The 144,179-nt window shown below is 44.1% G+C and overlaps 1 protein-coding gene across 3 annotated transcripts; it reads right to left on the reverse strand.

The window, feature by feature from the left end:
* Positions 1-9,698: 9,698 nt before the first annotated feature.
* Positions 9,699-97,695, reverse strand: ARHGAP25 (Rho GTPase activating protein 25). 3 transcript variants are annotated; one of them, XM_030877428.2, is made up of 11 exons: positions 97,316-97,695; positions 55,813-56,012; positions 48,745-48,832; positions 42,944-43,060; positions 29,826-30,033; positions 24,585-24,717; positions 20,508-20,581; positions 18,503-18,624; positions 17,493-17,689; positions 14,363-14,886; positions 9,699-11,566 (listed from the first exon to the last, which is right to left on the reverse strand). In XM_030877428.2, the coding sequence occupies exons 1-11, from the start codon at positions 97,374-97,376 to the stop codon at positions 11,359-11,361; spliced, it is 1,932 nt and encodes a 643-aa protein (XP_030733288.2). In that variant the 5' UTR covers positions 97,377-97,695; the 3' UTR covers positions 9,699-11,358. The 3 variants fall into 3 exon arrangements, with proteins under 3 accessions (XP_030733288.2, XP_060165476.1, XP_030733290.2); XM_060309493.2 differs by lacking the exon at positions 97,316-97,695 and adding an exon at positions 97,039-97,121; XM_030877430.3 differs by lacking the exons at positions 42,944-43,060; positions 48,745-48,832; positions 55,813-56,012; positions 97,316-97,695 and adding an exon at positions 36,445-36,625.
* Positions 97,696-144,179: the final 46,484 nt, after the last annotated feature.

Below are 144,179 nucleotides of genomic sequence, written 5' to 3' on the forward strand. Positions count from 1 at the left end.
GTAATTTTGTAATTAAGGAGGTAATTAAGGTAAAATGACGTCCTTAGGGTAGGCTCTAGATCAATATGACTGATGTCCTTACGAGAAGAGGAGATTAGGACAGATGCACACAGAGGAAAGACCACGTGAAGACACAGGCAGAAAGCGGTCATCGAAAGCCAAGGAGAGAGGCCTCAGAAGAAACCGACCCTGCCCACACATTGACCTTGAACTTTGAGCCTCGAGAACTATTAGAAAATAAATTCCTGTTGTTTATGGCAGCCCTAGAAAACTAATACAGCAAGGGTGGGAGGTTTTCTGATGATTTTTAATGGTGATGCAGAATTCAAAATAACATTATTGAATAGACAAGAACTGGGATTCAAATTCAGGAGTCTTTACACAAATGGTAATGTTATTCATTGTTCACCACCTTGAGCTGTTTTGAAACAATGCCTTTTAAAAGGCTATTAAAGAACGTTTGCAGAGAACACAACATTGTAAATCAACTATACCTCAATAAAAAACTTTAAAAAAGAACATCTGAGGGAGAAATGGGTTTCGTTTTGTTTTTTTTAATAGAAAGACTGCTTTCTTAGTGGTGTGCAGGAGTGAACAGGAAGCTTCGACCTGCATCAGAGTCTCTTCATCCCTCTGTCCTAGTGCAGGAGGCTTCGGCTGAAGGGCAAGCTTTGCTTCTGTATCCCTTTCAGACGTTTCCTCCACACCAAGTGCTCTGACGCGAACACGGTTCCTGGATGGCAAAAGGGAGGAACCAGATCCCTGGGGTCTCCACGAGCTGTGTAAGCACATTCCTGCCCTGGAGGCTCCCCGATGGTCAGGGACGTGAAACTCCCCATAGTGACTTAATGTGCGCGAACAGCCCATTTTCTCGGGCTGCATCAGGAGGTCTAGGTGCCCTCCATCTGGGCAACAACCCTCATCCTCAACCCAGGCAGTCAGAGGGGCTGGGAAGAATCTGTGCCCTGCTCCTGCTTGGGAGCCAGAGCGCTGACAGGGAAACGGGGTGCAAAGCCTGCTTTCAGGAGAATTCCTGTTCTGGGGATCTGGAAGTGCAGAACCCTAATCCTCAGACCAAGGTCTCACATTTGTATCGTCCTTTCACAGGCACCATCCTATTCGGTCATCATGCGTGATGGGTAAGACAGATCTCCCCACTGGCCCAGTTTATGGGTGAGGGAAGTGATGTCTCACAGGTCACTCTGAGGGGCACTTGCACTGCTAGTCAAATGAATGGCATGACGATAGGGAGAGAGGAGACACCTTAAAGCGGCGGACTGCACGTTGCTGTGGCAGCCTTGTCGTGGCATTGATCCTGGGCCCCAGAGGAAGACAGCCAAGCTGGGCCGAGGACCATGTTCAGCTGACACGGTGGGTCCCAGGGTAACATAGGGACCACGGGTGTGCGCACGCATGGAGCCGGGGACGGGGTGCAGGTCCTACATAGTGACGCTGGCCTGGCCATGCTCTAAGTGCCCCCTACACCGAGTGCAGGTAGTTGAGCTTGTCCTGCTGGCAGGTAATGCTTTAGGAGGCAGAGTGGACACCTCAAAGTAGACTAAATAATTAAAAACTAGATACAATTCTCCCAAGGTAATAACCCTGTTTACACTTAAGGAGTACGACCCACCCCCTAGAGAAAGGAAGTAATTTTAGAATGGAAGTCTGGGTCTCTGTTGCTAAATTCTCAGCCCAATGGTTCTCTCCATTCCTAAAACTTTTTGTTATCTAATTTTATTAAAGTGTAGTTGATTTACAATGTTGTGTATATATATATATATATTCTTTTTTTTTTTTTTTTTTTTGTGATACGCGGGCCTCTCACTGTTGTGGCCTCTCCCGTTGCGGAGCGCAGGCTCCGGACGTGCAGGCTCAGCGGCCGTGGCTCACGGGCCCAGCCGCTCCACGGCATGTGGGATCCTCCCGGACCAGGGCACGAACCCGTGTCCCCTGCATCGGCAGGCGGACTCTCAACCACTGTGCCACCAGGGAAGCCCTATATATTCTTTTTCATATTCTTTTCCATTATGGTTTATCACAGGATATTGAATAGAGTTCCCTGTACTAAACAGTAGGACATTGTTGTTTATCCATCCTATGTATAATAGTTTGCATCGGCTAATCCCAAACTCCCAATCCTTCCCTCCTCTACACACACACCTTGGCAACCACAGGTCTGTTCTCTGTCTGTGAGTCTGTTTCTGTTTCGTAGATAGGTTCATTTGTGTCATATTTTAGATTCCACATATAAGTGATATCATATGGTTCTCTTTCTGACTTACTCCACTTAGTATGATAATCTCTAGGTCCATCCACGTTTCTGTCAATGGCGTTATTTCACTCTTTTTTATGGCTGAGTAATATTCCATTGTATATATACACCACATCTTCTTTATCCATTCCTCTGTTGATGGACACTTAGGTTGTTCCCATGGCTTGGCTCTTGTAAATAGAGCTGCTCTGAATATTAGGGTGCATGTATCTTTTCAAATTGTAGTTTTGTCTGGATATAGGCCCAGGAGTGGGTTTGCTGGATCATACGGCAACTCTATTTCATTCCAAAATCTTTTTGATACTGATTTTTTTTTTATCCACAAGAGAGCTTTTCATCTGCTATAAGTAATAATAGTATCTTCAATTACTAATAAAGAACTATCTTAAGATGGACCCCTTGCAGATCTCTTGAGATCTAAGGAACTTCTTTTCCCCTCTGTCTCTGAGTTTTTACCAAGTTACTTATAACAAGCCTGGCAGGCCTGAACTTCCTCATTCTCAACAGCTAGGCTTCCATTTCCGCTCCACCAAGACCTCTGTTGGAGAGTCATCAGCAGCCTGTGCGGCTCCCTGGTGTCGGATGGAGACAGTGCCCATCGTGGGCTGGTGCAGCCCTGCAGGTGCTGGGCTTAGCAACCTGCACATGCTTCTGTGTGGAGCAAAGGCCCCCTTCCTTGGGGTGAGCAGTCAGGATGGAGGCTTGGAGGGCAGAGTGCAGGCTGCCGACAGCAGAGCGAAGGAGCTGCATTTGCCCCCCTTGGCTGTGCAACTGCACAGGCAACCCGGAGACAGGAGTCTTCCCCCTGGAGTTCCAAATGGCGAGCTTTCTCTGGCCCTGCTGATCCTCTCTGCAGGGTCTCTAACCACTGCCTCATCCCACCTTGTCCCAGCCCTGATCTTCAGTTCAGTGGTCCAGGAAGCGGCCTCTGCCTTTCCTTGTACCCTCTGTCTAATTCTTTTCCTACCAGGTGCGAACTTCACTTATGCTTTACTGGGGTTTCCGGTAAATCTCTGTTTCCAGTTGGCCGAGCTTGGCTATTAGCATGTGAAGCAGACTAATTTGCCAAAAGTCAGTTTGTCAGATGAACAATTCACCCAATTACTGGAGATTGTTTGAAGTGTTAGCATTGCCCTCATGTGTCCCCAGATCCATCTCCGACCCCAGAAGCTGTCAGAAAAATGCTTTCCTCTGGATGCGAGACAGTTTGCAGAGTCACAGTAAAAGGCAGGAGCAAAAGCAGAAGCAAGTTCCTTTGCTATAAAAAGGGGAGAGTGCTATCTAGTTCTGGGGGTTTTGTTAGGATTAACTCAGCTAATACAAAAAAAGCACTTAGAACAGTCTGGCCGGCGATATTCAGCACCCAATGAAAGTTGGTGATTATTACCATTATAATAATTATTACTTTTAATTGACACTTGCATTTAAATTATATGAATTCATGAATTAATTCATGAATTAATTTTTCATCACATTTGATGAAAAATTAAAATAACAATTTAAATAGGAATGCCAGGTAAGGAAGATAGGTAACAATCACTAGGGCCAATTCAGTGGTCCATACCCTTGGTCTCGTCATTTACCCGGGGAGGGGAGAGGGGCTGGAGATGAGTTCAATCACCAATGGCCAATGATTTAACCAATTGTGATTATGGAATGAGGCCTTCAGAAAACCCAAAATGATGAGGTTCGGAGAGCTTCCGGGTTGATGAACACATCGAGATGCAGGGAGATCAAGGAAGCTCTGCGCCCCTTCCCATGTACCTGGCCCTGTGCACCTCTTCCATCTGGCTGTCCCTGAGTTATATTCTTTTATAATAAATCTATGATCTAGTGAGTAAAATCCTTCTCTGAATTTTGTGAGCCACTCTAGTAAATTAATCACAACTGAGGAGGGGATGGTGGGATCCCCATCTGTACCAGGTCAGTTAGAGGCACAGGTGACAATTGGTATCTGAAGGGTTGAATGGGGGAGCGGTCTTGCAGGACTAAGCCCTTAACCTGTGGGTTCTCCCCGCGGGAGATGCCATCTCCCCGCAGAGAGTGTCAGAATTAACTGCTTGTGGTGTTGGAAAAGCACACACTGGACATATTAATTTCAGGTATGCAAATGAAAAAAAAATCTGCATGCTTGAAATTAGTTAGCAGGATACTAACTATGAGCCTAAGCAAATTACTTAACCTCTGGAAGCCTGTTTCCTCATCTGCAAAATGGAGATGATACCAGTGCCTCCCTCATAATTTACTGTGAGATGTAATAGAAATATTGCCGGTAAATCAGAGTCTACCATGCTTAGGCAATAGAAGCACTCAATAAGTATATTATGTTTTTTAAAATGTCCATACAAATGTAGCTCTTCTAAAACACTCAACTGTAGGAGGAAGAATCAGTATTGTAATATTTTGCTGTATCTTAGGTGCAGTTTACTTGTACTGAGGAAAGGTATCATTGGCAACACAGCTACCCAGATTATCACTGTGTAGAGATAAACCATCAGGAATGGAAGATTCTAGATGCCATATGATTTTCATGTATATTATTTTTTCAGTCATTCTCAAATTCTTTGGGGCACAGATTCCACTACTCTCAGAACAGCAAGGAAGACACACAATAATGTCTATCAAAGACTAAGTGAGTATTACGAAGGGCAAGCCAAACGACCGACGTGCACACAATTGGGTCCAATACCATGAAATCCTGCATGAGAATCTTGAAGGCGATAGCTGGATTCTGAGGGTATTAGTTTTGTTTAAGGACCAGCATTTCCGCAGGTGAGTAAGCTCAGTTGCAGAACAGGGTATTGGCTTTTTCTGATTGGGGTTGTTTTTTTGTTGAAGGTAATATCCGGTCCTAAAATAAACACTATATCTAATCCAGACCACCTGCTTCCTGGTGATCAAGTTCAAGTTCCCAATGAACGTGTTTGGTGGCAGCCCCAGGACAGCTTCTAAGGGAAATTAGGGCTTTGCATCCTAGCCGAAAGGCAGTAATGATAAAAAGCAAGAAGCAGAGGGCAGGTGTGGGTAAACGCATCATTAGATGAGCCTTATTTTTAGAGCAGTTCATATGGCGACATTTCCTCTGCTCGCTGATCTACCAGGAGTATTTAGGAAACAGACCATGTGAAACAGACTGAAGACTGTCCTGTGCCTTCTGCTCAGAAGCTGCAAGCTTCCAGCCAGAATGGTCTGTTTTAGCTAAGGTTACACAGGGCAGAGCATATATTTAACTTATGACACATCTTAAGATGAGGAAATGATGGGGAACGCGTGACCCTTTGTCCCCACCCCTGCCACCACATCCGCCTCCACGTGGAACAGGGGGAGGTTTTTCTCTCTCCCAACGATCTCATTGGCAGGACATCCTTCAAAAGCATCCAGCATGCCCACTGAGGGCCCTTCTAGGCTCCTGGGAAGAGAAAAGTGTTTTCTAAATAAATGGAAAAGAGGGTTGAGAATAAGTGAGAAAGTTCAGAGTAGAGAGACTGACTTCTTAGCACAGTAGAACCAGAGGCTCTTAGGAGACCCCAGTCCCAGAGTTATTCCCAAGAGATCTTTTAAGTGTGGAGCCGATGACATGGGACCCTGAACTGACTCCAGGCAAAGACCAGGTGATGTGTGGCCTCCATCCATCCTCAGGGCAAGCAGGTGGGGTGAGATCCAGGGTTGTGGGGAGGCATCTGCCCACAGATATTTCTCCACATTGATGCTGAGTCAGAAAAGGCGAAATTAGTGATTTTTTTTCCTGGACCCACACCGGTCTTCTCTCCTTAAAAAACTTGGAACGTTCTTGGAAATTTTATTTTAATCTATCATTACTTAAGAGATCATTTTCTATGTTGCACTCCTCTACATGAGGGCCATAGCATTGGGCAAATTGGACAGACTTGTGTCAGTTCCCAGCTCTGCTACATTGAAACCTCAATTTTGTCATCTGTAAAATTGGTAGAGTAGCATTTAATCCAAGAGTCGATTTAAGATTTAAAGGAGAGGACATGTACAAAGTCCTTGGCACAGAGAATATATGGTATTTGTTCCTTATTAATGGTAGTTCCTGTTATGATGTTGATGATGATGATGACACCAATCAAGGATCCAGGATGATGTCTGAACATGACGGGCCTTGCAGGCTGGGAGGACACCAATCTGTAAAGGGGAGAAGGGAGCAGAAAAGGTGGTCAAAGTGCCAACTTTGACCAGTTGTCACCTTTGTTTGAGAGCAAATGAGCTCTCCGTCCTGCTACCTGAGTCCCCCTGTCCCCTTTTAAGTCCCTACCTCTTCACCCATCTCAGATTGTACACCCTGTGCTCTCAGGTGACCAGCGTCCCCCACTTCACTATTCCGTGGTGAAGTCTCACACTCCATCCACCTCACCACCCACAGCACAACTGACCCCACCAGGCTCCCGTTCTAATTACACAGCTCTCTGCTAGGAATCAGATAACTACATGGTGTAAAGATGGTACTAATGATTAACGCAAGCTTCATGGGTGTCTCCCAGGAATGTCACATTTGTGGTTAATATCCCAAAGACTCCTGGTAGAGATTTCTCGATCTACTATGAGTCTGAAAGGGAGATGGTTTTAATCAGAGTTGTTCTCAGGACTCTTTAAATCAAGCCCTGAAGTGCTTATCTCCTTGGCCTATGTCAACCCTTAAAGTATAAGTTGAGTGTATCCCCAGGTATTAAGGAAGTATCAAACTCCTGGGACTTCTTCAATAACTAAACTACTGTTATACTGAAATTCTTTGGTAACATCTTCAGGCTCAGTTTTCCCCATCTAAAAAATGGGTTCATATCCTAAATCCATTTTCTATCTTGTAGGCATCTCTTATCCTAAATGAGTGAACACATGATAAACCAACAAGAAGGGAGGACAGAGAGTATCCTCCAATCAACCGTTGTGTTGACTGGAGATGGGAAAGGGGAGCAGGTAGATTTAATATTATCTTTAGTCATGACTTGAGCCAAACTTAGCAGTTTTAGAACCATGTTTAACAATCCTGTCTGCATATTAGACTTAACTGGAAAGTTTTTTTAAGAAAAGAAAATTCCCAGGTCCCACCACTAAGATTCTGATTCAGTTGATATGGGGTGGGATCTGAGCATCAAATCCTTAAGGATGTTCTACTGTGAGGCCAAGTCTGAGAACCACTGTCTCAGGACAGCACTGGTAATGCAGAGGAAGTGGAAACTGGCATCATATGAGGTGGGTCTTGTTGCGACCAAGAGTTGAGCCCAGCTCTATGTTCTGGAAGCACTTAGCGACTGGTGTTCAATGAGCTTCACAGCATGGTTGTGAAACTGGGGGAGAGAACTTTTGGACAGAAGCCAAGAATCCCTGCACAGTGGATCAGAGGAGCCCTTTAATCCTCTTCCTCGTTGCTGCATAAACACCGGCAATTCACTTGTCTCTGAGTCTCGGTTTCATTATCCATTAAATGAACAGGTTAGATTAGACAAGTTCAAGGGTGCCTTCCAGTGCTGTTCTAGGATCCTAAGATAGTTTCCAGGCATCAGAGGAAAGAGAGGCGGGGGTTGCACATCCTTGTTGGTACTCTCTGCTCACTCCTTGTCTGAAGTCACTCGGCAGCTCTCTTTTGCTGACCAAAGGCCAGCCTTGAGCAACAGCTGAATCTCCATCCTTGGGGCCTCCCTTCACCCAGGCTTCTCCTGCAGGATGAAAGATTTCATGCCATTCTCGTGAAGCCAGCCCACATGAATGGCAGGACTAGCCTCTAAGTGATCTCTCTGCTCCCGGGCCAGCACACAGCCTGATGGTATCTGCAGAGGAAGGGATGGAATGTGGAAGTTTACATGATGTCAGTGCACACACATCCTCCTGTCTTGAGCTGGGAGCCCAGCCATCAGCTACTGTGCCGTGCTGCATCTCTTTCCCCGCTTCTCGAGAGCCTTGGGCTGCTTTGAAGTCCCCTGCTCCATGCTTCCTGAGAGGATGGGCCTCTGAGCAGGACTTAAACAATTGGTCAAAACAACAACAACAAAACGTCTATTGTTTGCATCCTCGGCAGCAAACTCTGTACTAGTGACGTCACATTCCATCTCTCCAGGCCTCAGACTGACCAAGATTCACTGGAAAAGATTTGCTCTGGTCTGTTTGTCACCCCACCCCCCAGAAAAATTCACATGTAGAAATCCTAACCCCCAAAAGGGATGGTATTAGGAGACGTGGCCTTTGGGAGGTGAGTCATAAGGGTAGAGCCCTCACGAATGGGATTAATATCCTACAAAATAGGCCCGACAGAGCTCCCTACCCCCTTCTGCCATGTGTGGATACAACCAGAAGCCTGCCACCCAGAAAAGGAGCCTCACCTACCTTGATCTCAGCCTCCAGCCTCCAGAGCTGTGGCAAATAGCTACCACTCCGTTCGTGGGATTTCGTTAGAGTGGTCCAAGCGGATGTAGACAGGACTCATCCCAGCCAATCCCCTAATACAAAGTGTCCTACCCAGTGCACACACGTATGGAAAACCATCAGATGTGCCTCACGCTTAGGAGAAAATGCCCTAACGTGTCATGCTCGAGGCTGTGAGGACATGCAGAATGTTGGTGGGAAGAGGGCAAGGGGTTTGAATATGCATATTGCAGACTTTTTGGAGTTCTCAGCACCTGTGCCGGTAGAAGAGAGGGGATGGCGAAGGAGTGGGTGGCTGGAAAAAGGCAGATTCAGTAGATCCTGCCCATGGCAGGGCTTTGAAAGTAACAGTGGGAGCTCCTGGGTCCAAGAGAGTACCGGTGACATAGGTCAGTCTGGCTCTGCCTTCCAGAAATTGGCTCCCAGGTCCAGGTAAGGCCTGGAGCTACGTTGCCATGCATAGCATAGGTGGTCTTTTGGGGCATTGAGGACAGTGGCCTCAGACCCCAGATCTTCTTCCCTGGCCCTTCCTTGGACTCACGACGGCCTGGGGTCCTGGAGAAACTCTTTCTTGTGTTCTCCTCATATGGAGGGTGGCACAGGAGCAGTTTAGGCAAGCCAGGTCCCCTCTCGATTGTGAAGACTTGACTTTCTGTCTTCTGATGCTGGACCTGCCGCTCTGTGATCTTGCAGTTCTGGCAAAAGGTGTGGAATGAGAGGTATCACCTGACCAGGAGGGGCCTGGGATTCAAACATGGGCCTTCCACCCAGCCTGAGACCCAGCAAGGTCCTATAACGTGGACCCCCAAGAAAACAGGCTTCAGGGCTTCCTCTTTGCTACTTCAAACAAATGTTCCCTTTGGAACTGTGAAGCCGGCTACTTCCATACTCACGTCTATGTTAGCATTCAAAGGGTCCGTGCCAGGAACCCATGGGAGAACATGGCACACGTCTGGCAGAACTACAGACACTCATCAGTGGACATTAGGTGTTCAGGAAGTGTTTCTATGTTTGCTACTCTGTAACTGAAAAACAAATCAACTCAGGAAATCAAATATTTTATTGCTTTACTTAACGATGTTCCAAATCAGTCTCCCCGCCCCCAGTCTGCTGTAAGCAAGTCTCTACGAGGAGCTCTAGGGCTCATCCTTGCCCTCTGTCAGTCTGGTCCTTGCGGGGCTGGAGGTGGGCGGAGCAGGGTCTGGGTAGCAGGACTGAGAAACACCGACCCCCTGTCCATCCCTTTCACTCTGTGAGTAATATGACGGCCACAGGCAGTGGGGAATAACTAGACTGAAGAAAGCACAGAGAGGAGGAGAAAAAGGCAGAAAACGAAGGGAGAGAAAGGAATAAAGGAGGAGACACAGGTGCTGCAGAAGACTAAACTCTCACTGTGGTAACCAGAGATTCCAAACCACTAATTCAGCCACGTGGTTTCAAGAGTTCAAGAAAATTATGGGAGTAATGGGATGAACTATGTAACATTAGTACAGGTAATACCTGCTGGGAAATTGGGCCAGGAGTTTCCAGAGCTAAAAGCACATTTGAGAATATCTACTTATATTTGTTTTTATCTCATCATGATTCAATTTTTGTCCTGTGTATGTTTTATGATATAGCAATACAGTAGTATGTGTGTATAATTTATAAATAAATAAATATACCTATATTGAGGAATGTATGCTCAAATATTTTCTATTGATGGGGTACATGGTCAAAAGAGCCTGGAGACCACCTAACTAGAACAATGACAAAAACCACGAAAGACTCCACCATCCTACGTATCAAGGCCTGGGGCCTCACCAGGGGCCTTGGCCAGGGTGGCTTAATGCAGAAGGATGACTGTTACTATCTAAACACCCAACTAGCATCTAAGGAAGCTGTATCATAGTGGGCCTGCCCTATGCAGCCGTGGCCCCTGAAAGGCAAGTGGGATTGGAATGCAGCCCGTGACCTGCTCGTCAAGCCATGTGCCCAGAGAGCGGCACATCTTTCCCCAGGCAGGGGAGACTTTTACTCTCATAACGGTGTTGTATGGATTGCCAAGAGCTCTGCTTTTTTTAAATTTGAATCTAATTTTCTAATTGCTTTCCTGAATCCAGTTTACTGCTTGTTTTGTCTTTGCCTAATACTAATTTTGAGTTTGCAGCCCTGGAGAATGTGCGTCATGGCGGGGGGACGGGTGGCAGAATGGGGTCCCGGCTTCAGTAGGTGCAGCCCTTCAAAACACAGCCCACCACGGCTGAGAAATCAAAAGCTGAATATCATGTTTGGCCCCTGTGTCTCAGAGACACCCGGAGGCCAACTGACTAGGTGAAATGTCCCACACAGGAAACAAAGAACCAACTCCTCAGTGCAGCCTCTGTTGGGGTCAGCCTGTTGCCTGGGTCCTGGGATGTGGCCTGCAGCAGAGTCTCCATTGGACACAGCTATTCAGCCATGGGAGGTGCCACTTCACTCAGCCTGAGACCACAGTGGGATAATGCAATCCCTTTGAATACAGCCCCGGGGCTCGGAGATGTCCACACAAGTCCCTGCTCATGCTTATCCTCCTGCAAACTCCACTGATTTATCTACTGGGAAATGTGATGTTTTCCCCCCCAAAATGTCCTCTCCTTCTTAGGGAGGAATATCGCTTCCTGGTCATCAGCGAGAAAGGGAGCATTGCTAGGTCTCTGCAGGCTGTCTCTGTGGTGCTCCTGGGACGCTCAAGCATCTGTCTTGGGCTCCTTCATCGATTTGACAAATTCCTTGACGTCCTCTTCCAAGGCCTTGTTCCTCCTCTCCACATCCTCCCGGGAGCGCTCCACGTTGCGGAGGCTGATTTCCAAGGCTGCAGACTTCTTCTTCTCCTTCTCCAGTTCTTCACTGAGCCTCACCACCTTAGCCCACACATCGTAATTTTCCTTTTCAAGGCTACGAGGAAGGAAAGAAAAGAATGAAAGGATGGGGTGTGACCTCTAGACTTTCTCTTCAGCCTTGCCCTCAACCCCCTCTGTCCACTTAACCTTCCACATCCCAAGACCCATCTCCAACCTGTACTTCCTAGTTATGTCCCACCCCCGACAGGAGGACTTCCCAGTAAACCTGAATTCCCAGAGCCTGTCCCCATTTTTGTCATTTGTCATCCATATCATGACATCTCTTGTGTTGTTTTTCATGCCATTTTGCGTTTTGTATCTCCCACCACACAATAAAGTCTTTGAATGAAGAGACCACCTCTAATATTTACAGCCCCACAGCGCCTTGCATCTGTCCTGCTCAGTTGCAAGGTTGACTGACTGCTGAACCCCATCCAGATTCCAGATTCTCGGCACCTGTGTGCACATGCATGCTTTCTCATCCTGCTTCATTGCAGAGCACGGACCAGAGCCTTCTCTTATGAAGGCTCCTGGGGACCGAGATTTGGAGAATCTGGGGGAGCTGCCCCTTGGGAACAACTGTCCTGCCAGTCCCACCCTTGCTTCTGAATCCCACTCCAAGTGAAGGATCTGTTGGATTCCTGAATTCGCAGGATTTTCACTGTTACTGGCCAAAACCTTAGTCTAGCCTCAGGTGCCCATTTCTCTCCCTCCAGGCTGTGCCGAATTAACCCTTGGGAATGAGAGTACATATGACATTTTTGAGCCAAAGGAGGGAATTTCAGGCCTATGAGGAGACTATGATTGGAAAGTGGCTTCAGAATTTCTTTCTGTGAGATGCAGCTTCCCTGCTACCCAATGGCCTGCTCATTTTTATACGGAGACTTGAGCTCCTGTTTGAGCCCATCTCTGGCTTCTATCTTCAAGGGCCTTGGTCCATTTTGCAGGCAATGGCCTCTCTTCAGAGCCTTGCTTGCCCCTGCCTGTTTCTTCTTAAAGCCAAATTAGTCTCATTCCTCTGGAATTCCACCCGTTACAAATTTAGTTTTCTTCTCTGAGGTTTCCATATCTTTCTTGTTTTGGGGGGGAAACCTCAAAAGAGACACCATGCTAGATCTTGACCACTGACTTCAGTGGAGAGGTAGAACCTGAGTGGGTTTGGGAGGTTGGCTGACCCGAGTTCGAATCCCAGCCCCACCAATGACGAGCTGTGCAACCTTTTTATACTTCCTAAACTCCCATTTCTTCTGTAAAATGGGGGTATTACCTATTTCACGGGATAACTGAGGGGATTATATGAGAAGGTGTGTCTGAAGCATGAAGCTTAGAGCAGGCACTGTAGAATGTTAATTCTCTTTCCTCTCCCGAGGATGGAATGGGAGGCTCCCCTGACAGTGGATTCAGAAGACTTTGTTCCCTTCAGGAGGAGCGGCCACCTCAAGGGCAGCTAGTTCTTCCCCACCCTGTCAAAGACCCCCGTGCTAGAAACTGGGGCTCAGTGTCTGCTCTGGGGCTGCCTTGGTCACTGCCAAGATGTTGCCCAAGTCTCAGAGTCTATAAACAGCTGATTTCAGGTTTTTAGACAAGAAGTTACGTGTTGTTCTAGATGGGCGGCCCTCTGCAGGGAACAAAGGATCAGGCTAACCAAAGTCTTTCTTTCATGTACCTGAGTCTCTAGGGACTGAAAAGTACCCGTCGTTTGAAAACCCCACTAGGTTCACATTTCACTAACTTTTGATTAGTGTGACTTCAGGCAAATCTGGATTGAGGTTTCTTCTCAGGAAAAATCAGTGGTGTGAAAAAGATTTCAAGGAAGTAGTTTATCTACTCAAGTGAGCAAATCATGTCCGAGCATCTTAGAGATTTGTGTGAAATGGTGGCAATGGCCATGTCACTGGCCTCGCTTCCGTTCACCCCTGCAGTCGGAGATCGTGGAGAGTTAGTGATCCTGACCCAGTGAAGCCTCAGTCAGGTCAGGGGTGCCCAGAAGCTCTGCCTCACTTAGGCTTTCAGGTGGCTGACCAGGCCCTCTGCATTCTCTGCCCTCTCCCCTCAGTCATTCCCCTGCTGCCACCAACCACCGCTCTTCCTCTGCATGAACACGCCAGACCCCTCCCTTCCCATAGCCTCTGCACTTCGGTTCTCTCTGCCTTGCCTGCTCTCCCCCAAACCCACCCCAACCCCTCCCACGTGGACCTCACTAGTTCCCTCCCCTCCTTCAGGCCTTTGCTCGAGTGTCACCTTCTCAGTGAGGCCTTCCTCAACCACCCTATGTAACACTGGAACCCCCTTCCTGAGCTCCCCAACCCCCTGCCCTGCTTTATTTCTCTCCCTAGCATTTTCCATCATCTAACATAGCATATGTTTAAATTATCTGTTTGTATTCTCTGTCTGTCTCCACTAGAAGGAAAGCTCTATAAGCAAAAGGGCTTTTGTGTGTTTTGTTCAGTGCTATTCTCTAACAGCTGAGATGGTGCCTGGCACATAGTAGATGCTCAATAAATGTTTGCAGAGTTGATGAATGACATTAATATGAAAATTTTTAAAATTTCTCTTAATTCATTAAGACATGTTGATGCTTAAACAACCACTGTTTGGAAACAGTTGATTAAACTACTTAAGCTACCTATTTAACTTTTCATGAATGTAAGGTAAAGCTTAGAGTTTTCACTAATTTAGTCATCTCCTCAATGCCTTTGCTCTGTTCCTCATTAGGCCCAACTGCTGTAGATAGCGTCTTCTGTAACTGAAGTTTCATAATGTCACTTCTCTGGCAGAGAAGAACAATCCCTATTGCTTTCAAGATGGAAGGCGAGTGGCTGCCCAGGGCCCTCTCTTACTTTTGACTTACTTTTCAATCTGTTCCTCATACATTTGCTTCTGTGTTTCTATTTCCTTTCGCAGCTTCTGGACCATCCTCTGCAAAGATTCAAGTTCCTCTTCTCCAGAGTTATTTCTCCCAGGCCCGGTTTCAGAGTTTAGGCTGGCAAGAGCATCACTCTTGGAGTCACAGGCCTGGGATGATAGTGTACCGGCTTCATCCCCAGGGGACCCCGGCTGCGTGGGGACGTTATCGTAGGTGGAAGTCCGCTGGGAGTCGAGAAACTGTGGCACACCTTGAGACATCGTTCTCCTGTGCCCGTCCCCTGCCTTCCCCTCCGAAGAAGACCAGAACTCATTTTTAAAGATCTCTACTTTGCAGCTGTTGGCAACTTGCAAAGCTGATGTCAAGAAGCATTTCCGGTTAGGGAGCGTCTGAGTCCTTTTCCGTGACTGCAGCTTCCAATCTCCTGGCTTTTCCCTGGATGCTTTGTCTTCTAGACACCCATCACTTGGCCGTTGTCCAGTGGGGCTGGTTGCATCTGAGTCGCTGGCCTAGAAGAAAGTGACCACGGATGTTACATGGGTTTTTCCCACACGTGTCACGTTCCCAAGATAAGGATTAGAGACTTGAAAGAAAGTATCTCCTGGCCACACACCTATGAAACTCAATTAGAAGACAATCTCCTAATTTGTCACATTAGTTGATTATCTGTGTGGCATTTTTCCAAAAGGATATTATACTTGAAGGAACTCATGCTCTAGAGGTAAACTGCTGACTAAAATCAATGGTTTGCTTGTGGTAAGGGGCCCTAAACTAGGATTCTTTTATAACCTTAGAATGGGGGGGAGGGGAGCTTTTCTAACTATGACCCAAATACAGAAGCTATATAAGAATAATTTGATAAATTCAGCCCACACGTGTTTCCATGACCCACAAAATTAAAAATAAAACAAAGAAACCACTACATGCTAAATCAAAGAAGAAATGACAAACTGACAAACATATTTGCAATGTATATCACAGACAACAGGCTACTCTCCGTAATGCATAAAGTTCATAAAAATTGAGAAGAAAAAGACTAATATAAATATGGGCAAAGAGCAAGATCAGAGATTTCATGGAGGAAAAATGCAACATAAAAAAAATGTTTGAACACTCTTATAACAGGAAAAACTCAAACTGAAATGAAAATTACTGAAATATTAGTTCTCATCTAACAGATGGGCAATCCTCCAAAATCTGACAACACACTCTGCTGGCGAAACTATAGGGAAATAGGTTATTTCATGCATTGCTGGTGGAGGTGCGAAATGGCACAACCACTGTTTAACAATTTTAATCAAAATTACCTATGACAAATCTATTTACCCTCTGACTCAGCATTCTTACTTCTGGGAATTTATCCCAGAAATACATTTGCCTGAGCACAAAATGAAGTATGGTCAAGGTTATTCATTGCCTCCTTGCTTGTAGTACAAAGGAGTAAAAGAAACCTGTTCATCTATAGAGGTTGGCTGAGTAGATCACGGTACATGCACAGGATGGAACACCACACATCTGCCAGAAACTTGAGGTTGTATGAGGTACTGCCTATGTATTGACATGGAAAGGTCTCCAGGGTATCTGTTAAACAGAAAAATTCAAGATACACAGGTGTGTGTGTGTGTGTGTGTGTGTGTGTGTGGAGAGGGAGAGAGTGAGCATGTTATGCTTTGTGTAAAAAGGGAGGTAAATAACAATTTACACTCATATCTGCTTATATTTGCATAAAGGAACACTGGAAGGATAAAAAAGAAACTGATAAAGGCAGGGAAAAATAAGGTGGGTGAAGACAGCAGAGGGAGCAGGAGTTCTAAACATATCTCTTTTGTTTTGACTTTCTTGAGTGATGCTATATATTTTTAGATTAAATTAAAAAGATTGAGCCCTAAAATGAGAGAATCAGGTCTCAAGCTGTCTGTCTGATGCTTCTAGCTCATCACCTGCTTTGGCAACCCCACCTGGAATCAGAAGGACCTGGGCCCTGAGGTGCAAACTAGATCTAAGTCCCACTCTCTACCATTCTACTGCTGTCATCTTGGGACAGCTGGTCAACCTCCCTGAGCCTCAGCGCCTCATCTATAAAATGTGGATGATAAATTCTGCCCTACAAAGTAACGGTGAGGACTCCAGATGTGATCTATTTAAGGTTCCCAGCACACTGCCTGTCCATTGCTGCCCATACTGTTACAATAAATACAGAAACCTGTCAACTGAGTACAACACTGGCTACTCTCAAAGACGTCTAGGATGATTTCATTATATGACGTATAAACATTTCTAAATATTAATTTGATTTTAGAGTATTAGTAAATGCACTGTGTCCAGGCAGACCTCACCCAAGAAAAATCACAACTACCACCATGTTTTTTCCAATACATTCTTAATCAACCTCGGAATTAACAGTAGGCAACTGACATTCCCTGGCAAACTGGAAATTTTACATTCATTCCTTGACCACACATAAAGAATTAAGCTGCTATATAAAGTTCACACGTTCTTTTAAAAAATATTTGCCTCTCTAAATACGTTAAAATATTTGAGCTTTGTAAATTATTGGCCTAAATAGTCTAAATTTCAGAGTCTGCAGAGTTTTTTGACATTGTGAACGTGAGCCCCAACCCTTCAGTACAAATGAGGGGGTTGACATTGCTGAGACAGCTTATCAGGGAATGAGAAATATTACACAAACACATCACATACTCTGAGAAAGGAATCACGTTTCATGGCTTAGCAGGAAACCGTTCTCTCTGGACTTTCACCCGGAATTTTCAACAACTCTCACTAGAACATTAACACTGCGATATGTAGTTTCCCCATCGAAATTCCCTGGACTGAGTTTAAAAGGGTTTAGGGCTTTAGTGAGGACTCCCATTGCTTAGTCACTGGGGGATGGGCACACATGTCACCAATCCCACCTCCAGGATACCAACTAGAAACTAGATTTTGAAAGAGGCCAGGCTTTCAAGATTCATTCAAATGGGTCTATATCAGCTGTACCCACTGCCACAGCATCACCCAGGACTCCCTAAATCGCCACTCCAGAGCAGCTCTTACATGGAATGACCTGGACTGAAGGAAGAGTCGGATGGAAGGAGGAAGGCTCTCTGCACCTTACCATGTTACTGACGCTGTCTGTCCTAGAAATTGGAGGGTCCTCAGTGGCATCCCAGCCCACAGAGCTTCGCGCCACTGGAGGTTTCTTGGGGTCATTTTGGGGGGCAGAGGGTGACAAGGGTGCATCCTTGGATTTGGGAAAGAGGATTTCATGGTCTCTGATCATCATGGTCATCACTCTTTGGATTTGAGGAGTCCCTGAAAGAAAGAAGAAAGAGATTTGTAGTGCTGGACTATGGGGAAGAGGGCAGGTGGTCCTCAAGGTTCTCCACCCGTGAGATGTCTGTCTCTAAACTTGACTCTAAAACCACATGGCCCCAAAGGACCTCATTTGCTCCTCACAGGATCCTTCTTAATTGCTTGGGGTGGGAGATTGTGGTGAATGGGATGGGATAGAAGAAGAATATGGCAGTGGGGTGAAAGAGGGTTATTTTCGGCCTACAGTTCTCTGGATCAGTCTTTGATCAGGTTATAGGCAATACGACAGGAAAGAAAATGAATACATCTTTCTCTCTTGATGTGACCCTCAATATGACATCTGATTTCTTATTGCATGCATAGAGGATGAATACCAGGCATACTGCCTCCCCCAAACCATGGCAGACATCAGTACTCTGTGTCAGGACTCTTGTTCACTGAACCAAGACACTACCTCAGAAGTCTTTTCAGCACAGCCTTACAAGTAACCTCTTTGGGAGTTGTCTTATAAAATCACACTTGTTTGCTCTCTCTGGCTAAGGATGTTTAAAAGTACTAAAAGACTAAGAAACACTAACTAACTGTTCTCGTGCTAGCCTATCATACTGTGTGATGATTGGTAAATCTTTAACGTCTCTGCTCTGCTGTGACCTGGAAAATGAACATAATTCCTGCCTGCTTATTTCACAGGGTTATTTTACAACTCAGACAAGATGATCAACGGAAAATGCTTGGCAAATTGCAGAGCAATTTGGTAGCAATGTCACTGTCTTTACTTCCTCTGCCCGTACATTCACCACAGGACCAGCGTACCTCTCATGATCACAGCAGGGTCTTCGACCTTCGACCTGATGAGATTCACACCAATCACAGTAGCCAGATTGTCCACACTCATCTTGTTAACTCCACAGTTCAGCTGGATTTCATGGAGAAACCTGTGGGCAACCAGGAAATCCCAGAGTAGGAAATAGGAAGTTGCCACAAGGAAGCACTTCCAGGTACCCACAGGATCCCAGAGGTGGGTCTCAACTCTTTACTTCTGGTCTCAGGAATGGGACGAGTCTGCTCTGACTACAAGGATTTAGCTTCCCCCTGAAAGAGTCAAGATCAAGGAAGAAGAGACACACGCAACCCAGCTGCTGATGGTGGCACTGGGGCCAGGGGTGGGTGAGGAGTCACATCAGCAGGAGGCAGGGTCCAGTTCAGGGAGCTAAGAGGAGACAAGAGGACTAAAATGGGTGTTTGACTATCCCTGGTCCTGACTTTACAGGCTTCTCTCCCAGGCTCTCAGCACCTATCCCAGCGGAGTCTCCAGAGAAGAAAACTTCATCATGGGAAGATCTCAGAAATGGGAATTCATGGTGCCTCCCTGCTCTCATCCTCAGGTTACAACACCAAGTGTCTCAAATTCTCAGCAAGTGCTCAAAAACTAACACTGAATTTTTGCTGTAATCCTACCTATTTGAGGAATGAAGCTCTCAGATTCACTATTTTAAAAACCTGAAAAGATCAGAAAAAAACACTTCTAAATATTGTCTCTCAAAACCATTTTTAAGTGGATCGGCTGAAGCAACATAAAATTCCAAATACAGAGAAATTATCAAATAAGTGGCAGGGGAGGGGTGTCCAAATAAGGAAACATTATGGAATATTACGGAGTCATGTATAATCCTACTTTGTGCCATAGGAGAATGCTCACAATACAACATTTAGCCAAAAGAAGCAGGATACAAGCATATATGTATATATATTTTATTAAAAAATATATTTCTAATTTGGTATAAAAATTGTTTCCCTATATTTATATTGATGCATGTGATCATCTATCACAGAGACAAAAACATTCAGAAGGAAACACACTCAAATATTAACAGTGACTTTTTCTGGGTGAGGGGATTTGGGGAAATTTTCATTTATTTACAGTATTTCATATTCTCCTAGTTTCCATATCAAGCATGTAACTCTTTGATCATCTGGAAACTACAAAAAATTATATTAAAAAAATAAAAGTAGGGCTTCCCTGGTGACACAGTGGTTAAGAATCCGCCTACCAATGCAGGGCACACAGGTTTGAGTCCTGGTCCGGGAAGATCCCACATGCTGCAGAGCAACTAAGCCCGTGCACCACAACTACTGAGCCTGTGCTCTAGAGCCCACGAGCCACAACTACTGAAGCCCATGCGCCTAGAGCCTGTGCTCCACAGCAAGAGAAGCCACAGTAATGAGAAGCGCGCGTACCGCAACTAGAGAAAGCCCACGTACAGCAACAAAGACCTAAAGCAGCCAAAAATAAATAAATTAAATAAATAAATTAAAAAAAAATAAAGATAACTTTCAGCTACGTCTGACATGGAGATCCAGGCTCCCAACTCAGCCAGATCTGGGTCAATCCACATGCTATGTGTTGCCACAGAGACAGCACATAGCAGGTCCGTCCTCAGAAAGGGAATTAAGAAAGGTGGCCTGGGATGAATGTCTCTGGGGTGCTAAGTTATGGTCCAGAGACAGGAAGATGGGAGATAATTGTAGAAATATTATAAGGATTCTGGGTTCTAATGCCTGTCGAGGACTCTGGGCAGCACTGGGGCAGGCTTGAAGAAGGAAGCATGTTTCTTTTTTATGCTGATTAGTTTTCCGGGATCCTTTCAATTGTCTTGGGGACACAGGAAACTACCTCAGTGCTATGTGAATAGGGTTGACCTTCCAGAGGTTTGGAACAGAATCTCTTAAGGTCACAGAGATACTCTTTCCTCCTCTAACTGGGGAATTCATTCTGGTGTGGCTGAAAATTATGGAACTGATACCAGGTGCCTCTTACCTGCAGATGTAGCTCAGGAGGCTATAGTTGTCTCGAGGAAGGATGGAGAGCTGCTTCATCAACTCCTGCTGAGCCTGGGAAGAGATTTTTAATGCCAGTAGAAGAGCCTGCTCACTTGCCAGCAATGGGACCCTGGAGCATAACTGGTGTATCTCTGCAGAAGCAACACTTTGGCAGTCACTCCTGTTCCCATAGTTGTGTGTGTGTGTGTGTGTGTGTGTGTGTGTGTGTGTGTGTGTGTGTGTGTTTTAACATCTTTATTGGAGTATAATTGCTTTACAATGGTGTGTTAGTTTCTGCTGTATAACAAAGTGAATCAGCTATACATATACATATATCCTTATATCTCTTCCCTCTTGCGTCTCCCTCCCTCCCACCCTCCCTATCCCACCCTTCTAGTGGGTCACAAAGTACCGGGCTGATCTCTCTGTGCTATGCGGCTGCTTCCCACTAGCTATCTACCTAACGTTTGGTAGTGTATATATGTCTACGCCACTCCCTCACTTCGTCCCAGCTTACCCTTCCCCCTCCCTGTGTCCTCAAGTCCATTCTCTATGTCTGCGTCTTTATTCCTGTCCTGCCCCTAGGTTCTTCAGAGCCAATTTTTGTTTGTTTTTTTTTAGATTCCATATATATGTGTTAGCATACGGTATTTGTTTTTCTCTTTCTGACTTACTTCACTCTGTATGACAGTCTCTAGGTCCATCCACCTCACTACAAATAACTCAATTTCGTTTCTTTTTATGGCTGAGTAATATTCCATTGTATATATGTGCCACATCTTCTTCATCCATTCATCTGTCGATGGACACTTAGGTTGTTTCCATGTCCTGGCTATTGGAAATAGAGCTGCAATGAACATTGTGGTACATGACCCTTTTTGAATTATGCTTTTCTCAGGGTATGTGCCTAGTAGTGGGATTGCTGGATCATAGGGTAGTTCTATTTTTAGTTTTTGGAGGAAGCTCCATACTGTTCTCCATAGTGGCTGTATCAATGTACATTCCCACCAACAGTGTAAGAGGGTTCCCTTTTCTCCACACCCTCTCCAGCATTTATTGTTTCCAGATTTTTTGATGATGGCCATTCTGACTGGTGTGAGATGATATCTCATTGTAGTTTTGATTTGCATTTCTCTAATGATTAGTGATGTTGAGCATCCTTTCATGTGTTTGTTGGCAATCTGTATGTCTTCTTTGGAGAAATGTCTGTTTAGGTCTTCTGCCCATTTTTGGATTGGGTTGTTTCTTTTATTGATATTGAGCTGCATGAGCTGCTTGTATATTTTGGATATTAATCCTCTGTCAGTTTCTTCATTTGCAAATATTTTCTCCCATTCTGAGGGTTGTCTTTTGGTCTTGTTTATAGTTTCCTTTGCTGTGCAAAAGCTTTTAAGTTTCATTAGGTCCCATTTGTTTATTTTTATAAAACTTCTAATTTTGAAATCACTATAAATCCACAGGAAGTTGCAAGAATAGCCTGGAGAGGTTCACTGTTTTTTTGTACCTTGTATTTTTTTATTCATCTGCGATTATGTCCTCCTCCCTGCCTCAGAGCTACTCTAAGGCAAGAATTATTTGATCACCATACTCCCAATAACTGTTTGCTTAATAAATGCTTGAGCTGTAACTCTCCAATAAAGAATTCGACCAGAACCAAATGCCCCCCAAGTCACTTTAAAAGTATTGTGAAAAGGAGGATGTTTCTGAGAACTGAGGTTTCATGCGATATGGTTTTGCTGGGAGCTGCTAGAACCCAGGGACAGCTGACCAAGCTGGAAGGCAGGTGAGAGGGCCGAAGGTTATAGCTTCATGATGACACTGAATGTTAGAGACAGCCCTACAAGAAATGCAAGTGCCAGGAAGAGGAAGGACAGTGAATTTTCTTTGTTCTTTTTGCTCACAGTGCCTATAGTGTCTGCAGTCACCATCTACAACATCATGAGTGTAGAAGTGCACCAGTGCACATGAGACACACAGGCTCTCCTCAAACCTGAGCAGCTCCTCCAGGAGAAAATGCACCCTATGGCGTGTCGGCCTGCATGCAGTGACTTGGTGCAGTCCCACTGGATCTAGAATGCCTGCTTCATACTGATTCCCTCCTCTTCAGTCTAGTCAAGTAAATTCTTTGCAAAGGTTGCTTTAGACTCACGCCTCCCAGTGATTGCCTCTGCCACGTTTTCACCCATGAGAGAGGCTCTGATCCTTCACCCTGTCCAGATCTGTGTTACCATGGATTAGAAACTCTCAAATATGTTGAGATCGAGAAAAATTGGAAGAAGCAGATCTAAATCAAGGAAGTTCAGGGGTGGGAGTCTGCTTGTCAGAACTGCATCCATGGGCCTCCTTTCCTTTCCCTGAAGCTGTGGGGCAAGACATCACCTGAAGCATTCATCTTTTTAGCCAACTTTTAAACCTTATTCCATAAAATTGTATTACTTTTGCAAAGGTGAGCTGATATGCCTGTATAAATTAAGACTTTCCATATCCTATTTTAACCCCCCCAAAATTCATAAATCATACACAAAATATCCTAAAATCAGATCATGCAACCTAATTTTTGTGTTGGGAAATAGCTACAAAGGCTATAGTGTATTAGTTGCATCCTTATTGTGCTCTTTCTTTCCTCATGCTAAAATATAAAACCACCTTTTTTCTTGTACCAGGATCTACTTAATTTGTGAGTCTCCTCCCTCTGAATCAGGATGGAAGTTCTCACAACTGTATTTTCTTCCAGGGCTAGGGCACTATCTCTTCAATGATTTTATATATATATATATATATATATATATATATGTGTATATATACACACATATGTGTGTGTATGTATATATATATATACTTTTTCTGGGAGCATACTATATAATAAATTCTGAAGTAGAGCAGAGACTAAACATCCCCTTGAATCAATCATTTTAAAATGTCACTCACTTGTGACACATATCCCATGGTCCCCAAAACAATCCTGATATTATGAAATGTGTCTAAGTTTGTGCTGTCTAATACAACAGCAACTTGACACATGTGACTATTATAAAATAAAATAAAATAAAATAAAATTAGAAATTTGGTTCCTCAGTTGTGCTAGCCACATTTCAAGTGCCTAGTGGCCACATATAACTAGTGGTTACTACACTGGACAGTGCAGTTATGTAACAGTTCCATCACTGTAGAAAGTTCTCTTGGGCTAAGTAAATAAACTGAGTCTCACAGAAGATGCATCATTTGCTAAATGGCAAAATCAAAGTGAAATTCATTGCAAGTTTTTCTGTGCAACACTTTGCCAGAGAGAACTTTTAACATAGCAGTGCTAAACACTAACCTCCCCAAAATGGGCAGTTAGACCCCTTTATTAGCTGTGTAACAAATGCATTCATGGGCCATTTAGTTTTGCAAATCTTGGTTAAAAACCATAATGGTTTTATTGTTGTCAGTCAGGTTTTCTTTTGCTGGTTGGCTAGCTTGTTGTCAGTCAGATTTCCTTTTACTGGTTGGTTAGTTTGTTTAACATGTTGACTATAAGGGCTTTAAGGAAACAATTTACATAAGGATCAAAATTCCTGCTGATGAGGAGCTGCGTGATGCTGCAGATGAGGACTGCAGACCCTACAGGCAGCTGCAGCTGAAAGGAACCAAGAAAAGCTCTGTCCTTCCTCTCCCTGGCACATGTGTTTCTTGTATACCCATGTGTGACACGCAAGGTCATCACAGATCTAGAACATTTGGACCTCTCACCTGCCCTCCAGGTGGGTCAGTCTGTCTTTTTGTCCCAGCGGGTCTTAGCAAGGCCATATTGCTTGAAACCCTTCTCAGAAGCATCCTCATTCTCTTACTAATTTTAGAGTGACTTGGGGGTATTTAATGATAGTCCAGTAATTTGTCGGAGTGCAACATCCCATAAAGGCTGTCACCATGATTGGATTCATTGCACTTTTGTTGCTGAGAGCTCCAGTTTGACAAAGTATCTCACCAAAAGTTATGGGGTTCACCCATGACCCACTGTTGCTTGCCTACAAGAATAGTGTTCAGTAACCCTCATCTTCTGAAGCAGGACAACTAACTCTATTGAGATACAAACCTTTCCCTCATCTGCGTTCATGAGCTGCCCACAGAGCAGGAAACCCTCATACTGGCTCCAGGGGACTACTGGCTCTGGGAGGTCTCGGAGGTAGAGCTTCAGCAGGGAGGCTACCGTGTGCACATCTGTATCTCTGGAAAAAAACAAACAATGTTTTTTGAAAACAAAACTCCAGAACTCTCCTCACCTCCCCCTTGGTGATCCACTGAATAAGATCCCAGCTTCCAAAAAGAAATTTTGCAGAGGAGTAGAGTCTGATAAAGATGTATCTGACCAAAATATTTTTGCAACTCCCCCTTCTGGAATAATAACCCCCAAGACCTTTTCCTTTATCTCTCTACCTAACTGCCTCAAAGATAAGTTTAAGGTCTACTCTTCCAATAAGCCTGTTAAACTATTCTAGTCTTCATTGCTTTCTTCTTTCTCCAAGTCACTTAGTACAATTGAGCATTCTCTACTTAGTCTCTAGTTTTTCATGTGGTAACTCCTTATAGCTATGACCCATTGATCTCTTTAGTCTATCAGAGAGCTTAAAGTAGGTCTGGGATTCATTCACATATTCACACAATCATTTATTCAACCAATGTGTTGAGAGAACCTACTAGGTGCAAGACACTATGTCAGGCACTGGGGTTTCAGCACTGAACCTGAGGGACACACAGGATCTCTGTCCTCATGGAGTGACAGAGCTATGCAGACTCAAATGTTACCAAGTCATATACATGTTACCAGCCAAGCCTGGCCCATCACCTTTATTTGTACAGCCTGTGAGCTAAGAATGGATCTAACATTTTCAAATGGTTGGGGAAAAAACTCAAAAGGAGAATATTTCATGGCATGTGAAAATCATGTGAAATTTGAATTTCAGCATCCATAAATAAAGTGTTATAGGAACATAGCCATGCTCATGCATTTTTGTATTGTCTTTGGCTGAATTCTGGTATAAGAACAGAGTTAAGTAGCTGCAGCAGAGACTGTCTGGTCTGCAAAGCCTAAATATTTCATATGTGGCCCTTTAAGAAAAGTCTGCTGATCCCTGGTTTATGGAGCTATTGTGTTTATTCCACAGCTCTATAAGAGAACATGAGTCTGAATATACCATATACTTGAAACTCATTAGTGAAAAATATTTATTTCATATCAAGAAAAACTGGTCATGCACCCCAATGTTCATAGCAACACTATTTACAATAGCGAAGACATGGAAGCAACCTAAATGCCCATCGACAGATGAATGGATAAAGAAGATGTGGTATGTATACACAGTGGAATATTACTCAGCCATAAAAAAGAGTGAAATAATGCCATTTGCAGCAACATGGATAGACCTAGAGATTATCATACTAAGTAAAGTAAGTCAGACAGAGAAAGACAACTATCATACAATATCACTTATATGTGGAATCTTAAAAAAATTTGATACAAATGAACTTATTAACAAAACAGAAATAGACTCACAGACATAGAAAACAAACATGGTTACCAAGGAGGAAAGAGGGGGTGGAGGGATAAATGGGAATTTGGGATTAACAGATGCACAATACTATATATAAAATAGCTAAACAACAAAGACCTACTGTATAGCACAGGGAACAATAGTCAATATCTTGTAATAGCCTACAATGGAAAAGAATCTGAAAAGGAATACATATATATATATATATATATATATATATACACACACACACACACATATTTATATAAATTAATCACTTTGCTATACACCTGAAACTTTGTAAATCAACTATACTTCAATAAAAAAAGAAAGAAAGAAAAAGAAAAACTGGTATCTGTAAGAGACACTCCCAGTAGTATTTTGAAAAGCTGTGATGGGGCAAGAGGTCCAGCTGATCTGAGTGGCTCTTGGGCTTCAGCAATGGGGACATAGAAGCGGCTGGGCTGGGTGGGATCACATCCTGGAGGAGAGCCGGGAGGGGTGGAGTTGGGCAGGAGAAGAAGGCAGGCATCTGAGGCCTCAGAAACCAGAACATCAAGGCTTGACTGTGGAGCTCTCTATCTTGACGTTTCATGTAAATGTTTTCTTTTTGGTTTTTGACAGCCAGTGGTTGGAACTGTCTTCTGGAAAGGTTCCCCACTTTGCAGCCTGTGAACTCTGCCTCCAAAGGAGAACTTGAGCTGGCACAGAGCCCTGCCTCTGCTCCACTGCTGCCCTCAGGAAATCGGGGGTGGAGACCATTCACTTAAGGTGGGGATTCTGGAAAAGCCTTCCCTGCTGAGTCACTGCCTAAAAATACCTTGGCAAAGCCCTCTCGTCAAAAGGCAGGAGAAGTTCCCCAGAAAATGGCAGGACAGCAGCCAGCTGACACTTTGCAGGAGCAGCATTCTCCTAAGTCCTAAAATCTCCTTTGTCCCAAATCTTCTGCATCACAGTCCACCCGGTGGGCTTCATCAGAGTCCAGGGTCTCAGGTTCGATTGAAGTCTCTTCCTCACCCCACATCCTCTAATCCTACTCGGCAAATGTCCCAGGAATCCCTCTAGGCCTCACTCCCTGTCCTTTTCCAGAAGGCCATGGTCTTTTGCTAGGATTCTGCCAGCCCCTTTCTGGCCTCCTGGCTCCTTGACTCCATTCTCCAATGCACTGTCCATCACTGGCACAGCCCCTGACACTCAAAACATACCCACAGAACAAATATGGAAAACCAAGAATTGGAAATGAGAAAAACAGTATAGATGATGCGTCAAGAACCAGAAACTTTTGAAGAGAAACAGTGATAAAAAAAGACAAACTCTATAGATAGTTCAATCAGGAGAAACTAATAGCCAACATTAGAAAAGAGAAAGGGGGTGTAACCACACATATAGGATTGATACTTCAAAATTATCATCAGAAAACACAGTTAGCCATCTAAATCATCCTAGAATATTGCAAACCACAGAAAACTTCCCAATTCATTTTGCCAGGGGAAGATAATGCTGCTTGGTCTGGGGCTAAGTCCTCAGGCTTGTTTATTGTCTCAGCGTAAGTGTCATTTGGCGGGGGGGGCATTCTAAATCCAGCAGACCATGTCAAAAGCCTCCTGTTGAAATGAAAAATGATGAAAAAATGGAATGAAATGAAAAATAGATGGTATTCATACCGTCTGTTTTTCATTTTTTGGCATTTAACACAATGGAAATTCTACAGTTATGTCTTTACCTTTTTGGTTTAATGTTTGTGCCCCCATTGTAGCAGAGCTGGATCAGATGTCATGCTTATAATCTAAGTTTCCAGCATGAATTTTCCTGAGTCTGCTTTTCCTCCAACCTAATTGAACATCCCTATATGAGGTTATATGAACTTCTGAGATCAATGCCTGACCCATCAGAGATTAGCCAGGGCCTCTCAGGTGGTCTGCCTACTCTTCCCTTGTAGCACTGACCTTATAATGTGGCATGTATGTCATTTTCTCACAGAAATATAGGTACGGGAAGTGTATTGTGTATTGGCAGTATCCATCCCAGTAGATGGATATCCATCCCATACTGTTTATATGTTTAATGAGCACCAAATACATCCAGTAGAATCTACCTAGTAAGAGCGCCTTTGTTTTTCTTCATTCTAGCGAGGCAATTTCGGGGATCTCTGGTGGAACTGCCTACATGACCCGTGTAGAGGATCTAGGTGAGCACCCACACGGGTCACGTGGACACGAGAGTCATCCCTGGGAGGACTCCAAAGAGCCAGAGGCCATCCTTCCTATTACTGGATGTGTAAACTCTTTCCCTCAGTTCTAGAGGGTGGAGCTATCATGACAAGGTGTGGTAACTCTCTTCCCTCCAGCCCCAAATATTTCACAGAATCAAAGACTCCAGGTCTACCACCCAGGCTGACTTTACAGATGCAGAAGCTCAAGGCTTGGGCAGGTGCTCGGCAATCCCCACCATCACCTCTAGTCCTCCTGGCTGACTGTTCTCATTGCCTTCGCAACAACCCACCTGTATTTTTTGATCAACATAAAGCTAGTTAAAACCATAAAAAGAAAAGTGAATATAAAGGTAGTGAACTTGATTGAATAGGTGCCTGATAATGAAATGTGATTTATGGTCCTGCTGAAAGCTCTGTAAATTTGATGCCCCTAACCTGCTCTAGTTCCAGTAACATCTTCACCTGTTGCTTTCCTGATACAATACAGCACCTTGACAAATTAACCTATTGCATGCCAAGGGCAGCAAAGACAGACATATGGTGATCCAAACTAAGACAGTGGCTTTGAGAATGGAGAGAAGCAGACGGGTCTCGGCGATGCTTCCGAGGGAGGGTGGGCATCGTTGGTGACTGGAGTGGGAGCTGAGGGAGAGGGAGGGTGAGACGTTCCACACAGCATCACACTTAGCTGTTCACGATTTTCCCAGAATCAGCCCGAGTCCTCTATCGTAAATAAGCTCTTGGGGGGATTTCAGCCTTTGGAAACTGGAAGAGTTCAGGCCCGTCTCAATGAATCCTGTTTTATGGGCTGCCGATTTGGAAACAAGAGTGGTTCCTTCTTGCCAGCAGGACAAGCGCGTGCAGGCAACTGGGGCAAATATTGCACAACAGACAGAAAGTATACAATGTCGGGTGGCGGTCGTACCTGCTGAGCAGGGCAGAGAAGGAAACCTTGGCAGGGTGGCTGCAGCAGCAGGGGCGGGAGGGGGATGGTGGAAGAAATGTCATTGCGTCTGGAATGCCCCAAACAGGACTGGGCAACCTCCACAGAGGAGATTGGGAGAACGCCAAGATGTCGGTATGCACCCCCTCCCAAAGGGTTCAGAACCAAGTTCAGAGTTGCACGGAACTGTGGTCGCCCAAGTTAACAAGAAGTCCTGGCTCTGGCCGTTTCTGGAAAGCTGAGGAAGACCATGGAGCCCTTGGATATGGACATGGTGTCTTATCCACCACCCAGAGTCGGTACAGGCAGCTCAGCAATTCTCCACCCCTCACCCGCTCCGAAGTGCGTGCCTAGAGCTAAGTCCCATTTGCTCCGTTGGTCCACCCTTCCCCTCCCACCATATCCTAAACACCTCTTGACCGCCCTGCAAGGCCCCAGTTCTAGTTCCATCATCTCTCACCTAAATGATCAGAATGTTCCTCTAACTGTGTTCCAGGCTCCCAAATTCTGAGTTGCGAGCAAAACAAAAGGTTCTTTCTGTTGCAAACCAGGGCTTTGGGAAGCATCTGTCCGAGTCCCATAGCTCAACTGGTAGAAAGAGGTCCTCTCGGCCGAGCAGGGCACAGGAGAGGCGAGGCGAGGACGGCATACCTGTCAAAGGAGGGCCGCTCCCCTGCGTCGAAAGCATCTCTCAGCTGCTTCACCAGGTTGTCCTGCCCAGGCAGTCGGAAGATGCCCTCTTCGTTCAGGCCGTGCTCCAGGATGAACTCGGCACACTTCTCCACCAGGATGGGCACCAGGTGGGGGCCGAATTTCTGCTCATAGGCCACGGTCTCATCCAAGCGCTGGCCGAACACCGCTGGGAAGAGAGAAAAGCAGAGCCTGCCCGTCACTCTGACTTCCCTTGGAGGAACTGATAGGTCAAAGTGCTTTGTCTAGGTCTTGATTGTCTAAACAAAACACAGAAGACAAATCACACAGAATATTTCCTGGGGCTATAAACTGGGGGAGGTCCACTTGAAGCAGTCTGTCAGTCTTTTTCTGTTTGTCCACATTTATCATATTTAAAATAACAACTCGCTTTTAATGAGTGCTTGTTTTGTGCTAGGAATCATGCTGAATGTGTACACCTTTTCTCATTTAATCTGGACAGGAATCCCATGAGATGTTGATATCATCGTGCCCGCCTTCCGATGAAAGATACTGAGCCTTAGAGGCGCTAATGAACTTGCCGAGGTCAGGGGCCAGCACACAGGACCGTCAGAATTCAAGCCCAGGTAGTAAACTCAAGAGAAGCAATTGAATTCTGCTTGTGTCATGCAGCTTTAAGGCATAATAGTCTATCATGCGGATGTCTCATACCGTATTAAACCATTGCGGCATTTTAAATAATTTACGTTGTTTACCGGGCTCTACTATTATGAGCATGGCCACAGCGAACATGGCCACCCCCCCAGCAGAGTTCCTGGAATGTATATAGTGCAATGTATAATTCCCAATTAATTGATTAATTAACATTTGGATGGATGAACCTAGGCTCTTCCTTCTTTTGGACTATTTCCTTAGGGCATTCTACATTCCCACATGTAGAATTCCTAGTTTAAGTGGTTTGAACATTTTAATGACTACAGTATGCAAATTGCTTTCTAAAAATATTTTTCCAAATTACACTGCCTTCAGTGTAATTCCCTCCCTCCCTCCCTCCCTCCCTCCCTCCCTTCAGCATGTGTGGACCATCTCCACTGAGCCCTGTCAGCACTTGGCTCTATAATTTCCCCACCCCAGCAGTGTAACAAGGTTTGTTTATAAATCAGGACACTGGTTGGCTGGGCCCCATAGGGCCCCAGGGCCCCATGCCTTTGTGTCCTGGAGATTCAGAAGACAGTCATGGTTTCAGCTCTGTCCTGCCTGGTTTTCTCTCTGGCATAATTAGGGCTCTGTTACACTGACCACTCCAGTCGCTAGGACACTGTTTCCAAAGCCCTTTGGTTTCCCCCATGATTCCCTCTGGTTGGTCCCCTTTATCCAGTCTCTAATTAACGCGGATGCCACATGTAAAGAGCTGCAGCGATCTCTCTGGAATCCACCGTGTCCTCCCCACTTCCCGCTGCCCTAGGCCAGGCTGGACTCCTCTCTCACTTCCCCCTGCTGTGGTCTCCTCTCCTGTAATTGTTCAAAACCCTCCTGCTATTTAAACAAATGGTCTACCTGAGCACGTTTGTCCTTGTTTTTAATAGTCACCCACTTCTTCCCCAATTGCCACAGCAGCGATTTTCAAATTCCCCCTTCAAAGCTCCAGGGGTTCCTCAGAGGCCCCTCAGATGCTGAGAGGTGAGAGCATTTCGGAGGAGCTGAGCACGTGGGCCTCCCTCCTCCCTCCTCCCAACCTGACCTGCTGGGTTGTTGTCTGTTTTACTTTCAGCATTCCAGTGAGACTGTTTGCTTAAATATTTCTGTGGCTAAAATTTGAAAACCAGGTTGGCATTTGTACTGGCTCCTACCTACCTTTCTGCCTGATCTGACACCTCAACCTGATGATCTCAAAGCCCACAGTGCTCTCTAGTCCTCATGCCCTTGCTGAGGCAGTCTGTTTATCTCTCCCTTCCCTGTCTACTAAGATTCTATACGTTCCTTGGCCTGACTCAGTATCATCACCTCTGCCAAGTTTTCCCTGACCCAGCCCGAGGGGCTCCATTGCCACTCTGTGCACCTGTATCCCTTCTGTAATACCCCAATCCCTTTTCCACTGTGCTATTGTCATTTGTAAGTACTGTGCCCTCTGCAAGACTGTAGGCTTCCTGAGGCCGGGAGTATGGGGAGGGGTCTCTTGTTATTATCTTGTTTAGCATGGGGCCTGGGCTCCGTAGACAGTCAACCAGTTTTGCTGAATTACTTAATGAATGATGTCATCTTTAAGCAAGTGCTTTCCGTGATTCATGACAATTTGGGCATTTCTATAGTTTAAACAATAGTAGGGACCCCATCAGTAAATGAATCCAGCTTCACACTAACATCTACTGAGTGCCCTGCATGTGTTAACAGCAGGTCACGTGAAATGGGTTATACAGAAAAGGAGGGACTGTAAGATGTGGTTCTCACTTTCAATTAGCTTACTACCAAGTTATGAAAATGAAAGGACTCCATGCAAAATAATGAGAAACAGTTAGAGGATGTGAGGAACTATACAGCCTTAGGTTTCTGCTTTCACCAAACTGGAAGGAAATGATTAAAATGATCTGACTCAAAACACAGACGAGGAGACATTTGTAAAATTCCCTTTGAGGGGTCCAGGGAGGGCACCCCAAAGGGAGAAGCAGATGTGTTTCAGAGCAGTTGAAACTTGGGCTCAAGGAGCCCATTGGATGCCCATGGAGAAGGATACCGTCATGGAGACGTCAGAGCTATCAAACATGATCTCCAACTCTGAGGTCCCAAGGCAGACGATCTGGAATCAAGTTCCTTCTTCCAGCCCTCTGCACAGCCAGCCCACCAGCTTTTCTCCTCAACCGAGTCTCTCAGCCGTGTCCTGTGTTCATCTTCTCTTCCTCCCATGTCCACAGTCAGGCCTTTCAATGTCATTCTCCTCAAGACACTCATTTTCCGACATTCCTTTTCCGTCCAGCATCTCCACCACCCCCTCCATGACTTTCTCAGGCCGCAGACGTACAGAGCATACCGATCTCCACAAGACCTTCAGTCCAAATCTTCACCACGCAATCCCCTCCCCTCTGCCTCAGCAGGTGACCTTGTCTCCTCCTTCGCTTATCTCCCCAAATGAAGGGCATCATGAGAGAGCCCCCTGGTCTCCAGTCTCTGCCTCTCCTATCCTTCCTCCTCTGTCCGTCTGTCTGTCCTCTCTCAGGGGAAGAAAAGTACCCTGTGCTTTCCTCTAAGATGATGTTTCTTGAACTGTGGGTTCCATCCTTTGCACCTCTCCTAGGTCTTCACTCCTCTTTTATATCTTAGATTGAAATAGCATGTGAGTCTAAATCTTTACCAATTTATTAAAGAATCATCTCCCACCCCTGCTCTCATGCCATCAACTAATACCTGCCTTTCTTCTCTTCACCAATATGCTCATAGAAAAACATGTCTACCTCTGGAGGGAGTCATCCACCCTCATAGCCTCTACTGTTTCCCTTGTTATTCATGTAAACTCTCAATCCATCTCAACCTTGTTTCACAAGCTGCATCTTCCCATCCAATCTGCTCACTAAGATTTCTCGTGCCCTCCTAATGGCCAGATCAGACCTATGTTCATTCCACACTCTACTGGTCTTCTCTGAAGACTCTGTGGTATTGATTCTCCTTCCTTCCCCAAGACTTTCTTCTTATGTGGCTGTGAAACAGTCCACCCTCATTCTAGTCTCATCTCTCTGCAGGCTGCTCTGCAGGCTCCAGTACTTGCCCTTCCTCCACCTGCCCCTTCAGTGTGTCATCTCCTAGCATTCCGACTCCGACTTCTCCTCACTCTAGATGTTATCCTTGCGAAAGTTCATGCAACTCCATGCATTTGGATATCACCTATAAACTGACACATAAATCCGCATACCTGGTCCAATCTCTCTCTCTATATCATCTCTATCTCCCTCATTTCTTTCTGTCCCTCTTCTGTGCCTATAAGCCCAACATCTGATGGCAGCTCTCCCACTGTCTTCTCCAATCTCACTCTCATCCCGTCCCCAACTCTCCCATATCACTGCTTCTCCTACACACTTCCCCACAGGCAATAGCCTTCAATCAATCAAGCAGTCAAGCAGCACGCATTCTCCTAGACCTTGAGAGTACAAAGCCATTAACGCAAGGTACCCGCCCTCAACTAATCCAGTTAGCAAAAGTGTGAGCATTCGAAGTATCTGCAACCACCCTCCTTCCTTCTTAACAGATCAGGACCTTTTAAATCCCCTTTAAACTCTTTCTCTTCTCTATCCTCGCTCATACTGTCCACATTATTGTAATGGTTTCTTTTGCAGTTCTTTTTCTTGCAAATTCCTTCCACTGCAACTCATGAAATCATTTGGCAAATATAGACTGAGCGTCTGCTGTGGACCAGCTTCTTTGGTAGCTGGAGATTATGATAGAAAGAAGGAAAAATAGTCTTTCTCTTAAAAACTCTGGAGTGAAGGGGCTTCCCTGGTGGCACAGTGGTTGAGAGTCCGTCTGCCGATGCGGGGGACACGGGTTCGTGCCCCGGTCCGGGAAGATCCCACATGTCGCGGAGCGGCTGGGCCCGTGAGCCGTGGCCGCTGAGCCTGCGCGTCCGGAGCCTGTGCTCCGCAACAGGAGAGGCCACAACAGTGAGAGGCCTGCGTACCGCAAAAAACAAAAACAGAAAATCTCTGGAGTGAAAGCCCTCCCTCCTGCCCACCTGGAAACCTGATTCTCCTGCAGCCTGAATTCAAACACCTTCTTCTAGGAGGGAACCGGTTACTCCCTCTGCTGTGCTCGTGGCGTTCCCTGTGCATACCTCATCGCTTCTCGTGTCCCTTTATGATGATTTAGTTAAGCATCTCTCTTCCACTGGACTGTGGGCTCCTCAGAGGCAGACAGCCTGCCTGGCTCACCATCTATTTTTACCTCCTGGCACAGAACCTGCCACACGACAGATTCGTCCTCAAAGTGATGTTACCTGCTATCTTCCATTCCTCCTGTTGCCCATCTCTCCTCTCCTAAATGTACTCTTCTCAGCACTTCCTCAAACTTGGGCTTGTCAAAGAAATCAATGGCCTCTACGTTTCTAAAATCCAGGGTCAAATTCTTAGTCTTTATCTGAACTGCTCCATCAGCAACATGTGACCCAGCAAATCACCCCTCCTTCTTGAGACAGTTTCCCACGTGACTTTTGGTTCTCCATTTATTTGTTTGGCCTCTCGTTCCCTGCCTCCTTCGATGATTCCTGCTTCCTCCCTGTCCTCTAAAGGTTGCAGTGTCTCAGGCCTTTCCTTCTGCGTCTGCGTCTACTTCATAATCTCATGGCTTTAAATATCACCCATATGTCAAAGGTTCCAAACTTTCCATCTCCAGCCTAGAAATCAGTCCAAGTTATTCTTACCAAGAAATGACCACGACCTGCTCTAGAGACATCAGGACGCACAGGTCCCTTCTAACGTGAGAGAAAGGGCATCCTTGTTTGTTCAGTTTGTCTAGGTCAGGGTTGGTCACTTTTCATCTCACATCGCATATGATGAACTCCATATCCCTGGAACTCCAAAGACCCAATCGTGAGTTCTGCCTACTGCTGACTTGTGGATCCTAATTGCTACCCTTTGATCCTGGGTGGACATGAAAGAGCCTAAATATAAGGGAATAGATGAACCCAAAAAATCCAGGGAAACTAGGGAAGGGACCAGTGATGGAGGAAGACGGCAGACGGGTACTCAACGACCATTTCCCACCCCAAGGATTCCGAGAGGTGAAACCCAGCTCCCCCTTCTGTGCCAAGTTCTCCTAGCTTGCACTCAGTCCTTCAGGGAACTAGTGCCCTACTACCCTTTTTAACCTCTGCCGGCCACGCATCCACCCGGAACTGCTCATCGCTTTGGATCCGTCACGCTTAACAGACGCATTTCCATCTAAATAGGTACAAATCTTATTAATTATAATATGTAATCTAATTATTAATACATTTAATTAATTAAGCTAATTTATGACAGACGACCCTAAAAGCTTTCACGTGTGCTCTCATTTAGTCCTCATAAGAACCCTACAGTTGTTCCATTTCATAGATGAGAAAACTGAGACTCAGATTAGGAATCTGTCCAAGGTCATATTTGCCCTGTGATTCTAAAATCAGTACTTTAATCCTTCTTGTTTAAACTCAGTGGAATAAAATTGTCTAGGTGAAATTTCAGACAGCAGCAAGGCTCAAGGGAAGAGAGAGAGGGGTGAGCTGCGCCGTTTCTACTCACAAACCATCCTCCATTCTTTACTTCTTAAGCCCTCTCCCCAGATTTGCTGGAAAACCCCAGAACACTGTGCTGGTTCCGGTAAGCAAAAGTAGAAAGATTAGCTGTCACCTCCCTTTAATATAGCTCCTACTTCATCATCGCTCCAACACTCCTGGATTCAGGACAAGAGCCCCTCCCACCCCACCTCCAGTCCGGCGCAGGTCACCGAGAGCCCACCCTGCCCCTCTCCTCCTTCTCCCCACTGGCCCCGTCCCCAGAGGCTCAGTCCCAGGAGCATCCCCCTCTCAGACGGGAGAGGGAAGGGGAGCTGGGCGAAGTGTCTTTTCGTGGAAGAATTGAATCACAAAATAGGAAAGAAATACCTTTCTTTTGGAGCTTGGGGGTTTTCTTCCTGAAATTCCAGCAAAAGGGCAGTGCCAGGGCAGGAAAGCCACAGCCCAGTTCCCACCGCGGCATCCTGGGAATATGAGGCATGGCGGGGGCCGAGGAATCGTACTTTCTGCTGGGCCAGGCTCAGACCTTCCCTCCTCCCCAGGCTGCAAGAACCATCCCCTCTTGCTTCCAGATCAACACATGCTTGTCAATACTGCTCAGGTTCTGATTCCGGCACTGAAACCATGGGATGTGTCGGCACCTGCCCCGGCCCTCCCTTCCTCCTTCCCACACTGCTTCTCCTCCCCACTCACCTTTACACACATGACTCTTGGCTTTTAAAGAGTGAACATAAAGCTGTCAAGGCCCCCGCAATAAAAATAAGTACCTCCTTTTACTTAGCAGCGAATTGTCAACTGCCATTCAAGGAATACCAGGGACGTGGGTTAAAAAAAAAAAGAAAAATCCCACACACAGCCCTTACCAACATCGCTCCATATATCAAAGCCTCTGGCAGGAACACAGGATTTCACTTAGCGCTGATGAAGCCAGCCTACCCTTCCCTGGAAGTGACTGAGTTGCATGTGGCTCAGTGGAGCGTTCAGAGAGAAGGATCTTGGAGGTGGGTTGCCGGGTAAAATGAGATGATTTCCCCCCTCCCATTGAGAAGATTCAGCAAAGAGTGCAGCAGGCCAACTAGACATGCCCAGGAGACTTGAAATGGACTCTCAGCGTTGTGGGCAGGATAGGCAGGGGCAGGGAAGGACTGCCAGGAAGGGTCCTGGGCAGTGGGATGCTGCCAACAAAGTTCACCCTTCCACGTGCTCCTAGGAAAGGAGGACTCATCTTTGACGCCACAGTCTCCTTCCATGTCAAATTCACTCCCGTGTCCTGGCAATGCTACCACAGAAACAAGCAAGCCTGTTTACTTCTCTCCACCTCCACCACCCCCACCCTCATCCAAGCCACTTTAGGATGAAGACCCACATCTTTAACATAGCTATCTCCACTGTTCTCACCTTCCTCTCACTCCAGAGCCCATTCTCCTTTCTGCCACAGGACCTTTGCACATGCTATTCCTCTGACTGGGACACTGCTCCTCTTCCCCCTTCTCTGCCTAGCTGGCCTCTACTGGCCTTTCAGATAGAAGCTTAATCATCACTAGTTCAGGGACGCCTTCCCTGAACTTCTTAACAAAGACATTTTTTTTCCCCTACATAGCATCATGAGTTTTTTCTTCATGGTACTTTTCGCCGTTGTAATTTTATGGTTTTCCTTGGGGTTTTTGTTTCCTTTCTGTGTCTTCTGCTAGACTGTGATCTCCTTGAAAGTAGAGACTTTGTCTTTTCTTTTTTTCTCTCTTCTTCTCTCTCTCATTGTTGTACTCCCAGTGCTGGTGCCGTGCTTGGCACGTGACACATGCTCAAGAAATATTTGTGGAGTAAATGAATTAACTAAGTATCCGTCTGGTGTTAGGATCTCAGGGGAAGGGAGGTGAGGGAATTATTGAAAATAAATAAAAATCATCCCTCGTAATGTCCCATTTAGCCACAGAGAAAAAGCAGGACACATGAGGTAACAGTGAATCACAGAGACCACACTCCCACAGGCTACGCTGGACTGTGGGTTGTGAAATCTTGCTCTGAAGGCTGCAGAGACCTAAAGAAATGAGAGGGAGAAAGGGAACCTGAGGCATAGAACAATTCCATATTTATATGATCCATACCTAGTGCTGGCAAACACACAAAGACGCTTAAACCATGCGACCTGCCCCAGGGTCTTTCAACCTGCTTGGGTGGAGCAGAATTATGCATAATTTAGTGCCGTGCTTCTGCGCCCAGTGATGGCCCAAGGAAAACTCCAGAGGCCATCCTCCAGAGGAAGAAGGCAAAGCAGGTCCCGACTGAGTAACAATTAGCAGGGTGGCTGCCAGCCTCCTGGGGATGGGATGGAGACCAGGTTTCAATGCGGAGATCCAGGGAAGGCAGAGCCCCCTTACTAAAAGGAGGAGGTGGTTTGGAGAAAGTGGGCAGCTGGGAGCCTGGGAACAAATCACCTGAAGTTGAGGTGTGATCACCTCCCTTCCCTTTGTCCTACGTAATTCGGGACAACCTAGAACTGCATCCAGAATTTCTGGGAAAAAATTAATCTAAACTTTCCAGCTGGGCCCTTAAGAAAAGGTAGGAAAAGAAAGAAAGAAAGAAAAAAAAAAAGGGAGTGAGAGAGAGAGAGATAAATTGGCTGTCTAGGAAGGAAAAGGCTGGAACACCCAGATGCACCAAAGAGCTGCTCTCCAAGGTGCAATATTGTGATTTATAATAATAAATATTTTTTCGTCTTCCACCCACTTCCTGGCACAGAGTTCCTAAAACTCTTCAAATTTCCTGTGATGAGAGCGATAAAGTGTCTTTCGTTATGTTAAAGAGGTAATTTTTGGATCCCAGCTAAGGATGGGGGCTGGTTGCCGGGGGAACCAACCATGTGATTATTGGTTTGGAACTTTCAGTCCCACCCACCAGGGAGGGGAGAGGGGCTGGTGATTGAGTTCAATCACCAATGGCCAATGATTTAATCAATCGTGCCTACGTACTAAAGCCTCCAGAAAAGCCCAAACGGATGTGTTCAGAGAGCTTCCGGGTTGGTGAACCCAAGGAGGTGCAGGTAGAATGGTGCTGGGAGAGGGCATGGAAGCTCCGTGCCTGTCCCCCATACCTTCTCTATGCGTCTCTTCTATCTGGCTGTTCCAGAGCTTTGTTCTATTATAATAAGCTAGTAATCTAGTAAGTAAACTGGTTTCCTCTGTTCTGTGAGCTACTCTAGCAAATTATTTGAACCCAAGGAGGGGGTTGTGGAACTTCCTATCTGTAGCTGATTGGTTAGACGCACAGGGTACAATCTGGACTTGCCATAGGCATATGAGGGCAGTTTTGTACGACTGAGCCATTAACCTGTGAAATCTGAAGCTGTCTCCAGGTAGATAGCATCAAAATTGAGTTAAATTGTAGAACACCGAGCTGGTGTCCAAGAATTGCTTAGACGTGTGGGGAGCCCTCCCCCTCTCCCCAACACGCACCCACTGGAATTGGTCCCAGAATCAAATCGGACAAGGTAAGAGACATGTCCAGAGTCAGCTCAGATGCAGGAGGAGCTGCGGGGAAGAAGTTAGGTATGCCACGGGAAACATGTGGACCCTCTCTCCCATCAGGGGAGCCAGAAAAGGAGTCGGGGCAGGAAGAAGCCTCAGCTCTGCAGAACTGGCATGAGAATGACTTGGTGGGGAAGGGGTTCAGTGTGAAACGGGACGATCAGGGGAAGGCTCACTGAAGTGAAGTTTGAGCAAAGACCTGAGGAAAGCAAGGGACCAAGCCGTGCAGCACCCTGGGGAAGGAGGGTTCCAGACAGAGGAAGCAGCTAGTGCAAGGGCCATGAGGCAGGAGTGTACCTAGGGTGTTTGGGGAAGAGCAAGGAGGCTGGTGAAGCTGGAGTGAAATGGGCACTGGAGAGGGTTCTAGAAAACAAGGTCAGAGAGCTTATGGGGGTGGGGGCAGATTGTGGGGAGTCATTATAAGGCTTCTGACTTTTCCTCTGAGAGAGAAAGGAAGCTATTAGACAGTGATGAGCAGAGAAGGGTCTTGAGATGACAGGTTTAATAGGTTCACTCTTCTCTCTGTTGAAAACAGACTATAAGAAGGCGAGCCTGGAAGCGTGGAGAGAGTTTGGAGACCACTGCTGCCATTCGAACAAGGCAGTCTGGCGCCTCAACCAGGATGGCAAGTAACAAAGGTGGTGAGAAGCGGGTAGGTTCTGGGTGGGAAAAGTCATAGAAAGTTTCATGAAGAGCTGCAAAAAGACAGCAGCAACATACCTCAGTGACTTTCCAGAGTGTGAGGGGGCACACCCTGCCCATCTAGTAGACCCAGATCAGAGGCACTTGAAAAGGCGAAAGAGGGCCTCCCCAGGGGCAGGAGCCCCAGCCCTGCCCCTCGACGGCTGGGTCCCTTGGACAAATCGCTTACTTCCTCACGTCTGAAGTTTCCTGACTTACAAACAGGAAGAGCAACTGTCTGACTTGTCCCAAGACCACAGACTGGACTCTGCTGTCTTAAAATGCCTTCTCATCCTGAGATCTCTGAGTTTGGTTCAATCTGAGATGCCACATCAAATGCAAACCTTGTTCTTTGAATACATAAATAGTGCTGGACTCTTATTTCCCCTCCCTTGGACTTTCCTCTGCCTACAGGACTTACGCTTGACTTGCTTCTGACGGTGGTGGCCTCCAAGTGGGGTGAGGGAGAAATCCCCATGTGGGTTATGACCGTTGCAACGGTTCACCCTGACAAGGCTGAGCAGAGCACCACACGGGGCATAGATGCCGGTCACAGTGCCTCCACAGCATTTTTATTTATTTTTTTGCGGTACGCGGGCCTCTCGCTGTTGTGGCCTCTCCCGCTGCGGAGCACAGGCTCCGGACGCGCAGGCTCAGCGGCCATGGCTCACGGGCCCAGCCGCTCCGCGGCATGTGAGATCTTCCCGGACCGGGGCACGAACCCGTGTCCCCGGCATCGGCAGGCGGACTCTCAACCACTGCACCACCAGGGAAGCCCTCCACAGCATTTTGACTCAGAACAGGTACATAATTTAGACGACATGTGCTACCCTTGTCGCTGCAGACAGCCTAAAGGACTGGACCAGGGAAAACAGAAAATGTCAACCCTCACACAATCCAGGGCAGTAAGGAAGGTCACAGGTCAGACCATCCAGGCTGAGCAGCACATAACAGAGCTTTAATAAATAAACCGCTCATCTCAACCTGATTAGCACCATAAAAAATACTGTGTTTAGGAACTGGGAAATGGTTAATGAAACTACACTCCTCTTTTTTGTAATAGGTTGCAGCTGTTTGTATGAGGCAGGCACTCAAATTAGGCTGTCCCATCCAAGTCACTTCTTTTCTCGCAGCCCCTCCTGGGCAGGTCACTGGCCACAGGACTTCCTCCCTGCCCCGGATCCTGACCACAGCTGAGCCAGGAGTTTGGAAGGGGGAGGCACTAGAGGCTGAGCTCAGCCTCTGCTGGTACTCCGGGGATAAATATAGGATAGCCGGGGCTGGCACAGCAGTATTTGGGACGGGCATGAGCGCCAGAGGGCTGTTAACTAGACAAAAAGAGGCAGGCAGAGAAAAGTGGAATGGGAAGCTGCGTGGCCCCAGGGAAACATCAGTTCTCAGCCCCAGTCCCTTCAGTCCTCCTGGAAGTTCCTGCCCTTGGTTTCTTGGAGTAACTTGCACCTGCCCCGCAAATACCTTTTTCTTGCTTAACGTCATTTGGATAAAATTTATCAATTAAGATTATACAGCCCTTTGGGAAAATTAAGCTCGAAAATAAACCGTGTTGAACTGCATAAATCCTGTGTTTGTCATCCTGAGAAACAAGTATGTATATATGAACACCAGCTGGAAGGAAAATATAAAAACACCTCTGGTAGTCTTAGGAGTGATTGTTTTCCTATATTTTTTCAAATGTCCACAAAATTGTTAAGATGTTCATAATTTTTGAAAGAAGTTATTGGGAAATCAAATAAATATTTAATATTTGAGCTATAACAGCCCCCCCCCAAATAATTTCCAAAATAACAGGCAGCATAAGTGATAAATAATCATAAATTATATCGTTATCCTGGAGTTGACACAAATGAGTGTGTTCCTAAAAAAGTTGAAGGAAAATGGTCACTTGAGATGGCGTCACCAGTTCTTTCATATTTTTATGAAAGGAAAAAACACATACTGAATTCACCTGTTTGTTAATTTCAGATTTTTTTCACATTAGTTATTCACAGGCAGGGCCCTCCTGCAGTGTGGACACAACACTGAGTGTTCTCAGAGAGCTCAAACACTTGAGCTTGTAACCTTGAAATTGAGCTTATAAACTCAAACACCTGTAACCCAGAAAAGTGTTCAACCTTGAATTCACTGTGTACCTGTAAGACTGCAGACACAATTCCGGAACCTCTCCTCCTTGTGACCACCCCAATTCTGGACAGCAGCTTTAGTTTCCTGTGTTGATCAGCCTAACTTATGCTTTCAGCATAGATCTTGCCATCAACCTTCTTGGGTTCCCAAACCCCCATAACTGGGCAGGCTCTTGGTACCACTGAAGGTTAGTGCTGCCAGGAACCGGGGTCAGCTGGTCCAACCCGTTCGTTTTACAGATGAGAGCACTGTGTCCAGAGAGGAGAAAGGACTGCTTCAGGGCATCACACACATTTGCCGATGAGTGCAAAGGGCTTGCAGTCCTTCCAGCTAATCTGGAGTTGGCTTTGACATCACCCAGGGAGGGAAGTTAGAGCCTTGGCAATGAGCATGGCCTCAGAGTTGTCCTCTGGTGGTCTTCTTTGAACACTGTTCAAGGAAAGCTCTTGTCTGAAACGACTTCCTTCCCATCCTTGAGATGTCACAGACACCTGTCCAGGAAAGCCTGCAGGAGTCCTTACCTCCAGAGGGTGTGCCAGCGACTCTTCTAAGGAATTTAACCCACTCCTCCATTTCCGCCTGGGAGCTGGCCATGAGGACATAGGAGTCCTGTCCCGTGCGACTCTGGTCACATGAGGCTGGAGGAAGAAGTAACACTAATGAAGGTCATACATTGGTCAGGGGCCAGAGCAAGGGGCAGCGAGGGGAAGCTGAGCCTGAATTGCTTCTTTGGTCCAATTAAACAAGCGGTCAAACAGCACAAAGGCATCTAATTTTCCTCAGCACAACTGAGTATCTACGTACCTTTATTGTTTTTGCTGGAGCTCTAATCCTATACACAAATCATTGAACTCAGTGGTTTGCAACTGAGATGATTTGGGCTGAGATCTGTCCCCATGGAGGACAGAAGCCATTTCCTATCAAAAATTAAGAGGAAGTTCAAGGGGCAGTGTCAGTACAAGAGGAGACAGGCTCAGCCCATACGATTCTGAAACCTAAGTCCATCATGCCAATCATGGATACCTTCCTAGGCTACCCTGAGCTCAGCCGTGGGGTTGGAGGAGGGAACAGCAACTCAGGAGGGAGGGGCAATGAGCACCGTGTGCCTTTCTTATGAATCTGTGCCTCCTGTTCAGGATTACTGCCCTCCTGCCTGCATGAAGACATTGCAAGTGGTAGGCTCTCGATACATAGCTGATGGACAAATGAAGTTTGTTAGGACATTCTTTATCGTTTTCACTTTAAACCCAAGATTACAGACAGACATCTGTAGTATGTCTTGGGTTGGTGTTATCAAATGGACAAAAGGGTGGAAGAAATGACAAGGGGGCAGAGTGGGGAGAGGAGACCAAGAGAAAGAATAAGAGAAAGTGACAAAGAGAGAAAAATAGGGAGAGAGGAGAGGAGAGGGAGAAGGGGCACATCAAACATAGGTCTTACAAAGTACAAGAAAATAACAGCAATCCCTTTCAATTACAGGATACTATTAAATCTCACATCGCTTTAGGGGACATCAACCCATTCTTCTCAAAACATCAGGGCATTTCCTTCAAAAAGAGCCTGTTTTTCTACCATATGACCCAGCAATTCCACTCCTGGGTATTTATCTGAAAAAAACAAAAACGCTAATTTGAAAAGATATATGCACCCTGATGTTCATAGCATTATTTGCAATTCCCAAGATATGGAAGCAACCTAAGTGTCCATTAACAGATGAATGGATAAAGAAGATGAGGTATATATATACAATGGAATATTACTTAGCCACAAAAAAGAACAAAATTTTGCCATTTGCAGCAACATGGATGAACTTGGAGGGCATCATGCTAAGTGAAATAAGTCAGAGAAAGACAAATACTGTATGATATTGCTTATATGTCATACCTAAAAAATACAACAAACTAGTGAATATAACAAAAAAAGAAGCAAACTCACAGATATAGAGAACAACCTAGTGGTTACTAGTGGAGAGAGGGATGGGGAGGGGCAATACGGGGTAGGGGATTAGGAGGGACAAACTATTGGGTATAAAATAAGCTACAGGGATATATTGTACAACATGGGAATATACCCAATATTTTATAATAACTGTAAATGGGTTATAACCTTCAAAAACTGTGAATCAGTATATTGTACACCTGTAATTTATATAATATTGTACATCAACTATATTTCAACTTTTAAAAAGCTTAAAAAAAAGACCCTGTTCTAGCTGCCCAGTTGGGCCCAAACCTGTATTTTCTTACATAGCAACAAAATACTTTCAAAGTGCCTTTGTTTTCAGTCTCTTCAACCTATCTTAATATTACCCAGCCTCACTTTCTTTTACACTTTGAGACAACCTGATTCTGAATCCATCTTATCACTGGGTCATCAGCTCTTCTGCCCAGAAGGGTCAGCCCATGGAAGTGCTGGTCACTGAGGAACATCCTGAAACTGGGTGTTTCCAGAAGTAAGATGGGCAGTAAAAAGCCCTCAGGGCAGAACTAAAGAATCCCATAGGAAACACAACATCCTTTAGTAATAGAGTAGAGCTCTAGTATCATTTCTGCTCTACAAATAATGGAACTGAAGCCCAGAGGTGCAAAGGGCCTTGCCCATTGGTACCCAGTAAGTTACCACCAAACTCAAGGCAAGGCCATGGGTCTTTCTCCCAATAGTTTCCACCAGCCCATAGCGCTTCAAATTTGACCTTGGCCAAAATTTATCTGGTATCCTTCTCCACCATGCCTACACTCCAGTCTATTACGTTATCAAGAACATGCCTTCTCAGTTATCTCTCATTCCTGAGAGATTCCTTTAGTTCCATCATGGCAACCACCTCTCAGGATGTTCCTCAATGACCAGGGCTTCCATGGACTGATCTTTCTGATTAGAAGAGCTGACGACAAGATGGATTGAGAAGTCAGTCATCCCAGAGGGTAAGGAAGGTGAGGCTGGGTAATATTAAGATAGATTCAAGAGACAAGAGCCAAAGGGAATTTGAAAATTCTTTGTTACCCTTCAAAAAAATGAATGTTTGGGCACATTGGGGTGCGAGGAAGAGCTGTCTTTGAGGGAAACTGCCTGACATTAACACAAAGCCCATGAACAGCATCTCTGCCCTCAGGCACATACTTTCTCTGACTTAAACAGTCTGTTCAGCCTGTGTCACCTACTGGGCTGCTACCCCTGTCAGAAAGGAACCTCCCTTCTTTTCTTCCCCTGCCTAAGGAACTCCTATCCATCCTTTAAAACCTAGTGCAAATGTTATCTTCTCTAAGGACCCTTCCTTCAAACCTCCCCCTCCCACTCCAGATGGAGTGGGGACTCCCTTTTCTAAACCTCTTAACATCCTATCATCACCTCTATCACAGCAGTAGCTAAATTATCCTGAACATTAGTTTCCTTATCATTAAAATTGAATTAATTACTTAATACGTCCAAAGCTAAAGCCCTGATCTTCCACCCAAAACTGGTCACACGCACAAATCTCAGGAAAGCCGTCCTTCCTGTTGTTTACGTGAAAACCTTAGAGTCAACCTTGACTTCTCTTCCTACATCCAATCCATCAGCAAATGAAGTCCTCTCTAGCTTCAAATTGTGTCCAGAAATTGATCATTTCTCACCCCCTTCATTGTTACTATCACTGACTTGGATAATTACAATAATTATTAGTCTTTTAGTCTCAACTCAAAAGAGTTTTAAAACAAAAGTCAGATCACGTTACTTCTCTGCTCAAAACCTCCCAATGGATTTTCATCCTTGTAGCACAAAAACTAAACTTTTTACACTTGCCTACCAGTGCCTGTAAAACTTGTGCCCACCCCTGACCAAATCACCTACTCTTCTTCCCTCTCAGCACTCCACTGTAACCACCTTGGCCTCCTTGATGTTTCCTGGACACAAGAAATAGGCTCAGAGACTTTGCACTGGCTGCTCCCCTTCCTGGAATGTTCTTCCTCCAGATGTGCACTTGGCTCACGTCTTCACTTCCTTCCATCTTGGCTCAAAGGTTACCTTCTCAAGGATGTCTATTCTTCCCGCTCTATTTCAAATGACAAATCAACAGTTGCCATCCCCACCTCATCCAGTACTTTCTCTTTCTTTGCTTTCTTCCCATAATACTTATCCCATAATAAAACTGTACAATGTTCTCATTTATTTGGTTTGTTTTCAGTCTCCCCCCATTGACTGTAAGCTGCATACAGGCTGTTCTGTTCATTGCTGGATCCCCAGTTCCTACAATAGTGCCCGGCTCGTAGCAGGTGCTCAATAATTTTGGTGTAACATTTCAGAAGGCAGTATGAGAATTAAATGCTACTTATTCTACAGAAGGAATAACCCCCCCCCATCCCTGATGACTCCCTTTGGGTGGGAGAACAGATAGTTCTTCTGCTTGAGGTAGTTAGGGAGAGAGAAACTTGCCTCAAATTTTTGCCTGCTCCAAGTAAAGAAAAACAGCATAACCACAACCAAATTCTTCTCTATGGCCTTTGTGCAGCTAAAGCTGGTGATCACAGAGAGGGGGCCCCGATTAGGGAGACCATTTCTGATGCCAGCGCTGGCCCCTGAGAATTGTCTTGCACGAGAGGACGACAAAAAGAGGAACTGAAAATTCTCTACATCATAACATAAAGGGTTGTCTCATTTTAGGTTAGGTGGAGCCTTGAGAATGATGGTGTCTTTAGGAAAATGGTTCCCTGCCATACTATTGCTTTAGAATTGTTGTTTGTCCATATGAGTTGAGTGTGTGTATGTGCACGTACACACATGTGTGAATCTGTCCAAGAATTCCCCCAGCAGCCCAGGAGACAGCTGTAAGCGTGAGTGACAATGAGAGGACAAATCTTCATCCTACAGTAACAGCAATCTTCAATTTACTGCAAAGTCCACAGTAAATTTGCAGTTGGAGCTCTCAATAGGGTCACCCCAGATTGAAAAATCAGGTTTTGGGACATGTGTCATCATGAATGGTCACATCCCTTGAATTGTGCTGGGAAAGGGATCCTAGGGATAGAAGAAACCTCGTGGGAAAAGGGTGGGGTTATCCCAGAAAGGAGAGACTGGAAAAGTAGGCTCTTCCTCTGAGGAGGAAGAAAAATGAATAGACTCTCAGATAAAAAGCAAGGGAGGGGGTCACTTGGGAAGAGCTGAACTTTCAAAAAAAAAACACCTGTTTTTCTTTGTTTTCTATAAATAGTCAGAGCCAGTTTGGGGATTGGTTTCTACATTACAATTTCCTCTAGTTATTGCCAAAACTTCAGACACTTGGCACTGTACCAAGTGTGGCATATATACTCCTTTACTTAATCCTCACTACCATCATCATTGTTCCCATTTCCCAGGTAAAGAAACAGAGGCAAAGAGAAATTAAATTATTAAATTAAATTATTAAATTAAATAATTGATCACAATTGCACACATAGTAAGTGGCAGGGCCAGGATGTGGCCCCGGGAAGGCTGGCTCCAGATGGGGCGTGTCTACCCTCTCTGCTACACTGACTTTGCCATCAAGTTTCTTATGCACACAGCTGCCTTGTGTGAGAGGTAAGAAGAAATTTAAGGCAAGGGGCACTCAGGGGACATTGGTCTCCCCTGCTGTGTCAGCATGGCAGCAGCAACCTAGCTGCATAGCTGGACCAGCAGTTCTGTAGTTCCTGTTGGTTGCGGGGGGCTGGTGAAGGAGCAAGAGACAGGGAGGAGAGCCTCAGTGTGACAGACTTCCACAGACACAAGCAAACTTCCCTTGAGACAAACTGAGACAAACTTCCCCTTTCCCCAAATGCATTCGAGGAAGGTAACTCTTGATTAGAAAGAGACACCCTCCAGTGTGCGGCTAGCTTGTGCAATAGGTAAATTACAGCGCCTGACATGCAGTAAGTGCTCAGGAAGTCGGAGCTGTCATTTCTTAATAGGTCACAATGAACCATATGAGACTGTTGACTGTCGACCGTTTTTGACCTACCAACATGGCGATTTCACATGGTTCAATTTATAATTTAACTGTTCATTTTATTGTCCCACTCGTCTTCAAAGCTGAGCTCCTTTTAGCGAGCAGGGATGATGCACTTTCCGATCAGTATCCCAGTGCCTAGTGGATACCTGGCTCCGAGCAGGTGCTCGTGAAATGCTTACAGAGCTCAACCGGATGCACACGCACTTAGTTCACGTGTCATTAATGAACTAGTATGGGACCATTAACTATATACAGAACTATTATGCATTCTTACTAGGCTGGTTGGCTAGCCGGTTGACGGACTCACTGAATGTAACCTTGACTTCTGGGGTCAGAAGTAACATGGGAACGTGATGCACGTCTATCCCACATTTCGTCACCTACCTGGAATGACTTCAAAGACAAACTTCCCCGCTTCTTCTGGGTTTGTGGCGATCTCCTTGATTGTGCTCCCTGGTAGATACATGCAACCCTGAAAGATTGAAAACGAGGCCTTTAAGGTAAGCAAAAACATTACCAGCTATGCACTAAAATAAAGTTGGAGGACAGATAGGATAATGATGGGATAGCAGAGAGGAGCATGGAAAGCTGGCATCCCAGCTTCGAATGGGGCACTTCTGCTACTCAGACCTTGGTGAAATTAAGTGGCGGCTGTGTGACAACAAGCAAGGTGCCTAAAGAGACAGGAGGACAAGGTTCTGACTGGAGAATGAACTGAGAGGACGCCATCACCAACACTTGCCTCTTCCTACTTTCCAAGAGCTAAAATTCCTTGCCAAACAAGACACCTGATCTTTGTGGAGGCCATGCTGAGACTGGCGGGACCATACCACCTGCCAGGCTGCCAAAGGGGGCACTGGGGACTGAACCACAGGTTCATTGAGGCGATGCAGTACTTAGTAGCAGCAAGAGCTTCTGAGCAGCACACTCCAGGTGTCTGTCCCTCTGCTAAGCACCTTGAATGTGTATTATTTGCTTAGTCCTTTAAGCAATTCTCCAGGCAAGGTATTGCTACACAAATTTACAAGTGAGGAAACTGGGGGTCAGAATGGTTCTGTGATTTGTCCAATGTCACAGAGCTAGTAAGTGGCAGAATGGTAATTCATCTCAGAAGTGTGTTCAAACCCTGTGCTCTTCACCATCACAGTGGAAGTGCTGGGACCCAGCAGCTTGATGTCCCTTGAACAGGCAAGGGGAGGAGGATCATGGATCCGTTGTGGGGGAGGGGTGGAGTGAGGGTGGAATTTGTGACCTTACACGTGAATATGTCATCAGAAAACCAAGTCACTTCCACCACGTGTACGCTCATTGCTCTACCATTGACAGTGCATCTTCACATGCAACATCTCCTTAGACCTCAGAACAGCCCCCAAATCAGAAACATGGCAGGATGGCCACTCCCACATTACAGATGAGGAAACCAACACTTTCAAAGTTTAAGTAACAGCACGAGGAGGCACAGTTAATTGTCCTAGAGTTCCTTACTCATAATTTACATTTCACTAGCTGTCGTAGGTAGGGTGTCTGATTCTGAGCTGAGTAAAGAGTGATGCCTTGTTTCTAGAACAAACCATGGATGAAAAGGATTGGTAGCAGAAAAGCTATAAAGGAAGAGTCTTAAGGAACTCCCAGATCAGCTCAGAATCCTGAAAGAATAAATGTTTCTTGGGGGTCTATAAATGCAAATGTCTAAGACTGAGTGAGAAAAAGAGTGGAAGCGAAAGCAGAAGAGGAGGGTCGGGTAGAGAAAGGGGAAGAGAAGGAGGGGAAGGAGGGGAGCTGGGGGAAGGAGGACAAGAGAAAAGAAAAAAAATTCTGCCTACACTTCTCTCATTTTATTACTTAAAAATAACCACCACCTACATGCTCCCCGCCATCTTTAAATAATATCAGTGGTCTCAGAAAAAAAATGACCCTTAAATTGTGCTGCTGGATGGTATATTCAGGAAATTTAACACAGAGCCTGGCACCTAGTAAGTGTTCAATAAATGGTATTTACATACTTTGTATTTTATTTTTACTGTTTTTGGATGAAACTATCAAATAATAGTTTAGAGACAAACTTAGGAGAGGCAGGTACCCCTGAAATGACACTTTCTTTATCTTCCTACCAGGTAGTGCTTCCTCCTGTCTGAAAAAACAACATAGTGTTTTATTCTGGTGACATAACTCACAGCCATTATTAAAAGTTAAATTATATAACCTTACAATGAAATATTTTATATTAAAAATAAAGGTAGTACTACTCAGAATTCATCACTTTCTAATTCTCTTTTTCTTTTTTTTTTTTTTCTTGCAATTCGCCTGAGACACAATTGACATACCGGACTGTCCAAGTTCAAGGTGCAGAACACAACGATTTGACCCACAAGCGTCATGAAATGATCACCACAATAAGTTTGGTGAACATCCATCATCTCATATAAATACAAAAGACAAAAATTTCTATTTACCTAATTATTTGCTCTATTTTACTATTATTTCTGTTCGTACGGTCATTTACATCAAATCTATCTGTGTGGTAGAAATACTATCTAACACTGCTACTGTACATCCCTTCTCAACTCTGTGTTCAGGGATGCTGGTAGCTTGAATCAGCCACAGTGGGAGTATTTACACAACAGAAATTGGCAAATGCTGTGTCCAGAGCAACTCCCCTACCACAGGGCTGTTGATTAAACATTTCCCAGCTCACCCCTGATAGACAACTCTCTGCTCTAACTTCAGAGAAAGCAGATGAGGCAATGGAACATCTAAGCCAGGATTGTCTAAAACCATCATTGTAGCAGAGACTCGAGGGCAATTCACTGAGATTCTGTTTTAAACAACTTCCTTGACAAAGAAACTTTTGGAATGAGTTATAGGAAGCTAGGTCATGGACTTACAGGGCATTATACTGTTAGAGCTAGACAGACCTTTCTGAGAACTCAGAGGAAAAACTACACAGACTGCCTTCTCCTGAACCCCAGGGTCCCCTCGAAGAGCACATACAAGGGTGCATCATAGAGGGCCCCATAATTTACTTAATCATTCTCCTTTGTTGGACATTTGGTCTACTGTTTCTAATTACAAATAGCACTGCATATATCTTATTATTTCTTTTGGATAGCTTCTTAAAACCAGAATGACTGGGTCATTCTGGATATGATATATTTTGGCTTTTAGAAATCTGGCCAAATTGCTTTCTAGAAAGACTGCACCAAGCGTACACATCATCAGTATACATGAGGGCATTTTTCATCTGATTGCTTTAAGATTACTGGAGTGATTTTTGTTTTTTGAGTTTTTTAGGAATCGGAGTGTATGTGCGTTCTTTTTAAATTTACAACTAATTTATTTTTTAGTCATAGAGAAAGAAGAAAAGTAAAAGTTATGTGTAACTCCGGTACTCAGAGATAACTCAGTTAACATCTCTGTGTATTTCTTTCCAAGCCTTTTCCCATAAATTACAGATTCATTGTTTTTTTCCCCTCAAGAATAGGATTAGCGGGCTTCCCTGGTGGCGCAGTGGTTGGGAGTCCTCCTGCCGATGCAAGGGACACGGGTTCGTGCCCCGGTCCGGCAGGATCCCACATGCCGCGGAGCGGCTGGGCCCGTGAGCCATGGCCGCTGAGCCTACGCGTCTGGAGCCTGTGCTCCGCAACGGGAGAGGCCACAACAGTGAGAGGCCCTCGTACCGCAAAAAAAAAAAAAAAAAAAAAAAAGAATAGGATTAGCATATAAATCATCCTCTGCTGTTAACTGCTTTTTTCAAAGCAATGATATTATGGACATCTTTCAATTTTAAAGAGTATTAATTTAGGGCATCAACAGCCGAATTATATTCTATCGGATAGATATATAAAAGTGGCCTCACATAACTTAGCCCCTACCACTGGGCATTGTTTCCACATCACTATTATAAACCCCTACATTAGAAATGCAGGGTCAAAGAATTTGCATTTCTAAGAGGCATATTACCCTCCAGAAAGGTTGTACAGATTTTCATTTCCACCAGTTGTGCATGAGAATTCCTGTTCCCTGGTCTTTACTAACATTGGAATTTCTAGAAAATCTTTGCCATTTTGATAAGGGGACAATGGTATCTCATTAACTTCCATTGCATGTCTTTAATTATGACTGAGTGGAGTTTTTACATATGCTTTTTGGCTATTACATTTCTTTGGGAAATTGCCCATTTACGTCATTTACTCATTTTCCTATTGCTGTTTCTTATAAGATTTGAGACTATTTTAAATAGGAAGAATAACTGTTTACGATTTTTGCTGTTTACTTTTGCATTTTCACCTTATTATTTTGGTTTTTAAGGTACAGACGTTTCTATTTATGCAATTAAATCAGTCTCTTCCTTGTGCTGTCTTTGTTGCTATGCTTAAGAAACACCTGCTTCCCAAAGATCACACAGATAATTACACTTTCTTCTAGGATTTTTATGAACTCGTTTTCACACGTTAAGTCTTTAACCCATCCAGAATCATGAATGGTGTGAAACATAGTGTGAAAATAGACCTTTATTTTTTCCCAAGAATTTAGTTCATATCTTTCATTTCACGTCTAGATATTTGCAATGTCTATGAATCCCAAAACAATGTTAAATGATAGCATAATGAAAGTATTTTATTTTGAATAGACTTTTCTTTATCTTAATAAAATAATGATGGATATATGAAAAGTCGACAAGGATATCCACTTAATTCTTGTTTGTTATAATAACATAGAAACATCAGCCCAAATATTCAACTACTTTCTAGGAGGAAATTGGTTAAATAACTTATAGAATGTCCATAAAATAAGTTATTTTGCCACAACTAAGAATTACATTGTAGAATAATAGTTAATAATAATAGTTAATAACATTGTAGAATAATAGTTCAAGACATAGTGTTAATTTTTAATTAAAGAATACTATTATCCTAATTTTGCATTTAGATGAGTTTCTAAATGTATGTGCATAGAAAAAACTGGAAGAATTGAGGATTTAGGTGGTTATTTCTCACTGAAGAGATAATTATTTTCTACTTCGTGATTTTCTGCTTCCTCCAAATTTCCAACTATATACCCATATAGCTTTTGTAATCAAGATACTCACATCCATATAAAATAAAATATTCTGAGAAATTATCATTTTATTCCTTTTTAAAAAAATACTTTTTATATCTGAAATGAGTTTTGGATTTTATCAAATGCTCTTTTCAGCCATCTATTTAGGGGTTGTGTGGTTTTTCTCATTCGACTTCTTGATCTTGACTTATTGGTCTGATACATTCATAGGTTTTCTAAAACATAAACCATACTTGTCATTCTAGAAGAAGCTCCACCTAATTATCAGACTAATTTAATCCTGAGAGGACTCAGAGTTTCCTCCTCCAAAAGTAAGGGAGACAAGCCAGGACCTCCAATAATTTATTTTACTCTTTGACATCCGTTTATGTTTTTACAAAACAATTTTTTTACATGTGCTTCATATCATTTAATCCTGGGACAGATGCAGGCCAGGTATGATTGCCTCATCTTACAAAAGACAAAACGAGGGGTCCAGAAAAATTAAATAATTACTCGGCCAGATGGTAGTAGAGCCAGGAAAAGAACACGAGCTCCCTGCTACACCTCGCGGAAGTAAGCCTCACTGAACTTCCCTTTCTGCTGCTTTGGGAAGGCTAACACATTACTGCCATCTCCCTCACGCTCCGCAGACGGGAAGACTTCCTGCCTCGGCTATTAATGTACCAGGAACCCCATCTTAGCTTGTAATTGCTTGCCTCTGATAGGGTCTGTCCATAAAGTGAAGAAAGTCTGGTTACCACGCACAGGACACTGGGCAAGAACCCAGGCAGTGGTGGGGTCTCTGGCCCCTCTCCAGCCTCTGCAGGGACAGACACTCACAGCCCTCTGAGTGGAGGGCCTGATTAACCGGGCACTGCCGGTGCCTCACAGAGCCCCAAGCCTGCCCTTAGAGAGAACTGTCCTCTTCCAAATGACCTTCTCACTTCTTTGCTTACCCGGCCATCCACCTTCAATATCCCCACCCTTCTTGGGGCTTTTTTTCTGGCTCCAGAAAGTTTTAGAGTCTGTCCTCCCTAATAAGTTCCTTGCCCACTCTTCCACCTCCACAGGCATGACTCTAGAAAGGGTGTCCAGTCCTCCTGGCTGCCTTGAGACATACAATTTACACCTGGGGTCTCTCAGCTGTTAACAGCATCCCCTTTTGCTCTCATTCACCACGATGGCCATGAGGAATCAATGAGGCAGGAAGAAAAGACCCGGGCCCAAGATTTACGATCAAAGCCCTCTCTAGCCCCATCCACCCCATCTGGAAGCCCTGTTTGCTGTATTTTCAAGTATATCAGGGATCTGATCATTTTCTTCCAGCCCACTGAGATTCTAAACACAGTAACCTCTCACCTAAATTACCCTTATACCTCCTCCCTTCAGCCTTGGATCTATTTTTGAGCCTGGTAACCAGAACCATCTTTTTACAACATAACCCAGGAATGACCCCTTTCTGCCAGGAACCTTGCAAGGCCTGCCATCACCCTCAGTGTAAAGACTCAAGTCCTTACAGTGGACTACAATGTCCTTTACAATTTGCGTCCCAACCCCCAACGCTCCATTCTCTGACCTCATCTCCTCTGATCCTTTCATTCCCTGACTCTGCTGCTCCCACGCTGACCTCCTTGCTATTTCCCACACACATCAGACATGCTCTACCTCAGGGCCTTTGCACTGGCTGTCCCCTCTGCCTGGAGTGCTCCTTACCCAGAGATCTGCCTGGCGGATTGCTTCTCCTCCTTAATCTTTGCTCAAATGTCCCCTTTTTCATGAAGTCATTCTGGCTACCCTTCTTGAAATTGTACCACCTCCCCCAAATGCTTGATCCTCCTAGCCCATTCTATTTTTTCCTCATAGAACTAGTCATTTTCTAACAAACCACATAATTTTCTTATTGATTATGTTTATCTTTCTGCTTCCCCCCTCCCCATCTTCTAAGTTCCACGTGTCAGGGGTGCTTATCTGTTTTAGTCACTGAGTTATTTCAACTCCCTGGAACAGTGTCTGGCGCACAGTAGATGCTCAATAAATACTGATTGAACAGACAAATAAATGAAAGCCCCAAATCAATTTTCCTGAACCCAAATCCACTCTCCCTGAGCCCTTGTGCTCCACATTCCCATCAAGACCACGCTGCCCACCCTGACTTAGCGCTGCGTTTAGGAAGAGCCCCAGCGCTCATCTTGGGGCTCCGTGAAGGCAGATCACCCTGTCATCTCTGCAACTCAGTTTATGTATCTCACAAAGGGTGAGAAGGAGAGAGAGAAGTCCTTTCGAATGGACAGGGGTCTCATCCTAGTAAGAAGCCCCCCTGCGAGTCTGTAGTGATCTCCGGGGCTCCACCCACCTCCCGCACCCAGGAGGGGACAGCCCTGGGAAGGGGGCAAACAGCCAGGCTGGTACCTGCGGCTTCACGTCCTCCTCGTCCTTGTAGTAATAGAGCTGCTGTGCCCTCAGCACGAAGTACCTCTGCTGCCAGTTTTTCACGAGGGACCTCTGTTTCTTCAGCCAACCCATCTTGATGGGCCTTTCCAGTGGGTTGGGGATGGATGCGGGGTGAAAGGCCGCCATCTGCTCTCCGGTCATCACACTCCTTGACCGAGCTGTGGAGAGGGACAGACAGGCGGGCTGACAGGGGCTGTGAGCAGTGTGCAGGGAGGGGCCGGGAAGCGCTGAGCCCCAGCTAGGCCGGGCTCGGGGGTCCAGATCTGCAGCAGAGAGGTTGCCCCGGAACCCAGCGGGCCAGTCGAGGGGCTGGCTCCCATCAGCGCCGGCCCTGGGGCCCTACACCCTCAAGGTCCGGCGGCTGGAGTCAGCGCCCTCGTTCTGCAAAGCCAGAGATTGGCTGGAGCCTTCTGAAGAGGAAGTGGCCGCAGCATCTGACAAAAGGTGCTTCCTTTTTCCTGCGTGGGAGTCAATATCTGACAAGAGAGGGGAGAAAATAATGCCTCTTGCTCTCAGGGTTCAGGGTGAGTCCCACACAGCTGCAGAGGCAGTCAGAAGCTGCCCGGCTTCTTCCTCACAAGGAGTCACTGTGTTCCCCAACCTCACTGTCCAGTACTGCCCTGCCCCAGCGGCCCCCCAAAGCCCCCCGACCCCTGACAACACAGCCAGCGTGCAGGATGCCAGCACCTCCTGAATCTTCCTGCCCAGTGTCGTCAAGTACTCTCTGTTCCCCGCCCACGGTGAGTGTTCACAGCCCTTTCTGCTGGACCAAGGGCCTCCCTGTAGCTGCCTTCCTACTACGTTTTCAGTTGGGCTGTCCCTCCCATGGGGCTGACAGCACACAAGCATTTGAAAATGACATGAATCTGCCACCAGGACACAGATGCAGAATTTGAATCCAGACCCCCCCAACCCACTGCATCCTGTAGTTTGCTTTTGTTTTCACATAAGAGCTCTGCCTCTCATCAGATTAGATCCAGGTGTCTGCAGCTTGTCTCCATGGTAACTCCCACCCAGGATAACTCTCTCCTTTCCTCCTCTCCACAGCGATCCATCAGCCGGCCTGTGGTCCCCTGGGAGTCAACATGTCCTTCCTCTGATTCTCCCCTTCCTTCTTTCGCAGCTGGTTCCACAGTTCCCTTAAAACTGCATTGGAGCTCCGTGTCTCCTCGACCTTATGCGGTGTGCTCCACACTTGCCAGTCCCCAGTGTTTGCATTCTCCTCCTTGCAAGGAAGTCTCTGTCTTATAATCCCTTTATCCAGCTTTTGTCAGTCCCCAGAGCATTCACGAAGAAGCTGAACTAAGCCAGCTCCACTCTCATCCAATCTCATCTCACCTGGTAAAGACCAGTTTTTCCTTTCTTTGCTTTTTGACCCTGGGTACATTATGCAACTTCTCTGAGCCTCAGTTTCCTTGCTTGTGAAATTAGGATCATCATAGCCCCTATTCTACGGAACTGCTGTGGAGATTAAACAGGTTAATATATATAAACCACTTTGCACAGTCCCTGGTCCAAGGTGAGCAAATGTCACTCATTATTTTTATCAACAGATGACTTTACTTCCTACTGCGAAGATGGAGATCATCTTCGAGAACCTCCTAAACTTCCCTCTTCGTTTCAAAATATTGCTGCATTGTCAAACTTTCCCTCTTCCTCTATTCCCATTTTCAATGCATTGAATCAACAGCTTCTCTCATCGCTTTTGATTCCTTTCTTTCTATCTCCCTCTAGGCCTATAGTTTTTGTCTTTTATTTATATTCATGACTTGCTTTCAAATACCAGAATTTTATACAGCATTACAGAGTCTTTCTTCCACTGAGTCTAACTGGATCCAGAATTATCACCCTATTTACATAGCTCATCCTGGATTGCTGTCTGAAGCGGACTCTGCCCTAACTGGGCTCCCTCAACCCCACAAGTGGTCTGCGCTCCTGTCACATACCCTCATTCCCAAGGTGCCAACTTGCAGTCACCCCTCGCCTCCCACCGGGGACTGGAGAGATCATACTATGCTGTACACCAGGGCACAAGACACACCTGATTCAACCTCCTATTAGACAGATATCATAAGAGTGCAGATACTCCCATACCCTGTTGCAGTAAAAAGTAACTTGACATTTTGATGAAAATGTAGCAGTGTGTTAGCAAAGGGTTTGCTTTATATCCATGTGTCCCGGCACGCCAGTTAAGAATTTTATCTTTGATCTTAATCTTCAGTTCACTGCAATCTTCAAGGCCTTCCACCTGTAACTCAAAGAACAGCCACTCTGGGGCTGATCACTTGCTCTAAGGCTGTTTAAATGATCTGAAGTAAACAGAGGAGGGTTTGGGCAGGAATACAGTGGGGAGGAGGGAGCTGGAAGAACTGTGCCCAGCTCCGTGTCTCTCTAGGTCAGAAACTGTAACATGGAAAGACTCATATTCGTGCTAGAAACAGGGCAGAGATGGAAAGAATGGTTGGCACGCAGAATTTCTGAAGAGTGAGGGATTCTGGCAGACGCACGGGGACTTTCCCTCCCCTCGGTAGCCTCTGCCCAGCCCAGAGTGACTTCTGTGCTCATCCAGCTGAAGCAGTATCAGACTTGGGAGGGAGGGCTTCTAGGCTTCTAGGGCGATACCACCAAAGGCAGCCAGCGCAGGAGAGGAGGAAAGCAGGTGGGTGCCACATGGTGGCTGTGAAGACTCAGGTCCCCGCAGACTCAGGCTACCCCCAGAGACCCACAGGAACTGTTCGGACTGCTCTAGAAAATGGGAGAAACTGAAGAACTCCAACAAGAATTGGAGAAGTAGGAGTAGGATAGGGGGAGCAGGGGCCAAAAAGACACCATAGACTGAAGAGAATGAACCCAGCACAGAAGAATTCAGCTGCTGGGATAGCTCTGGGAAACTTTTTTATGCTCTGTAGTGGCCAAAACAATAATAGCAAAAACAAATATGCAACACTCAAAACCTCCCCCTAGAAGCATCTGCGCATTGCAGAATGGCCTGGCGAAGGAAGAGTAGATATGAGAATGTTATGTTCTCATACTTGGCCAAGAGGGGTCTTGATGTCCTGGTGACAAGTAGGTGGACACTTTGTGCGTATGCATGGGATCAAGGTCTTGGCTAACCATCTGTTATATTTCAGAAATGATCCCATTCACCCATACATCCACCATACGTGATATGACTGTGGGCACTGGGCCATGAGTACAGATGACTCAGAGCAAACTGTCACTGCTCGAATCAGGCCTGAACACTGGGGAGATGACAGCAGGGGTTCTGATGAGACAGTAACGAAGCAGGGGCTCCTTCCGTCCCATATCAGAGCCATCTCCCACCTCGGCCCTCAGTATGGCTCGTCGGCCAGCCCTATCGTGGGGTGATTCAAATAGCAGAGAAGAAAGCCTGGTGGGCCCTGAGTTGGACTTGTTTTTGACGACTTTCCTCATTCGTTCCTTTGAACAGTCTCTCTTGTCTGTGGGTGTGACATGTTCCCGGATAAAGTAAACAAAGAGATCTGTTACTATTTCTAGAGCTGTTTCTCATAATGAAAATAATAACCATGATAAGCTTTGCTTGTGAGCCAGTCATCACATACAGAGCGCACGATCCCAGCCCTTCGGGAAGGACGTCTGAGCCAGGCTGTGGGCTGGACCGGGGGCCGAGGGAAGACCAGCAAAAGGCAGGTAGTTGGAAGGCAGTTGCTAAGAGTTTGCAGAACACTCTAGGGAGGTGGGAAACCCACCCGTACTCTAGTAGATAAAGAAAGAACAAGCCCCCAGCACTGCACTGTCCAGTACTGTAGCCACTTGCCGTGACTGGATACGGATATTGAAATGAATTAAAATAAATTAACTTCAGTGCCTCGGTCACACCAGCCGCATTTCAAGTGCTCAGTAGTAGCCCACGTGGCTCATGGCTATAGTAATGGACAACACAGGAAGAGAATATTTCCATCATCACAGAAAGGTCTATTGGTTGGCTCTTCCGGGAATCTGAATAGTATCATTACCAAGCATGAGACAAACTGGGCCATAAAGGTATGGGTAGCATTTCATCAAAGTGAGAAATCAAACTGGAAGGTCCCGAAAAGTAGCTTCTTTTCAGAGTGAGAAGTTCAACCTTGATCTGAGAGCTAACAGGGACCAATCTCACGTACCTCAGCAAGGGAGGTTCATGATAAAATAGAGACAAGTTAAGTCATTGAACCGCATAGGCTGCATTTTGGTCTGCAGGTGAGGGAGGGCAAGAAGAGACATAGAAAGAAGACACGTGAAAGAAGTTCCACAGTCTCAGGGGTGCTGTTTCTGCAGTAGAAGGTAGCTGCTTTTTGCCCCAAGTTAGAGCGAGAAAAAGTTAAAGGAGGAAGTATAAACAGGGAAGTCAGCTGGGGAGGTGTTATCACTTCCTCTCTTTATCTTCTCATCCTCTGACTCCACCCTCCCCCCACAGAAAATCAATCACACAATCTTCTAGGGTCTACTTCTGAGATATTTCTTCCATCTTCTCTCAACTCTGCATGAGTTTAGATTCTGTTTTAGAGGCTCCGAACATGTGAGATGGGAATAGTTCAATCAAAGCTGGAAAACCACTGAAGGTATTTTCTCAATACGTTGATCTGAGCAGTGCATTAGTCTGGGAACCTTGTTTAAATAAAGTTGAAAAGGGAGTAGAATATACATAACTTACCCCCAGACACCCTCTCCTGAGCTGTAGACTCATCTACCCGACCGCCCGCAGGTACCTCCGTAAGGATCTCCAGGTCACGTGATGCTAGTTGAACTTACCGTCTTTGTCCCCCTACCTCCTACCGTTCCCCGGGCTTATGTGACAAACACACCCAAGCCTGCTTTTCTATGGTTTGCTGTGACTGACTTCTCCCCGGTCAACCAGCCAAACCAGAAGGCTGACCCATTCCTACAGTCCTCACAATCAATAGCTCTTTTTCTCTCTGATCCCTTCTCTCTACCCCTACCTGGTTTTCTTGGCCCATTTATCCTCTCCCGGGATTGCCGCAATAGTTCCCTGTCCTGTCTCCCTCCTACCAATCTCATCTCTAATCCACTGATGACATTGTTTGTGACATGGTCCTTCTGAAACACAAATCTGATCACGTTACTCTTTGACCTAGAAGCCTTCAGTGACCCTCCAACATCTTCATCCTAAAAGATGAAGACTAAGCTCCCTACCATGGGGTTCAGAGTCCTTTGTGATTCTCCTGTTGCATGTCCTGCTCTCTTCCTGCATACCCATTCTGCACTCCATCCATGATGGTATTCCATTCCCTCTGCTGGACTCTTCTCCCCACCCATTCTCACCCACCCCCAGTTCTTGAAATGTTCTTGTTCGTCCTTCAAGACTTACTTCCGGCCACACCTCCCATGAGAAGCCTTCTCAGCCCAGGCAGACTGAGTCACACCCTGGGCTCTCTTCCCTCTTAACTGGGGACACATGTCCTTCAAATCACTTATCGTCCCTCCTGGTGCTTTTTCTTACTCTGTCTTCTCTCTCAACTTGAACTCTAAGAGGACAGGGGCTCTGCTTTCATGCTTAGCCTTGTTCGCCCTGTATCCCCCACATCTAACACAGTGCTGACAAAGAGAGGGCAGGGTGAGGTAGCAGAGAGCACAGGCTTCTACATATGCAGCCTTGGGTGGATCATGTTCTGTCTCTGAGAGCCAGTTACTTTCTCTGTGAAACTGTGATAACATACAGCTAATTTCATAGCTCGTGGAGTGGCCAGTCTATAAGGATTAACAAAGATAAGTGGACGGGCCCCAGCCAATGTCTGCCTCTTAAAACATGGGCATTAAATGGAAGCTATTATTGTTAGCAGTATTATCGTAGAATGGACTGGATATTATGTTATATGAGAGAAAAGGAAGAAGAGATGAAAGGGAAGAGAGGAAAGGAGGGAGAGAGAATGAGGAAAGCAAAATTCCAGGTGTGAATCTGGAGGCCTGAATTAGGATGGCGGCCAGGGAGATGGAAAGCGTAGGAGAGGCAATGATGAGGCGGACCACCAGAGCTCCAGAGCTGGCTGAACAGGAGGTGGGTGGGAGTTTGGGGTTTGGGTGGCTCAGGTGAGGGGCCTTCTCCAACCATTCATCCAATGCACATTGGCTGAGCCCTTGGCACGCGCCGGGAGCAGTGACTGGGTCTGGGATCTAAGATCAATCAGACACAACCCTGCCCCACAAACGTTCAGAGACCTGAGAGACTCGTTCGTCGAAGCTGGGAAGGAAGCAGAGAACGTGGTGGGTTGGAATAGGCAGGAAAGTCCTGTTCTGGGTGTGATGCTATATGAGGGTGGGCTGAGAGATTTCGACTTCCCCAGAATTCTAGTTTTGACAGGTGAGGCCTGTGGGCTCAGAAAGAGCTTATTGGGGAAAAAGAGGTACAAGTGAAAGCCAGGATGTGAGAATCTCTGATCTGGAAAGTAACATAATAGATGTCCAGAAATCAAAGAAAAGGCTGATCCCAAAGGAGACTAGCATTAACTCAAAGCACTGGAGATCAACTTAGATACAAGACAGAGAAGGTTACTGTTTTCCTTGGGACTTTACAGAGCTTGCATTAGGTAACAGTATGGGAGAAAAGAAGCGCAGCAAGAAAATCCACTATCCCCAAGAGCTTCGCAATGGAGCAGGGGTTGCTTCCTGGAAGGGGAGTGAAAGGAGAGAGGCTGCCCTCTTGTGCCAAGCAAAGACCCAGGGCCAGTTTTGGTCCATCTCACACCCCTGGACCAGGAGCTGTCCTGGGGGAGAAGATGGTGCCTCTGGATGGATGGATGCAGCCACTCTCCAGGGTAACAGCTTGATGATAGGAGCACCAACTGGGTTTCAGCCCTGCTCACCGTTTCTGCCAAGACTCTTGACCATGCACTTGTACAGACATCCACGTTCTGCAAGAGGACCCTTAAGGACATAAAGCACCATTCAGAAGCAAGAGGTCCTTTACAAAGAAGTGGGGGTTTTGGGGTTTTTTTTTTTTTTTTTGGTACGTGGGCCTCTCACTGTTGTGGCCTCTCCCGTTGTGGAGCACAGGCTCCGGATGTGCAGGCTCAGCGGCCATGGCTCACGGGCCCAGCCCCTCCGCGACATGTGAGATCTTCCCGGACCGGGGCACGAACCCGTGTCCCCTGCATCGGCAGGCGGACTCTCAACCACTGCACCACCAGGGAAGCCCACAAAGAAGTGTTTGAGTTTCTGATCTCAGTGTTCTCTCTCAGAAAATGATATTTGGCTGTGTAGGTGAGCAGAAGGCCCCATGGCTCAGGAATAAATATCTTTTTTTCTTAATTTATTTTTTTATTGACGTATAGTTGAATTACAATGTTGTACTAATTACTGCTGTACAGCAAGTGACTCAGTTACACATATATACATTCTTTTTCAATTCTTTTCCATTATGGTTTACCACAAGATATTGAATATAGTTCCCTGTGCTATACAGTAGGACCTCGTTGTATATCCATTCTAAATGTAATAATTTGCAGCTATTGTACTAACCCCAAACTCCCAGTCTATCCCTCTCCCCCCCACCTCGCGCATGGCAACCACAAGTGTGTTCTCTATGTCTGTGAGACTGTTTCTGTTTTGCAAATATGTTCATTTGTGCCTTATTTTAGATTCCACATGTAAGTGATATCATATGGTATTTGTCTTTCTCTTTTTCACTTACTTCACTTAGTATGATAATCTATAGTTTGTATCCGTGTCGCTGCAAATGGCATTATCGCATTTTTTTTATGGCTGAGTAGTGAGGAATAAATATCTTTGTGCTTTTATGGCATGTCTGCAGGTTACAAGGTGCTAGAGCTATGGAGAGGTTCTTGAGGGCAAAGACCACGTCTTATTCATTTTAGTATCCTGAGGACCATCACTGTGTCTGGCTTAGAAAAGTTAATTGGAAGGAACAAAGAGAGGAAGGAAGTGTACGTGTGTGTGTGTGTGTGTGTGTGTGTGTTAATGTTGACTAAAGTTCAAATAGAAAATTCATAGGATGGATTCTCTTTAACAAAGAAATTCATATCCTTTAAATTAACCAATCAGAAAAATTTCTTGGGCATGTCTTATGTGCAGGGAGTGGAGCTAGGTAATGTGCAGAGTTTAAAAAATAGAGGAAGCTCTCTAAATTAGTGAACTCTAGATTGTGAGGCTTCAAATATTTGCTGTGCACCCTGGCACACAAAAATGCATCCTACCGCACCCTGCTGCCGATAGCTGCCTCCATCCCAGCCCTAGTTCTTTTTTTTTTTTTTTTTTTTTTGCGGTATGTGGGCCTCTCCCTGTTGTGGCCTCTCCCGTTGCAGAGCACAGGCTCCGGACGTCCAGGCTCAGCGGCCATGGCTCACGGGCCCAGCCGCTCCACGGCATGTGGGATCCTCCCGGACCAGGGCACGAACCCGTGTCCCCTGCATCGGCAGGTGGACTCTCAACCACTGCGCCACCAGGGGAGCCCCCAGCCCTAGTTCTTGACGGGCCAGAGCTCTGTCATGTTCTCCTTGTATAAAGAAGGAGATTCATAATCAATCACAAACCATGAAATGGGAAAAGACGGAGGCTCAGGTATCAGAAAATAGGTTCCCAGGGGCAGGGATTTTTATAAATTATTTTCACCAATCAAACCACACCTTCTAGAAGAGCATTTGGCCAATTGAAGGTTCTCAATAAATATTTCTTGAGTGAATAAAAGAAACATTTTAGAGAGAAATGTGAGTCACCTTGAGGCATTTTCCATTTGCAACAAACGTTGACTGATCTACCCATTTGTGGGACGTCTAGATGTGCTCACTTGAGCCCATGCAAGCAGAGCAGCCGGGGAAGATAGAATCCCTGATGTAATAATGATCCCCACCAACAGTGACGTATTTAATGAGGTCTTACCTGCGCTAGACACCGTGCAAGCACACTTATCTATCAAGGCATCCTGGTTGAAGGCTCACCCTACCTCTTCACGGTAAGCTCTATCTTACAGACCAGGAACCGGGGCTCACAGAACTGAAGTGATTTGCCCAGGTACACGGCTAGAAATCTAATTTCAAAGCCCAATATCCGTACCTAGGCCACACAGCCCACAGAGAGGCACATGCTCTAGTGGTAAAGAGAGGTGCCTAGACTGAGAATCATGTGTAATAATTCACAGGGTTAGACAGCAAGGGTGAGATGAAAAGGGGACGGGCCACTATTCCCATCACGGAGACACCAGCCTCGGCCTCCACCCATTCTGCCGCAACGTTATGCATAAACCACTTTGTGCTACCTTTTGCTTCCATCCTAAGCTCTGCAAGGCTCGGCAGGCCTTGATGAAAGAGTGATGGGGAAGTAACACTGAAGCCTCCAGCCCAGCCCTGAGGCTGTCCTAACACCCCGTCAGGAAAATGGACATATTACTGGTCCTGCCACGACTTACTGGCTCTCTGCACAAGCTCCTTTGAAGAGACCTAAGGAACCTGACCAAAGCCCAGTGGGGCTGAGGCGTGGGAAAGAGGAGCACGGAACCAACCCGAGGGGGGCCCCGCACTCGGCCCACGGGGCAGCTCACAGAGGGCCCCCCACCCTTGCTGAAGAGGCAGCCCTGGAAGCCGTGGAAAACAGCAGGCCCCCGCATGGCTGCCTCCCTGGAGATGGTCGGTAGGGGTCCAAACACCATTGTGTACACCCGACACACACTCACACCCACACCCACACACACTCACCCCACACACACACACTCATACACACACTAACCCCACACACTCACACCCACACACCCCCACACACTAACCCCCACTAACACACACACACACTCACTCACTCACACACACGCACACACTCTCACACACACTCACACATGCACTAACCCACCCACTCACCCACATTCACACCCATACTCACACACCCACACACACTCACACCCACATCCACACACTCGCACACCACACTCACCCACACGCACCCACACGCACACTCTCACACACACACACACACATGCACACACTCACACCCACATCCACACACACCCCCAACACACTTGCAGACCCTCAGCCTGTCTAGTTATCAGACTGTGGGAAGACAGCCCTCCTAGAAGAAAATTAAGTCTTTTAACTTCAGAACCTCCAGGCCCACTTTCTTTACCTCTTTTCTCTTTTCCTTGTCAAAGGCAAACTGACCTCTTCTTTGAAACACCCACCATTCAGGGGGGTGGGGAAATTTAAAAATCTTTCCACTCTCAAAACCTGGCATTTAGACTTCAGGATAAATTTATCCTGTGATTACTCTCCTGGATTTTTTTTTTTTTAATTCTCAGTTTCTTTTTTAACTTGGGCTTAAAAAACTTTGCTCCACCCCCAACCCCCCAAAAGGTAATGAGATGTGAGACTAAGGACAGCCAAGGGGCTTTCTCTGGGCACCCAGAATTCAGTCACACGGGCCTTCCCAGGCCACTTGCCCTGAAACACATTTACACAACCTAATTCAAAGAAATACCTAAGGTTGTTCCCTGAATACCTGTCTCCAGACCCAGGAACTGAGCAGGTTTAATTGCCCCATGTTCTATAGCTCATAGAAATGTATTGTTTGACAAGTAAGCCTTTCAATGTAAAAAAGCAAACGCTGCTTCACAAAGAGATTTAGCACACGCAGCTACGTCTTTTGCAGGAAGAAGCAAAAATGCGGTCTCTGTAGCATATGAATAAGAGAGAGAGAGCTGGCTTTCGGTTTCTTCTTCAGGCTTGCAAGTTCTACACTGTGAATCCGCCTGACTAGGCTACCTTTCCAGGGCCACCCTTCTGGTGTTCATTCTGCAGCTCGCGTGTCTCGGGAATGTGGAGAGCAGTTGTCTCTCGTGGGCCTGTGTCTCCATCCATTGCGACACTTCACCAGCCCCCTCGGCCTATCTTTGCATAACAGGAAGCCAAGCATAAAAACAAGAAGCATGCAGAATTGTGAGTGCTTCCGACTAAACACTGCTCGGAACTGCCTCTTCCTCAGCACACGGTGTAGTGGAGATTTGGCAATCGGGGGGCACACACACCCCGAGGTCCACACTGTGGCCCCTTAACTGTATCCAAGCTAACTGGCTTCCCAGATATGGATGGAAGGAAGGACTTTGCATCATTGACACAGTAAGCTCCAGAACTATTGACCCTTCCACGGTCAAAGCCAGTCATTTGCTCCAGGTAAGGGGTTCTGCTTAGTCACTAGCATTCATAAATAGGTAGTGCATTAGAATGCTTGAAGTATTTATATTCTATAAGCCCAGCTAAATTCTGTGGCTCTAGTAACTCACAGCAGTGACCCAACCAGGCCATTGCCTAAGGGCTGACCTCAATAATCAAGCACTGGGCCTTGATGAAGCTACAAGCTATCAACCAGCCTACAGATGTCACTCCAGTCTGTTCCTGAGGCCCTCTCTGGTCCTCGGGAATAGTGATTTTTAACCATACGGTTCTAATAAGAGTGTGAACAACGAACAGTTGTTGCAGTGGAATGGGCCTGGCATACAAGTCATAATAGGTCTCTCTTACTCTACAATCTGATTAAAAGATTCATTTTTTATTAATTTTTATTGGAGTATATTTGCTTTACAATGTTGCATTACTTTCTGCTGTACAGTAAAGTGAATCAGCTATATATATATATATATATATATATATATCCACTCATTTTTGGATTTCCTTCCCCTTTAGGTCACCACAGAACACCAAGTAGAGTCCCCTGTGCTATACAGTAGGTTCTCATTAGTTACATATTTTATATATAATAGTGTGTATATGTCAATCCCAACCTCCCAGTTCATCCCACCCCCCTCCCCGCCTTGTTATCCATATGTTTGATCGCTACGTCTATGTCTCTATTTCCGCTTTGCAAAGAAGTTCATCTGTATCATTTTTCTACAATCTGATAAAAGATTCTATTAAAAATGGAGGCCATTAGATTATGGATGGAGGACAGAGGACACCCATAAATTATGAATTCGTTTCATAGGTGTGATTAGGCATGTGATTAGGAAATAAAATGTCCGTATTTTCAAAGATGCATACTTAAGCATGGGGAATAAAATGACACAGTGTCTGGGATTGGCTTTAAAATATCTCAGCAAAGAAAAGAGAAACAAAGGAATAAAGCAGATGTAAAAAATTCTTCATAATTTTGAATTTCAGTAATGGATCTACATGGCATTTCATTATATTTATTCTCTATGTTGGTGTTTGAAATGTATGTATAATAAAAAAAATCTTTTTCAAGATTCTACTAGGCCTTAAAAAATAAATTCTTTTAGGCTTAAGATTTTTTCACACATCAGCTATTGCCCTGAACTTCAACTTGCTGGTTTTCCCAGGCCTGCATTTCCAGACCTGTTAGTTATTCCTCTGAGCACAGCGAAGTGATGTTACACAGATGTTCTACCACACACGTACACATTCCCCCGCCCCGGACAGATCCAGCCCCTCCGTTGCCCCCGCACTGTCACTTTATCAGTTAATGAAGGGGAAGAACCGAGGGACTCCTGATGCTTCCAGTTACGGATAATATTTCCTGTAAAGTCAGCTTGTACTCAAACTGTTCATGGTGGTGATGGTCTGTCTGTGTACATGTACACACACACAGACGCGCACACACACACACACACACACACACACACACACATATAATTCCCCAGGGTCACAGAAGGAGCTTAAAAAAACAGCTGTTGCAAGGAAGGCAAAGAGACTTGCTAGACAATTCCTTCTGACCGGAAGTAACGTCTGGGACATCGGAGGCCTAGTTCCAGATCAATGGAAAGAATAGAGTGACTGATTACAGAGTTTACAATGACAAAATGGGAGGAAGTGCTAGTTCATAGGCTATTGGGGGCCTGGTAGATGGCCAACACTGGATGATAGTCTCCCTTCCAGCCCTGTAGCAAGCAGGCAGGCAGGCAGCCTAGAGCAGTGGAAGGCGTATCTGACTGGCCATCAAGAGACCCAGATTCAAGTTCCAGCTCAGACACAAACCAGCTGTGTAACTCTCAGGGTCTTTCTGAGTCTTCATTTCTTCATTTGTAAAATAAAAGGATGGAAATAAACCATCTTGAATGCTTTTCCAACTCTAAATTAAAAAAAAATTTTTTCAACTCTAAATTTTTTTGATTGACCTATCAAACACCTTTCAGCCGATACTTTGTGCTGTAATCCTGTTTTTAATGTGCAACATGACTAACTTAATTTGCCAACTCAGGCAAGAATCCAGTTCCATATCAAGGTCACAGGTCTGTAGTGATACGTTTATGTAATTGATTAAGAAAAATGAATTTGGCAAAAGACATAATCTTGGTGATTTTAATCAAACACAGATGGTTTGACACGTCCTGGTTAGAGTGTGAATTTCGATATTAGGCTAAAGAAGATCCCCTGAGAAGTCCCAGTAATAATACAGGGTAGGAGGTACAAAGACAAAAGCCACTGTAACTATTACTCAAGGGCTGACAATTAAACAGGCTGCGTGATCGATTTATTCTGGGGTGATACCTTAGCCCCCAAATATTACGGACCCCATCATCTTTCTGGATGCATCTCTCCAACTTTTTGTTTGTTTGTTTGTTTTGTTTTGTTTTTGCGGTACGCGGGCCTCTCACTGTTGTGACCTCTCCCGTTGTGGAGCACAGGCTCCGGACGCGCAGGCTCAGTGGCCATGGCTCACGGGCCCAGCCGCTCCGTGGCATGTGGGATCTTCCCGGACCGGGGCATGAACCCGTGTCCCCGGCATCGGCAGGCGGACTCTCAACCACTGCGCCACCAGGGAAGCCCCATCTCTCCAACTTTAAACCAGGCTTTACATACAAACATCTGCAAATACATCCATGCCTTTTTGACCAAGAAGCCTTCTACTAATTTAGTTGAGATAATAATGAATGTATCTTAAATTTATTTACAAAGATATTCACTGCAGCATTGTTGCTTGAAAAATGTAAACAAGTAAATGTCCAACAACACGGAATCAGTTGAACGAAGTATGGTATACTCATAAAGTAAAATACTATATACCATTAAAGTTGATGCTTTCCTGAGTTATAATGATATGGAAAACATTGAATTTATGTAGTTAGGTTAAAAACTGCTTACTCCAATATACGCAGGATGACTCCATTTTGTTAAAAATACACACACACACACACACACACACACACACACACACACACACATACTATAGTGTAAGAAAGTCATAAATACATGTGTGGTATAGCACAGAAAAACACAATGCAAGATTCACACCAGACTGGTGTAGGGTTATAGGTTATTTTCCTGATAGGTGGATTATGGGTAATTTTTATGTCTTCTCATGCTGTCATTTTTTCATAAAGGGAACAAAAGTTATTTGTAAAATCTGAACGTCAGCTTTTTCTTCAGTGATCTGCAGGCTGTTTCCCAAATTAAAAAATTTAAAACTTAACATGAGTCAAGAAAGAACTGACTGAGAGGAATCAGTCCCAATGTTAGGAAGAATTTTCATAATCTAAACCAAAGTGAATTCCAAAAGTTTTCAAATAGAGCATTTCAGAAGCTAGCTATGCTCTCTTGGGCAAATCACCCTTCCCTGCCTGATGGGATTACTTACCAGCAGGATACAATATATAAATGTCCTTTATGAAATATACAGTAGGTATAGGTTTGCTTATTATTGTTGTCATTTACAAGAATAAGTTTTGCAGATCTTAGTTTCTGCATATATAAAATGAGGCTGTTGAACAGGATGTTTGCTAAGGTCCTTCTAGACCCCAAATTCTTCTACTCTTTGTATATGAGCAGTTTCTACTAATACCCTAATGTGCTCAGAGTGTCGAATTAGAGAAAAGGCGAGCAGAGCAGACTCATTATTTAGGAAAGAAAATAAGAGAGAATGTGCTCAGCGAGGGAGGGAGATCAGTATAGTTTGGAGGGTCAGCCCAGACATCACAGAAACCATAGAACCAGAACAAGTTCTTTGGGGCTGAGAAAGGGCAGGGCTTGGGGAAAGAGAAGAGTCAGCAGAAAGGCTTGAGGGAGCACAAGGGGGTGCCCTGGGGGAGCCCAGGAAGGAAGGAGCCCCTGAAATTCTGGACGGTTTGACCCCGTGGTGTAACAGCCCCATTTCCAAATTTCCATCAAAATGACCAGAGAATGACTTCAGTGATAACAATGGGAAATGGGAAATGAAAGTAAAAGTAAGGAAGCATGCTGTCTGTGAGCTATTTGTGGAGAGGAGGATTTCTGTGAGCTGGAGGCTAGGCAGGACCAAACTGAAAGAGCCGACCAACCCACAGTTCAGTGTCTGTGGAGGAGAAATTGTCCACGAGAGTGGGATGGTCCCCCAAAGAATCTGCACCACCTCCTAGAGGGGGCCAGCAGCACTCGTTGGGGGGAACGGAGGGAGGCCCCAAGAGCACAAAGACCTGGCTGCGCAGGCTGTGCTATCTCCAGCTTACCCCAGGGGCTGAAAGTCCCGCCAGCAAAGCAAGGGTGGGAGGACCTATCTTGCTGGCTCCTAACCTGGGCCATTGAACCAGCGAGAGCAGGGAAGACTTTTCCAACTAACCTGGGTCTTCGCCAAGGAGAAAAAAAAAGAAATTCTCCATGAACAGAGCCTCACTCCCTAAACTGAATGCTTCTTAAAAAGTTACAGGTACGCTTACCATGCCGCCCAGCAATTCCACTTCTAGGAATCTCCTCACGAGAAGTGAAAGCACACGTCCACAGATTTCTTGTATGCAAGTGTTTCCAGCAGCGTTATTCATAATGGTCAAACTGGAAACGATCTAGAGTCCATCAGCTGCTGGATGCATGAACACAAAGTGCATAGCTGTGCAATGCAACACTGCCCCCAAATAAAAAGGAATGAAATACTGATACAAGTTACAAGACGGTAACCCTCGAGAACCTTATGCAAGTGAAAGACCCTGAATGCAAAAGACAGCATATTGCAAATCCATGGAAGAAAAGTACCCAGAAAAATCAACATTATAGAGACAGAAAGCAGATGGGAGGTTGCCTGGAGCTGAGGGTAAAAGTAGAGATTGGCCGCAAATGGGCAGGAGGGAACTTTCTGGAAAGATGAAAGTCTTCTAAAACTGAATTGTGGTAATTGCTGTACAAGGGCCAATTCCTCACTCATTTTATAAAGACCATTTAAAATAGACCATAAACTTCACAAAGTGAGAGATTTGCCTGTTTTGCCACTCAGGTAGCCCAAGTGTCTACAATACTCCAAGAATGCGGTTATTTCAATGTTAGGAAAACTATTCAATGGTTTATTACAGCAATAGGTAAAAGAATTGAAAAGCCATATGTTTTCAAAACATTGTGAATTTACATTTGATAAATTTCAATATCGATTGATATTGCAAAATTAATTATCAAGAATAGAGGGCTTCCCTGGTGGCGCAGTGGTTGAGAGTCCGCCTGCCGATGCAAGGGACACGGGTTTGTGCCCCGGTCTGGGAAGGTCCCACATGCCGCGGAGCGGCTGGGCCCGTGAGCCATGGCCGCTGAGCCTGCGCTTCCGGAGCCTGTGCTCCGTGACGGGAGAGGCCCCAATAGTGAGAGGCCCGTGTACCGCAAAAAAAAAAAAAAAAAAAAGAATAGAATACTTTCTTAGGTGGTAAGGAGCGTCTATCTCAAACCAATGAGAGGTAGCTGAAAGAATGCTCTATGTTGCTGAAAATTCAACTACTGAAAATTGAAAAACTCTTCAAGAAAACTTCAAGAAAAAGTTCTTAGGAGCAAGGCCAAGTGTTTGGTGTTTAGCTGTGTAAGGAAAAGTGATGAAGGTGAGAGTTTCAAAGAAACACAAAATGACACAACAGAAAATTTCTGACACTTCTACTGTGGCATATGCTCGAGAGCTGTGGAATGTGTGAACATTTCCATTGCTGTGACATTTTACAATTCCTTTAAAAATTTTTTGAGGGTTCACAGAAGAAATCATTCTAAAATCCATGAAACTTAACCCAATAGAAAAAAAAAATCAATGTCAAGGTCTTGCTTAGAGCTACTGATGTGGGAAATCACTGAGATTTTACTTCTTCATAAAATATTATTATTTACCAGCATTTCTATCCATTTCAGGCTACGCTTCACGGTACTTGAGAGAGGCTTCGCAGGAGGCAGAGTTTCCCCTGTGACTCTGCCGCTGACATCCTGCAGTGCTGTTTCCTCTTCAAAGCTGTCAAACTTTATCAGCTGTCTGAAAAAAATGCTCTAGGGGTTTCCCCTATTATCGGCCAAGGTCCTCAGAAAAATGTTAGGATTTCTTCTGAAAGCATCTGTCTGAAGTGTGGGCTTCTTCGACAGGCAGACACAGACCTTCGCCCTGATCCTTCTCTCTGTGGCTGGCCACCCCTTGACAGTCCTCCCAGCCTCTGCACCACATCACTTGGTGCCCACAGAAGATCTAGAAGAACATCATTCTTCTTTCTTTTTCCTTTATCCATTTGTTTGCTTTTAGCCGATGGCCACTGAAAGACAAACTAAGCCTTGAAGTCGTAGGTGCAGAACCTGAAGAAGCAGGAAGCCCAGATGGACAAACAGGAAGCAGCAGATGGGGAACCACGCATGGGTGACTCGGTGATTGATACCATGACAGGCAGGATTTGCCCCCACTTCCAAGTCCCACTGGTCTGGCGCATCTTATAGCATAAAAGACCTTTTCAAGGTGAAAAATCACTTATGTTTTCATGAGGTTTTGTTGAAAGGGAATCATTTCACTCAACTCAGTGTATGCACTAAATGGAGATACAATAACCGACATGTTTTATAATGAACTTGCATGGGGTACAATCAGGAAAGAAGTAGTAAACCTCTTAATGTGGAATTTAAAACATGGAAGAAAGGATTTATTCGTGTGCTCAATAACGGATCATACATTTTGCTCCTTCAACTCCTTATCTCCGCCCTTCCCCTCTCTCCTTCACTTTTCTGGCATTTCCTTAATTGTATCAACTGTGAAATGTGAGAACTTCAAATCCAACCTAAGAGAAGTGGAAGGAAGCTGTACTCAGACTTAAAAATAGCCCCAGAAAACATCTGTTCCTTTGAATATATTGAAAGCTATTTCAAAATACAAATAGACAAACATAGCTAATTAATTCACTTGAACGTTAAATCCCACTGATATACAGTGTGAGTTTTGTTATACGAGGGATGGATGTATATTGGGGGATGAATTTCCATAATGCCATTTCTACTTGCATAATTTTGAGAAAGAGGCTTCACAATGACATTCTGGAGTGTTTGGCCATAAAAATAGCACTGACCATTCCAATCTCCAGCACTTTCCCCTGCATGATAAAAAATACTTTGGAAAATGTGACTTCTGTGATCTTTGGGAGGAGGGCTGGAAAGGGAGGGCCGAGGGTTCAGAGTGGCACAGGAAATCGGTGTTTGTAACGCTTAAGTGTGTGGGTGTGTTCACGTGGGCAGGGCTGGAGAGGAAATATGAAAGCAAATGTTTGCAAACCATTGCAGGCAGGAGCTGAATGAGAGACTCAGAGCGTCTATAAAATTTACAAAACGTATTTGATATCCATGGAGTGTCCTGGGTTGGGATTATTACAAACTACTCTTGACACCGAAAGCACTATCTATAAGAGAAAAAATTGATATTGGTTTTTGTCAAAATTAAAACCTTTGCTCCTTGAAAGGCACTGAGAGAATGAAAAGCAAGCCACAGATTGGGAAAAAATATTTGCAAACCACATTTCTGACAAAGGAATTGTACCCAGAATATATAAAGAATTCTTAAAACTCAACTATAAGTAAACAAACAAACCGATTTTTTAAACGGGCAAACTATTGAACAGATACTTCACTAAATGAAAAGATGCCAAACATCAGGAAACCATATCAGGAAACCATAAAGTAACACCACAATGAGGTACCTTTACAATCATATTAGAGTGACTGAAATAAAATTTAAAGACAAACTAACAGTACTAAGGACTGGTAAGGATGAGAAGCAACCGGAACTTTCAAACACGGCTGGTGGGAATGCAAAATGGTACAGCTACTTTGGGAAATAATGTGACAGTTTCTTACAAAGTTAAGCATTCACTTACAATATGACCCAGCAGTCTCACTACTCAAAATTTACCAAAGAGAAATGAGACATTATATTCACACCAAAACCTGTAAGCACCTATTTATAGCAGGCGATTCTAACTCCTAAAAATCAGAAGCAAACCCAGTGTCTTTCAACTGATGAATGGCCACATCCACACAATACAATAATACTCAGCAATAAAAAGGATGAAACTATTGATACAAGCAGGAACATGGATGAATCTCAAATGCATTCTGCTGTCTAAAAGAAATCAGACTGCAGACAGGCTACGTCCTATACAATTCCATTTATACGATATTTAGGACAAAGTAAAACTATAGGGATGGAGAACAGATGAGGGTTTGCCCAGGGTTGGCCAAGAGGGGTTGGCTAAAAAGAGACGGTGCTGGACCTGTCTATCTCCATTATGTTGGTTATCACATGACTCTAGGCATTTGCCAAAACTCATACAACTGCAGACCAAAGTAAATACGGTTTTACTAGATGTCAATTTCAAAACAACTTTTTCATCTGCTCTCATTTGTTGCATGTTTGTTACACAGAACCACCTGACATTCTCACTTCCTCCTGACCTTCAAAAGTTTCCATAGCTAATATAAGTTCTTTTTTTTTTTGAATATCAAATGCTGACTTTCTTTCTTTTTTTTTTTTAACATCTTTATTGGAGTATAATTGCTTTACAATGGTGTGCTAGCCTCTGCCCTAAAACAAAGTGAATCGGCTATACATATACATACATCCCCATACCTCCTCCCTCTTGCATCTCCCTCCCACCCTCCCTATTCCACCCCTCTAGGTGGTCACAAAGCACCGAGCTGATCTCCCTGTGCTATGTGGCTGCTTCCCACTGGCTATCTATTTTACGTTTGGTAGTGTATATAAGTCCATGCCACTCTCTCACTTCGTCCCAGCTTACCCTTCCCCCTCCCCGTGTCCTCAAGTCCATTCTCTACAGCTGCGTCTTTATTCCTGTCCTGCCCCTAGATTCTTCAGAACCTTTTTTTTTTCTTTTAGATTCCATATATATGTGTTAGCATACGGTATTTGTTTTTCTCTTTCTGACTTACTTCACTCTGTATGACAGACTCTAGGTCCATCCACCTCACTACAAATAACTCAATTTCGTTTCCTTTTATGGCTAATATTCCATTGTATATATGTGCCACATCTTCTTTATCCATTCATCTGTCGATGGACACTTAGGTTGCTTCCACGTCCTGGCTATTGGAAATAGAGCTGCAATGAACGTTGTGGTACATGACTCTTTTTTTTTTACAATTTTTTAAAACATCTTTATTGGAGTATAATTGTTTTACAATGGTGTGTTAGTTTCTGCTTTATAACAAAGTGAATCAGCTATACATATACATATGTCCCATATCTCTTCACTCTTGCATCTCCCTCCCACCCTCCCTATCCCACCCCTCTAGGTGGTCACAAAGCACCGAGCTGATCTCCCTGTGCTATGCGGCTGCTTCCCACTAGCTATCTATTTTACGTTTGGTAGTGTATATATGTCCATGCCACTCTCTCACTTTGTCCCAGCTTAACCTTCCCCCTCCCCATATCCTCAAGTCCATTCTCTAGTAGGTCTGTGTCTTTATTCCCATCTTGCCCCTAGGTTCTTCATGACCTTTTTTTTTTTTCTTAGATTCCATATATATGTGTTAGCATACAGTATTTGTTTTTCTCTTTCTGACTTACTTCACTCTGTATGACAGTCTCTAGGTCCATCCACCTCACTACAAATAACTCAGTTTCATTCCTTTTCATGGCTGAGTAATATTCCATTGTATATATGTGTCACATCTTCTTTATCCATTCGTCTGTTGATGGGCACTTAGGTTGCTTCCATGTCCTGGCTATTGTAAATAGAGCTGCAATGAACATTGTGGTGCATAACTCTTTTTGAATTATGGTTTTCTCAGGGTATAAGCCTAGTAGTGGGATTGCTGGGTCGTATGGTAGTTCTATTTTTAGTTTTTGGAGGAACCTCCATACTGTTCTCCATAGTGGCTGTATCAATTTACATTCCCACCAACAGTGCAGGAGGGTTCCCTTTTCTCCACACACTCTCCAGCATTTATTGTTTGCAGACTTTTTGATGATGGCCATTCTGACTGCTGTGAGGTGATACCTCCTTGTAGTTTTGATTTGCATTTCTCTAATGATTAGTGATGTTGAGCATCCTTTCACGTGTTTGTTGGCAATCTGTATATCTTCCTTGGAGAAATGTCTATTTAGGTCTTCTGCCCATTTTTGGATTGGGTTGTTTGTTATAAGTTCTGAATGGAAAAAAAGAAAGTGACTTCTACCATCCCACAGTGACTTGGATTAGGTGAGTGGCCTCAAAAAAACATGGGAATGTAGGGAAGACCAAAATATTAAGCTAAATCTCCCCAGATGGTAAGAGAGCAGGGAGGGCGGATGGTACCCCTTCAAAGGCTGGTCTACCTCATGGCATGCTGTCCCCAGCAATGAGCCCACACTCCTGCGAAAAAAGTCTGACCATGATCCTCACCCGGATGACTAATTTAGGTGTCTCAGACTAATAAGGGAACCTGGCCAGGGGTGTTTCCTCCCATCAACACGGTCTCTGAATTCCAGTGCTTCCAGGTTTTAGTACAAGGGAAAGCACAATGATAGGTAAGCTGGTGGCGTTAAATACTCTGAAAAGGAGTTCTTTGGTGGAAAGTAGTAGAAAGCCCACTGGGTAGTGTTCAGGAGACTTAATTAGCCAGGCCTGGTTCTGCTGCTAACTTGCTGTGTTCATATTTGAGCAGTCTACATAGTGCATGTTTTATCATTGTCTTACCAGACTTTTTTTTTTTTTTGGCTGAAAAAAACAGACTCTGAATCAAGCTGGTTTAATACAGATAGATAATAGATACTTAGATCGATAGATCGACACATACATACATACATACATGGACCAATAATTAGATCAACCAATTGTTCTTAACTGGGGACATTTGGACCCCCAAGGGATATTTGGCAATGTCTAGAGATATTTTGGTTGTCACAACTAGGAGGGTTGCTACTGCCATGAGGTGGAGAAGTCCAAGGTTTCTGCTAAATACCCTACCGTGCGCAGGGCAGCTGCCACAGCAAACTGTTGTCTGGCCCAAAATGGCAACAGTGTTGAGGCTGAGAAACACTGCTATAAGTATGGACACACACATACATGCATAAACATAATGATGTATGTGCATGTGTGTATAATTTTTTAAAAAGAAAATATTCTTTCAAAAAACTAAGGTAACTTTGGGGAAGAGATCATGGCTCAGGATGATTAGAAATCAAGGTAGATTTTGCAAGTTTTGAGCTCTTAGAGTTCAAGGCCCTTCCTCTTAGTGTCCTACGTTTTGCAAGGCTCGGTTCTAAATGCCCGTTCTCTGTGAACCTCAGGCTGTGAGAAAACAAGCTAGTTGCAGCTTGAGTCAGCTCTGTCCAAGGACAGGCTTGCAAAGGCCAAGCCTGTGGCCACCCATGGAGACGGGTTGGAAGCCAAGAGGGGGAGCTGGGAAAACAGCCCCAAAGAGGCTATTAAATGTATCTGTAAAGGGATGATAAGGCCATCTACCCTCTAGAAGCCTACCATTAAATAAATGACCGTGGGCCACAGGTCTCTTGGAAGCAGAAATGGCAGGTCTCTCCTTGAAATGGAATTCATAATCTCCCTTTTTTTCCCTTTTTATCTTGAAGAACAGTTTGCGGTTGTTATGCTACTACAGAACAAATAGAACCGTAACTTATGTTCCCCAGTTTGCATAGCTGATTCCATGAACTTTAATAAGTTTTGCTTACTTATGTCAGTCCCAAGTTTTAACCCCTTAGAGCTGTCAGGATATGAAGGGTAATTTTGCCACCTGAAGTTTATACGGACCAAATGAGATAACGGAAAGTACAGTAAATCCCTGTCCCCACACAGTCAGTGGGGGCCAAAATCAGTCATCTACAGCATAAGGTCACGTTATTTTGAAGCTAATGAAATGGCAGGGCGACCTTGAACCTGCTCAGTTGCCCAAGGCAGCTCCAAAGGTCCAGGTGGACCAACGGGCCTGACCCAGCCGCGGCTGAGTGTGCTGCCCTCTGGTGCCCATAGTCAGCTTTAGCTTACACATCGAGGACCAGAATGCGGTCCAGAATGCCGGGACCAGCAGGTCAGAAACAAGAAGCAATTCTAAGAATTTCCCAGTTAGTTGTCACCCTTGTATTGTCCCAGGCCAGGAACAGTGGGCCAGGAAAGGCTGTAGGCTAGAGAATCATGTGGCATTTTCCCTCTACTCAGCTTTCTCTCCCTCCACTCTCTTACACACGACACCCAGAAAATACCCTTGGACAGGACAGAGGATGGACCCATGTGCGCACCACATTGTGTCTAATTATCACAGGGTTCCTTACTGGGGGCGGGGTGCGGGGAGTGGTTTGTTGCTTGGAAACGTAAAACAGTGGTTTTAGCCTTTGTATAGACCCTTTTGAGGGTCTGCACGTACACATATAATTCTTCATACAATTTTGGGAGGGTCGTGCGTTTACTGAAGCCAGTCCAGGACACAGAGGGAAGAACACTGGATACAGGCCTGACAAACACGTTTGTTGGGTAATACATGTATGTCACAAGCCACTCTGAAGCCATTTGGAACCGAAAGGGAAAAGCTCAGGGGTAGGCAAGAGAGAAGGAAGAGAAAATCTATGCCAATTGGAGGATACTAAGCCCTTTACTGTCCTCTAGAACGTGCCAAATGTCTGTATGGCCCCTTAGACATATTTATCTATGCTGTGTATCCCCACCTTCTCTTTTCACCCTTAATACTGGGTTCCTGTTTTACACACCTGAGTTTTTTCTCATCCCCCTGTGCTTTCTGGCCAGAGTCGCTGGCAGGCTGGCAGTGAGGCTTGAGTTGGGAGTGAGGAGACCGCGTGGGATTAGGCCGACATCCCCACCTCACCGAGTGAGTATGACAAGCACTACCCTGTCTCTGGGCTCTGAATGGGGATGAACATCTCTCAATCCCTTTGGGGCTGGAATGAGACACTGTGAAGAGATGAAAAACATGGAAAGAGAATTTGTCTTTAAATTTTGGAGTCTACAGTGTTATTCCCAAAATAAGTCCTTCTAGGCTACCCCACAAGCAATTCATGCTTAGAGCTGGTGAAATAGTGTCAGCTGGCCCTGTATGTTGGCCACGCCCACAGCAGCAGAACCCAAACTTCGCCAGATACCAAGGTGGCACCCTTGCCACTTACATCAGTGTCTCTGCTAGTTGGAATTTAGCAGCCAAGTTTGAGAACCAATGATTTAGAGGAGGGGTAGGGAAGGTTCAGCTCAAGAACCTGATGCCTTCTTCATGTGATTCTCTTGAGCCCTGGAATGATGGCTCTGATAGATGAAACTATCAACACATGCAGGCACTGGGGAGCTCGTGGAGAATAAGTTAAGGACCGTGAAAACTGGAGGCTGGATAATGGTTAGGAAGCTCGCAGTAATCTGGAGATAAGACAAGAGGGTGGATCTGAGATACAGGTAAGAGAATTAGTAGGACTGATGTGCTCTACTTGGGGAAGGAAGGCGTCCTGGTCAAGAGGTCAAGGTCCGGCTCAACAATCACCCCATTCTTGGGACACAAGGTAGAAAAACATCAAGGTTGACTCTATAATTTGTGGCCCCCAGTACAAAATAAAAATGCGGGGCTCCTTGTTCAAAAATAATTAAGAATTTCAAGAGCCTCTAACCAAGCGTGGGGACCCTGCGCGGTTGCCCAGGTCGCACACCCAAGCACCAGCACTGAGAGGATCTTGGCCACTTTAGGAGTGGACGATACAGGGGGTGTGTGGAGAGAGGCACCTAGAAATGGAAGGCCACTGGGTGATGACTCTGTCTCTTTGAAGGACTCACAGAAGTGCTAGCTGGGGTTATTGTAGGAGGTAGATTTCCTGTTTGTTATTGTAGATTTTCCTGTTTGCCGGTGAATTTCTTGTAAATATTTGAATGGCAGGATTGCCCTGAGGGCTCTGGTTTGCTATTGGCTGCTGGGGAGTCAATGGCACTGGGGACTGTGGAGATGCATTTGGTGGAGGAGTCTGTGGAATGTGCCATTCTGGGAGTAGAAGGTGATAAGGGTTGTGTGCAAACTGCAATGGTGACATATGAAAACTTATCCATCCAAGTTCAGTTTGGGAAGTAGGAATTGCCTATTAAGGATTTAAGCGTTTATCGAATATTTGGAGGAGCTCAAAGAGCAGACTTCAGGCACCAGGGCAAAACAGACCTGATTCCCTCAGAGACAGATCACCTCTGGGGAAATTCCACAAGTAAGGTCCCTCCGCAGAGGCTGCCGCCACTGCCCCCCATGCCCGAGACCCCACAGAGCCGGCGCTGGAGCTGCGATGTCCAGGAGCCTCACGGGTTCCCATCTTGTTTGCCAGCAATAACCAAGGAGACACAGGGAGATGCCTGCCCTTCACTTCTACGGTCCAGATCGCATACCAGTGAATTGACCCAGCAGAACGTCATCTATTTCTAGAATCCTGGCTACAAGGGAGTCTGAGAAACCTTGGTTTCAGGTTTTCAGTCTCTCCAAAGAAAGGAAAGGTAGAAGGACGTTTCAGCGAAAGAGTCCAGGGTTACAATCATAGCCGGTTTTGTCATCCCTAATTGAAAGCATGATAACTTTCTGAATCCGCAGCTGATGAGTTCAGTTTGACTGCTGGTCGGTGAAAGCCAACCTGCAGGGCTTCGAAGAGCATCCTCCCCTACAGCAAGACCTGTCTTCCACTCACCTCACCTGCTGCACCCTCTTTCCCTCCCTCTGCCTTTGCTGGGTTCCTCTCCCACCCTCTGTCTTTCCTCCTTTCTCCTCTCCATTGCTCCCCTTCACTCTTCATCTTAGCTGCCCACCCAGACTAACTGACCACACGACAACACTGATGTACAACTTTAATATTTCCATTTCCTGACCAAAGCTGCCTTGCGCCTCTTAGGAGCTCCCTGGATACCCTAACCCTAACCCTAGCGCTAACCAATATCCAGTTAAAGAGGGGGAGGCAGGGCTTCCCTGGTGGCGCAGTGGTTGAGAGTCCGCCTGCCGATGCAGGGGACACGGGTTCGTGCCCCGGTCCGGGAGGATCCCACATGCCGCGGAGCGGCTGGGCCCGTGAGCCATGGCCGCTGAGCCTGCGCGTCCGGAGCCTGTGCTCCGCAATGGGAGAGGCCACAACAGTGAGAGGCCCGCGTACTGAAAAAAAAAAAAAAAGAGGGGAGGTAGAGGGATTGGGGCTGCTGAACATGTCTCCCCAGTCCCTGAGTCTGAAGTGGAGGGATTAATTCATTGGCCTCACTTCAATCCCCATCATCAAGAAGACTTTGGGGATGAAGAGGTACAAACTACTATGCATAAGATAAGCTACAAGGACATAGTGTACAACATGGGGAATAGAGCTAATATTTTATAATAACTATAAATGGAGTGTAACCTTTAAAAATTGTGAATCGCGCTCTTGTACACCTGTAACTTATGTAACATTGTACCTTCAAGTTTTCAAAAAAGACTTTGATTATAGGAGCGAGAAGTATCCCTTGGCACCCTATGCAGCAGCCTAAGCCCCGTGACTTAGGTCCCAACCTCTCTTGAGAACAGCTGGATGCTAGTCACCTGCATGTGCTTCCAAATTAGCCTCAGAAACCAAAAGCTCTACTTCCTTCTCCAAAAGAAAGGCAGAATTGTCTGTCTGGATCAAACCATTGCTCCACACCAGTAAGGGCAGCAGAAAAACGTGTGTTGGTCTTGTTGTAACGTACAGATTTCACTGGGGTGAGGCAAAGTTAGCAGGCCACAGGGCAGTCCCCAGCTATCCCACGAAAATCTCCGAGATCACCTCTTTGTATGACAGGCACTGTTCTTGGCAGCAATGGCCTAAAAGTGTGGGAAACAGACAAAGCCCGGCCTTCAAGGAGCTTATAGTCTAGTGGGGGTGGAGACCATAGACATGAAAACAAATGAATATCATTTCCGGTACAAAAGTGCTGTGAAGAAAATAGAATAAGGTGATGGGATAAAGAGAGACCGCAGTAGGGGGATGCTATACTAGGTATTAGGGTCAGGAAAGACCTCTTTAAAGAGAAAATATTTGAGCCGAAGCTGAATGGAGTGGAGGAAAGACCACGGTAAGATCTGGGTAAGGGTATATCAGAGAGAGAGTGGCAGACAGGCCCGAAGTGGCCTTGAGCTCCAAGTGTTTAAGGAACTAGGAGGTGGGCGTGGCTGAAGGGCAGTGTGAGAGGAGCAGAGGAGAGGCAGGTGGGTTGGGGGAAGGGGTTGGGGGTCAGACCCCACAGGCAGGGATAATTAGTTTGAATCTCATACTGATGGTTTTCAAGAAGACGTTCCACAAGTTGATTTCTGCTTTTAAACGCTATCGAGTCTGCCCATGGTGCAGAGCGTATATTGTACAGCAGTGGTCCCCAACCTTTTGGGCACCAGGGACCAGTTTTGTGGAAGACAGTTTTTCCATGGGGGGAAGAATGGTTCAGGCGGTAATGTGAGCGATGGGGAGCGGCAGACGAAACTTCGCTCGCTGGCCCACGGCTCGCCTCCTGCTGTGCGACCTCGGTCCTAACAGGCTGCGGACCGGTACCAGTCCGCAGCCCGGGGGGCTGGGGACCCCTGTTCTACAGGGCAAGAGTGGAGGCAGGAAGACTAGTTAGCAAAAAATTGCAGAAGACTCAGCAAGAAATGATGGTGTTTACAGTATCAGAGATAATTGAAAATAATCAGATGAGAAACACAAATAGCTAACGAACCCAAAAGTTTTTTTCTGGTGGATTAGATGCAGGGTGGTAGAGAAAAACATGAACGGAAGATAACCGTAGGTGGAAGCTTGAGCAACCGGGCGAAAGGTAGAGTCTTTTATTGACATCAGCTAAACTGGGTGGGGAGGAATGCAAAGAGAGACAATTCTGGACTCTGTGTCGGACGTACTGGGAGAGAGAAGCCCGAGAGGGATCCAGGTGGAGATGGTGAGCAGTCTGGAGCCCAGCAGACGGACCAGGGCGAACGTACAAAACGATAGACGGGATTTAAAGCCATGGGAAGGGATGAGACTACCCAGCAAGTGAGGACGGATGAGAGAAGAGGACGAGGGAACTGAGCCCTGGGGCCGGAGCTGGCCTCATAGACACGCAACCTGTGCGGTTGTGCTGAACCCCAGGTCCCTCGCACCTGGTTCAATCCTCTGCGGCCGCCATCTTGCAATTCTTCATAATTTGGAACTAGAAGCTTCACGTTTTCACTCCTCACCAGGCCCTGCAGATGATGAAGCCACTTCTGCCTCAGACACTTCAAAGTTAAGAATCTGGTGGAGACAGAGACTCCATCAAAGAAAGCTCAAAAAGAGTGATTAATGGGGTAAGGAAGGCCCAGAGTACGGTATCAAGCCAGCCCAGAGATTATTTCTGGGAGGAAATGGCCAACTGTGTCAAACACCGCAGGGCACTGGAGTGAGACAAGGACAGCGATAGATGCACCCTTGGCCAAGTTCCCGACAGTCAGTGACTTTGACGATGACCTTCTTGGCAGTGTGGCCTGCACCAGTCCTTAATTTGGCTGACTATAGAATGACAAGAGACAAGTGACCACCAGCACTGGAGAACGTATGGCAAGAATATACAGATGGAGGCCCTCATCCTACCGCCCACACCTCTTCTCTTCCCACTGCCCGCCCGCTCCATCTCGCAGAGTGAGAGGCCGCACACACATGCACGTCGACACGCCAGCCCAGACATCCAAGCTCTGTTCCGGGCCTCCCTGCCATCAACCTTCTGCAGAACAACCACTAGGAGGACCCAGGAAGACAGGCGGGCCGGCCCTGGAAACAGCTCTGGCTATCCTTGCGGGGAATTTCACCTTCCCGAGTGGTCTAGACAGCTAGCAGGGCCCAGGCTACGGGTGGGCAGACACCTCGGCAGCTAGAGCCCGACCAGAGCAGGACCCTGTAAGATCCAGGCCTCCAGACGGTGGCCCCGTGCCCAAATCTAAGGGCAGTGCTGGAGGTGATGACATGGGTAGACGGAAGCACTTGTAGGCAGCAAAATGAGTTGGTTCTCATTCAGGTGCACATACTTTTCTCTAAGAAATAAAAGTGAGGGTGACAGTGGGAGTAGGTGTTAAGGCCTTGAGGAGAGAAAAAATGTTTTGGGGAAAAGGAAAGGAAACTTACTAGCTAGGCGTAGCAGGCTTGTCTGGGTCTGTTGAACATACACCTCACGTGATGGTTCACAAATTTTAAGTAAATCCAGGCAGCTCAGTGGTCTCACTTTCCCCAGCAATGTTCAGGAGCCCATGTACAGGTGCCAAGAAAGTGGCTTGTTGGGTTTAAACAGGGTTAGGGGCAGAGGAGTTAAGGGTGTTTGTTCCACAGCTCTGCAATGCCAGAATTAGCAGTCTATGGTCAAGAGGACATAAAGGAGGATTGATGGTGGAAAAGTGGCAGAACCAATGGAATGGGAGCTCACTGAGGGCCGAGAATCGCTGGAGTGGGTGCCTGCAAGTGAGACTTCAGAGATGGTACAGTTATGAGGGAGGACATGGTTTACTTAGGACCATGAGCTGTTTCTTTCAAGAAACATTTTTTATCTGGAACCCTACTTTGTATCTGTAAAGACACAAAAGGTGATTAAATCATCCGTCGCTTCCGTTAAAGCTGGGCATTTCAGGCCACAGAGGATGAGATATGGGGATAACTTTGTGATGACCAGGGACTGGTTAAATCCAGGGCTTTCTGGAGAGAAATAAGGGAAATGGACCACGTTTACGGGTAGAAATGTAGTTATGTTGTCTGTGGGCGCCCTCTACTGGCACTTAGTCAGAATAGCTAGCCATCTGGGGTTGGAAGCTTTTGGGGGTGTGTGTGGGTGTGTGTGTGTTTTAATTAACGAGTGAAAACTTGCCCCTTATAGATATTTAGGGGTTATGGCTCAAGTGGGCAAGGAAACTTTAGTTACAGAACAAACCCTACGTCAGCATTTTAAATGTCACAGTCTCAGTTACGTCATTTATGACTTTCTGATTCTCTTTACAGAGAGCCCTGCTTAACCCTAACCTTGAGGGTCTCTCCAATGGGATTGAGCTACTTGAAGTCAAGATCTTAATATTTTTTTATCTTCTTACATCCTGAGCCTAGTACTGTGCCCAGCATATTGTAGGTGTCTGATAAATACGTGTCAATCAGAACAGAAGGGCAATGAGCAAATGAGCAAAGTGGTACAATGTCACAGAAGAAGGAGGGTTTACTCCTACTTGGCCAATTCAGGAAGGCTTCCAAGAGGAGAAGGGTGGTGGCCATGGGGATGGGGAGGGACAGGTAAAGTTGAAATGAATCCAGAAAATAGAAGAGCAAACCTAGGGGCCAGATAGAGACTCCACAAGGCAGGGATTTTTGTGTGATTCTGGAAAGAAGTTCCCTGCTATATGACTGACAGCTGTGGCTCCCAGTCCTTCCTGAGAAAGTATGAACAAGAAACTTAAAATTTCATAAAAACAGAGAGAGGGGGCTTCACTGGCGCAGTGGTTGAGAGTCTGCCTGCCGATGCAGGGAACACGGGTTTGTGCCCCTGTCCGGGAAGATCCCACATGCCGCGGAGCAGCTGGGCCCGTGAGCCATGGCCGCTGAGCCTGCGCGTCCGGAGCCTGTGCTCCGCAACGGGAGAGGCCACAACAGTGAGAGGCTCGCGTACCGGAAAAAAAAAAAAAAAAAAAACAGAGAGAGGAAGCTAGCATGGCAGATTCAGGCAGGCTGAAGGAAGAATCTGGAAGGATTTTTAACCATGAGTACTGAAGAAAGAACAACAATTCAAGGTTTAAAGATTCCCCATAAGTTTTTTACCCTAAACTGTGCGACCTCACCAGAAATTCGGTTCAATAGATAATACAGAGCACTTTCACAATGATGGCATTCTTTTCTCAAAATGCCTTGTTTTCTCAGACACAGAGCGTGGGACCAGGGTGACTTTTCTGGTTTTCATACTGAGTGTCTCATATCTCAGGAACCCCCTGAGTCCCAGGCAAATCGGGACAGCTGGTCACCCTAGCTGAGCAGGGGAACTCAGAACAGCTCAGATGGAGAAGGCTGGTGCCAAGCTGGGCTCGGGACAGAGCACAAAGGGCCCTGGCTGAGAATGAACAGGGGATGCCAACTTACTCTGTACCTGTGATCATCATAGCTCTGGGTTGTGAGCCCGGTGCGATTCCTCACCCACCAGCAAAATGGGTTTCTGGGTTCTAAACGACCAAGTGCCCAGAGGAAATTGCAAAAGAGCAAGGAGGGGGGAGAGTGCACTCGCAAGGACCCTTGGGTTGCAACAGGAGACCTGAGGCCAAGGAAGACAGAGGTCTCATTTTGAAGGTCCTGCTGTTTCTTCACAATTGTATCTAAAAATAACGACCTGGAAATGAGTAGTTGGCCACATGCGGGATTCTTACAGAAGTGGAAAAACTAAACTGCTGCTGCTGTAACTCACACGTAAGACATCACAGACATTAACCATTGACCCCAGTGAGGCCCAAACAAACAGCACGCAACCTCACTTCGATGGCCAGAGATACTTGTGACAGTGGGAGACGTCTGCAGCTCTGGCGGAAGCGGCTCCTCAGCAATGGAGGAGGGTCACCCAGGTGGTGCACAGCCCAGAGTCACTCTTTTCCTACCCAGAGTAAGAGGAGTATGAGGAACGGTCCTTATCACAGCAGCACGGAGACAGGGACCTCTCTACAGCAAACATCCTGCAGGACACTTACCACAAGCCCTTCCTCATCCTTATAGGAAAGTCACAACTCAGGTACTTTACCAACTTAGGAAAGAAATGGCAAAAAACAAACAAAACAAAACAAAAAAAAGAAAAGCAAGAGGAAAGGAAAAGGACAAACGATGAAAAGTGATGTAGCTGTGTAAACATAGTGGATGAAATTTGTATGCCTTAAGGAAGGGCTGCAGAGTCAAAGACTGGAGGTCAAGGAGTCAGAAACAAGACACGCCAGGCAACCCCAGAGCAGCAGTGCTGTGGTGAGCCGGGGGCTGACACTGGGCAGCAAAGGGGATCAGCAGATGCTGAAAAGGCCATTTGTCTAAAGAAAAAAGAGAAGAACTAAACGGGACCAAGACAAACTAAAGTAGCACTGCTGGCTGGGGCTTTCACCAAAGACTTGGCTAGAAGGAGTTGATAGCGTACCCACATTGCAGTCATGCGCTTGGCGGCAGTGATGATGACAAGTGATATACGAAGCACATGCCGATGTCTGCTATTATGCTAAGGGTTTTACCAGGATCGTCTCCTTTAATCGTCACAATAGCCATATGGGTTAGCACTGTGATTATGCCCATTTTACAGATAAAGAAAGTGAGAACCAAGGTCACATGACTCGCAACGAGTGACGGTGGAATTTACTTTAAGGTAACTTTCTAACTACGATATTGTGCACAGTTGGCTTGTGTCACTGTAGCTAGTTCAGACTTTGTTAGAAAGTTTTTTGGTAAACTTTATAAAAATCATTTTTAAATATTGAAAAATATTTTATATCAGCATCAGAAACTTCATACTGTACCACTTCCTCTTTCACTTTGAAACTCTCAGACCAACAAGGAAGCCTACAGATGGTTCAGAAGCCATAGGCCAGGGTTCCAGCAGTAGAGTGTCACCAGCCCCATCTGGAACATCTGTGTGTACACATTTTGGAGGTGGGTGAGTAGCATAAGGATGAAGTGAAGCAGCTGTCACAGGGCACAATATTGAGAATGTTCCTTGAAAAGGACCTGTCATGTAGAGGTGAGCAAATACATGTTACATGAATGAATGAATGAAATGAAAATGATCGGCCTCGGTGTACTGAAGCCACCATCATTACATATAACTAGCAAAAAAATGAGTGGGGCTTCCCAGGTGGCGCAGTGGTTGAGCGTCCGCCTGCCGATGCAGGGGACGCGGGTTCGTGCCCCGGTCCGGGAAGATCCCACATGCCGCGGAGCGGCTGGGCCCGTGAGCCACGGCCGCTGAGCCTGTGCGTCCGGAGCCTGTGCTCCGCAACGGGAGAGGCCACAACAGTGAGAGACCCGCGTACCGCATAAATAAATAAATAAATAAAATACGAGTGGTCATAGAATTGTGTTTTCATTTATGAACTAAAAGAATTGATTCTGAGCACCCATGTTCTTTGAACACTGTTTTTAGAAAAATTATAATGCCCAGTAGCCACTAATAAGTATGAAATTTATTCACAGGCTACCTGAGGAGCTGTTTACTGATAGATTGCATATACTTACACTCTCTCCTTAAAAGACTTCATGGGTTTTTCATCTTCAAATAGAAAACTCATTTGCAATGAGCACATAAATTTATACCAAAGACAAAGGAAAATATAAGTCTGCTAATTGAATGGGTAAAAGTTGTGATTGAGCTTCAATTTAGCTCTGAGTTTCCTGGCAGACAAGGCAAAAAAAGAAAAACAATAGGTTTCACAATTGTCTTAACAGAAAGGAGGAAGCATGCCAGTCCCTCAAAGGAGACAAAGTATGAGCACTGAAGTCTCAGTGAATTTTCTCACCTAGGGTTACACATAGGAGTCGCCTGCATTGTTCATTTCTTGTTCTCATTTTTACAAAATGAGGAGCAGATTGCATGAAATTGTTACGTGCGGTGATGACTAAAACTGATGGGGTGACAGTAAAGTGCAGCTTAGTGAGACCATCTGTAAGGATGCCAAGGTAATGTAGCCCAAGCACAGCTTCTAGTTTGATCTGAGGTTAGAAATCAGATTATCTATAAAGAAAGGAAACAGGTGTTTGCTAAACACCTAACGTGTTATGTGCATGAAATGTTTTCTTCCTCTCAACATACATATTATTAATTCTGTTTAATAATTAAGTGAATGTTTTACTGGGATTTACTGCAAATCAGCGAAGGGGTCCCAAGCTCACGCACTCTCTTCTGTACCACACACACCTTCCTGCACTCCTACACTCTTATCAAGAAAAGCCAATGGGCAATTCATCCCTTAGACAAGCTTCTGTCGGTGCTACTTTTTACAGGCAATTCGAGTTAATTCTCTCCAGAGAGGGCCTAGAGTGCTGGGGTTGCACATTACTGATTAAGGAGAAATTTCTTTGTTTAAAAGCCAAGCGGACGGGAATAAAGACGCAGACCTACTAGAGAATGGACTTGAGGACACAGGGAGGGGGAAGGGTAAGCTGGGACAAAGTGAGACAGTGGCATGGACATATATACACTACCAAATGTAAAATAGATAGCTAGTGGGAAGCAGCTGCATAGCACAGGGAGATCAGCTCGGTGCTTTGTGACCACCTAGAGGGGTGGGATAGGCAGGGTGGGAGGGAGGGAGATGCAAGAGGAAAGAGATATGGGAGCATATATATATGTATAGCTGATTCACTTTGTTATAAAGCAGAAACTAGCACACCATTGTAAAGCAATTATACTCCAATAAAGATGTTTAAAATTAATTAATTAATTAAAAAGATAAAAGCCAATCGATCAGTTGGTAGGTTTGACTCAAATCTCTCAAGTTCAGGAGCCTTCACTGAGCTCACCGCAAAGGAAGTCCACGGTTTCTAGATCTGTGAGTCTCTCTGTTTAAATGGCCTGGGAAAAGATTGTTACACTCTCCTTCCAGTGATAGGTAGACTCAAGGTCTCCCAGGGGACAAGATGTCTACACTGTGACTGAAATGTGATAGAGCCTAATTTAGCTCTGAGCTTCCCGGCAGCCAAGACAAAAAGAGAAATACAATGAGTTTCACAGCTGTCTTAACAGAAACGAGGAAGCACGCCAGTCCCTCAAAGGAGACAAAGTGTGGGCTAAAGCACGGGCAGGAATCGGGTGGTAGTAAGGGAGCCCTGAGTAGAGAGGGCTCCAGGCAGATGAGAAAGGGCAGGGAACTGAAAAGGACATGGCTGGGGTCTAGAGTGTGCGTGCGTCTGCTTGGGGAAGCACCTGTGGCAAGAGTAAGCGGGCAGGTCTAATCCCTTCACAAGGAGGAGCTACACAAAATTATAGAGTTTTTTCTTCTCCAAAAGAACAGGGACCATGTACAGGAAAATCAGTCTGAGAAGGATGGCAAGTCTGGGACTCACTGAAGAACATACACATCTATATCTTAAAGATATATCTATAGATATCTTTTACCTATAGATATATAGATAAAAATGAATGGCAGTGTTGGGGAGAGAGGTGACGGGACCAGCATGCCGATTCCTAGGAGCCCTCCTGTGGCTCCCACGGCTGTTATCATAGGACTGGTCTTGATGTCCTGTAATTGTTTCTCTGTCTATGCCACACTAGCCTGTAAGCCTTGGAGGAGCAGAGAGCAGGACTGCCTTTAGATTTGCTTGCCAGACCTATGGGTGTCATTTTGTGTGTGTGTGTAAAGTGATTTTGATTTTTTAGAACGTATTCAAAGGAAGAACAAAAAAAGCTTTCAAGGAGAAAAATGGTGATGAGTAAAGCATAAGACAAGAAATGTAAATTATTTTCTCTCTTTGTAACTCCCATATCTCAGTTCCCCTCTGGGGACTCCACAAAACTTACATACCACCCCCAGGCTGGAATCTGTCCCATTGGCCTGCACCTCACCCTGGCTCTCCCTGTGGTATTTCCCTGAGTCTCCACGGGTGCCCTTTTGTCTCAATTGCTGTGCCAACGCTGAGGCTTCACATAAGCTCTTTACACACTCCCTTCTCCTCTATCCAATGAAACAACCACACAGCTGCCTCTTGAGAGGCATTTTTTCTTTCATGCTGTCTTGTGTGTGATGGGACCATCATCACCAACTTAGTCTTCTTAACCAGTCCCAGGATCTTTCCAACACCCCTATAATGAGCAGCTTGCCGATGACCACGTGTAGGTCCTGGCTGGTTGCAACCTCTGCAGCTGCAGGAGGGCTTGGCACCTGGCTGCCGACCGCCAAAGAACATGTGCTGCCAGACCTTGTGCCAACACGCCTGGCCAAGCACTGGAATTTGTTTTAGCTTTGAGTATTCTTAATCATGTAGTGAATACTTGTTCACTATAGAAACTCTGGAAAATACTTACAAAGTAATAATACGTACATGTGTGGTTATACCTCACCCATAAATCCTTCACCCATAATTAGCTACTCCAGTTGGCCCTTGAACAGCACAGGTTTGAACTGCGCAGGTCCACTTATAGGTGAATTTTTTTGATAAATGTAGTTCCTGTGTTTTCATTTTACAGATCTTTAAGTTCAGCGAAAAGTTTGTGTTCGATTGGAGATCCTTTTGCTATTTCAACATCTTGCCCCCTTGAGTGAGTCATTTATCAATTGCTTTGTTTCTGAGGCAGAGATAGTAGTACTCAGATTTCTGCCTGCACGGAATGGGGAGGGAGGGTCCTGCGCCCCTAACAACCCCATTGTTCAAGGGTCAACCGTATTAACAAATTGTATATCTCCTTCCAGATGTTTGGTGTTTATTTACGCATTCGTTTCTTTGTTCATTTTATATACACTAATAAAATAACTTCTCATGTTACTACCAATAACGTTAGTTAGGTACATTTGGACCTTCCCAAATGCATTTCCCTTTCTTTTTCCTACAGAAGTAACAACCATCCAGAACTTTATATTAATCAATTCCTCATTTTTCTTTATAGTTTTGCCATATACGTACACAGTTTTTAAGCTTCCTGTAATTGAATCCCCATTCTGATCTTCTGTGACTTCCCTTTTCTGCCTAAAATTAAGTTTTTGCTCTTCAGACTCATTGAAATATATGACCACAATTAATTAGTTTTTGCTCTTGGGTAGCATTACATTTTATAAAGATACTACAATTTATTTTTCTCTTCTGTTATTGATGGGCACTTGGGTTGTTTCCCGCCCTTTGTTATTTCAGGAAATACTACTATGGAACTTCCGTATATCTCTTCTTGTTCATATACACAATAGCTTCTCCAGGGGACAGTCTCCGGAGGGAAATGGCTACTTCATAGAGTTTGTACATCATCAGTTTCACTGATCAATGCTAAATTGTTTTCCAAAATTGTTTTATTCTTAGTGTCTGAGAGTTCCTATTGCTCCGTGTCCTTGACAACACTTGGTATTGTCAGAATTTTTCATTTTAGTAATTTTGGTGGGTGAGGTTAGGTATGTCATTGTGCTTTTAATTTACATTTCCTAATTACTGTGATCAACCATATTTCCATATATTTATTGGCAGTATTATTCCTATCCTGTAAAATGCCTATTCATGTTGTTTCTTCATTTTTTAAACTATTTTTTGATTCATAGGACTTATTTATATATTCAATTCTCTCTGTCTCTGTGGATCTCTGTATCTATCTATGCATCTGTTTATCTAAAACTGTACTTTCAAATCTGACAGCTTTTAACAAGAATAATAACCTACATTGGAAATTGGTCTAGTTACAGGGTCTTAAGTAACAAATATTTTTATTCCCTTTACTCTGATTTTCTAAAGAGCAAAACTAGATCCCATATCAGACAAATAATGATTTATCAAGTGGAAAAAAAGCCCTCCACTACTGTTGTTTTTCACTTCACTACCTGGGAGATGAGAATAATGAATTTTTGTTTCTGGATAATATTTTTTCAACATTGAATTTCAGAGGGTAAAAAAAAGTTGAAAACAACTGTCCCTCCAAAGTCACTTTTTTAATGTATCTCAGAGTCATATGCTCTCTAGGGCCCATTCTCCCCTCATTCGGCTTAGGGGAGCAGAGAACAATGTAATACGTGCCTGCAACTGGATACAATGTGGGTGGTCCTGAAATTCACCCAGAGATCTTCCAACTAAGCCCTCCCCAGCAGCCGGGCAGGAAGGGCTTTCCCTGGATGGTCAATACCCTCTCAATAGAGCACCTACATGCCAGCCTCTGGATGCGCCATACCCTTGGACAGTGTGCAAGAAAGGACACTGCATCCTAGAACCCACCCTCTAGGGCTTACAGTTCAGTTAGAAAGACACATAAATGAAAGAGTAAATGATGTGAGTAACACTACATGAAAGAAATGGAAGGCTATCGTGATTTTAACCATTGGACTAAAATTGAAGTTGACAAAGGATCGAAGGAAGAAGTATGTGCTCCTGGCTCCACCTCAAGTCAAGTCTGTTGGCTCTTCGTTTCCCTTGCCTCCAACCCCTGTTCCCTCCTAGGACTAATAGGTCAGACACAGGGTAGCTTGGGTCACATTCTCCCACCGCTTCCAGACCCATGGTGTGGTCTCTGGTCAGCCTCCCAGCCACTGGGGCCCTCCTCACTCCCTGAGATGGAAGTACAGAGAGTCCTCCACCCTCTCTCGGAGACTTCCACTTTCATTCCAGCCCTGGCTCAGCACTCACAAGATTCAGAGGGAACTAGAAGTGTCGCTCACCAAAAAGACGTTGGAGCCCCTTCCTGGGACACATCATGGGTCAGTGCCTTGCTATTTCCCTAAGTGAGTACTGAACCTGGTGTCCTCCTAGGGCACTGCCCATTCCCTGAAGTTATATCTTACTAAGAGCCTCTTGAAAGTTGACCTTGACAATGAATCATGAGGTAATACTTGGATTCCAGTCCCAAGTGACCTGATAACCACACCCTCTTGGTGATGATCTATTCCAGTGGTTTTCAGCTCAGAGAGATATCTCTCCTCAGACATCCAGTAACTTCTGGAGATATTTTTGGTTGTCACAACTGATAGTGGTAGGGGAGTGCTACTGTCATCTAGTGGATAGAGGTTGAGGATGCTGCTAACATCCTATAATGCACAGATTAGCCTCCATCACTGAGAACTAACCAGCCCAAAATATCTGTAGTGTCCAGACTGAGAAACCCAGACCTACTCCTGACTAGCCCAGTCTGGAAAAACCACAGGTCATGACTCCCAGCTCCACACAATTTTTAATAGATGTGAGCTTCTTTGGTTATTCTTAAGTCAGTTCCTACCGTCACACCTGGACACAGGGTGCTGGAGAAGGGACCAGAGGTCCCATGGCTGAGTCAATGACTCTCTTCCCTCAGAGGGCTCAGCCTGTGATCTGAATTCTCATCAACGTGACACTCACAAAAAGTATTCTGGCTGCAGTTCAATCTCTTGGGGTGACAAACTTGTAAATGGCATGGATAATGACAAGGGCTCCCCTGTATTTCATTATGTAATTATGATTTTTTTCATTAAAAAATACTAAATAATATCTGCTTGTACTCAATCATTCATTCAGTCAACAAATATTTGTTGTGTGCCCACTAGGACCCAGAACCATGCTCTATGCTAAATGAATGGTAATTGTCCAAGTCTACTAACCTAGACCACAGCCGGACTTCTTGATCAGGTGAGATGGAGGGCTGGGAGCTTATTAAATTGCAGATGCTTGGATCTCCCTTCAAAGATTCTGACTTTACAAGTCAGGGTGATGCCCAGGAATCTGCATTTTTAGTGAGCACTTGTGGTGACTTCTAACACAGGCTAACTATGGAACCATGTTTTAAGAAATGTTGGTAGAAATCATGAAATCTACCCAACCTCATCCCAGGTCTGAGATTATGCAGACCTGCACTCTAATGTGGTAACGTCGTCTATCCCTGAAAAAAATCATTTAACCATTTAATCAATTAATCATCTAACCATTAATTGTCTCAAGCTTCCATTTTTAAAAGAAGGAGAATAAGACTTGTTCAAACACGGATGGTGAGAGGGTAGAATGACCCCACGTAAAGAGAAGAAAGACATTTTCAAAAGGAACAGAACCATAGAAGTTTTACTTCTAAAAACAAATTTTTTATGACATACACTAGAATGAGCATTGGCCAAGTACATTGATATCAACAGTAGTTAGGAGGAAAACCTCTGATTACGTAAAATCTCTCATTCTCTGAACCGACCTTCGATGATTCCCAGCTTGGTTAGGGACCACTAATCCTCCCTGGTTACCAAGATAAATGGCTTCTCTGATTACTCTCAATTTTCTTTCAAATTCTTTCTCAGACCTATATCATTACCACTCAGATATGTGACTTTGCAGTGGACCCCTTGCTTTAGTAGCTCATTAACCACTGTTAGAGGCCCAGGTTTAAAACTGTTCCAAGCAAAACTTTTCCTAGCCATTAGAAACACCTTAATACTTATCTATGTCCATTAACAGGGAAGTTATCTCACTATACAAGCATAAGGGCAAAACACAGGGAATCATTTCCAGCCCAACTGCTCTATTCTAAATTACTGGGGTCAATTTAATAGTAGACGGAACCCATATAAAGAAACTCATGATAACAATTATGGAACAGATTAAAATCAGTGTATCACATGAATGGACCTAGAGATTATCGTACTAAGTAAAGTAAGCCAGAGAAAAAGATAAATATCATATGATATTGCCTATACGTGGTATCTTTAAAAAAATGATACAAATGAACTTATTTACAAAACAGAAATAGACTCACAGACATGAATACAAACTTATGGTTACCAAAGGGGAAAAGGCAGGGAAGAAATAAATTAGGAGTTTCAGATTAAAATATACACGCTACTATATATAAAATAGATTACCAACAAGGACCTACTGTATTACACAGGGAACTATACTCAATATCTTGTCATAACATATAATGGAAGATGATGTAAAAAAGAATATATATGTTTATATACATGTACAATTGAATCACTTTGCTGTACACCTGAAACCAACACAACAGTGTAAATCAACTATATCTCAATAAAAAATTTTTTTAAAAATCAATGTATCAGCAACATCATTAATGAGAAGAGGTATGAATTAAAAGCCAGAATATCTCAGAAAACATACCAGAGTCCCCTAAGGTAATTAATCTAAAATGTATTCTGTCCCTTTAATTAAACGTGTCTTCGTTATACCTTCAAAGGTCTCTGTATTCCTGTCTTGTCCACACTATTTACTTTTTGCTACAAGTAACACCACCTTAGCCCCGAGTCCACAGAGAAGGTCTGGGGACCCAGTGGACTCACAAAACAGAACACCTTGCACTCCTTGCACAGATCAAGCATTTCCAAAGACTCCTACCAAAATCCACTCAAAATACGGATGAGTGTCCAAACAGGAGGGAAATTATCCTTCCATGATAAACAGAGAAAAACTCACCATGTTTTGTGAGATCTGTAGCCTTAGTCCATCCCAAGTACCCCAGATCCCACACACCAAGGAGCTCCATTCCCGCCACCTCCAAACAAAAAAGAACCCCTCCCCAGCACTTGGGAACTCTGAGCCATCCTATCAGTTTGAATGCAAATTTGACCCTAAACCCAGCTCTGCCGACAGATTCATTTCTAAGTAGACTCTGCTCCCTGCAGACCGACATGCAAATGGTGCGAACTCAAGTATGAGAACCACAAAGGCAGCAAAAAGACGTTGACCATACCTATTTTCCCAGCCTCCCCTCGCAGGTTGAAATCCCAGTTTCTTGGCAGCTTCAGGGACATTTTGCTTCTGGTTTGGGTGAGCTGCTGCTGAAGCAGGGAGTCTGCCTCAGTTCACGCCCTTCTTGGCTTTTTGATCTTCTTGCCCCACAAGCTTGTGTGTGTGTGTTTTCCCCTTTACGATTGCTTCACAAGCAATCTTCAGTTTGAGGTTGATCTGCCAGCATGTCTTCTCCTTTCTCAGATGAAAGGTCCATCCATCTGTCACCGGGGATGGTACCCAAACCTGCCCACGGTCCCTCGGGGGGCTGGTACCTCATGAAGTGTGCACCCTGCTTTTCCTGCTTTCAGTATTACCAGAAATATCCCAGTTGACACTTCACTCTGCGTCATGGGAAGCAAAGCTCCTGTTCAAAAGAATCTCAGGCCTCACTGAGGCGAGGTCGTGATAAACAACGGCTGCCTCTTGGCTTTTTTTTTTTTTTTTTTTAACTGTCTGCTTCCTTGCATTTGAGGAAGTGGGTGGTTGTTCAGTGTAATGATACATTATACTCTCTTTCTTGAGAAAATGGTTTTTGGAAATGCTTGTATAAGTAGAGTGAGTGCTAGAGGTTTGATTACAAGAAAAGAAAATTCTAAGACTCTGGCCATCTACCTCTAAGGCTCCCTTCTCATTGAACAGAGTGGGCTTACAAAAACGGTCAATAAGACAAAGCGCTTTCCCCCAAAGTCACCTTCGTTTAGGTCACCTTCTTTTAGTCACCTTCTTCCTGCTATAAGACCCACATAGTAAGTTCTCCAGCTACTCAGGACAAAGGTTCCAAGTGATCTCAGCCTGATGTCAGGAGGGTTCTGATGTATTTAGCTAATAAGTGAGCTTTAGCTGGGTAGACCCACTTAAGTGTTAAAATGGTTCTTTGACCTTGTGTACAGGGTGTGGGTTTGGGAATCAGACTGATATATGTTCACAACTCAGTTCTTCCACTTCCTAGCTCTGCAGCTTTTAACAAGCAACTGAATCTCTCTGGGCCTCAGTATCCTTAGCAGTAAAATGGGTTGATAATAACCATGACTGCACAGGGTTGTGAAGGCATCTAGTACAGAGCTGGACGCATAGTGGTTACACCACACACATCAATTCAACCCTTATTCCATTTAGTTCAGTTCTGTGACAGGCTTTCGTATGTTCAACTGGGCCAGACTAACCTAGTGATTAAGTATTTGGTCCAAGAGCCAGAATGCCTGTGTTCAAATCCTGGTCCAACCACTTTCTTGCTGTGTGACTTTGGATAAGTTTCTTGACTACTCTGTGCTTCAATATTCTCATCTATAAATGAGGCAAATAATAGGACCTACTTCAGAGGGCTATCATGAGGCTTATTAAAGAGAGTAGATAATAAGACTAATAAGGCTATAAGGTAATGGGACTAATAAGATAGTAGGTAAGAGTGCTCACAAGAGTCACTACTGGCCAGAATATGAGCTACACATCCTCGGTCCATTCATTCTTCAGCCCTCCTGGATGACTCTGCTATACTTTCTTCTTTGCCTCCATGTACTCACTCTGTTGATGCCCTGGCTTCCTGTTCCATTGAGAAAGTTGATGCAACTGGAGGAGAACGTCTGCAAGCTCCCATCACTGTAGCGCCCTCACTTCCATGCATGGAAGCTCACACACTCAATCTTCTCTCAGTTCCGAAGGATAAACTGTGTCATCACTCCTCTATCTTTACTGCTTCATCAGTTTCTTCTCTCTCTTGGATCATTGCCACCAGCATTCACGCTTATTCTTTTGTTTTTTGTTTTTGTTTTTGTTTTTTTGCGGTACGCAGGCCCCTCACCGCTGTGGCCTCTCCCTTTGTGGAGCACAGGCTCCGGACGCGCAGGCCCAGCGGCCATGGCCCATGGGCCCAGCCGCTCCGCGGCATGTGGGACCCTCCCGGACCGGGGCATGAACCCGTGTCCCCGGCATCGGCAGGCGGACTCTCAACCACTGCGCCACCAGGGAAGCCCCACACTTATTCTTTTATATACTATAGTTTAAAAAATCTCTCTCGATGTCATTTCCCCCTTTGGCTACAGCCCCATTTCTCTCCTTCATTTCTGAGCCAAGTTTTCCTAAGAATTGTCTATACTTGCAAACACTTGTCCTACTATTCTCTCCTGAATCTTTTTGGTTGATGTGTTTGCTCCCATGACTCCACTGAATATATTCTGATCAAGGACATCGACCACATGCCTGTCACTGAACCCACTGGTCAATTCCACATGTCATCTCACTTTGACACATTTGATTCCTTTCTCCAAGCCCAAGCCCTCTCTCCACTTGGCTCCCAGGGTTCCTCACTGGTGTGGTTGTCTGCCTGCCGTTCTGCTTCATCTCCATTTCCTTGCTGATTCCGTTTCATCTCCCTGACCTCTTAACAGTGAAGGAAACCAGGATTCACTCACTGGACTACTCTTCCATCTATACCCACACGTTGGTGAGCTCATCTGTCTCAAGGCTTTAAATGCCATGCATTTGCTGATCCATCCAAGGTAGATTTTCAGCCCAGACTGCCCCCTGAACCCCAAATCATACACATCTCTGCTTATATAACAAATAACCACCTCAAACTAAACTGTCCAAAACTTATATCCAGCTTCCCTGGTGGCGCAGTGGTTGAGAGTCCGCCTGCCGATGCAGGGGACACGGGTTCGTGCCCCGGTCCGGGAGGATCCCACATGCCACGGAGTGGCTGGGCCCGTGAGCCATGGCCCCTGGGCCTGCGTGTCCGGAGCCTGTGCTCCTCAACGGGAGAGGCCACAACAGTGAGAGGCCCGCGTACCGCAAAAAAAAAAAAAAAAATCCAAAATTTATATCCGGGGGACCAGGCTGAAGGAGCAGGGGTGACCTGAGGCATATTCTTCTCATTGTGAATGAAAGGAGTGTAAGAGGGAAGAACCACATAAGCCTATTTAAAGCCTCTGCTCTTATCATATCTGTTCATATTCTAGTGACCCACACACATCACGTGACCAAGTCCAAAGTCAGTGAAACAGGAAGTACACACAACCCGGGGGTGGGGGACAGGGGGGAAAAGGAGTACATGCCTGCTGATCAATGCTCCAGTCCATCACACCAACACGGCTCAGCTACCCTCCAAGCACCCCAGGCGTGCTGGATTCCTCTGAACTTAGTCAGTTGGAGACTTCGGAGCGCCCGCTTGGCATTACTGCCTGCCTGACCCAAAGAGCACTTCTCTGTTCTATCCTGACTCGGGGTGGAGGCAAGTGTGGATAGCCATCCCGAGTCCCAGCCCAGCAACATCTCCACAGGGAACTTGACATCATGCAAAGGTTCAATCCTGGGACCTAAACTCAAGAACTCTGAAAATATCTTGAAGGTAGCATTTAGAAACATGGAGAGAACTTCCCTTACTCTTCAGGGTAGGTTCCTGAAAGTCTTGGGAAAATCTCGTGACTGATGGGGAAGTTGTTCATGAATACTTGGAAAGGCAGCCAGAAGAAAAGCACCCCTGGAAAGGCCCAGCACAGCTGCCGTCCCTCCGAAAAGCCTGCCCTGGAGCAGTCAGCTGCTTGGGTAGGGGTGACGGGCAGCGTCGCTGCAGCACTGCTCCCCGATTCCTGACCTTCAGAAAATGAAGAACTATAGATGTCTCGTCTGGTTCCCAAGTTTGAATCAGCATCTGCTATAGCAAAAGGAAAAGCAAACATTCATTCATCTATTTGCTTACTGAATGCTAACCATTAAATAAGAGCTTATTTTTTTTACTGGACACTGGTGGAATGTTCACGAACAAGCTGACTTTGTTTCTGCCCTCATTCAACTTACAGTCTGTTGCGAGAGAATAGTTAAGTCAACAATTAAATACTACGTGAGAAGGGTATACTGGGGGCAGTTTGGGGAGTATGGGACTTTATCTTGGAGGGGCCTAATTGGGACTTGGGGTTGTGAGGGAAGGCTTTCTGAAGGAAGTGTCTTTTATATTAAGGCTTCATGAATGAGTTAGGGAAGAAGAGTGTTGCAGAAGTTTTCCATACGAAGCAAACAGCATGCAATAGGCACAGAGGTAAGAAAGGACTCATCAGGTTGCTCCAGAAAAGGATGAAAGGGGAGGGATGGAGGAGAGACGAAGCTGGAGAGGGAGACCAGGGCTGGATCGTGGTGGATCCCTGGGAAAAGTTTTGACTTTACACTGAAGGAAACAGAAGCTACCGGGGAGTTTTTATTAGAGCGAGGTTGCAGAGGCTGTGGCAGACATGGAGGTGAGAGTGAGAGCGGGGGAGACGTCAATGGCCGCGTTCAGGGTAAGAAGGGAAAACAAGGCAAAAGCCATCCAGGTGGTAGGATTTATGGCCCCGGGGAGTTTCTATGGGAGAAAAAAGATGCCCACAGTCCTGGCCCCAGTCCCTGCAGAGATGGAGGCTCCAATCACAGAGATGGAGTGTGGACAGAAAGAGTGAGGGTTACTAATGAGGAGGGAGAGGCAAGGTACCTCAAGGAGAAGATGGTGGGCTCTGTCAGTCCAGGGGAGGTGGCATTTAGAGAGCTGCGGGGTGCTCAATGCAGATGTCCTGCAGCTGTGGGAACCCAGAGCTCACGTTCATTCGTTCCCTCATTCACTCCATAAACATTTATCCAGAACTGTGCTGGCTGGATGCTGAGTAAACAGGATGATTAAGAACCTGGCCTAATCCTCAAATGACTCAGGAGAGAGAAGTGTAAACATAACGGCAGTGCCATTGGAGACAAAAAAAAATAGTGTACGCACGGAGTAGGGTGGAACAGGAATTGTGAGCTCTGCTTGGGTGGCCAGGGAAGGCTTCCCAGGAAAGGTGACCCAGGAGAGAGCAGGCAGGCAGGAAGCATAGTGAGGGAGCCAGAGGAAGATGTTCCAGGCTGATGAAAGAGCAGAGAGCTCGACAACACCAAACGCACTTAGGGAAGAGCTAGGAATGGCATCTGGCTACGGCTACGGGGTAAGTTTGGAAGAGGGGGAGACAGACAGATGGGCCGAGGGGGCAGGGCCGCTGGGCCAGGGCCTCAGGCACTGGCTGAGGGCTTGGACTCCACTCTGAGGTGACAGTCATTGGAGGACTTCGTATACATTCCTTTTATTGTTATTTTTACCATTATAGAAGTCTATGCAAGTTTTAAGTATGTATAAAGAAAATAAAAATCACTGTTACCATTTAAGATGTAAAGAAAAATTTTCTCCTTCTCAGCCTCCTCTCTGGATGTAGTGTATGTATATGCTATTTTTAACTTCATTAAGAAATAATTGGCAGATATAATTGTATATGTTGAAAGTGTACAACGTGATGATTTGATACCCGTATACAATGCAGATGGGTGATTACCAAGATTAAGATTATTTACACATCCATTACCTCACATAGTTAACATTGTTACTACTTGTGTGTGTGTGTGTGTGTGTGTGTGTGTGTGTGGTCAGAATGCTTACAGTCTACTCTCAGCAACTTTCCCACATATAATACTGTATTATTAGCTACAGTCACCGCGCTGTACGTTAGATATCGCGTATCTGTATATATATTGTTTTCATTCAAAAACTACCATGCATGTTGTTTTATAAACTGCTATCATGCCTTGACAAAAAAATGAATAGTTATCTATCCTTAAGCGTTTTCCTAAAACATCATTATTAATGGCCTCATAGTTTTTAATTGTGTAATGAAAGCCAAATTTATTCAACAAAGCCCTGTAACCGCTGAGCATTTGAGAGATACACAAAGTTTTATAATCTTCTTATAGTTAAGTATCTGTGGAAATCCATTCTCCCACTTTTTCCCTCACCCCCAGGTGAATTCTTAGAGGTGGAAATACTGTGAAAAAGGATATGAAAATGTTAAGACTTGACGTGTGTTTCCAAACTGTCTTACAGAAGGTTCTACCAGTTTATGTTCACATCGGTGATATATGAAGGGTCCAGTTCCCTCATGGCCTTGCTAAAAGTTGGCATTGTTTTATTTAAAATCATTGCCAGTTATTCAAACAATTTTTTAATTAATAGTGAAACTCAAGTTACTTTTGAATGTGCTTACTGGCCATTTGTAGGGGTCACATATGTCTAGGTATCTATGTGTCTGAGTGACCTTGCAAAAGGAAGGTTATCTTATACCTTTATTTGTGACTTTCATCCCACTCGCTCTAGGATCTCCTTCAGAAACTCTGGTTAGCTGCCTGCTAGTTCTTCATTTGTAGCCTCTTTGTCTTTCATTTTGTCACCTCTGTTATGTCCTCTGCATTTCGAGACAGTTTCTCATGTTTGTCCTTCATCTCACTGTTTTGTTTTGTTTTGTTTTGTGGTATGCGGGCCTCTCACTGTTGTGGCCTCTCCCGTTGTGGAGCACAGGCTCCGGACGCGCAGGCTCAGTGGCCACGGCTCACGGGCCCAGCCGCTCCGCAGCATGTGGGATCCTCCCGGACCGGGGCACGAACCCGTGTCCCCTGCATCGGCAGGCGGACTCTCAACCACTGCGCCACCAGGGAAGCCCTGGTTTTGTTTTTTTAATGGCTTTATTGAGGTATAATTTATGTACCACACAATTCACTCATCTAAAGGGTAAAATTCAATGATTTTTCTACTATACTCATAGAGTTGTTCAACCATCACCACAGTTTTAGAACATTATCGTCATCCCCCAAAGAAACCCCATACCCTTTAGCAGCCCCTTCCCACTTCCCCCACCCAGCCCCAGGCAACCACTAATCTACCTTCTGTCTCTATATGTTTGCCCATTCTGGACATTTCATATAAATGGAATCATATGATATGGGGTCTTTTCTGACTTGCTTCTTTCACACAGCGTAATGTTTTGAAGTTCATCCATTTTGTAGCATATATCAGAACTTTATTCCCTTTTATGGCCAAACCATATCCCATTGTATGTATGTAGCACATTTTGTTTATCTATTCATCAGATGATGGACACTTGGCTTACTTCTACTTTTGGGGTATTATGAATAATGCTGCTGTGAACATTCATGTTCAAGTTTTTGTGTAGACGTATGCTTTTGTTTCTCTTGGGTCTGTACGAAGCAGTGGAATTTCTGGATCATACGGTGACTCATGTTTAAACTCTTGAACCACCAGAATGTTTTTCAAAGTGGCTGCACCACTTTGTATTCCCACCAGCGATACAGGAGGGGTCCATTTTTTCCCCACATTATCCCCAAAGCTTGTTATCATCTCTCTTTTCTATTTGAGCCATCCTAGTGGGTATGGACTGGTATCTCATTGTGGTTTTGATTTGCATTTCCCTGATGGCCAGTGATGTTGAGTGTCTTTCCATGTGCTTATTGGCTGGTTTGGTTTTCCAAAGCATAAGTTCTGCTTCTTGAAACGTCCACAGATGTAGCCACAGGGAACGTGCATTTCTATAAGACCACATTCAGCTAAAACTTAAGCCTTCAGTTTTGGCTTTAACTCTACTGTTTTGTTTTGGTTTTAACTCTACTGTTTTGTTTTGGTTCCTTTAAAACCTTCTTTAAGGGGAAGCTGATGTACATTGTGCCGAATAGCATACCAAACTTTTGGCAGTATTTAATTCTGAAGTACCACTTTCCCCTACCCACTGCCTGGCAAATTTGTAAGTGATGCTGGGTATGAAAACAGAGTCGCATCTTACCAGTAGTGATTGGGTCTGCTGGAGAGAGTCCTTTGCCACTGGATCTCTCCCTCTCCTTCTCCATCACATGCCCCAAGTGTGGTTGCCATCATCATCTGCACCATCATGGCTAGTGTAGCTGTTATTTTCTGCAGGGATTTATAGCAGTGCCTGGGAGGGAATGGAAGGATGATACCCTAGCTACCTCACTGAGGAGCATCAAAGAAATGTACAGCAGAGAAGGGGAGTTCAGTTTCCTGGATTCTCCACAGTCTGTGTCTCTGAGTGAAGAACAGACTCGAGGAGAGACACGCTGTGGGTGCCCACCTTTGTCAGGAAGTCTCTGCCCGTGAAACGAAGTCAGGGAGGTTTCTCTGAACCCAGGTCCTTATGCGATAGGACAGTGCCCTGTTGATCAGTAAGCTTCTCCTAGGAGGACAGAGAGGAGCTTTGTTGCTAGTGCTGGCCCAATGGTTTTGTTGTTGTTGTTCTTAATAAAATTAATCGTACATTACAGTGGAGGGGGGTGGATAGAAACAAAGAGAAATCTTGAGCATCTTGGTGTCAGAGTTGAAACAAAAGAGGCTTTAATTTCACTGTCTAACAACAGCAAAATCATGGGCTCTAGAGAAGTGGCTGGGGATTGACCTCCTTCCCACCTGTCTCCCACAGCCCCTGAAGAGTTGCTTGGTGAAAGGTTAGGGCGCTGCCCTCGGTGCTGGTCCCTGAATCGAATGTCTTTCTCTCTCAGTAGTGAGTGTGGGGTGGCCAGAGGAAAGGGGAGGCACCTGCCCTAAGCAGGCAATAGAGGTGTTTGCCTGTAGAGAATTTAAAAAATAGAACGAAACTAAAAGCCCTCGGCTTTCCTTTATTATTATCACCACACAGGATAATTCTAAATAATGTCTGCGCTAAAACTACTCTGCCCCTTAGCTGGACACTTCCACCCCTCACCTTGGTAGGCCCGACAAGCCCTGCTGGTTATGGTCCCACCTTGTCCACGTGAGAACTCTCTCCTTGCTGTGGAACCTGCCCGGGGCTCGTGTATTTTGATTGACTACACTGCCCACCTGAAAATATCAGCCCCATCCCCCATCCTTCCCAATCCTTCCCACTCCAGCTCTCTGAGGATTTGAACCCCTATTCCAGCCCCTATCCTACTTTCCCTAGCAGTAGTCTATAACAATGCCCCTCATCTCGTGAGCTTTCCAGGAAGCCTGGAATTTGAACCAGGTGAATTGGTTCATAAAACCTGCAGGACGCCATGCTAAAAAAAGCCTTGAACGACTGCATCTTGATGACTTTATCCTGACAATTCAGGTAGAGCACCTATATTTAAAAAGAAAAAAAAAAGAACACACTTTGTTCTTTAAGCAGTTTTAAGTTTACAGAAAAATTGAATGAGAAGTAGAGAGTTCCCACATACCACCAACCCACCCTCCAGCGCCCACACAATTCCTCCTTTTCCCGCCTACTAGTGTTACTGAGTGCAAGCTCATACAGCTCACTGCATAACAGGCCAAGAAATTGAGGGACGAGCTGTTGGGGCAAGGAATAGTGATTTTATTTGGAAAGCCAGCAGACCGAGAAGATGGTGGACTCATGTCCCAAAGAACCGTCTTACTTGAGTTAGAGTTCAAGCTTCTTTTATACTGAAAGTGGTGGGTGTGTGGCTGGTTGTTGCAGATGTCTTGGTGTTGGAATCCTTTGTCCTTGCCTGTGTCCATGTAGGTCTGGTCACAATGATCCTGTAAAACTCCAAAAAGACAATTTTTATTTTCTGTTCTGCAACTTTTTATCTCTACATAAATGGAAAAGAGTTACACATTTAAAGGTCAAAGCCTTGAGAATGGGTTATCATGTATTATTTCAGGGTATAGGCAACATTCTTTTACCAAAGGTGCAGAGCCAGCATGACAAAGCAGAGGCAACAGAACACAAGGATTAGAGCTAAAGGAATAGATCCAATGTGGAGTCAGGTTTGTTCTTCTCTGTTACATTAGCATCTTGCATTAGTGTGGTACTCTTGATAGAATTGATGAGCCAATATTGACACATTTTTATTAACTAAAGTCCACAGTTCGCATTAGGATTCACTCATTGTGTTGTGCATTCTACAGGTTTGATAAATGCTTGATGACTTGTATCCACCATCATGGTATTATACAGAATGGTTTTACTGCCCTAAAAGTCCCCTGTGCAGAGCACCCACTTTTGTGACATCCTCCCGTCTTGTTCACACAGAGTTTTTTTTTTTTTTTTTTCATTGCCATGATTTTAAAATCAAGAGATTCCTAAAGGAATCTGAGTTTCTGAAACAGCCAGCGATTCAGCCACAGGCACCAGCGTGTCCACAAGATCACGGTCAGCAGAATCTCGGCAGAGGCTGACCCTCTTCAGAGAGGTCAGCTGTGCCAAGACCCTTCTGCTCCAGAGAGGCAGGGCCAGGTGCCATTTATAGTCACACTTGGACTGTTGTTTTCCTTAGAATAGATTTGAGAAGAAAAGTATGACACTTTGTACTCATGTCTCATTCAAAAGTGAGGAGAATAAAGGTAGTCTGGGAAGGTCAAGACGTTTGGGAGAAAACACATTTCTTTGTGGACGCGAGTGAGCTAGTTTCATGTGTTAATATTCCCTGCCTGGCTCCTTTTGGCGCTGGAATGTGGGTCCCATATTAGGGGGTGCAGTCGACCAGCAACTGTACTTTTAGTTACTACTCAACTGTGCAGGGTTAAAGGCCGTACCTTCAGGGATATGACTGATTTCACAGAATGTGTGTCCTGAAGTGTGGCATTTAGAGACATCAAGAGAAAGATCTTTTTCATATGGATTTTAATAGTCTACGTCTTTAAGAGAGTTGTATTTAAAAGTCACAAGTTCAGTGTTTTATTCCCTTTCCCTTAGCTATATGAGTAAAACAGGAACAAAAAAAATCCAAACTGGCAGAGGAAGAGACTCTACCCTCTGAACAATCGGTTTGGTTCAAGGGATGTGGTACCGGCATCTTAGCTCAGAGCCTTTTTCCTCCAGGCCTGAGCCATGAGGTGGACATGCCCTGCTCATTACTGATCTCACCTCTGCTAAGGCTCTACTGTTGATTCTGATGGCTGGTCACAGTTTGATAGTCTATTAACTTTTAGTTTTTCCAACTATCCCATAGCCAAAAAAAAATTATATATACACTATGCTATATATAATTTTTATATATAGTATAGTATATAAAGCTATACTATAATATATAGTATACTATAATATACTATAGTATGTTAGTATATATATTATATATATGATATTATATTATTATACTATTATAAAAGTATATAGTATATATAATGATATATATCAATATAGGTACTATACTATACAGTATCTACTATATATACCATAATATAAATTAATATAATATATTATTGTATATTACAGTATATATAGTATATATACTATACTCTATATAATATACTATAATATATTATATATTATTACATAATAATATATTATATTATTTATATTATAGTTATATTATTAATAATATTATATTATGTATATTTTATATATATATAAAATAATGTCTTTTAATTTTCCCTGGAGGAAGGCTGTCCCATGGATCACAGGATTAGAGAGAGAAATGTCCATTTAAATGGGAAATTTGTCCCTGAAGGGCTCTAAACAGAACCTGAAGTTTTTGAATGGGAGCACACAGAGCAAATCAAGGGGAAGTGTCCCCCACATAACATAAGCATGGGTTGCATTACATTAGGCTGAACCACATGAAATTTCTGATACTTGACCACTGTCGACTGGCAAAAACAACTTCATATGTTTCAGTGGAAGAGTTCCATTCTGCTTCTTGCTGCTCATTCACTCGACAAATAGCAAATAAGTTGTTCACCTATCATGTACCAGGCACTGTTCTAGGTGTTGGGAATATAGCCAAAAGCAAGACAGCCAAAAACTGCTTTTGTGAAGCTTATTCCAGTGAGGAGAGAGAGACATAACCACAATAATAAGCAGGATGAGTGTGCTATGTTACGAGGGATGAGCGCTGTGGAAAAGAGTAGATGTTCCCTGGGAAGGGAGAAGAGGTGCTGGGTTTCAGGAGGGGTGGCTGCAGCTGTGAATAGTCGGATGTGTGTCATTTGAGTAAAGACCTAGAGAAAGTGAGGAATGAGCCAGGAGAATATCTGCAGAAGACCATTCCAGAAGAAAGGAGAGTGAGTGCAAGGGCCCCACCCGAGATAGGAGCAAGCCAAGTATAACCAAGAGACAGCGGGGAGGCCATGTCCCTGGAGTGGAGGGAAGAAGGGGGAGATCGCTGGGGATGGGATGATGAGGTAACAGGGGGCCGACTGCACAGGGCTTTCTAGGACCCAGCCGGGACTTTTACTTTGAGTGAGGTTTTGAACAGAGGAGTGACTTGACTTGATTTGTACTTTTAAAAGATCACTATGAAAGGATGCTCAGCATCGATAATCATCAGGGAAATGCAAATCAAAACCACAATGAGGTACGGCCTCACACCTGTCAGAATGGCTACCATCACAAATGACAAAGGTTGGCGACTATGTGGAGAAAAGGGACCCTGGTGCACTGCTGGTGGGAATATAAATTGGTGCCGCCACTATGGAGAACAGTATGGACATTTCTCAAAATCTAAAAATAGAACTATCATATGACCCAGTGATTCCACTCTTGGATATATTTCCAAGAAAACCAAAAACACTAATTCGGAAAGATACATGCACCCCAATATTCATAACAGCACCATTTACAGCAGCTAAGATATGGAAACAACCTAAGCGCCTATCAACAGATGAATGGATAGAGAAGATTTTTATATATACACATATATTTTTATATATACATATATATATAATAGAATGCTACTCAGCCATAAAAAAGAATGAAATTTTGCCATTTGCAGCAACATGGATGGACTTGGCATTATGCTAAGTGAAATAAATCAGAGAGAGAAAGATAAATGCTGTATGATATCACTTATACGTGGAATCTAAAAAAAATACAACAAACTAGGGAATATTAAAAAAAGAAGGGCTTCCCTGGTGGCGCAGTTGTTGAGAGTCTGCCTGCCGATGCAGGGACACGGGTTCGTGCCCCGGTCCGGGAGGATCCCACATGCTGCAGAGCGGTTGGACCCGTGAGCCATGGCCGCTGAGCCTGCACATCCGGAGCCTGTGCTCCACAGTGGGAGAGGCCACAACAGTGAGAGGCCCGTGTACTGCAAAAAACAAAAAAAACAAAAAAAAAAAGAAGCAAACTCACAGATATAGAGAACAAACTACTGTTACCAGTGGGGACAGGAAAGTGGGGAGGGGCAACATAGGGGTAGGGGATTAAGAGGGACAAACTATTAGGTATAAAATAAGCTACAAGGACGTATTGTACAATATGGAGAATATAGCCAATATTTTAAAACTATGATATAAATAGAGCATAACCTTTAAAAAAGTGTGAATCACTGTATTGTACACCTGAAACTTATATAATATTGTATAGCAACTGCACTTCAATAATAAAAAAAAAAATCACTATGGTTTCCATGCTGAGGGCTGGGGAAGAGGAAATAAGAGGTCCCAGCTCAAGTAGGCAGGAAGGAAGCAAAAGGAGGTAAATTGTCTGAAGGGTGAGGAGGGCAAGGACAGAAGCAGAGACTTCAGAGGCTGACTGCAACAGTGCAGGTGAGAGGGGACAGTGGGTCTGGACCAGTGTGGACCAGCCAGCACACCACACATGGTTGTGCAGTTGATACATTGCAGAGGCACTGCCCTCATGGGTAGGGTGAAGGGGCACTGGAATCCAGCCAAGGCCTAAGTGTGGTGCTGCATCCCTCCAGAGGGAAGGGAACATTTCTCTTCAAAGGCTCTGTCCACCCATTAAGTTATGTGCGTGATGTTTTTCTAAACATTACAAAAGCATCACCATATGGACCAGCACAGGCTCTGGCAGTGGCCAAGGAGTTGGTGAGAAGGGCTGAGATTCTAAATACATCCTGGAACAATCCTGTCAGTTCTATTAACAGATTGGGTGAGGGGTGTGAGAGAAAGAGAGGAATCAAGGGAAACTACAAGGGTCTCGGCCTGAGAAAATGGAACAATAGGGCTTCTACTGGCTGAGATGGAAAGGCGAGGAAGGAGCGGGCTGGGGAGAAGGGGTGGAGCAGAGTGGTGGAGAAGGTCAGCACGTTGTGAGCTAAAGATGCCCAGTAAACGTCCAAGTGGAGACAGTCCAGTGGGCAGCTGGATAGGAGTCTGGTGTTCAGGGCTGAGGTCCCCTGGATGGACATTTTGCATCATGTAAATAGACATTTCCTTGACCTTACACTTTTTGGTCCTCCAAGTGGCTCAGGAAGGACATCAGCAAGTGCAATTGGTATTAACCTGAAGGGCCCCAGGTGCCCCTGGCCCCGTTCTCTCCACATCCTGCAGAGATCACGCACTGTGGACCTTGGCCCAGCAGGGTGTTTTCCTTTCTTATGGGGCTGGCGTGAGAGGTCTTGCCCAAGAGAAATACACGCTATAGGCTCATAGGTCAAGCGGTCTCAGGGACAGGCCAGGTATTCAGGAGACTAGGGGAAATGTCCACGCCCTAACACCTGGAGAGTTGGGGTTCCCCAGTCCAGTGGGAAGTTGAGTCCATGGGAGTCTCAGCCTATCCCACTGGTAGAAGGGAAGCCGTGCTTCCTGGCCATGCAGAGCCCCCACTAGACATCCCTGCTCAGCTCCAGTTCGGCTGTCTGACCCCAGTGGCTCAGCACGCAGGGCATAGCTCTGTGGTGTCTGGATTAGGGATTTATCCCACTCCACCTCCTTCCCAGTGTTGGATGTGTCCATGCCCAACCAGCGGGGGTCTTCCACTCCTTCCAAAGTGAACCAGGTGATGTATGCCTCTCTTTGGAGCAATACACTCTGTGGGGACCCAGGAATCTCCATCTTGCCACCAGAGGTAACCTCCAGGGACCAGAAAGTGTGTTAGTGAAATCACCCAAGGCCCATCTGTAGGTCCAATTTGTGTCCATCCCTGAGTGACAGGCTACAGGCAGTACCAGGGCCTGTCTCCTCCCTGTCTCCCTCACTCAAGCCCTTTTAAAAGCATCCGCAGCTAAGGCATCAACCCCCAGAACAGGTGGTCAGAGCAACTTGGAGGCTAACGTGACCAAGCCGGCCATGTGAGCAAGGGATGCAGGCCTAGTTTCTCCCACCCCTCACTCATCCACTCTCAGGGGGCCAGGGGTCTCCCCATGGCAGAGGAGCCTGGGCCTCGTGATTGCCCCCCAGGGAGTCCCTCCATGCCAGCATTTCTCAAGCACTTAGCTCACACCAGAGCCCAAAGATGGATGGAAATGGTCAAGGTGCCAAGATTCAGTGCCTTTATTTCCCCTTGTCCTCGGAACCCAGTGCGGGGTAGGGATTCACTGATCCCTAGAGGGAGCCCTAGGGCAAAAAGGCAGCCCTTCTTGCCCTACCTCTTCCTTGACCTTGACGGTGTTCTGATTGGTCACCGTCCTTTTCATACCTACTCTAGGTTGTTTTCTGCCCCTTCTTACCCTGTCCAACTATTACAAACTGCCATGAGAAGTTTCTCAATGAATGAAGTCCATTCCAATCATTTTTGAAAAATGGCCCATCCAGGCTCGGGGGTAGCCCACTGGCTTCCTGTTTCACAGCTGGTCCCACAGTAGGTCTACAGGCTTGGACACACTGCCCAAGGAGCCCAGAGGGGGTAAGCCCACCAGAATGGCCCTCAGTGGGCTGAAAACCCCTCTTCCTTTGCTTTGGCTCCAATGATCTTGCCTTCTTTGCTATTAACTAGCGACCACAGTGCTGGCACCTAAGTGGCCGCCTGCCGGCTCTCTGAAACCCAGATTTGTACCCCTGGCCTTGAACACAAGCCCACTGCCCTGTGTAGGCCAACCAAGCCACGTGCAGAGAGAGACAGAGCTCACGCACACATGCCCAGGTTCTCCCGGAACTCTGCCAAGCCTGGCTTCCCCTTTCAAGCTTCCCGTATTTTCCCCCATGTTTTAAGAATTAGAAACCCCTCCATTTCTCGTCTAACAAAAATGCTGTTAACCATCCTGCTTTAGGTGATGGGTTATCATGGCAGATTTGACCCACTTTCCCTTTCTGGGCTTCCTCTACCTTTTGTCCCCTCTTTCCTGGGTGGAGCCCTGCGGGTTGCACCCATCCTGCCTGGGATCTTACAGGGCAGGCTGAGCCGGGTGTTACCGGTGGTCTCAGCAGGGCTGTTCAACTTTGCATCTGGGGTCTCCTCCGTTCCCCACACGGGTATATAAACTTACTCACTGTGAGTCCGGTTCAAGACTGGGCTGGGTGTAGGGGGAGAGGCAGAAAAGGGTAGGGGGAGCGGGAGATGCAAACCATGGGGTGTAAGACAGGCTCAAGGCTGTACTGCACAACAAGGGAATAGAGCCAATATTTTGTAATAACCGTAAATGGAAAGTAACCTTTAAAAATTGTATTTAAAAATTTAAATTAAAAAGAACCGGGCCAGGTGTGTCTGCCTTCTTGATCAGCCACTCTCCATACCTATTTTTCCAAAAAAAGTTCTGCATTAACCCTTTACTGCCTGTCACTGGCCTTACTCCACTGCACAGATTCCATCAAGAGATTCTGGTGACTCGGGCCTTAGGAAGCCCAGTTCTCTTTCCCCAGAGACCCGACAGTATATTCATACAGTAACTGCTCTATCCTGGGGAGGAATCTTTGGTCCCATCCTTCCCCTAGTCTTTCACAATCACGAGGAGAAGCTTAGGGTTCGTGACCTGCCCTCTCAGGGATTTCAGTGGCCCACAGACATCATGGTCACCCTGATTACTGCTCTCCCCTGACCTGCTAGCACCCTTGGGGTGGGGGAGACATCTTCCACCCTGGAGGACCCCGTCGAGCCCTTCTGCATGCCTAGTTGAGCAGTATTTACCCAGTATCAGCACTGTCTACCAGACGAAGCACCAGCGCCATCACTTGTGGAGGCTGGGACCACGGGCACGAGGGTCAGCTGCTACTAAGGGTCTCCCTTTTCTGGGCTACAAGTGTGGGGTTATGCTTTTTGGGAGGTCCACTTCTGAAAAAAAAATAAAAAGAACAACACTTGGAATGAAAAACCCCAACGAGCCTTTGGGTACAGCAGCCACTAGAGTGAGCCCACAGACCCCAGAGGCCTATGGGATCTCTGCTCACACCCAGCGCAGTGAGGTAACAGCCACCAAGGACCAGGAGGGCCAACTAGGAATCTATCAAAGAAACGCACTGCTGGTCAGCTAAGTGAGCAGGCCTCAATCCCCAGGGGTCTGGCCACAACTAGCAGATGAATTTCCCAGGTTCGCTGCTCCCGAATAGGGGGCTTCACTTTTGTCCACCTCTCCCAAATGGATGGCCACAGACTGTTGGATGATAAATGACCTCCTTTATTGTGTGCTGGGAATCTCTGACTATAGGAGCTCCATTTATGACCACTGCCTCCCAGTGGGCCCAGCATCATGGAATCTGCCGGCTATTCCACCCTCCTCACCATCTGTAGTCATGGGGCTAAGTGAGCACGGAAATGGCCAGCTCAAGGGTCAAACGCAGCCACTGTCACACTTGCCCTGTAAGGAGAGAGAGCAGAGAGGAGGTGGTGTCCCTCTGCTGCAGCACAGGCCCACAGGCATCCAGCTGAACCCAGGCCAAGTTCACTCCCCCCAGTTTGGAGAGTGGGGAAATGGCGCACCTCTTCACCTCCTGCCCGAGGGCATCCACACCTAGTGGCACTGGCTCCTGTTTGCCCGGAATCCTTGGCTCAGGGCTTCACGAAGCTGTCCTTGAGGACTCATGAGCCCATCAGTGCTGTGGAAAGTTCGGGGGGTCAGGAGCCTGAGCTGGAGTCAGAAGCTCGATGGGGAACAGGGGCCCTAGAACCAGACTCCCGGGTTTGAATCCTCCTTGCTCAGCTGTCTATCTGTGTGACTGTGACCATGTCAAGGAACCTCTCCTAGATTTACTTCTCCCATTTGCAAAATGAAGGTAATTATACCTATCTCAAAGAGCTGATGAGACCATCAGATGAGATTATACATCAAAAACACTCAAGATAGGGCTTCCCTGGTGGCGCAGTGGTTGAGAGTCCACCTGCTGATGCAGGGCAAACGGGTTCGTGCCCCGGTCCAGTACCGCAAAAAAAAAACAACAACAACAACAAAACACTCAAGATAATGTCTGCCATGTAGTTCTTAATAAAGCTTAGAGAAGAATTTAATTTCCACTGGTGGAATTATGTGACCTAAAGAGTCCGTAAAGCTCCATTTCATGCGATCTAATAAGAAAGTAAGCTGATAGTTAACAAATTAACATGTGCGGTGTCGGCTCTAACTTGGTGAACAGGAGGGACCTGCCTTGTTTAAACGGCGTATGAGGCTGCAAAGCCAACTTGGGCCAGCTGGGGAGGGGTGTGGACAAGAGTGAGGAGGGGCGCTGTCTGTCCACATAGCACTGCAGGGCTGAGATGCTGAGGGTGGTGACTAATTCTGGACCACAAACCAGTGGTGTAGTTTCAAGAGCCCTCCTTGCCCACCCAGCAGCCCAGCACGTGGGCAAACAATGACACACCCAATTTTATCAGCTTGGACAAGTTAGAGGAAGGAAGTGGTGTTGTGGGGAGGGGCAGAGTTCTAATCCTGACATGGAGACAAGAGAAAGGGATCCAAGTTGCAGAAAGGTAAACGTGAGTCTCCTGTGTACCTGGAGCTTTGCCACCGAGAGGAAATCTAACCCAACAATCCGGGAACTGTACTGTTAAGTCCATCTTGGACTGCTCCGTCAGCCAGCTTCTAGTCTCCTGAGATCACGAGAAGCTCAGCAGGGCGCTGCCAGAACAGGAAGTGACAAAGGCAGCTGATTTCATCAGTGATATGAAACCCACGGTTCCCGTTGAGTAAGTACACACAGAACAGACAGACCCCGCTGGGGGAAGGGAAGAGTTAACGCGAGCGGGTAACTTCACTTTAACTCCACACATCGGCAAAGAGAACACTTTGACTTTCAGTCAAACTCATTTTCCCCTCATGTTTTTCATCACAAACTTGGATGACTCATCCCATTTTACAGGTAAGAAAACTGAGTCATGTACTGGAGAGGTAACTTGTTTAAGGGTCAGGTCAGAGATCTATATTTTGTCCATGAGTTGTTGCAAACCTTAATAGTCCAAAAACATACAATATAATCCTTAAAGTATAAAATTCAAAATAAAGCAAGGAATTCATTTCTTTTTTTTCAATTTTATTTATTTTTTAAATTTTTTATTGAAATACAGTTGATTAACAAAGTTGTGTTAGTTTCAAAGTGATTCAGTCATGTATATATATATACCCTGAAACGTCTCCACATCTGCCACCTCTGTTCTGTCCCAGATTCATTCCTCTGCTCCCATAAAAGTTTGAGCCACACTTTACCATGGAAGCTCATTAGAGTGGCATCTCACAAGCTGCCTCCTGCCAAGGGACAGCATTTCTGTCTGACTCCTGCAATTTTAACCGTGGGACCTTTCCTGTCTAGGTGTGTGATTTCTAGAAACGGGCCCTGATCACTCAGCTGATAGCGCACAGGAAGCCTCTCAGGGTTTTCATCAAAACCATCACTTTGGTCTTTGAATAACATGTAAAGTTTCCTTCTCAAAATAAGCATGGGCTTTAGATCAGTGGGCATAACAGGCAACTGGACCACCCTGGACTGTCCGACGTCACTCATGCTGAGTTAATTAGCCGGGTGTCAAGGGGTGCTCAGTAGGCCTGGACTCTGGGTGCCAATCTCTGCTCTGTGTCACTGTGATGTCTGAAGCCCAGGCTTATCATCTACAAGGACCAGATGATCATATCTACTGTGGGCTATTCTTGTGAGAATTAGGTTTCACGTATGTAAAATACCAGGACATGGCAAGCATTGTTAAATAGTAATGATAATGATGCTAACTTTCCCTAAAACAATATCCGACAAGGACGTGGAAGGCTGAGTGATGGCCAGCCCAAAGATGTCCACATCTTAATCCCCAGAATCTGAGAATGTGTAGAAGGACTTTGCAGATGTGATTAACAGAAGGATCTTGAGATGGGAACACGATCCTGAACTATCCAGGTGGGCCCAGTGTAATCATAAGGGGCCTTTTAACAAGGAGGCAGGGGGAGGTTATGTGAATTACGGAAGCAGAGGTTGGAATGAGGTGAGAAACGGGCCACAGACCAAGGAATGAAGATGACCTCTAGAAGCTGGAAAAGGTAAGGAGAGAAGTCCTCTCTAAGAGCCCTCAGAGCAAACTAGCCCTGCTGACGCCTTGACTTTAGCCCATTAGGACCAGTTTTGGGGTTCTGACCTCCAGTATTATCAGAGAATAAATCTGGGCTGCTTTAAGGCCCTGGGCTTCTGGTAATTTGTTGTAATAGCAGGCAAAAACTCATACAAAGACTCTAAAACTGATTTTCTTGGGCAGTTCATAAGCTGGCTCTGGGGGCCAATTTCCAACAAAACAGTTTCTCCCGTTTTTTCAGAACATATTCATGACGTACCTATTTCAGTGTGTAGAGTGGGAAGAACAGAGGCCTTAAAGCAGACACTGGAGCAGTTATTCTCAGAATATCCTATGATTTTGAATTATTAGAGTTCATGCTAACATGAACATTCTGATTCAGGAGGTTTGGGGTGAGGCCTGAGACACTGCATTCCTAACACGTTTCAGATGATGCAACACTGCTGGTCCCCGATCACACTTTGAGTAGCCAGGCTCTAGAGGACCAATTCGAAGGGAACACACATTTTTAAAAATTGAAGTATAGTTGATTTACAATATTATGCTAGTTTCAAGTGTACAGTAAAGTGGTTCAGTAATATATTTTTTTTTCAGATTTTTTTTTGCTTGATAGGTTATTACAAGATGTTGAACATACAGTTCCCTGTGCTATACAGTATTTCCTTACCTATTTTATACATAGTAGTCTGTATCTGTTAATCCCATACTCCTAATTTATCCCTCACCCGCACTTTCCTCTTTGATAACCATAAATTTGTTTTCTATGTCTGTGAGTCTATTCCTGTTTTGTATATAGACTCATTTGTATTATATTTAGATTCCACATATAGGTGATATCATATAATATTTGTCTTTCTCTTGTCTGACTTACTTCACTAAGTATAATATCTGTATATCCATCCATGTTGCTGCAGATGGCAATATTTCATTCTTTTTTAGGGCTGAGTAAGATTTCATTACATATATATATATATATATATATGTGATATGTATATCACATCTTCTAAGGCCAATTGTCTGTTGATGGGCACTTGGGTTGCTTCCATGTCTCGGCTATTATAAATAGTGCTCTGTGAACATTGGGGTGCGCATATCTTTTCAAATTAGAGTTTTTTTCTTTTCCAGATATATACCCAGGAGTGGGATTGCTGCGTCATATGGTAGTTCTATTTTTAGTTTTTTAAGGAACCTCCATACTGTTTTCCATAGTGGCTACATAAATTTACATTTCTACCAACAGTGTGGGAGGGTGACGGAACACATCTGCTTGGCACACAAAAGCCTCCATTAACGGACCTGCCCTAAACCACCTTGCCAACTCTGTCCAGTACTCTGTAAAACTTGACAAGGCCCGCTGAGTGCCCAGGGCTGGTCACGCCTCATTCACTTCCACTCCTACCAAGTATATTGTACATATAAACTCAGTTGGATCTGTTCCCAAGTGAGTGTGTCCCAAGGTATTACAAGCTGTACTTACTATTCTAATTATAGGATGAAGTTGATTACCTAAACTAATGAAATATGAGTCTCTGCAAAGAAAAAAACATAACTCTTTCTATGAAAATTAAGTTACTAGCTTTGGAAAGAGAGAGTAAATGCATAGCACTATAAAATATGTCAAATCACAGGTGGGTAAATGCAAGGGAGAATCACAAAAATGACTACACTTAGAATGCTTTAAAATATGCCTATAAATTTTCACTCCATTTTAAAGAAACCCAAACTTTCCTGCCAGTACATTACAGATAAGACTTAGACAAGCAAAGCTATAGGGATATGCATCTACTTTTTCTTTTTTTTAACATCTTTATTGGAGTATAATTGCTTTACAATGTTGTTTTAGTTTCTGCTGTATAACAAAGTGAATCAGCTATATGTATACACATATCCCCATACCTCCTCCCTCTTGCATCTCCCTCCCACCCTCCCTATTCCACCCCTCTAGGTGGCCACAAAGCACCGAGCTGATTTCCCTGTGCTATGTGGCTGCTTCCCACCAGCTATCTATTTTACATTTGGTAGTGTATACATGTCCATGCCACTCTCTCACTTCATCCCAGCTTACCCTTCCCCCTCCCCGTGTCCTCACGTCTACTCTCTACATTTGCGTCTTTATTCCTGTCCTGCCCCTAGGTTCTTCAGAACCTTTTTTTTTTTTTTTTAGATCCCATAATATGTGTTAGCATATGGTATTTGTTTTTCTCTTTCTAACTTACTTCACTATGCATGACAGACACTAGGTCCATCCACCTCACTACAAATAACTCAATTTCATTTCTTTTTATGGCTGAGTAATATTCCATTGCATATATGTGCCACATCTTCTTTATCCATTCATCTGTTGATGGACAGACACTTAGGTTGCTTCCATGTCCTGGCTATTGTAAATAGTGCTGCAGTGAACATTGTGGTATATGACTCTTTTTGAATTACGGTTTTTTCAGGGTGTATGCCCAGAAGTAGGATTGTTGGGGCATATGGTAGTTCTATTTTTAGTTTTTTAAGGAACCTCCATACTGTTCTCCATAGTGGCTGTATCAATTTACATTCCCATCAACAGTGCAAGAGAGCTCCCTTTTCTCCACACTCTCTCCAGCATTTATTGTTTGTAGATTTTTTGATGATGGCCATTCTGACTGGTATGAGGTGAAACCTCAGTGTAGTTCTGATTTGCATTTCTCTAATGATTAGTGAAGTTGGGCATCTTTTCATGTGTTGGTTGACAATCTGTATATCTTCTTTGGATAAATGTCTATTTAGGTCTTCTGCTCATTTTTGGATTGGGTTGTTTGTTTGTTTGATATTGAGCTGCATGAGCTGCTTGTATATTTTAGAGATTAATCCTTTGTCCATTAATTCATTTGCAAATATTTTCTCCCATTCTGAGGGTTGTCTTTTCACCTTGTTTATGGTTTCCTTTGCTGTGCAAAAGCTTTTAAGTTTCATTAGGTCCCATTTGCTTATTTTTGTTTTTATTTCCATTTCTCTAGAAGGTGGGTCAAAAAGGATCTTGCTGTGAATTATGTCATAGAGTGTTCTGCCTATGTTTTCCTCTAAGAGTTTTATAGTGTCTGGCCTTAGATTTAGGTCTTTAATCCAATTTGAGTTTATTTTTGTGCATGGTGTTAGGAAGTGTTCTAATTTCATGCTTTTACATTTAGGTGTCCAGTTTTCCCAGAACCACTTATTGAAGAGGCTGTCTTTTCTCCATTGTATTTTCTTGCCTCCTTTATCAAAGATAAGGTGACCATATGTGTGTGGGTTTACCTCTGGGTTTTCTATCCTATTCCATTGATCTATATTTCTGTTTTTGTGCCAGTACCATACTGTCTTGATTACTGTAGCTTTGTAGTACAGTCTGAAGTCAGGGAGCTTGATTCCTCCAGCTCCATTTTTCTTTCACAAGATTGCTTTGGCTCTTCGGGGTCTTTTGTGTTTCCATTCAAATTGTGAAATTTTCTGTTCTAGTTCTGTGAAAAATGCCATTGGCAGTTTTATAGGGATTGCATTGAATCTGTAGATTGCTTTGGGTAGTATGGTCATTTTCACAATGTTGATTCTTCCAATCCAAGAACGTGGTATATCTCTCCATCTGTTTGTATCATTTTTAATTTCTTTCATCAGTGTCTTATAGTTTTCTGCATACAGGTCTTTTGCCTCCTTAGGTAGGTTTATTCCTAGGTATTTTATTCTTTTTGTTGCAGTGGTAAATGGGAGTGTTTCCTTAATTTCTCTTTCAGATTTTTCATCATTAGTGTATAGGAATGCAAGAGATTTCTGTGCATTAATTTTGTATCCTGCTACTTTACCAAATTCATTGATTAGCTCTAGTAGTTTTCTGGTAGCATCTTTAGGATTCTCTATGTATAGTGTCATGTCATCTGCAAACAGTGACAGTTTTACTTCTGATTTTCCAATTTGGATGCCTTTTATTTCTTTTTCTTTTCTGATTGCTGTGGCTAAAACTTCCCAAACTATGTTGAATAATAGCGGTGAGAGTGGGCAACCTTGTCTTGTTCCTGATCTTAGTGGAAATGGTTTCGGTTTTTCACCATTGAGAATGATGCTGGCTGTGGGTTTGTCATATATGGCCTCTATTATGATGAGGTAAGCTCCCTCTATGCCTACTTTCTGGAGGGTTTTTATCATAAATTTTGTCAAAAGCTTTTTTGGCATCTATTGAGAAGATCATATGGTTTTTATTCTTCAGTTTTTTAATATGGTGTATCACATTGATTGATTTGCATATATTGAAGAATCCTTGCATTCCTGGGATAAACCCCACTTGATCATGGTGTATGATCCTTTTAATGTGCTGTTGGATTCTGTTTGCTAGTATTTTGTTGAGGATTTTTGCATCTATGTTCATCAGTGATATTGGCCTCTAGTATTCATTTTTGTGATATCTTTCTCTGGTTTTGGTATCAGGGGGATGGTGGTCTTGTAGAATGAGTTTGGGAGTGTTCCTCCCTCTGCTATATTTTGGAAGAGTTTGAGAAGGATAGGTGTTAGCTCTTCTCTAAATGTTTGATAGAATTCGCCTGTGAAGCCATCTGGTCCTGGGCTTTTCTTTGTTGGAAGATTTTTAAGCACAGTTTCAATTTCAGTGCTTATGATTGGTCTGTTTATATTTTCTGTTTCTTCCTGTTTCAGTCTCGGAAGGTTGTGCTTTCCTAAGATTTTATCCATTTCTTCCAGGTTGTCCATTTTATTGGCGTATAGTTGCTTGTAGTAATCGCTCATGATTCTTTGCATTTCTGCAGTGTCAGTTGTTACTTCTCCTTTCTCATTTCTAATTCTGTGGATTTGAGCTTTCTCCCTCATTTTCTTGACGAGTCTGGCTAATGGTGTATCAATTTTGTTTATCTTCTCAAAGAAACAGATTTTAGTTTTGTTGATCTTTGCTATTGTTTTCTTTGTTTCTATTTCATTTATTTCTGCTCTGATGTTTATGATTTCTTTCCTTCTGCTAACTTTTGGTTTTGCTTGTTCTTCTTTCTCTAGTTCCTTTAGGTGTAAGGTTAGTTTGTTTATTTGAGATTTTTCTTGTTTCTTGAGGTAGGATTGTATTGCTATCAACTTCCCTCTTAGAACTGCTTTTGCTGCATCCCATAGATTTTGGGTTATCCTGTTTCCATTGTCATTTGTTTCTACGTATTTTTGATTTCCTCTTTGATTTCTTCAGTGATCCCTTGGTTATTTAGTAACATGTTGTTTAGCCTCCATGTCTTTGTATTTTTTACAGAATTTTTTCCTGTAATGGATATCTAGTATTACAGCATTGTGGTCAGAAAAGATATTTGATATGATTTCAATTTTCTTAAATTTACCAATGCTTGATTTGTGACCCAGGATATGATCTATCCTGGAGAATGTTCCATGAGCACTTGAGAAGAAAGTGTATTCTGCTGTTTTTGGATGGAATGTCCTATCACTATCAATTAAGTCCATCTTTTTTAATGGGTCATTTAAAGCTTGTGTTTCCTTATTTATTTTCATTTTGGATGATCTGTCCATTGGTGAAAGTGGGGTGTTAAAGTCCTCTACTATTATTGTGTTACTGTTAATTTTCCCTTTCATGGTTTTTAGCATTTGCCTTATGTACTGAGGTGCTCCTATGTTGGGTACATAAATATTTACAATTGTTATATCTTCTTCTTGGATTGATCCCTCGATCATTATGTAGTGTCCTTCTTTGTCTCTTGTAATAGCCTTTATTTTAAAGTCTATTTTGTCTGATATGAGAATTGTTACTCCAGCTTTCTTTTGATTTCCATTTGCATGGAATGTCTTTTTCCAACCCCTCACTTTCAGTCTCTACGTGTCCCTAGGTCTGAATTGGGTCTCTTGTAGACAGCATATATATGGGCCTTGTTTTTGTATCCATTCAGACAGTCTATGTCTTTTGGTTGGAGCATTTAATCCATTTACATTTACGGTAATTATCGATATGTATGTTCCTATTACCATTTTCTTAACTGTTTTGGGTTTGTTTTTGTAAATCCTTTCCTTCTCTTGTGTTTCCTGCCTAGAAAAGTTCCTTTAACATTTGTTGTAAAGCTGGTTTGGTGGTGCTGAACTCTCTCAGCTTTTGCTTGTCTATGAAGGTTTTAATTTCTCCATCAAATCTGAATGAGATCCTTGCTGGGTAGAGTAATCTTGGTTGTAGATTTTTCCCTTTCATAACTTTAAATATGTCCTGCCATTCTCTTCTGGCTTGCAGAGTTTCTGCTGACAGATATGCTGTTAACCTTATGCAGATTCCCTTGTATGTTATTTGTTGCTTTTCCCTTGCTGTTTCTAATATTTTTCCTTTGTATTTAATTTTTGATAGTTTGATTAACATGTGTCTTGGCATGTTTCTCCTTGGATTTCTCCTGTATTGGATTCTCTGTACTTCCTGGACTTGAGTGACTATTTCCTTTACCATACTAGGGAAGTTTTCAACTATAATCTCTTCAAATATTTTCTCAGCCCCTTTCTTTCTCTCTTCTTCTTCTGGGACTCCTATAATTTGAATGATGGTGCATTTAATATTGTTCCAGAGATCTCTAAGAGTCTCCTCAATTCTTTTCATTTTTTCTTTATTCTGCTCTGTGGTAGTTATTTCCAGTATTTTATCTTCCAGGTCACTTATCTGTCCTTCTGCCTCAGTTATTCTGCTATTGATTCCTTCTAGAGAATTTTTAATTTCATTTATTGTGTTGTTCATCATGGTTTGTTTGCTCTTTAGTTCTTCTAGGTCCTTGTTAAAGGTTTCTTGTATTTTCTCCATTCCATTTCCAAGATTTTGGATCATCTTTACTCTCATTACTCTGAATTCTTTTTCAGGTAGACTGTCTATTTCCTCTTCATTTGTTTGGTCTGTTGGGTTTTTACTTTGCTCCTTCATCTGCTGCATATTTCTCTGTCTTCTCATTTTGCTTAACTTACTGTGTTTGGGGTCTCCTGTTCGCAGGCTGCAGGTCCATAGTTCCCATTGTTTTTGGTGTCTTCCCCCAGTGGGTAAGGTTGGTTCAGTGGGTTGTGTAAGCTTCCTTGTGGAGGGGACTGGTGCTTGTGTTCTGCTGGATGAGTCTAGATCTTGTCTTTCTAGTGGGCAGGACCGCATCCAGTGGTGTGTTTTGGGGTGTCTGTGAACTTATTATTTTAGGCAGCCTCTCTGGTAATGGATGGGGTTGTGTTCCTGTCTTGCTAGTTGTTTGGCATGGAGTGTCCAGCACTGGAGCTTGCTCATCATTGTGTGGAGCTGGGTCTTAGCGTTGAGACGGAAATCTCTGGGAGAGTTCTCACCAACCTGGTGGTTCAGTGTCCTGAACTCGGCTCTCCCACCTCAGAAGCTCAGGTCTGACACCCAGCTGGAGCACCAAGACCCTGTCAGCCACATGGCAACAACTAATGGAAGAGTGTTTCTGTGTGGTATGCTATCCTTCTACTAGTCCCTGATTTTCCAATTCATACAGGAAACAGATTCCAGTTTTCATGTTGTATTGATTTTCTATTGCCATTGTTCTTTCAACGTCTCCTCAGCTGCCCAGGGCTCGGGCACCTCACTCTCCTGGGCTGTGGCCCTGGGGGACTCAGAACTGCACGTGGCCCAGCCTCCAGCCAGGTTGGGGGCTGGGTGGGGGAGGAACCCCACCCCAGGCCTGGCATCAGGGACCCTCACCTGGGATGGGTGAGCACCACTAGCCCTGCTCAACCTGTGGAAGATGAACCTGCAATCTGGAGAAGAAGAACTGGCCTTCAGGCTGGACCACTACGAAGCCAAGGCCATGTGGCACATCCTCCTCATCAGACACACTCCCGGTACCACGCGGACACCTCCCTGGAAAGAACCGCACTCTTGCATCTACTTTTTAAGTGAAAATGTAAAAGGTCAAGTGATTATTGCTGCTCTCAATGGTGGGGATTGTGTACTTACTTATACTTCAGACCTTTGGCTCTTCTTACACAACATTGCAGTGTTTCCTACCACTGCTGTCAAGCCTCAGCACCAAAACCTGTCAGAAGCTGTGATTAATCTCCATCTTTTGCAGCGGAAGAAACGGAAGCTCAAAAAGAAAGGAGTGAATTGACTCAGTTCTAGAGGCAGTAAAAGCCTCTCCAACCTGGGCTATCCTCAACAACCCAGGGTTGTTCTTCTAAACAACAGAATGTCATGTTCTGACATTTAAAGAGAGAAAAAGAATCACATGTATTGTTCAATTATGATCAAAGAGTAAATTGAAATCGCTGTGGCAAAAGCACATCAGATTGAAGGAAGTATAAGCTGGAAAATTATTCTATAAAGTAGAATACAGATGCCTATCCAAGATGTCCCTAGAGACCCCATGGTGGTTTCTCACCAGTGTAAGTGCTAACTCAAGATTGTATCATGTGATAACCTATATGGGAAAAGAATCTGAAAAAGAATGAATATATGTATAGTAAAACTGAATCACTTTGCTGTACACCTGAAACTAACAAAACTTTGTAAATCAACGATACTCCAATAAAATTAAAAATAAAAAAATAAGTTATGTTAAATTAAGGTATGCTAAAAAAGATTACATCATGTGGTTGAGGTTTTGGATATAACTATATACACATTTTCAATCCTTCTGTGCTCAGCAGTTGAAACTTCAGTTTCAATAACTTCTGGGAGGGAAGGATGTTGGCCCAAGCTCCAGGAAAGGGTAGAAGCCACATAAGGTAAGCTCAGGAGCCCTGCTAGCCTTCTCTATTGCCACAATGACTTGCTGCAGTATTCCTGTCTCTCTTGAAGGATCTACATTTTGGGCATGAAAGAGTTAAGCATAATTTCCAGATACGGAAATGTCCCACAAGGGTTACATGGATATGCCAGAAGAGACCACACTGAACAGCTCTCCTCCTTCTCCATGCACTTCATCTTTCCTTCTCCTTTTGAAATGGGTCACCAGGGACAATGAGTGCCAAGTCTCAATAAGAGCAAACAAACAAACTAGGCCTTCTGATTCAAGTTAGCAAACTAAGCATATTCCTTTCTCTCTCTTCTCTCCCCACATCCCATCTAAATGGCAATAAGGAAGGACCAGGAAGAGCGGAGAGCATAGGAGAGGATCAGCAGACCAAGGATTTTCATGATTCTTGGGTAGAATTACACTGAGGGATAAACATTGGCAGAAGGGATATCAGCTCAGAACATGCCCAAGAGAAGGCTGCAGCAGAAGAGGGGTCCTGGATTCAGGCATGTCAGGTGTGAAAATGATTGGACAAATGCCTATGGAATAAATGCTGGAGTAGGTTCATTAGCCTATCCCCTCTCCTCCCCTATGCATACAACAAAAAAAGTCCATGGGAGAATGAGTCCAAGATCGTTAATTTTGGAGCCCTGGTATATCATTAGGGCATCAGATTCTTTCCACCTCTCAACTTTGCCCTCTTCACTCTGTCACTTCACCCCACCACCAATAGACGCCACAGCAGTTCCATCCTCTCACCTAGAGGTGACTATATCTGGTGGAAGGACCAAGGATGGCTCCCAATCTTCCATGCACCTCTTTTAAGAGCAAGAACTCTTTTCCCAGAAGCCCCTCAAACAAACATCCTGTGGCATCTCATTAGCCAGAACAGAGTCACGTGTCCACCCTAAGCCAATCACGGGCAAGAGGAATAGGATTTCTGTGGCTGATTTAGAGCAGTGCCTCTCAAACTTGAGCATGCATCAGAATCACCCTGAGAATTTGCTAAAACACCCATTGCTGGGCCCCACACCATAGGTTCTGGTTCAGTAAGTCCCAGGATGGGGCCAGAGAAATTGCTTTTCTGCAGAGTTCCCAGATGATGCTGATCGTGATCACTGGGTTTGAGGAGGCAAACAGCAGTGAAAGGGCCTATCCTCTTTCAGCATTTTAAGTAGTTCTAACATAACTTCCTGCCCACATGTTTCAAGTTAAACCTTCTAGTGCACATGGTCTGCACTCATGCTCAGGGCTTAGTCATTTCTCTCATTCAGGGAAGTTATGATTGTAACCATCAGAAGAACTAAAAGCAGAAATTGTCAAAAGTGGCTGCCTCTGGGGAGCAGGTGGGAGCAGAGGGGGCAGAAGGAAGTAATGAGATATTTTATTATTATTACATGCCCATCTGAACTGATTGGATTTTTCTTTTCATCTGTATTATTGCTTTAATAAGAATGCTTTTGTAGTGCATGTTTTTCTTATTAAAGAATATTTTCAGCTCCTCCTTTTTCCAACCAGTCATTTCTATGTATCAATATCAATGTTGTGAATGGAGCTTAATGTAGGTGGGAGTTGCTATTGAGTAATTGAGTTAAAATCATCATCATGAGGTTGACAAAATATTAACCTATGGTTTGCACCAAAATTTGTCTTAGGAAGAAGACTCTTCCCCTTTGGAAAAATAATTTGAGAAGAACCTGGGGGAAAAGTTCACTTCCACTTCTCCTCAGTCACCATCACCAGGGACCTCCATGAAGGCCAAAACCAAGGCTCAAGAGAAAAGGGCTGAAATACTCTGAAAATAAAAGAAGTCATTGGACCTCCTCAGGAAATCCACTGGAAAGCAGAGAGGAGGAGAGAGAGAATTGTGTGCCATTGAGAAGGAGGAATTGCATTTTGAGCTGTGACCTCTCACCTAGATATCCTTCATCAATTCCTCAGGGCCCTCTTCTGTTAAGAGTCTTACACATGCTTATTTGAGTGAGTTTTTGTGGTGGAAGCTAAAGCGACTATGTTTCACATTTGGCATGGGATGACCTAGACAACCCAGGAGGAAGCGGAAAGCCAGAGAGGCAGAGGAGACTCAGAGAACAATGTAAGACTGGTCTGCCCTAGGGGAATGTAGCAGAAATCTTGTTTCACTTTCCACAGGCCCAGTTATTAGAGAGTTGAAGGTAATTTTACCTACATCTCAAGGGGCAGGTCAGCCCCCAATTGACATACCAGTTAGTTATATAAGAACTAGAAAAAGCCACCAAGTTCATATCAAGGAAATAATATTTCAACCAGATGACTGAGGGCTTTGAACTCCTGAGAAGAAACTGTTACTCAACTGCTGCAGAGACATCTTCCAGGAAGAGGGGATGGTCCAGGTGTGTCCAGAGCTCGCACCTGGACTGGGAGTTTTATTCCAAAAACTGAGCATGTTCTTCAGATGGAATAACTCTGAGGGCTCCTAGGCTGGTGTTCATCTATGCAGAAATCAGAAAAGCCAGGCCTGACTTATCATAGGGGCTAAATAAATAAATAAATAGAAGTCCTACGGCTGTTTTTAGCCTGATTATTAGCCCCACTAATACCCAGGAAATAATGTGAAGTTCTGCCACTAATATAAAATTATTGCCATTATTCCATTTACTCAAGAACTTAATGGATTCTGTTCATCAGTGCATGTCTTTAACATTTCAAATTTGTAATTTTTTTCTCTTAAGCATTTCCATTTCTCTTCACAATTGCAAAGTTAGGTTGAATTATTATTTTTTCCTCCCTTTCTATGACTGATTCTCCTTTTCCTTTATAAATTATCTATTTGACTCATTTATAGACCTAGCATAAACTCAACCTCATACTATCTGTCCTGAGTAATTAGCTGTTCTTTTTGTGGATCAAATGGAAGCGTTTGTCATCAGACTCCTCAATAAGTCATCTCTCACAAAGAATAAATAACACTATTACTTTAAGTAAAATCATTCTTTAACTTACTAGAAAAAAAGCCGAAGAGAAATGTATTAACCATTTGTCTTGTAATCCAGTTTGATTCTCCTCTCTTTGTCTCTACCAGAAGAGGATCATAAGGCAGCATAAATGTCCACATTGGGACACAGTGCTACATCTGTTCTCCCATCACTCAAAGACAAGGACCACATGGCTGGCTCAGGAAGGAAAGTGGTACTGAAATACCAGGCACACTCACTTGCCAAATTCTGGAATATTAGGATCTTTGCTTAATCTGTTCCCAATTATAACCTAGTAGGGAAAAGTTTGTATTTTTTCATCTGTAGCCATGGGAATATTTGGCAAGAGGAAAACTTGTATCTCAGCTCCCTCTGCTGGCGTTTCAGAAAACAATTTGTCCCCTTATTACCAGGTCCTGTGCTTTATACACACAGAGGGCCATCTTCTTGCCAAATGTGAGCTGATAGGGAAGTTAGGTCCACATCAATAGGGAAAATCTTCTCAAGGAGCCCGGTGCTCCAAAAGATGAAAATAGGAGAGGGGCCTTCCCAATGGTGAGTCCAAACTAAAATGGAGATTCTCCAGCCCCCTCTATAAAGGTAAGCCTGAGATGAATTCAGACATGCTTATTCTGAAAAAGAATCCCAGGTGATTCTGCTGGACCTCCTCATTAGGAATTATCTAATGACTTTCCCTCTCTTTGAGAGTCTGCCTGCCGATGCAAGGGACACGGGTTTGTGTCCCAGTCTGGGAAGATCCCACATGCCGCGGAGTGGCTGGGCCCGTGAGCCATGGCCGCTGAGCCTGCGTGTCCGGAGCCTGTGCTCCACAACGGGAGAGGCTACAACAGTGAGAGGCCCATGTACCGCAAAAAAAAAAAACAAAAAAAAAAAAAACAAAAACAAAAACAAAAAAACAATGGGTCAATGAAGAAAACAAGGAGGAAATCAGAAAATATCTCAAGACAAATGAAAATAAAAACACAACTTTCCAAAACCTATGGGGCAAAGCAAAAGCAGTTCTAAGAGGGAGTTTTATAGAGATATAGGTCTATCTCAAGAAACAAGAAAAATCTCAAATAAACAACCTAAAGAAATTAGAAAAAGAAGAACAAAGCCCAAAGTCAGCAAAAGGGAAGAATAAAGATCAGAGAGGAGGAACTTCCCTGGTGGTCCAGTGGTTAAGACTGTGCGCTCTCAGTGCAGGAGGCCTGTGTTCAATCCCTGGTCAGGGAACTAGATCCTGCATGCCGCAACTAAAAGGTCCCGTGTGCTGCAACTAAGACCCAGTGCAGCCAAATAAATAAATAAATATTTTTTTAAAAAACAGAGAGGAAATAGAGACCAAAAGTAATAATAATAATACAAAACCCACACAAAACCAAAAACAAAACAATAGAAAAGACCAATGAAACCAAGAGCTGGTATGTTGAAAAGATAGACAAAGTTGATGACCCTTTAGCCAGGCTCATCAAGAAGAAAACAGAGATGAGCCAAATAAGTAAAATAAGAAATCAAAGAGGAGAAACAACAACTGATATCATAGAAATACAAATAATCATAAGAGAATACTATGAAGAGTTATATGCCAACAAATTGAACAAACTAGAAGAAATGGATAAATTTCTAGGAAAATACAATCTTCCAAGACTGAATCAGGAAGAAACAGACAATCTGAACAGACTGAACACTAGCGATAAAATTGAATATGTAATAAAATAAAAAAAATCCCAGCAAACAAAAGTCCAGAAGCAGATGGCTTCACAGGTCACTTCTATAAAACATTTTAAAAAGTATTAATATTTATCCTTTTCAAACTATTCCAAACAATTAAAGAAGAGGCAACACTCCTAGACTTATTTTATGAAGTTACCATTACCTTAACATCAAAACCGGATAAAATCACTACAAAAAAAGAAAATTACATGTAAATTATATTGTTTAGTTTTCAATTATTTGAGGGTGTTTCAGACAGGTTTTTATTTTTTTATTTTTAGTTAAGTTCAATTTGTTCAAAGAGTATACTTTATGTAATTTGATTCCTTTTAATTTTATTATGAATATTGCCTATCTTGTTGAATGATCAATATGGATTTGAATGTGGATTCTGTTTTTGTGAGTGGATTTTACTGTAATTATTATTTAGGCAAAATTATCTAATGACTTTGCTCAGGTATTCTATAGCCTTATTTAGTTGTTCTAATTATTCCTAAGGGTGAAGTGTTGAAATCTTCAACTCTAATTGTGGATTTGACTGTGTCCCTTTTTCAGTTATATCAGGTTTTTTTAAATATGTTTTGAAATTGTTATTAGGTTCTCTGATTTTTCTCTTTTCTTTCAGATTAATTTACTATTTTATGATTCCATTCTATATTATTTATTGGATTATTACCTGTAATTTGTGTTGTATTTAGTAATTATTCTAGGACTACAGTATTCATTCTTATTGTAGTAAGAATTCAAATAATATTATACTACTTCACATAGAGTATAAACATGTTTCAACAGAATGCTTTCACAACTAGGGCACCTGCAGATGCTGGTGGAGGACCCCAACATCCAAGGAGATGGGAAGAACCCCCAAGGGAACCGAAAGGATGTGGGGGGACTGAGGGGAGGGGAGAAGTGGAGGCTGGACAGGACCAGTGCCCCTGAGGGGTGGCTGAGAGGATGGAGGGTTTCCCACACCTGGAGGGACCCTCAAGGGCTTGAATCAGGGGGAGCAGCCACAGCACTTCCCCTGCCTAACCGGTTGGGGAAGTCTTCCCAGCTCTCAGAGGTCCCTTCTGGGCTGGGTTTGTCCTGGGGGTGTAGAAGGGAGGCTGGGGAGATCAGGAGAGGCAGGTGGGAGGGGCTCTCCATTACAGGAGGAGCAGGAGAGGAGCAGAGGGTGTTTGCCCTGCCCACTTGAGCCCAGGAAGCCTGCTGGGCTCCCAGGTGGGGTCCCCTACCATCTGAGACCAGAGGTGGGAGAGAGAAGCATGCTTGGGTCCCTTCTGTTTTGTTGAGCCTAAGCCCCACCTCCCACCCCGCCTTTTCCTACCCTGTGGGTACTAAGAATAGGCCCTGCCCATCACCCAAACCTCAGCCCTTCTTAGGCCCCCACCCTCCACAACCAAGGCCTTTTCCACCTTTTTTTTTCCTCCTCCTCTTTTTTACTATTGTGGTTCTGTTTTACATTCTGATTGTTGTTTCATCTATATTTTTATTTTTTTCTAATATAGCTGTTAGTTTCCTAGACTAATTTTATTTTTTACTTTGTTATTGTTCTCCTTTATTTATCTGTTTATTTTTTTGCCACCCTATGCCACTTGCAGGATCTTGGTTAATGAGACAGGGGTCGGGCTGAAGCTCCTGTGGTGGGAGCTCCAAGTCAGAACCACTGGACTAACAGAGAACCTCAGACCCCAGGGAATATTCATCAGAGTGAGGTCTCCCAGAAGTCTTCATCTCAGCACCAAGACCCAGCTCTACCCAGCAGCCTACAAACTGCAGTGTTGGAGCCTCAGGCCAAACAACCAGTAAGACAGGAACACAATCCCACTCATTAAAAAAAGGAAAAAAAAAAAGAGACAGAAAAAATATATGTAACAGATGAAGGAGCACGGTAAAAACCTAAAATACCCAATAAATGAAGAGGAAAAAGGCAATCTACCTGAAAAAGAATTCAAAGTAATGATAGTAGAGATGATCTAGAATCTCTGAAATAGAATGGAGGCCCGATTTGAGAAAATACAAGAAATGTTTAACAAAGATCTAGAAGAACTAAAGAACAAACAAACAGAGATGAACAACACAATAACTGAAATGAAAAATACACTAGAAGGAATCAATAACAGAATAACTGAAGCAGAAGAATGAATAACTGAGCTGGAAGACAAAATGGTGGAAATATCTGTCGAGGAGCAGAATAAAGAAAAAAGAATGAAAATAATTGAAGACAATCTCTGAGACCTCTGGGACAACACTAAACAAACCAACATTCAAATTATAGGGTCCCAGAAGAAAAGAGAAAAAGAAAGGGTCTGAGAAAATATTTGAAGAGATTATAGTGGAAAACTTCCCTAACATGGGAAAGGAAATAGTCATTCAAGTCCAGGAAGCACAAGAGAGTCCCATACAGGATAAACCCTAAGAGAAACACACCAAGACACATATTAATCAAACTAAGAAAAATTAAATTCAAAGAAAAAATATTAAAAGCAGCAAGGGAAAACCAAAAAACAACATACAAAGGAATCCTCATAAGGTTATCAGCTGATTTTTTAGCAGAAACTCTGCAGGCCAGAAGAGTGTGGCAGGATATACTTAAAGTGATGAAAGAGAAAAACCTACAATCAATATTACTCTACCCGGCAAGGATCTCATTCAGATTCGATGGAGAAATCAAAAGCTTCTCAGACAAGCAAAAGCTAAGAGAATTCAGCACCACTAAACCAGTTTTACAACAAATGCTAAAGAAACTTCTCCAAGCGGGAAACACAAGAGAAGAAAAAGACCCACAAAAACAAACCCAAAACAATTAAGAAAATGGTAATAGGAACATATATATCAATAATAACCTTGAATGTAAATGGTTTAAATGTCCCAACCAAAAGACACAGACTGGATGGATGGATAAAAAAACAAACCCATACATATGCTGTCTACAAGAGACCCAATTCAGACCTAGGGACACATACAGACTGAAAGTGAAGGGATGGAAAAAGACATTCCATGCAAATGGAAATCAAAAGAGCTGGGGTAGCAATAGTTGTTTCAGATAAAATAGACTTTAAAATAAAGACTGTCACAAGAGATAAGGAAGGACACTACATAATGTTCAAGGGAACAATCCAAGAAGAAGATATAACAATTATAAATGATAATGCAGCCAACATAGGAGCACCTCAATACATAACGCAAATGCTAACAACCATGAAATGGAAAATTGACAGTAACACAATAATAGTAGGGGACCTTAACACCCCACTTACACCAATGGACAGATCATTCAAACAGAAAATAAATAAGGAAATACAAGCTTTAAATGATATAATAGACCACATAGATTTATTTGATATTTATAGGACATTCCACCTGAAAGTGGCAGAATACACTTTCTTCTAAAGTGCACATGGAACGTTCTCCAGGATAGATTACATCTTGAGTCATAAATCAAGCCTTGGTAAATTTAAGAAAATTGAAGTCGTATCAAGCATCTTTTCTGACCGCAACGCTATGAGACTGGAAATCAATTACAGGAAAAAAATTGTAAAAAACACAAATACATGGAGGCTAAACAGTGCACTACTAAATAACCAAGAGATCACTGAAGAAATCAAAGAAGGAATTAAAAAACACAGAGAAACAAATGACAACAAAAACATGATGACCCAAAACCTATGGAATGTAGCAAAAGCAGTTCTAGGAGGGAAGTTTATAGCAATCCAATCTCACCTCAAGAAACAAGAAAAATCTCAAATAAACAATCTAACCCTACACATAAAGCAACTAGAGTAAGAAGAACAAAGAAAACCCAAATCAGTAGAAGGAAAGGAATCATAAAGATCAGAGCAGAAATAAATGAAATAGAAATGAAGAAAATAGCAAAGATCAATAAAATTAAAAGCTGGTTCTTTGAGAAGATAAACAAAATTGATAAACCCTTAGCCAGACTCATGAAGAAAAAAAGGGAGAGGATGCAAATCAATAAAATTAGAAATGAAAAAGGAGAAATCACAACTGACACCACAGAAATACAAAGGATTATAAGAGACTACTACAAACAACTGTATGCCAATAAAAAGGACAACCACGAAGAAATGGACAAACTCTTGGAAAGGTACAGTTCTCCAAGACTGAACCAGGAAGAATTAGAAAATATAAACAGACTTATCACAAGTAAATAAATTGAAACTGTAATTAAAAATCTTCCAACAAACAAAAGTTCAGGACCAGGTGAATTCTATCTAACATTTAGAGAAGAGCTAACACTGATACTTCACAAATTCTTCCAAAAAATTGAAGAGGGAGGAACACTACCAAATTCATTCTATGAAGCCATCATCACCCTGATACCAAAACCAGAAAAAGATATCACAAAAAAAGAAAATTATAGACCAATATCACTGATGAACATAGATGCAAAAATCCTCAACAAAATACTAGAGAACAGAATCCAACAACATATTAAAAGGATCATATACCATGATCAAGTGGTATTTATCCCAGGAATGCAAGGATTCTTCAATATATGCAAATCAAACAATGTGATAAACCATATCAACAAATTAAGGAATAAAAACCATATGATCATCTCAATAGATGCAGAAAAAGTTTTCGACAAAATTCAACACCTATTTATGACAAAAACTCTCCAGAAAATGGGCATAGAGGGAACCTACCTCAACATAAAAAGGCCATATATGACAAACACACAGCAAACATCATACTCAGTGGTGAAAAACTGAAAGCATTTCCACTAAGACCAGGAACAAGACAAGGATGTCCACTCTCACCACTATTATTCAACATAGTTTTGGAAGTCCCAACCATGGCAATCAGAGAAGAAAAAGAAATAAACAGAATACAAATTGGAAAAGAAGAAGTAAAACTGTCACTGTTTGCAGATGACATGATACTATACACAGAAAAACCTAAAGGTGCCACCAGAAAACTACTAGAACTAATCAATGAATTTGGTATGGTTGCAGGACACAAAATTAATGCACAGAAATCTCTGGCATTCCTATACACTAACAACAAAAAATCAGGAAGAGAAATTAAGGAAACAATCCCATTTACCATTGCAACAAAAAGAATAAAATACCTAGGAATAAACCTACTCAAGGAGGTGAAAGACTTGTACTCAGAAAACAATAAAACACTGATGAAAGAAATCAAAGACAACATAAACAGATGGAGAAATCTACCATGTTCTTGGATTGGAAGAATCAATACTGTGAAAATGACTATACTACCCAAAGCAACCTACAGATTCATATGGAAACACACAAGACCCTGAGTAGCCAAAGCAGTCTTGGGAAAGAAAAACAGAGCTGGAGGAATCAGGCTCCCCAACTTCAAACTATACTACAAAGCTACAGAAATCAAGACAGTATGGTACTGGCACAAAAACAGAAATATAGATCAATAGTACAGGATAGAAAGCCCAGAGATAAACTCATGCACCTATGGTCATCTAATTTATGACAAAAGAGGCAAGGACATACAATGGAGAAAAGACAGCCACTTCAATAATTGGTGCTAAGAAAACTGGACAACTACATCTAAAAGAATGATATTAGAACACTACCTAACACCATACACAAAAATAAGCTCAAATTGGATTAAAGACCTAAATGTAAGGCCAGACACTATAAAACTCTTAGAGGAAAACATAGGAAATACACTCTGACATAAACCACAGCAAGATCTTTTTTGATCCACCTCCTAGAGTAATGGAAATAAAAATAAACAAATGGACCTAATGAAACTTCAAAGCTTTTGCACAGCAAAGGAAGCCATAAACAAGACAAAAAGACAACCCTCAGAATGGGAGAAAATATTTGCAAATGAAACAACGGACAAAGATTAATCTCCAAAACATACAAGCAGCTCATGGAGCTCAGTATCAAAAGAACAAACAATTCATTTAAAAAATGGGCAGAAGACCTAAATAGACATTTCACCAAAGAAGACATAGAGATGGCCAAAAGGCACATGAAAAGATGCTCAACATCACTAATTATAAGAGAAACGCAAATCAAAACTACAATGAGATATCACCCCGCACTGGTCAGAATGGCCATTATCAAAAAATCTACAAAAAATAGATGTTAGAAAGGGTGTGGTGAAAAAAGAACCCTCCTGCACTGTTGGTGGGAAGGTAAATTGATACAACCACTATGGAGCACAGTATGGAGTTTCCTTAAAAAACTCAAAATACTACCATATGACCCAGGAATCCCACCACTGGGCACATACCCTGAGAAAACCATAATTCAAAAAGAGACATGTACCACAGTGTTCACGGCAGCACTATTTACAATAGTCAGGACATGGAAGCAACCTAAATATCCATCAACAGAAGAATGGATAAAGAAGATGTGACACATATATACAATGGAATATTACTCAGCCATAAAAAGAAAAGGAATTGAGTTATTTGTAGTGAAGTGAATGGACCTAGAGTCTATCATACAGAATGAAGTAAGTCAGAAAGAGAAAAACAAATACCATATGCTAACACATATATATGGAATCTAAAAAAAAAATGGTACTGATGAACCTACTGGCAGGGCAGAAATAAAGACGTAGACATAGAGAATGGACTTGAGGACACAGGGGGGAGTTAGAAGCTGGGGCAAAGTGAGAGTAGCATCGACATATATACACTATTGAATGTAAAATAGTTACCTAGTAGGAAGCAGCAGCATAGCACAGGGAGATTGGCTCAGTGCTTTGTGATGACCTAGAGACGTGGGACAGGGAGGGTGGGAGGGAGGCTCAAGAGGGAGGGGATATGGGGATATATGTATGCATATGACTGTTTCACTTTGTTGTATAACAGAAACTAACACAGTATTGTGAAGCAATTAAACTCCAATAAAGATCTATTTTAAAAATACTTTCATTTTCCCACATCTGCCTTTGCGCTATCATTATCATACATTTTATTTTACATATGTTATAAACCTAAAAATACAATGTCAAAAATTTTACTGTAAGCTGTCAATTTACATTTTTAAAATTTAGAAGACTAAGTCTTTTTAAGTTTCCCACATTTTTTCCATTTCCAGCATTCTTCTATCCTTTGTGAATAACCAAGTTTCCACTAGTATTACATTTCTCTGCCTGAAGAAATTTCTTTAATCTTTCCCATAGTGCAAGTATGCCAGCTATGGGTTTTCTCAGCATTCGTCCATCTGAAAAAAATCTTTTCACTTTTATTTTTGAAAGATAGATTTTCACTGAGTATATAATTCTAGGTTGAGAGTGTTCCAGTGCTTTAAAGGTGTTATACCATTGTCTCTGGCTTGCATAGTTTCCCATGAGAACTCTGCTGTCATTCTTATCTTTGTTTCTCTGTATATGATGGGCTTTCCCTCCCTCTGATTGTCTTCTCTTTGTATTTGGTTTTCAGCCATTTAATTTTTTATTTTATTGTATTTTCCATTGTATTGTTTTCTGTACTTTCTGGATCTGTGGCTTGTTATATTTCCTTAATTATAGAAAATTCTTTGCCACTATCTCTTCCAATATATATTTTGTTCTGTTATCTTTCTCTTCTCCTGATCAAATGCTAATTGTATTTGTTAGTTTTTTTTATAGTGTCCAGCACTCTAGGATCTTTAAATTTGTTTGTTTATTTTTGTGTTGTTGTTTTTCTCTTTATGTTTCAATTTGAACAATTTCTCATGACTTATCTTCAGGCTTACTGCTGATAATCTCATCAAGAGAATTGTTTTTCTTTGACATCATGGTAGTTTTTTATTTACAACATGTAATGTGATATTTTTATAGTTTTTTTCTCTCTGCTGAAATTTCCCATCTGCTCATGCCAGCTATCCATCTTTTCTATTAGATTCTTCATGATATTAATCGTAGTTATTTTAAAACTTTTGGCCGATAGTTTCAACATCTTTGCCATTTCTGGGGCTTATTCTGTTCTTTTTATCTTTTGATAGTGGATATTTTTCTTGTTTTTTCCTCTGTGTTATTCTATTGAATGCCAGCATGTGAATGTAAAAGAACAGTGGAGAGTAAGTAAATAATACTATGCTGGGAAATCGGTACACTTCTTTTTCAGACCATTTTTCTGTGGTGTGTGTGTCTGTGTGTGTGTGTGTGTGTCTGAAGGAATGGGTTGATTTAGTCAATAGTTGAGCTTGGTTTGGATTTTGTTTTAAATTTTAATTGCTCTGTTGTACACCTAAAACTAATATAATATTGTAAATCAACTACACTTCATTTAAAAAAATTTAAATTGTATATTATGTGTATTTTACCACAATAAAAAAGGGGGACTCTTTAAGGTCTCCTGCCCTGGCCCAATCTTTCTCCTAAGTCTGCCTTTTTCTCATTGTTAGTTTAGGAGTGACATTCTTTTCCGGCTTTCTCTACCCTAAATGGAAGCAGAAATGCCATCTTGATGTTTTACTGTTATTAGATACTGAATTCCTTGAAGATGTCAATCAAGGTGACTTGTTACCCCAAAATGAAACTCAAAATAAAATACTCCAATTCTATGTATACTCCTAATATCATATCTACTTCACATTTTAGCTTCAGTGTATCGTAATATTAATTTCAATTAAGTTACACATAGAAATAAAATATCCTAGCTCTAACTTGGCCACACAGTTACTCTAGCTCAAGTTATTTCTGATAGTTTCATGGGTTGTGTACCTAGAGAAATCTCTCTCCCAGGGTGCCTGCATGGCTCCATAGGCATGCGCCATAATCTCTGTACCATGGTCTCTCTTCAGATCTCCACTGGGCACAGCAGTTTCCCAACTTATGTTTGCAATTACTCCACCAAGCAGATCCTGCTCCAATGCAGCTCTGCCAGAGTGGACCATCACTACCATTCCCCTGGGCTACATGCTACAAACCATGAGCCATGGAGCACTAGAGTCATGCAATGTTCTAGAGAGGAAGGAGAGAGCATTCCTCATTTTTGTGTTATGAGGATCCCTCTCTTATGTTCTATATGAGAGATCTCAAGGCAGGATTGCTTGAGCCTGATGTATCACACAACAGATTTTTTCTTCCATCTTTTCTTCCCTCTATAACAAGGTAGACATGTGGGCATCTACGCTAAGGGCAGATTTAAGTAATAGCAATTATGTCTTCCAGATCCCTGTCACCTCTGAGAAGTACATCTTTTTACTGGTTCAAACTCTTCATGCTTTGCCCCTTCTTCCCTGAGCAGCAAAGCACATCAAGCCTCTTTCAGATCACTGCACAAATTCACCAGACATACCCACTTATGTCTAAACCCCAACAATATATGTGGTTTGAATCCCACACACAAACACACACCAATCAGACTCCTTAGGCCCAAATGCAAGTAGCCATCTGTCATGTCTGCTCAGCAATTAACCAAATAGGTCTGAACTCTTCACAGCAGGCTGTGTCTCCAGTTGTAATTTCCATAATGACAATATGTTTTTCATTAGTAAAGGTGCCTTTCCCCAAAGGAATCTAGAAAAATGCAAATCATCTTCAAATTTTCATAATACAATCAGAATTGTTGCATTTTAATGCTACCTTTTGACATTTATAGATTTTATCCTAGGGAGTGGTGAGATGGCGAAATAACATATGTGTACAGTGTCAAATTCAGAATTAAGTCAAATAATCTTAACCAAGAAATCATTTCTTAGAAGTGATTTAGTGAAACTAAGGACAGCAAAAAACATTTTATAACAAAAATATGTTCTTTTTATGTATATAATATTTTAAATGAAGGATAAAGACACACAAAGAGCATAAACTTCAGAATGTATAAACTACAAAATCTCAAGTTCTCACACTTGATGTTTTTAGGTCATTTAAAAAAGATGTAGGAGAATATATATTATTTTATATCACTGAGATTTAGGAATAGCATTTGACACCTTTTCAATTTTTTTCATTTAATTTATACATTAATACAGAAAAATTAATTCTTGTTATCCATTTGATGCTTACTCCTTCCTCCCACATATGTTGCAAATTTTAATTAGCCCAGGCACAGATAAGCTTTCCTTCTCTCTACCTTCCTTTCCCGACCAGTATCATCTCTTCTCTTTCCCTCTTTTTCTACTTCAGTTTCCTACTACCCTTCCATATGTACTTTTGAGTAAGTCTTTTGAATAAGACATTAGTTCTTTATACCTCAGTGTGCATTTATGTCAGGGATACTTGTATTCTAAATCTTTATCTTCACTGTATACTAACGAACCTTTTAAATGAAAATCCAGTATCAGCCGTCCAAGAGATCCAGGCAAACTTAATTGAAAATCCCCAATTCCACAGCCATTTTTTATGATTTTTGTGAATTCCCAAGAGTTATTTATTCTCTTGGTGTTCTCTGTCAATGGATCCTGAGTTCACGTGTCCTGTCTCTGTCATGCATCAACTTGGACTCAAGAAGTCAGCGCATTTTTTGAGTTCAGATGGATTTGCTAAAGATTTGGAGCTACAATGGACAGCACACGTCCCTCTACCATCTCAGAAGCTCCATCCTTCCTCTTTCCTTGTTTCCTCTGAGCACACCCTGTGACCCTCAAATTCTTCCCTTCCTATCATGCAGAGCATTTCTTCTCTCCTACAGAGTCTGCTCTGAAACTTAGAGGTGGAAATTCATCAAGATAATCAACATAACTTAGAGCCTTCCATTCATCAGGAGCAACCTTCCTTAGAAGATAGTGGGGATTATAAAGAACAGGTTTTCTCCTTTTGCCTCCATATAAGGAAGTTCTGACAGTAGTTGGGAAGGCTGCTGGAAGACAATCAACTTCGGCAATTTTGGTTGAGTGAAGACTTTATTTCAAGACAACTTTGGAATGCCATCGAGAGAGGTTGTGTGAGGAGGGTCACAAGTGGTGACAGCATGGATTTGGTTCTTGGCAAGGGCTGTACCACTGCACACTCAGCAAAGTGTTGTCAGCAGCAATTAAGCATAGTGTTACTGCAGCAGTGAGAGCAACTCAAGTAGGCGATTTACCCACCTCCCAAAGAAGAGAGGCTTTGCGGCAATGAGGTGAGGTCAGCACACACTGGCACTGGCTGCACTTCTGGCTGTTAATTGGAAAAAGTGCTTCTTCTCTCTTAAAGCAGGGTTTCTGCATTTAGAGCAAAGATAGGTTCACTATGTTTTTCTTTTTTGAAGAATATGAATATAATTGTCCCCATCCCCATGGCCCAAACTTTAAACAATGCCTCCCAACTCAAAGAAAAACAGCCAGACAACTAAATAGTTATTAAAAACAATACAAAGTAATTCAAATATTTTTCCATTTCTTGAGGAACCAACTTCTTAACCCACAATCAAACATCTTAAGCATCCTGTCTCTTTAGCTCTTCCATTCTCAATAACTTCCATGTAGATAGAAGTTACTTCCTGGGAGCATTTTATCTGTCATCCTCAAGTCCCAACTTAAAATTCCACGAAAACTATCTTACTAGATATATCTAGTATTCTATCCCATTTTTAGATTTATTGGGGTTTTTTTCATTTTCAGTGTAAATTTTCTGTCTTACACTTCTCCTGTTCACTAATAAACTAGATCCTCATAATAGAAATGTCTGTTGGGGAGGTGGGTAGGCTGGGGGAAGAGAACATGGTCAAAGGCTAAGTACTAAGGCAAGAATCCTAGAATTTCCAGAATTTTCCTTATGGATAACAGGAGGGTCAGAGGTTATAAGTGTTTATGCATTATTTGCTTTCACCTGTATTGTACAAGGAAGATAGGATCTCTGGGAAAGGATCAAGGTTTTTCTTTTGTTTGATAGAGAGGAAACATCCCTCCACTACTTTTGTATCTGATAAGGGGATTTACTGAAAAAAATAAACACAAGAGTGGGATTTTCTGAGGCTAGCACTAACAGATCTACTTGGCCCCTCTTCACTACAGCTATGAGCACACCCTTTCTACCAGAAGTGGCCACAGTGATGAAAGCCTTAACCTAGACCATGAGAATCCTTGGAAATGTGAGGACTAATGTGAAATCACTGAGCAAGTGGCCCCAAAGGCCTTGAGTGGCTCAACTCTCATCCATACCAATGACCTGGGGAAGGTCTGGCCTCCCCTGTCCTTTACGGTTTGCCCCTCAAATTTCAGTAGGATGTTTATGCAAACATGATCGTCCAAAATGATCATCCCTACCAGGACAAGAATTTTCCAGGCCAGGTCCCTCTGAGAGACAAGAATGAGACTTTCCTGCTCTGGCTATTGACAGAGGCTGGCTCATTAATTTACTCCTGCTGGTTAAAGCCTAAGGGCTCACAGGCCAGGGGCAGAAAAATCATCCCAGTCAGCAGCACCTTTCTGGAAAGCTTTGTTCTCAGCTGAGCACCTAGAGACCCTCCCCAAACCCAGTGACACTGCAGACTTGCTTCACTCCCCAAATGCTCTACCCCTGGGCTCGCGGCAGTGTCTCAGTACAGTAAACAGCAGAGCCTGCTGTTTCCTGAACAGCAGAGCCCAGGCCAGGTGTGCTGGGAAACACATAGGCCCCTGCCAAACACTATCTGAGGGTGAGAGGCATGTCTTATTGACCATCTTATAATCGCCATGTGTTGGGAAGCACAACCTAAGGGCCTTTCATATAAGACGTGCTGATGTCAATTCCAGACAGACTCTGCTCCGATAACACTCCTGCAAATGAGCAAACATATGTTTGGAATTAACATGCAATATTCAGATTGTAAAACAAAAATACAAATTAAAACGTTAACTCAGATTGGTTAATAGTTGTATGGCCTTATGTCACCTTTGAAACGAATGATACGCTGTAGTGTGCTTCATAATTCTACTGCCACAATACCAGGAGCTAACAAACGTTGAATACATACAGTGTGTCAGGCACATATCATGTGATTTCATCTAATGCATGGCCTGCTGCTGCCAGTCACTTCCTTCTGCTCCCACTATGACTCTCCACTCAGAATGCGTTCAGGCCCCCAGGGAATGGACACAGCGCAGAAGGCACAAAGTAACCACAGGCTTTGTTCCAGGCCAGGTGGGAATACGCTTCTTCATTACGAGAGTGAATGCAAATGAGCACAATTTAAATGAAGCCTGGCTCAATTACTCGATAGGAAGGCAAAGCAAGAAAAATTCAAAAGCAGCCTTGCAGAGAGAAGCAGGAGAGCCACGGGGGGTAACTGGCCATCTCATTTCCTGCCAGAACTTTCGCATCACAGTGCACCACTTCTGTTTTTCTGCTTTGTCTATCAGTAAAATGAGAGCCTCATGACGATAAAGCCCCTGGCCCAGTTGGTGATTAAATGCAATATTCAAAATCAGCTTCCACAGAAATAAGCTGTCACACAGAGGCAGATGAGGAAGGTGGCCTAACGGCTCTGGTTTCAGTTCTCCTCCTGTGAAATGAGTTGCTGAACTTCATTTTCCCCTAGATCCCTTAGTATCCAGCTCCATTCCCACCTGCTTGACCTAAACCTGCGCAGGAAACTGTGATCTGTGGCAGGGGGACAGGAGATGCATAGTTTGGCTTCTGAGGAATACGGCTTCTGGAAAGCTCTGTGATTAACCTACCCTCCCCAA

This window comes from Globicephala melas, chromosome 12, assembly GCF_963455315.2.
Source record: "Globicephala melas chromosome 12, mGloMel1.2, whole genome shotgun sequence".
Taxonomy (NCBI): domain Eukaryota; kingdom Metazoa; phylum Chordata; class Mammalia; order Artiodactyla; family Delphinidae; genus Globicephala; species Globicephala melas.

Excerpts from the sequence above, each read along its gene's own strand:
- ARHGAP25 (XM_060309493.2), bottom strand. The coding sequence starts at position 97,108 with ATGGAGCTCCTTGGTGTGTGGGATCTGGGGTACTTGGGATGGACTAAG. Across the intron at positions 48,833-55,812 it reads AGGAGGACGTGAAGCCGCAG|GGTTGCATGTATCTACCAGG; the intron begins GTACCAGCCTGG and ends TCAATCTTTCAG. Across the intron at positions 11,567-14,362 it reads TATGAGGAACAGATTGAAAA|CCTTGAAAAGGAAAATTACG; the intron begins GTAAGTCAAAAG and ends CCTTCCTCGTAG.